The sequence below is a fragment of the Engystomops pustulosus genome, chromosome 10 (genome assembly GCF_040894005.1).
Source record: "Engystomops pustulosus chromosome 10, aEngPut4.maternal, whole genome shotgun sequence".
NCBI classification, from domain to species: domain Eukaryota; kingdom Metazoa; phylum Chordata; class Amphibia; order Anura; family Leptodactylidae; genus Engystomops; species Engystomops pustulosus.
This window is the reverse complement of record NC_092420.1, coordinates 32,777,285-32,921,463: the sequence shown is the minus strand read 5'-3', so window position 1 is coordinate 32,921,463 and position 144,179 is coordinate 32,777,285. Positions and strand designations below refer to the sequence as shown.

The following is a 144,179-nucleotide window of genomic DNA, read 5'->3' as shown; positions in this document are numbered from 1 at the left end:
AACTGAAAAATGCAGAAATTCCAAAATAAAAAAAACACATAAAAAGAAAGCTATAACAGAAAGGAGCAGAACTAGGTTTACTTTGGGCACTTGTCTGTGAATTCTTGAACTGACCACCTATGTAGATAAGGGGTGTGTTTTACGAAACAACCTATTCTTGTGGAGGTGGTCATTTACCAAACATACAACAAAATCAATGTACTTGGCTTGGCATTCCCAGGAAGTTTAGAATAGCTGTGGTACATCTGTAAATAGGGTGAGATGAGGGAGACTTTGAACCTGAATTACAGCCTACTGCTACATGCATCCCAAATGCAGCTGGGCTGGATTTTTAACTACACATATTTGGCGGTGGTGATGAAAAAAACACCAGAGTCACATCCAGGACCATGTATAGCTGACGCAGTCCCTGGCAGGAGAGTTTGTGTAATCTGCCATAATTAGCTGTAATGCTAAATGGTGCAAAAATGTACAAGTGCCGATTCAAAACACCATGTGTCTGCAGAGCAAAAGTATGGCTTGTGTACATGATGTAATCACATACTGAACCTCCACCATTGCATTTACATGACTGATAGGAGGTGCACTAGGCAGGCAACCTACAGTGTGTAGGCTAAAGAATTATGAGAAAAGGTAGAAAAAAAAATATAAAATAAATCTTCAAAACACAAAATTAGACATAATTTCGATTAACTTGTTAAAAATGAATTCTAGCTATTGACATTCTTGGTTACGTACCAAGCTGTGATAGCCGGAATATCTCATCTTCATTTTCGGTGGTGTGATCAGCATTAAGCTGAGTGACCTGCAGTCCGTCCACTGTGGATTTACATAGCAGAGCTCTGTTGGTACCTGCAACAATAAAACACACTTATTCTCTTACTTTCAATACATTTATTTAGCCTTTGACCATTTTTGAAACGTATCAATAAAGCTGGTCATGAAATACAAAACATGAAAGCACAATATATACTCAATACCAAAGAATAATACCGTACATGACAATACCTGTCCGTGTCCACAGAGAAAACATTAGTACTGGGCAGTAACAGAACAGTTAATACTAGGAAAGCTATAATTAGCATCAATGATGCCTAAACAAAACTATAATGGGGAACAGAAAGCTTCCATTGGGATGGCCATTTATCATAATTTCACAACAGATTAGGTTAAATAAAGACAAAAGTCTATAAAATCTAAACTAAAATCCTACAGTCTGAAGGAAATCAAACAAAAAATACAAGTAAAATTACCCAATGGTAAGGAAAAATTCCTCTGTGACTCCAAATATTGCAGCTAGAATAATTTGGGATCGACATCCTAAACCCAAGAACCAATTTTCCAGAACATGTGATAATTTTGCATTCAACAAGTCACTCTTAACCCCTTCCAGTTGATGCCCCTTTATGTTTACATTTTTGGCTCCTGTCATTAAAAATTCCATAACATTTTTTATATTCCTGTGTACAGATCGGTGTGAAGGCTTGTTTTCTAGCAATATTTAATATTCCGTGCCATATACTGGGAAATGACCCATATTGACTAGAAAAATGCTTTGGCCTCTACTTTTACTGTGAACTCCAAATGACACCTGTTCTTTATCCCTTGGGTCAGTGAATCACAGGGATACCAAATTTATACAGGTGTTATTATGTTTTAATAGATTTATAACATTTAAAAAAAAATTAAATTCATTTCGCCATATTCTGACGCTAATTACTTTTTCATACAAAGCTGTGTATGGTGTCATTTCTTGCCTGACAACATGACGTTTTTAATTGCTACAATTTTAAGGAATGTACAGCCTATTGATATTTGTGTTGCAAAATGGCAAAAAAGTGGCGATTTGGACATTTGGGAGCTATTTTCCATTACGGGGTTTACCGATGTGAATAATTGGTTTTAGATTTTGCTAGACTGGGGATAATAGGAACGTGGAGATTACTAACATGTTTAGTCTTTTTTTATTTTTAGGGATAGGGGATAATTTGAAGTTTTAGTTTTTTTCCCCCCCTTTTTTATACCGTTTTTCAGCCCCCTTAGGGTACTTTTACCATAGGGGGTCTGATCATTCCTACTATATACTGCAATACTATTGTAGTATTGCAGTAAATAGCAGTTTTGCTCTGCTTCTGTAAGACCGACTCTTTGATTTGCATAAAAGACAGATCCTGGTGTCTTATATAGACCAATGACCCTATAGCCGCAATAAGCAGCAAATACCCGGGCTATAAAGAGAGGGCTCAGCCCATGAGCCCTCTCCATATTCCCCTTGCCTCCTGCCGACTTACTGTTATGGCAGATAAAAGCACCAGATAGGTGAAAGGTTTAAAGGAGGCGCTGTAACTTTTTCTGGGTGAAACACGAAATATTTAATTTAACCCTTTCACACAAACTGATGGATATTAATGTCACTACTGCATGAAGTGTGCATGTAGACATCTCACAGGCTGTGGCCTCTCTGTACAGGGCAGGTGTCTGCAGTATTATATAGCTGACAACTGCCTTTAGCTGTCGTGGTACCAATCACTGCAGTTAACTGCGGCGGTGCTTCATGACATCAGTGGCGCACCGTTCAGTTACCATGACACCATGACAGCCTACCTCTTCAAGACAGGAGGTAGGCTATAATAGTGGAACAGCATGTGCGATATACTGCAATACAGTACAAAACGTATAAATTTTGTATCTCCATGAGTGTACAATATATAAAGGAGAAATGTAATTTGGACCATACAATGAAAGCCATAAAAACAAAGCCTGCTAAAATGGTGCAACTGTGATTCAATTCTATCGACTTTTTTATTTTCTTCCAGCTTCCCAGTACACTTCACAGAATATGAAAATTGTACAAAAGCTGAAATAACGAGGTCCTTAAAGGGTTAATAGAGAATTGACAATTTTTAGGATGAGTTTAAAAATGCCCTATTTCTTTTGTGTTCCAGTTAGTGCCATTAGGGTCCTCTTTCAGCCATTGGAAAAAAAATAGTTTTCCCAAAGTGTATTTTTTTTTGCTCACAATTACCCAGGTGAATCCAAAATGGTACTTGTGCCCCTCCTCATGTAGGGTCCTGGACTAGTAAATGTCTTTTATTATTACCAAAACCGATTTTATTTGTAGGTCTTCCCAGCTTATATCTATCTGGGTAGTTATAGTCCCCCAAGATTATTGCCCTGTAAAATGTTGAAGCCTAAACCATTTATTGGATGAAAGAGCCCTAATCACAATTGCTTATGATAATAGAGATCTTGCTACTGCGCACCATCTTAAAGGGGTATTTTTATTGTTCTACAAACTACTTCTGCATTTTGGCTAGTTTTCGCTAGATAAACAATGACACAGTGTATTTTGTCATCTGTTGTAAATTGTCACGTGCTGTTTGTTAACACATGACAAGCACCAGTTTTTAGACGTTCTGAAACCACATAAGGGTGTACTTCCATTTTCTGATGCCTTACAGATATATTCTTCATGCATGGATAGAAAGGGGCAGGGTAGAAGGACAAAAACTGGTTACAAAGATTTGTTCTGTAATTTTCATGTGAAATAAACATTAAAGGGAACCTACCACCACGATTCTACCTGTAAAGGTAGAACGTGTGGTAGGTGGATGTATGGGAGGTGAGGATAGCCCTTTATAGAGCTAATCCTCACGTCCCGCTATTATTTTAAAACTTTAATACCCTAATATATAAATTTGCTTAAGCGGCTACTGGGGCGTGGAGTAGCCGGACATGAGGCTACACGTCGCGGCTACTCCACACCCCAGTAGCCTATTTTCTCCTCCTACCCTGATATCTTCGGCTCCTCATAGCTGCGCGCCCTCGTCTGGGAAGCCGGCATTCTGCGCATGCACAGAACGTCCAGCCCGTGGCTGTGCGGCCACTGCTACGAAGCCGGAGCTACTGTGCATGTGCGAAGCTACTCGTAGCTGCACGCCGAAGATGTCAGGGTAGGAGGAGAAAAGAGGCTACTGGGGTGTGAAGTAGCCGCGACGTGTAGCCTCATGTCCGGCTACTCCACGCCCCAGTAGCCGCTTAAGCAAATTTACATATTAGCGTATTAAAGTTTTAAAATGATAGCGGGGACGTGAGGATTAGCTCTATAACGGGCTATCCTCACCTCCCATACATCCACCTACCACCCGTTCTACCTTTACAGGTAGAATCGTGGTGGTAGGTTCCCTTTAAAGAGTTCAGAGTGTTTGTGTTGCACTGGTTATATAATATAGGAATGTAGTGGTTGAGAGAGGCCCTAATTTTGGAAAATATACAGTATATATTATTCATTGTGTTTAATTATTTTTATTTACCGTATATACCGGCGTATAAGACGACTTTTGAAGACAGAAAAATCTTCTGTCTTCTCTGGGGTCGTCTTATACGCCGGTAATCGTCTTATACGCCGGTAATGACGGCGTATAAGACGATCGCGGTCGGATCGCGCTGCATGGAGAGGGCTCACGGGCTGAGCCCTCTCCATAGCCGGTAAGTCTTTGCTGCATATTGCAGCAAAGGCTTACCGGTAACACCCGCGATCGGTGCTAGCAAAGCTGCCGGCAGCCTCAAAAAGATGCGCATGGGACATACTCACCGCGCCGTCTTCTTTCTTCTGCTAGGCGCCGCCATGTTTTTCCCGGGTCGGCGCCTAGTATGACGTCAGCAGCGGCGCGTCATACTAGGCGCCTGCCGGGGAAGATCAATGGCGGCGCCCGGCAGAAGAAAGAAGACGGCGCGGACATCGGGGGAGCATCGGGGTGAGTATATGATTATTTTTTTTTAAATGCTGGGCTGTATACTACTGGGGGCTGTGCTGTATACTACTGGGGGCTGTGCTGTATACTACTGGGGGCAGTGCTGTATACTACTGGGGGCTGTGCTGTATACTACTGGGGGCTGTGCTGTATACTACTGGGGGCTGTGCTGTATACTACTGGGGGCTGTGCTGTATACTACTGTATGCGTTGGAAAAGGGGTAGTCTTATACGGCGAATATATCTTAAACTCTATATTTTAAACAGGAAAGTAGGGGGGTCGTCTTATACACCAGGTCGTCTTATACGCCGGCATATACGGTATTTTTTATTTGCTAACCACATATAACATTTTTTTTTTTTCCCTTTTTAAATGGTGTCTTCATTTCTAACACGGGTACTTATTGAACCGCCCTCGTATACATATAACAGTCCTGTAGACAATGTACCGTATATACTCGTGTATAAGCCAAAAAATGTGCTGAAAAACGCCCCCTCGGCTTACACACGAGTCAGTCAGTCAAAATTACTTAAAAAAAATAAACTTATATACTCACCCTCCGGTGGCCCCGATGCGCAGCGCTACTCCCCCGATGTCCGCGCGGCTCGTCTTCAGGCATCCGCGCCCGTCTTCTGCTAGGCGCCACCATTGTTTTTCCCCCGGGCGGCGCCTAGCATGACGTCAGCAGCGGCGCGTCATACTAGGTGCCGGCCCGGGAGAGAGCAATGACGGCGCCCCGCAGAAGAAGGAAGACGGGCGCAGAAGCCTGAAGACCAGCGGCGCGGACATCGGGGGAGCAGCGCTTCACATCGGGGCCACCGGAGGGTGAGTATATAAGTTTATTTATTTTTTTTATGCTGGGGCGGCTGTATACTACACGGGGCAGGCTGTATACTACTGGGGGCAGGCTGTATACTACTCGGGGGCAGGCTGTATACTACTCGGGGGCAAGCTGTATACTACTGGGGTCAGGCTGAGGTGGCTGTATACTACTGGGGGATGCTGTATACTACTGGGGGATGCTGTATACTACTGGGGGATGCTGTATACTACTGGGGGATGCTGTATACTACTGGGGGATGCTGTATACTACTGGGGGAAGCTGTATACTACATGGGGCTAGCTGTATACTACATGGGGCTAGCTGTATACTACATGGGGCTAGCTGTATACTACATGGGGCTAGCTGTATACTACATGGGGCTAGCTGTATACTACATGGGGCTAGCTGTATACTACATGGGGCTTGCTGTATACTACTGGGGGCAAGATGGGCTGGCTGTATACTACTGGGGGCAAGATGGGCTGGCTGTATACTACTGGGGGCTGGCTGTATACTACTGGGGGCAGGCTGGGGTGGCTGTATACTGGGGCAGGCTGTATACTATAGGGGGCTGGTTGGCTGTATACTGGGGGTGTCTGTGACCAATGCATTTCCCACCCTCGGCTTATACTCGAGTCAATAGGTTTTCCCAGTTTTTGGTGGTAAAATTAGGGGCCTCGGCTTATACTCGGGTCGGCTTATACTCGAGTATATACGGTAACTAATGATATGTTTACTGTGATAAATAGAGAAAAAACAAGTTATGTCCGTCTGAGGTTTTGTAAACTGGGACATTTCCACTTCGATATTCAAATCAGGTACCATGATGAAATAAAATACACTGCACTGCTATGTGGTGATTTCACCGGCACGGTTTTCTAATGTGTTAACACTGTTTTGCTTCGTAATTGGGTGATACCATAAGGTTCAAGCCCTGTCAGATTGATAGGCAGAACCAGCCAGAAAATAAGTAAAGATTACGGTATCTTGTATTTGTGAATAGACCTACAGAACCATCTTGTACGTAACCCGGGGACTGTCTGTATCAAGTTAAAGGTTAAAAATATTATCAAATCTTTGATTTCCACTTCAATATTCTGCAGTTCTCTACAGTGTGAATAATGTTACACGTTTACACATTTCAAGTGTGTTTACTGAGACTTATGAGCTAACCAAAGGCAATCCCCATAACAGTGGGAAATAGCTCACAGAAAGAAATATCACAACCACCTCAAGGTGAGGGACCAAGTCCTCAGGGGCAGCCAGGTGAAAGCCCCAGCATAGAGGCCTGAAGGGCCTTTAAAGAAGTCAGAAGTACTCAGCCATAATGCATATATTTAGAATATAGAGAAAAGGCCATAAAGGTCCAGAGCTATGGAAACCCATCAAAGCTTTAAATAAACTGAGCCTATATGCCCCCTGGTCCTCATTTCTATCAGTATCAAGAAATGTAGATTGTGTACAAAAAAACAAAACATAAGAACATAATGTGCTATCGAAACTATGTGTGTTATGATTGCTTAGAAAGACAAGATTACTGATGGTAGATCGTTCTTAAAAGCCGGCTTGTTACCACTAGGAGATGAGTTTGTAGTTCCAGGACATCAGTACTACAGGGAATAGAACTTTATAAAAAATATCTAAAGAGCCTGAGGCGCTCAGGTGACTCAGGACATGGCTCCACCGTTCCCCAATTATGCAGGGCCACTCAATATTCACCACTCTCCCATGCCTGCAGACTGCCCATGGTGCCAGCTGCCTGCAAATCTCCCGCATGCACGAGAACTCGAACCTCGCTGCCGAATTGGTAAATTTCTGGCTACACAAGGAAGGCGTTCTTGTGCATGGGGGAGATTTGCAGGCAGCTGGCTGACGTCACAGGTTGTCTGTGGGTGGGACAGAGGGGTGAATATTGAGTGTTGGGGGGGGGGGGTGTAATTAGTGAACAGTGGAGCCATGGGGCGCTCAGTAGCACGCTCATTTACATATTTTGTAAGTTCTTTTCTCCGGAGTACTGATGTCCTTGAACTAGCCAAAAACAGTGCCATCACAGTGAGCTTACAGAGCAGGCTTGTAAGGACAGTCTGCCATCATAAATCTGGTAGATGTCCTTTAACTATCACATAAATACCATCAAGTGTTCATGTCTATCTCTTTAAAATTCCAATACCTTGAAGTGAACATTCTGTGTTACATACCAACATTAGCAACGTAAAGTTTGTTATTCACAATTAACACTACGATAACCATTGCGCCGCCGTAAATCTCCTTCTCTAGGGTGTTCAGTCGCTCTACAATCTTCTGATACTGGCTGGGCAGCTGCTGAAGTACTGCACCCTGCAATGAATACAAAAGTTAGATAAGGCGTGCCTGATATTAATAAAATGTAAACAATTTCTTGTGCAATAAGGCATGTTCCTATATAGTATGTATCACTTTTAAAAATTTGTGATGTGATGACTTAAAAGTATTTAGAACAGACTTGTACGTCCGTTTTTTTTGGAGCACAAGCCCCGAAATAATCACAATTACTTGTAAACTGCCAGCAATTGCGATTTTCCCACTTTACAACCCTTCTACCCCAAATGGACATGAAGGGGTGTAAAGGGGAGGGCAGGCAGCAGAAGTCCTGCACACTTGCCATAGTGAACATTCAGGATTGAACTTTGGCAGGATAGCACAATTCTACGCCAAGGAAGGCCTTGCATGTATCCAGCACAAGGCTCCTGATGTATCCAGTGCAGTGGGGAGAGTACCCATGTATGATAAATTCCCTCCAGCAGATCATCAAAAGGGTTGCCTGAGATCTCTTATTCTTAGATAGTATCCAATTTAAGCAGTCGAAAAAAATCCATCAAGCCAGCTGAGCTACCTCTGGATTATGACATTAGTAAGCAGTTAACCCCCCTACAACTACGGTGTGTAATAATTCTCCTCTATCCATCCTCGCACTACATGCCAGGGCTGCTTATTAGAGAGAACAATGCAACGGCATTAACACTGGCATTGAATTACTCTCTGTGTTTTCTCCTTCTAAGGTGATGCTAGTGTGCCAATGCCAGTACATGGTAGCCAGTGGCTTATTAAAGGACTCCAGGTCCAGGTCAGTGTATGCCTTTGGCAAAACCCAAAAAATTGCTTGTCCATCAAGGCCCAAAACAGTCTAACTAATGGGTTATGTAACGAGAACATCTTTTTCATACTTTTGAAAGCTGTAATAAAGTACATTTTTACATTAACAGTTTATTATCCAGCAAAATCCGACATTGTTTCTAATACAGCAAAACAAAATTTATGAACAAAAAAATTCACAATGAGTTACCTCTGGTAGCTGAGACAGAAGGCTGGCTTTTTCTGCTAAAGAATCATCTATAGATTCAAGGAAACTTCTTTCCACCACATCAAATGCCTAAATGACACAAGGAGGAGGATAAAACACAAGAACGGTAAAGCAGCTGAGAAAACCCCTGCCAAGTAAGTTTTGATGGGAGCCAATTCTATACAAGAGGACAGTACTTGGGTAAGGTTTGATAACTTTAGAAAAAGTGGTATACCTCTTTACATCGGATTTAACTTTTTTTTTACATGTACTCTACAGGTTAACCATTCTAAACAAAGACACCAAAAACATGTATATATAGCAGGGTAGTTTCCATTTTTATGTTTCCTTATAGGGAAATATAAAGCGTTTTCGTATTCCCCACAATTTGCTGTTTTGACAGCTCCTCTCCAGTTTCCCACCTTCATTATCCCCTTCGTGACTAAAGGTCATTGATGCCTGAATGTCCAGGTAATTTTGCTGTTATGCACTTTTTTAAATGACGAAATCTATTGAAATCTTTACATAGCATAACAATTTTTACTTTGTTTTTTTTTTCATGACAGGATATTTCTATTAATTACGTACTTTGTTTTTCTATAAAATTTGCCAATAAATGACTATAAATATGAAAAAATATGTTTTGTCATTTTTCCAGATTAAGGTTTTTTTTTTAATAAGCAGTAGAACTGAATAAACTTTTACCAAAATATGTTACAATTATGTACAGCATTATTACATCACCCTTTCCCTAAGTTCAGCTACAAATGCAGAGGGTGCATGTATTTCTGCAAAATGTAAGCAAATGTCTTCAGCTGACAGGCTGGTGGGTACCACATTTGAAACAATTCTTCTGTCATATTAAACAGAATCTCCCCTTTAATATGGTATACGGATTGTGTGTGGATGCTTCACAGAACCAGAGATATCTACTCTTAAAGTTACAATCAGACATCTCAAAAATCCAAAGCTGAATATAAAAATCTAAAGTTTTTACTACAATTTTAAAGGAGTTGTCCGAGACTTATTAAAAAACAAAAAGGTGGCCGGGAGGAATCTACTTAAAAAAAATAAAGATCTAATTACCTCCCGGCGCCCTCCGGGTGTCCCGCACTGCTGTCGCTCTGGTCCATGCGACAAGTAAACGAACACGGCTGTGGAAGCAGTGCTGCATTCAGCTTCCGCCTGGACCCGACACCCATCCGTCTCGCATATACAATACTGTGAATAGGGACGGGTGGGCGTGGTCTGGCCATGGCCGGATGGTAGTTGAATCCAGCGCGGAAATGTTTGTTTACATGGTGCATGGACCGGAGCGAAAGCAGTGCAGGACACCCTGAGGGCGCCGGGAGGTAAGTACATCTTTATTTTTTTAAGCAGTTCCATTCCGGCCACATTTTGGTTTTTTAATAAGTCTCAGACAACCCCTTTAAGAGTGGAAGCATCTAAACACAATCCATATATCATATTCTCCCTGTTAATATGTTTGATATGACACCAGAATTTGGCATCTATGTACCAGGGTTCAGGAGATATAGCTGTATGAATCTGGCCACTGTCATGGTGTTTACAAACGTCCTTTATAACCGTTTATAACCGTATGGCAGTCGTGAATGGGGTTAAAACGGCTCTTCATAGTTATGTACCTATAAAAGACAACGCTTACATTTTCTAAAAAAATGCAGAATTTTATAGTAAACTATGTAAGATTGTTCTGAAAACCTTTTAGCGCTGACATTTAGTAGGAGATTGGTGGAGTCCTTTCATTTCCCACCACCCAAGGATGGAGCTGTCTGCTTCTGACCCCATACAGTGTGTAGCAGCGAATAAGCACAGGTGCAAATCCTATATCAATGATTAGTTGAAGGTGAAAAAATAAAAAACCTTCAAGAAAGACATTTGATCTAACACTAGTTTCATAATTATATTTCTGGTCATCATTAAGCAGCCCTTCTGATATCATACAGTTTTGGAGTCGTTTTATACTTGAAACATTTTACAATCTCTGATTACATCCTTTGCTCATTTTAATGATCGATTTGTACACATCCAGAAAACTTGATTAATGCTACAAACCTGCAACAAGACTCTCTGAACTTCCACATCTGTGACATCTGAATGCAACTGCCCCAGGAGGAGTTCGGCCGCCAACCTCTGGCCAACAAAATTTGTGGCTCTGGTGCCATCATAGCCATTGAACACTCCGTAGAGATATATATTATTATCGCCCCTGCAGAATAAGACAAAATGAATGGAATACAAGTATATTTAATACCCAATAACACAACTCACGTAGAGGCACCTGAGGAACCTCAAACCAGCTATTAAACAATTAGAGAGACATAAAAAGGAAAGTATTAGGGGGAGCAGCATTAAAGGTAAAAATCACATTATGCTATCTAAATGGTGTCTAAATAGGTGCTTATTTTAATTATATTTGTGAACAGAAAAAAAGGAACTGAAATTAATGGGAACCTGTCATGAGGATTTAGGACACAAGCCACGTTTTTTTCCATGATAGTGACAGGATCACAATGTTTCTCCATATACTATTTTTGCAGAAAACTTTGCCTTAGAGGATATCTCCCAAATTAATCAAGCATGATAAACCCACATCCTCATAGATCCGGACACTGTGAATGTAGTGGGCTTTTATTTTTTATCCATGGCCTCCTTCCTTCTAAAAAGAAACTTTAAAATTATGATAATGAATTACAGCTAGTGGGCAGAGCCCCTCCATTGTGCAGCTTCACAGGCTATTACACAGTCTCCCCTTCTCTGTAATCTCACTGCAGCAGAGAAGGTTTTTGCACATGGTGAGAGGGGAGGGGGGGGGGAAGTGCTCCTTCCACACTGTAACAGCCTGTGAATCTGCAGCACGGAGGCGCACTGGGAACTACTCAGTGTGACTACTCTGCATCCCTGTGACTCTTACAGGTGATTGAATAGAATAATAAAAAGTTCTTTTTCAGTGTAGAGCTGCATCTCCCAGCATATAGTAAGAGACTGTTGTCATCCTTTCAGCATCTTGGATGAATAACAGGTTAGTGAGTGTAAGTTACCACAACAGGTTCATTTTAATTCCAAGAAAACAAACCTAAACTTAAGCCAGTTGTCTTCACCAGGGTGTTCTTCCTTTGCAGCCCCTTCCGAGTTATAAGACCTATTTGTAGCTGATCCTACACCAGATAAATGGCAGAGGGGTAGATCATCCGTCCAGCTTAACTGCTCCTGTAAAATGCCACAACTGATGAGCTCATGCCACCAAAGAGATAACATACTGTAGCTCATTCAAAAGTAAAAATGTTTGAGATTTATACATTGTGTAACATCTAGCATTGTAGAGTGTTACCCACAGGATTGGCAAGTTAAAGAGTAACTAAACTTAACAAAATTGTAGATGGCAGGTGAGTACAGCAAATAGCCAAATCCTTGACAAAAACTTTCAATTAAAAACACATTGACATGCTTACCGGGTGCAACATCACATACCATTTGACGCAAGTTCTGGGCAGGGGAGTAACTAGAAGAGACAGGGCCCCATAGCAGACTTCTGAATGAAACCCCCCTCCCGCTTAAAAAGATTACATATTACACTCATGTATACACACACATTTATATACCTATATACACTCACCGGCCACTTTATTAGGTACACCTGTCCAACTGCTTGTTAACACTTAATTTCTAATCAGCCAATCACATGGCAGCAACTCAGTGCATTTAGGCATGTAGACATGGTCAAGACAATCTCCTGCAGTTCAAACCGAGCATCAGTATGGGGAAGAAAGGTGATTTGAGGCCTTTGAACGTGGCATGGTTGTTGGTGCCAGAAGGGCTGGTCTGAGTATTTCAGAAACTGCTGATCTACTGGGATTTTCGCGCACAACCATCTCTAGGGTTTACAGAGAATGGTCCGAAAAAGAAAAAACATCCAGTGAGAGGCAGTTCTGTGGGTGGAAATGCCTTGTTGATGCCAGAGGTTAGAGGAGAATGAGCAGACTGGTTCGAGCTGATAGAAAGGCAACAGTGACTCAAATCGCCACCCGTTACAACCAAGGTAGGCAGAAGAGCATCTCTGAACGCACAGTACGTCAAACTTTGAGGCAGATGGGCTACAGCAGCAGAAGACCAAACCAGGTGCCACTCCTTTCAGCTAATAACAGGAAACTGAGGCTACAATTTGCACAAGCTCATCGAAATTGGACAGTAGAAGATTGGAAAAACATTGCCTGGTCTGATGAGTCTTGATTTCTGCTGCGACATTCGGATGGTAGGGTCAGAATTTGGCGTCAACATGAAAGCATGGATCCATCCTGCCTTGTATCAACGGTTCAGGCTGGTGGTGGTGGTGTCATGGTGTGGGGAATATTTTCTTGGCACTTGGTACCAATTGAGCATCGTTGCAATGCCACAGCCTACCTGAGTATTGTTACTGACCATGTCCATCCCTTTATGACCACAATGTACCCAACATCTGATGGCTACTTTCAGCAGGATAATGCGCCATGTCATAAAGCTGGAATCATCTCAGACTGGTTTCTTGAACATAACAATGAGTTCACTGTACTCAAATGGCCTCCACAGTCACCAGATCTCAATCCAATAGAGCATCTTTGGGATGTGGTGGAACGGGAGATTCGCATCATGGATGTGCAGCCGACAAATCTGCGGCAACTGTGTGATGCCATCATGTCAATATGGACCAAAATCTCTAAGGAATGCTTCCAGCACCTTGTTGAATCTATGCCACGAAGAATTGAGGCAGTTCTGAAGGCAAAAGGGGGTCCAACCCGTTACTTGCATGGTGTACCTAACAAAGTGGCCGGTGAGTGTATATAAACATATACAAGGGCACATTTACTAAGGGTCTGCGCAACGCATTTTAGTCGGGTTTCCCGACTATTTCCGATTTGCGCTGCATTTAAGTGTGGTTTTTGGCACATGCGATCGGATTTTGGCGCAATCGCACCGACTTGCAGGCGACACAAATCGGGGCGCGTGGCCGACAGACAACCCGACTGATTCGGACTAAGCGTGGGATTTACAATTCAAATTGTGTCGCAAGACAATGCACTCACATGCACCGGGAAGAAGAAGGTGAACTCCGGCGGACCTCAGCGGGGAAGCGACAGATGCAGGAAAATGGACGCACAATCTTGAAGAATCGCGCCGGATTTCATCCTCGTCGGAGAACGCACCTCGGGGATCGCGACAGGACCAGCTAAGTAAATCTGCCCCACAGTTCTTCACTCATACACACATATGCACACGTAGAGCATGTACACATCAAATTATACAGTGCCATATACAGATGTACAGTTTATATACACCATATAAACATACAGCATTTATCCATCACAGATACACACTCATATACAGCATGTATACATTACATATATGTTATATACACATTATGCTGTAGAATGTGGTGCATAATACTGTATTTAATGGTGCACATCCTCCATTCTAAAGTGTTAGGTCGGATGATGGGGCCCTTCTGCAATAAGGAAAAAAAAGTGTCTCAAAGGTTTAATTATTCTTTAACAGTCCAATATCATAGCACTTGGGGACCCCATAGACAGGCTTGTGTTTGGAACACGATGTCATCTTGTAAGCAGGGGACACTACTACTGGTCTAACTGGGAAGGATTGTCACACAAGTCCTCTCTGCTCATTCATGAAAAACCTTGGTACGATCGTGTGCCATTCTCTAGCCAATGACAGCTCAGCAATGTGTACTCCGTTGCTGAGCCACATGTCCACAAAAACAGGATTATCTGGATTCAGGATATCAACTATATTGATTGTATAATGAAAAGTGACACATAAAATTGTATCAATTCTTCGTGGTTTTCTAGTTCTCCACTTGCTCTCATTCTAAAGGAAGGTTCACCGTTTACATCCAGTGGATATAAACCAGTAATACTGTATCGAGTTGTGCACCTGTGTGACTTCATATGATGCTTCCTATAGATTGACAGCAAGCAGAGATCTATAAAACAGTGAAAAATTTATACAGAAAATATTGGAAAATTGTATAACTTTTTTTTGGTACATTTATTTGCTGAAACCTTACATCCCCTTTTTAGTATGTCAATTATTTTTGTGGAACCGTAAAAAAAATGAAGGTTGGCAAAAAAATGTCACAAGCCAGGGGCGTAGCTTGAGGGGGTGCAGAGGTTGCAGTCGCACCAGGGCCCCAGAGGTTTAGGGGGCCCTTATGGGGTCACTTTCCCATATGAGAAGACTATTACTATAAACCAAATTTTTCACATTCCCATAGACTTCTCTGGGAAGCCTTGATCTACAAACATGGGCAGGAATAGGACCTCCACTGAGATTTCTACAGCCTCCATCCACATGGATCTGCAAAGAACACAGTTGCGTACAAGGGTCCATGGAAATTAATGTGTCAGTGTACCATCCACAAAAAAAAAATTATGTTGCTCTACATGAGGGTTTAAAATTAGGGATTAGGGGTTCCTTTAGAGTTGGAGTCGCTGGGACCCCACTAATCATGCAGTTATCCCCTACAGATTTATTACTAGCAGAATAGTCCTACATACTACATCTCTATTTAGGCGAAGCATTGGCCGCGTCGCTGCTCACGTCATATAAATATATGGCCCAAATACTATTAACTGGGGAAACTGTGAAAATACTATTTTCTCTAAATTGCTATTTTTTTTCTGTTAACCCTCCAAGTGTCGGCAGTGTAGCCTCTGGTACCCGGGACACAGGTCTGTTCTCACTCCTATGTTACTGAGGTAAAATCCTGAATCCAATACAAGCATCACTGTGTGCACAGCTCTCACAGGAAGCCATGTTACACATAGCAGCACATGAGCTGAGCACTGCAGCTCTCACTAATGTCCACATGACACACGCATCACTATTCCCCATTTCTCTCCTGCACGACCCCTCATAAACCCTCTTACATTCTGCATCAGGTTCCTTCTCAGCGCGGCCATCTTGGACCAGAAGTGACGAGCCAGCTGATAGCGATCACATGACCAAGGGTTTCGTACACAGGAGGAGTGCGACCTCTACAGGACGAAATGGAGAATGACGCCAAAGCTTTACACTATCCTCCAAATGCCCGAAAATCCTCTACTTCATGTTATGTGTTTTCCATCAAACCTTACAAAACTCTGAAGAAATGCCATACACTCTCAAAGTACTAGTCCTAATTAGCACATAATACTTGTTATAGCCCAAGGCATAACAATATTCACAAACATAATGCCCACATGCCACAGAACCCACAGATAACTGACTGGAACCCCCTTTAGTATCAAATTGCATAAAAGAACGTGCTAAGTCCGACAGAAAACTGGTGCAAGGTCCTTAGTAAATGTGCCCCAAAGTGTTTCACAGCACCATAACCTAGCCAGGAGAGGAGACAGGTGACAAGTGCTCACTCCCCCTCCCTTCTCCACCTTGCCCTATCATCACCCGGCATACCTCCCAACTTTTGGACAGGAGAAAGTCCCTCCACTTTTTCTCTACACCGTGCCCACTGTTCAGCCCCTTGCCCTACCCGCAAGCATACTACAATACCGATGCCTGTTGCCCCTGTCCTCCATTCCCCTCATATTGTGGCCCCTGTCTCCCATCCTACCTTATATTGTGACCCCATCTGTTCCATCCTCCCTTATATTGTGTCCCTCTCTGTTCCATCCTCCCTCATATTGTGGCCCCTGTCCTCCATACCCCTCAGATTGTGACCTCTGCCCTCCATACAGCTCAAATTGTGACCTCTGTCCTCCACCCTCCCTCAAATTGTGGCTCCCTCTGTTCCATCATTCCTGATATTGTTGTCCCAGTCCTCCATCCCCCTCATATTGTGTCCCTCTCTGTTCCATCATTCCTGATATTGTTGTCCCAGTCCTCCATCCCCCTCATATTGTGTCCCTCTCTGTTCCACCCTCCCTCAAATTCTGGCCTCCTGTCCTCCATCTTCCCTCATATTATTGCCTCCTATCCTCCCTCATATTGTGGCCCCCTCTGTTCCTGATATTGTTGTCCCCGTCCTCCATCCTCCCTCATATTGTGGCCTCCTGTCATCCATCCCCCTGATATTGTGGCCCCCTGTCCTCCCATGTTGTTGGGTATTAAACAGAAAAAACTTTACTTACCTTTCCATCGTTCCCCTGTAGCAATCCTGTGTCCTCTTCTCCTGGGGCTCTGATGTTGACATGGAGGAGGAAGGCTGGGCCCACTAGTGGAAGACCTACAGCCACACATCTCATATGGAGGCAGCAGAAGCTGATCCTACCTCATGGTACCAATGCCTCGGCTGCTCTGCAGCTCTACTGTGTTGGAGCTGGGAGGTGGGACAATGTGGGATACCACAGGACATTTTCCCTATCGCCTGGGACTGGGCCGCTAAACCGGGACATGGTTTATGTGTGTGCTATGCCTACCTACGGTCCAGGTGTAAGGGCCCTTAAGGCCTTTAGTGAATTTGTGGGGGTTATTTTCTTTCTAAGTTGAAAGTTTTTTGCTAAATTGGCTCAAATGTGCTTGGCGGGAGAGCAAGTATGGTTTTGCGCCGAAATGTGCGCCTTTTAAAAAAACAGCAAAATCAGATATTGCACATCTTTAATCAGGTGATGGCTCTTTTTGTCTTTGGTGCCAAAAAATGTGCAAATATGGACATGCGCCAAAAAAAAGGTTTAAAATTAGACAAAAAAAGGCAAATAAAATATATGTGTGCCCCTTTGTATCAGTACATAAATATAATAATTTAGATAACGCATCTGAAATATACCCGTTATGGTGCCCAATGTGCTATTCTGCCATTGTAAAAAAATGTTTTTCTGGCACAATCCATGCAGAAATAGTTTATTTTATTAAAAATATAATTAGGACAAAGAGTTATGTATTCCAAGGTGTTTATTGACCTAATCCTTCCACCCATGCAGTAAAAAGCCTTCTCATGTACATGGATACTTTGCCAGGAATGCACTGATTTTCAATCAGGAGTCTGAGATAAGCTGCTGCATGACAACTGTGGCAGTGACTTATTTTCTGGGAGAACAGGGATTCTTTTGCTTCTGGTAACCCCTTTCCTAATACACATTAACCCCTTAAGGACGCACCCATTTTGTAGCTTAAGGCTCAGCCCGATTTTTTGGATTCTGACTTGCGTTGCTTTATATGGTTATAACTTTTGAACACTGTTACCTATCTAAACGATTCTGAGACTGTTTTTCCCCACATGTTGTACTTCATTTTAGTGGTAAGTTTTGCGTTTATTTTCAAAAAAAAGAAAAAATGATTTTTTTGAAAAATTTGCCATTGTCGAAATTCTAAATCATTGCGTTTTCAGGCAGAAAGATTTATCACCTAAATAACTTGCTGAATAACATTTCCCATTTGTCTACTTTACATTTTCATCATTTTTGAAATGTCTGGATAATTTATTTTGATGTCACGCGGCTTACAAATAGATTATCGATCTTCCGTATTTTCAGAATTGACCATTTTGGGGATAAATACTGGTTTGAATGAAATTTTACATTTTTAGCATCAAAAACCCCCTATATAACCAACCCATTTTCAAATCTGCACCCCTCAAGCCATCAGAAACAGCTTTTAGGAAGATTGTTAACCCCTTGAAATCTTCATAGTAATTGAATCAAAATGGGGGTGAAATTTAGAATGGTCAAATTGTTCCCTTATACGTTCATTTAGCCCTGTGGACGTTACTTGTTTAATGGGCGCACAGCGAGGTGCAGAAGGGAAGGAGCGCCCTGCAGCTGCCAGGATTTTAGTTTCCTCATTAGCCCCTTTTGTAGACTATAAAATTTTCACTTTTTCTTTATTAGAGCCATGCGATGACATTTTTTCTGCGGGATGAGATGCTTTTTCAAGTGTTGCCATTTTGGGGTTGGTATCCCCTACTGTTGAAAATGTAGAACTTTTTTTTGAGGGCAGGAGTAAAAAATAATCAATTCTATACTGGATTTTTTCCCTTTTTTTTTTTTTTGTGTTCACCGTTTAGCTTAATAATCATGTTACCTTTATTCTATGGGTCAATATGATTACGGGGATACCAGACATGACTATTTTTTCCTACGTTTTACTACATTTGCCAAATAAAACCCTAATGTGGGAAAAATCTATCATTTTTGCATTGCCGTCTTCCAAGTGGCATAACATTTTTATTTTTTTGGCTACAGAGCTGGTTGATAGCTTGTTTTTTGCGGGACATGTTGCACTTTGCACCAGTATCATTCTGGAGTACATATGTTTTTTGAACACTTTTTATTGCATTTTTTGTGGGATTCAATAGGTAAAATCATAATTTTTGGCAGTTTTTTTAACGGCATTCATCGTAGGGGTTCAATAATTATTTAGTTTTATTCTACGGATTGTTACGGACGCAGTTATACTATATCTATGTGGGGTTTGTGTTATGATTTAGACTTTTTTTTAGCGTTATATGTCTCTTTATATGTTATGGGGCTTATGGGCATTTTTTGTGATTTATGACTTTATTTTTTTATTGAAAAACATTTTTTTTTAACTTTTTTTACTACTTCCACCATGGGACATGAACAAGCAATCATCTTATTGCTTGTTCATGATAATATCCTGCAATAATCATGTATTGCAGGGTATTAGCAGTGTCAGCCTATGCACATGCTGTCACAGACGCCATCCTTCAGGCACATCTGGGGTCCCGATCGGACCCCAGTGATGCCATAGTAACGAAAACGGTTCGGGGGGGGGGGGGCGATCTTGGGGGAAAGACCCCCGGAAGGTATGTTAGATGGGTTAAACACCCGCGATCTAAGCACACTCCGATTGCGGGTGTTACACTGGGGTGTCGGTTATTAGTCACAGTCGGCACCCCGTGTTTCCCGATGCCGGTTTGGCTCAGATCTTGAGCTGAAACGGCATCAGCTCAGCGTCCGATATATCGGACGCTGAGCGTTAAGTCACTGCGCTCAGCGTCCAATATATCGGACGCTGAGCGTTAACAGGTTAACACACAAAACCTGAAGCAAATAGTATAGAAACAATAAGTATAGAAACAATAACAAACCCCTTATCACCGACGCTAGTTTTCAGCTCAATGACCAGACTCAATTTTTCAAATGTGACGTGTCACGATAATTGGTTATAACTTCGGAGCGCTTTTACACATCCATTTTGAGAATGTTTCATCGAGGCACATTGTACTTCATGATGATTTTGCGTTTCATTCTCGAAAAAAATGCAAATTTGGCAAAATTTTGTAAAAAAAATTCATTTTCAAAGTTTGAAATGTTCTGGATTCCAGACAGGAAGTAAAACTACCCCAAAAGCTAGATAACTAACATTTCTGGAATGTCTGCTTTCTGTTAGAGTGATATTTTATTCGTCCTCTCCTTCTTCTAGGATGTTATGAGGTGCACAACTTTAGGTGCAATTTTTAAAATTTTCATGAAAAACTCACATTTTGAGGGACAACTCAGTTTTCAAGTGATTTTGAAAAGACTAAATAATAGTAAAAGCCCATAAATTACACCACTATATAAACTACACCTCTCAATGTATGTAAAACAACTTCTATTAAGTCTATTAACCCTTCAAGTTTTTCACATGGGTTAAAACATTATGGAAGTGCAATTTAGAAACGTTTGACTTTTTTTTGGAAAATACATTCATTTAGGCCAAAAATGACACTTTCATAATGACTAAAATGATGAAATGCTCTGCAAAGTTTCATTCTCTGCAATAATCAAAAATGCTCTGCAATTTCTCCCGGTTGTACCGACGCTCCATATGTGGTGGTAACTGCTGTATGGGCGCATGGCCGGGCATAGGATCAAAGCAGCGCCAGTCACAGCAGATTTGTAATGTCACATTGTACAGGCTATAAAAGTTTTTTTTTTTTTGGTAATGCGAACATATAAGGGCTTATTATTTGCGAGGTGAGATACAATGGGGCAAATTTACTAAGGGTCTGAATACCGCATTTTCGCCGGGTTCCCCGACTTTTTACTGTTTCGCCTTGTATTGCCCCAGGTTTTTGGCGCATCGGCGCCGGCTTGCATGCAACACAAATCGGAGGGCGTTGACGTCGGACAACCCGACTGATTCGGACAAACCGTGGAATTTAAAAACGAAATTGTGTCGCAAGATCAGCGCTAAAATGCACTGGGAAGAAGAAGGTGAACTCCGTCGGACCTCAGTGGGGGAAGCGACACATGCAGGATATCGGACGCACAAGCTATGTGAATCGTGGAAGGTCCGAATCCTAGTCGGACAACGCACGGCGGGGATCGCGACAAGACGGGTAAGTAAATGTGCCCCAATGTATAGATAATTCATTTTGGGGGTCTATAGCTTATTCATGAGATTTTATTAACTATTTCAAGGGGAATACAAACAAAATTATCCATTTTTATTTTGGATTTTTAGCACTTTACTCAAGTGTAACCAACTTCTTCAATATTAAAAATATATCAACAAGATATGTGTCTGGTTCTGCTCTAAAGCCAGTTTCCCATTATTCTGTGATCACAGATGTGAGAAGTGCCACGGACTGATCACTACACTGGGGACTATATTGATATATGATTTCTCAGCTTCAGTGGCTTTGCTGCATATCGGGGAAATAAGAACTAGCTGCATCATATATCAAAATTAGCAGTTTCATAGTAATCAGTCCGTGGCACGGCACTTCTCAGGTCCATGATCACGTAATGATTTAAAACGGCCTAAGACAAAGTTGATGACATTGGAAGAAAGTGGACATCTTTTTTGCAAATTTAATTGGAACACATTTTTAGTTCAGTGAGAATATGCTAATGCTTACCCCTAAGGAAGCCACACATATGGGATACATATGGGGACATCCCACTCACCTGCAGTTGTTTTATCCACCTAAGAATTTATTTGCAGAGGACCTTTCACCACCTCCATGAACCTAAACTCACTTTCCACATTCCATATAACCTGCACATTCGCCACATGGTAAACCTAGAGTGTACAACCCCCTGCGCATGAAATTGCTAAGTCCGTAGAAAAGGACCTATATGATGGACAGATCCCACGGACTGTGCACAGTGCAGTGTGGGTGTCCTTGATGTAAAGGGTACCCCCCGACAGTCACAGTTTGCTAGTGTCCACCAGCAGACAGTCTAATATAAGATTTATGACAATCCCATACACACATTATAGAGATAATCTGGAGTGTCACTTGCTGGGGATCAAGATGCGTAACCTTTGCATTGTGAAGACTTAGCTCTGCTGGTTTCTGACCCTTGCGGTATGGCTACAGGGTTACTTCTCCAATAAAATCTCCAGCCATTCTGCAACATGGAAATATAACCTTAGGGATATGTTGGAGTTTTAAGGAGTTGGTAGTGGTGGTGGCCAAAAGTCCCTTTGAATACATTATTGTTATATATATAGATAGATATAGATATATTCCATTTTTGCTGTGGATTTGTCTGGTATAACACATGATATTCAATCCTATTCAGACTCCTATTCACATTGTAAGTAAATCTTAGAACAGTGGTGGCGAACCTATGGCACGGGTGCCAGAGGTGGCACTCGGAGCCCTTTATGTGGGCACCCGGGCCATTGCCCCAGCACACAAGACAGGACTCTAAGAATCTTCCTGTAGTTCCAAGCAACTTAAAAGATGCTCCTTTCCATGATATTTTGATACTTACTTCGCTACTTGGGACTGTAGGAAGAGGGAGAATGAGTAGACAGGCCCGAATTATCTTTGGAGGACCTTCTGCTGGCCCCACGATTCTCTGTGTACAGAGGGACACTGGAAAGAAGCTAAAATGATGAAAATTTTCCATCTTTCTACTGTGTTGGTGTCCTCAGGAGGCCATTATGATTGAAAATTGTTGAACAGGGAGCAACATGTTACTGCTTTAATTTTTGGATGGCACCTCGCAATAAATAAGGGGGGTTTTGGGTTGCAGTTTGGGCACTCGCCCGCTAAAAGGTTCGCCATCACTGTCTTAGAATATTGTTGTGTTGCACTGAGCTCAATGAGATAGGTGTACTATATATGTTTTTTATTTGGTTATATTGTTTGAACTCTGTGGAGGCCAATTCCACGCAGTGTTATCTACCATACATAGGGAAGGGGGGTTAGTATGGTGATAGATTGGAGAAATGTTGTAATCTCCTTTTGAAGTGTTTTACATGTGGTTCAATATTGAGTGAGTCCCTTTGGACTTACCTTTCTATAATGTCATTCATCTTGCAATACAAGTAGATAAAATACATTATTCCTGTTCAACAATAAAGGCTTTTTTTACACTTTTCACTGGTTTTTGTAAAATGTATTATATACAAATACAAACTTTTTTTGTGAATGAGACAATATTGGATTTTGGAAAATAAATGAATACACCCTAGCTTTTTACGCGTGTCAAATCATTACCTTTATTGAGATTACACACTGTCAGAGAAACCAATCTCACATGGTACAAGTAAAAGCAGAATATAGTTATAGCTATATATACAGTATGTATACTTATGTGTACATAAATAATATCATATATTGTAGGCATTTGAAAGTGAATAGAGATTGTCGAAACCCCACACTATGTAACTGCTTTCAGGTTTCAAACTACCGTATTTTATTTTAATTTATTTTAATTTTACTTTGACATCATAACCTTGTAAAAAAAAGTACATTACAGTTCAAAAAGTAAAATGGATTTATTAAAGGGTAAATTCAAGTTTAAAGTACTTGTCAGCATAGTGTAGCCCTGGTGTTGGATATAGTAGTGTACTGTGAGCATAGCACCAACCTTTATCCTTTTTGTAACATTCTCAAAAGGTCTGATAAAAGGTCTGATAAGTAGGCCGTTAAAAAACGCATGTGTTTAAAAACGGACTACTTAAAAACGACCCAAATACGGGTTCAAAACTCCATGTGTGCCGCCGGCCTAAACCCCTACCTGACTCTGCATTTTTTCTGTTCAGAATCTACTTTTCTTAAAATATTTTATTAGATTAACCCTGCTTTCACTTCCACTCTGATCTGCCATCAATCTCATGATGCCTCAGCATAAGCGACCAGTCAGAAACTGGCAGCTAGGGATGCACTTTAATTATCCTATCCATTTTTGGTCTCCACACCATAGTATAGTTAATATAGGTGCCTATTATAGGAGTCTATGTCCCCACTGTGAAGAGTCTCTGCACAGACTTGATGTAATGATGGGCAATGCATAGATTTCCGCAGACTCAAACCAAGAAAACATGTCACACTTCTTCTTCACTGCTTTCTTTTCCACTCTGATTTGCTATCAATCACATCACACACATGACCTTAGCACACATGACCATCCAGAAACTGGCACCTGGAGATACACTTTGATTATCCGATCCATTTATATTCTCCACACTATAGTATAATTAATATAAGTAAATATTATAGGAGTCTATGACCCTACTGTGGATAGTCTGTGCACAGACTGGATGCCAATGATGGGTGATGGATAGATTTGAATAGAAAGAAAAAGAACAGTTGAAAGACATCTATGGATATGGGTGACTTTACATGTGCTGTGTCTCTTTAACATGTCAATTATAGGGGTTGCTCAACCAATTATCAGCTCACCTTATTGACTGACTGATCCTTGCTTCCCGGATATTCTTTAGGTCGGCGGCACACGTGGCGTTTTGAACCCGTTTTTGGGCTGTTTTTAAGCAGTCCAATAAAAAAACGCATGCGTTTTTGAAAAACGCATTCGTTTTTGACCGGTTTTAGCAATTATCTTAATTAAAATGGGTCAAAAACACATGCGTTTTGTAACGTACTGCTTAAAAATTACCCAAAAACGGGTTCAAAACGCCACGTGTCCCGCCGGCCTTATTCTCTGCTGATGTCTCACACAAGGTCATGTGAACACTGCAGCAAATCACAGTAGCAGCAAGTAGGGACCAACAGAGGACCTGGGAAGCATCACAACAATTGTGGTAGGAGACTGATATTACCAGTATATTATTCTTTTCTTCACTGATTGATCCATCCAATGTTTGATTGCAGTCTGTACATTATTCTTATGTACAAAGTGTAAATAAATGAAATAAACAACTTTTTCACATTTTTATTTTGCTTCAGATTTAGGTTGGGTTTTTTCCAAGTCCCCAGTTCTTATTTTCATCTTTTTGAAGGATTACATTTTTTTTTTCTTCTTTGTCTTGTAGCTTACATTTAAAGAAAATCTACCATCAAAATCAAGCATGTGAAACCTGGGACACTTGGCTCATTCAGATGAGCTGTATACTATCCATTTTTATGCAGATAGAATATGGAGATATCGATTTTTATTGGTCTGCTCATATGTTTGTTTGTTTGTTTTCACAGATTTGTAGTGAGAAAGCTGGATGCACCTTTTTTTCACATACAGACCTCCACATAAATCAATGGCTCTGTAAGAAAATAGCAACCAACTGGGCCGGACAGGAAGCAGATTAAAAACACATTGGTATTTGACTTACTAACATGGAAAAAAACAAAGAACAGATGCGGATACAATCACACGTGCAAATGTTTTGCGGACACGTCCATCTAAATGAGCCCTTATTGATAGATCCAGGCAATGTGATGAGGAAATTTTCTTATATTTGTTATCCACAGCAACTTTCTTGTTAAAACTTACTTTTACAATGATTCAAATCACACATTTTAATGAATAGGTTAAAACCAGACAGCCTAGGGAGGCGATCGAATCCAAGATGACGGCGCCCATGTGCCGCCAGAAGCTTTGCCAGAGGCATTTACAGGGTTAATACCCTGTGTTACCGTTGGGAGTTTGCAGCAATATGCAGCAAGCGCCCACCTACCTCAGCCCGTGATCCCTCTCCATACTCCCGCAGCCGGCATGTGATGTAATAATATGTCATATGTCAGTAAGGGTTAATGCAGTGTGAACCTGTTCTCAGGAATTACATTTTTAGCTGGTGACAGGCTCTCGTAGCCTATCTTATGGTGATTTTTAAAAAGCCTTTTTGTCAGCATTCTGAATCATTTCAGTACTTTATAATAGTTGTATTTACATATCCTGGCTCCCTGCCAGCAGCGTGTGATGAGTCATGGGGGGAGGGGAGTCTTAGCTGGAGCCTGTGTCAGTCTCCTCTCCTCCACACTCAGCAAACTCCCTCACCACTTCCGGTGGTGAGTGGGTAGGAGAGGGGGATAGTCTGGAGTAGAGGAAGAATGCATGAGGAGATATAGACACAGTCTGCCAAACGATGCTGGCAGGGAGTCAGGTCATGTGAAATAAACTGTTATAACCTGCTGAAAGGATTCAGAAGCTGACAAAGGCATTTTTAAAGTCAGCAAATGATAGACTATTGGAACCTTTCACCAGCAAAAGTTACATTCCTGGTGCCAGGTTCACTTTAACCTTCACTTCCCACCTGACTTAAAGAATCCAGCTGTTTTCCGTATGTTTCTGTGGCAGTTGGGATTGCTGTGCTAGAGCAGGGAACATGTAATAAGTGGTAGAAATCATAAGTAAACCAGTTACATGAAGTGTATAGACTGTGCTGTGTAAGCACTAATGGGTTAATAGCTTATCTGGACAGAGCTGATGCTGCCGATGACAAGGTGGGAAAAGGAGCAGCATAAGGAGCAAAGAGAGACAGAGAAAGTTCTGTAGAATCACAGACTGGGATGTAGGGGCTGATAGGGAACACAGATCTTTTACCTCACTATTCTGTGCAGGAGACATCTGCATTCACGGTTCTGTACACTTCAAGCTCTGCTACATTCACTGACACTTGACCTCCTTCTCAGTGAGCAGCAGCTCCTCCCCTCCCATGAAACCGTCTGAGAAACAAAGAGTAAACATACAGTCTCATAGGGCTCATGGAGAGGAAGCATCCATTGCAGCACTGAGATAATCTGAGGGGGATAGCAAAGAAACTGTTGCATATAGTTGTTTTACACCCCAAGAGCTATTGATTTGTGAAAAAAAACCCTTTACAGTTACTCTTTATCCGATGCCATAAAAATATGGATTGACATATGCAGATTTTTTTTTTCTTAAAAAACAAACAAACTGAAGTTAGGTTTAAAATAAGCCCTATAGCAAGTATGTGGCTGGCATCTCTTCCAGCATGAACATTACAGGCTGAAATACACAGAATTGTATATTTGAGATCTAAAGTTGCCCATACAAAATGTATTCTAGCAGCGGTAAACGCATGGAATTGCCAGTCTCCACCCGCTACCTTCAAGGTTTCCTTTTTAACCACCCAAACTGCTGTGTATGCTGGTTGAAGAGGACTGTGCAGTGCTGTAGCATATGCTTCACTTATCGCCAGTGCGTGTAGATTAGTCTGGCAATGGGAGTCTAGCGAAACCTTTGTGTCAACAGTATTCGCTAGGTCTGTGGTAGTTAATCCCATGTGTGGGGGTATTCCAGGATTGATCATTTGACCAGAATAAAAGGTGTCCAACATACACTCCCCCATGTATCAGCTGTTTATAAATAATCAGTCCTTGGGTGAGAACTGGTTCCTCGTCTGAAACCCATAAAGTAAAAATTTCAATTGTCATGTAGTGTTTCTGTAGCTCATCTGTTAGCCACTATTCAATGGATGCAGGGGCGGACTGGCCATTGTACCCACCGGGAATTTTCCCGGTGGGCCGGTCGGTCCTGGGCCAGTCTGGGGCCTGTCCGGAGCTGGTCCGGGGCCGGTCCGTACTCCCCCCTTTCAACTTTTGATTTGACCTATAGTACCTGCATCGTACGATCGTACGATGCAGGTACTATTAATCGCTACACAGACGCAGCGCAGCACCGCTGCTTCTGCGTCTGTGTATACCCGCAGCTACACAGGTCGCGCAATTGACGTCATTGCGCGACCTGTGTAGCCTGGAGGAGGCTGACACTCACCACATGTCAGCTGTCCGGCCCTCCCTGCAGCTCCGCGGCTTGGTGTGGAGGCGCGGAGCAGTGACGTCACTATCCCGCGCCTCTACACCAAGCTACCGGCGAAGACCGAGGGAAGACAGGATGGAGTAAAAAAGTTGATGGTCCAGCCAGCAAAGGTGATCTTTTTTAGACTTTTATTTCGTCAATCGTTCATTTGTCCATAGTGTTACTCCAAAATTCCTACGCGTTTCAAGCGAAGTGGTCGCTCTTAGTCATGGAATATCAGTTTGCATTTGTGTTAGTCCTTTTAAGCATTTCCTAAAGTGAACACCTGTAGGTGGGCGTGTACAAATCAGAGTATCACGTATTACCGTTGTAAAGGAAATGCACAAAAAGGAGTAAAACATACAAATAATAAAAAGGAACGAGAAAAACTCTTAAATAAGAAATCGTCCATGTTAAAACAGTCACTCCCTAAAAAACCTACATTAGTTGTCAGCTATAGTCCTCAATTTAAGGACATAACTAATATTATTCATAAACATCTTCCCCTTTTGAAAGCAGATCCAATATTGGAGAAAATCTTATCTCCGGGATATAGAATTGTCTCACGCAGAGGAACCACCTTAGGTAACCTCCTTTCACCTTCTTTATTTACAACCCGCACTAAATCTACCTGGTTGTCTCAAAAAGGTTTCTTTAAATGTGGCAGCAACCGTTGTGTTACATGTAGCCATGTTCAAAAAACTGGTACATTTAAATACCGGAAGATAACACCCTTATATAAATCCCCTAGAGTATTTTTGAAATAATGAGGCTCCTTCTGGCATCTCTCTAGCAAAATCTCTATCTCATAAATAGAGCAAATCTGTGTTATGCAAGTATTTGTATTATGCCTTTCATGTCCCCACGCCTGCGTGCGTGAGAAGTTATATATATGATATGTTATACTTTACACGACTGGACTTTGTAAACCTATATTATATGTTTCTCAATAAACTTGAATGATATAAAAAACTGGTACATTTAAAAATAGCACTGGGGATAAATCATTTCCAATAAAAAATTTTATCAATTGTAACACCTCAAAGGTTGTTTATGCTATCACATGTGTTGAATGCGATCTCATGTACATCGGACAAACTAAACGTAAATTTAAAACAAGGTTTTTAGAACATCTCAATGGGATAAATAAGACTGACATTAGAGGGTTATCAGGAGCATCCAGACACTTTATTGATAAACACCAGAGGAACACAGATAATTTACGTACCTTCGCGTTTGAAAAAGTTGAGACACCATTAAGAGGAGGAAATATAAGTAATAAATTACGCAGCCGAGAGGCATTTTGGATATTAAACCTGGATACACGGTATCCAAAAGGCATGAACTTCAGAAGTGACTTCTCATATCATTATTAATCTGGAAGCTTAATGCATGTTCCTGTTATTACAGTTGCCTGATATTTACCTACATAGGTTCATTAGCCTCTAAGACTCATCAGTCTATTAGTCTTATATATCGACTTATGTCTATATCAAAGTTGTCATATTTATATTGCCACTATTCATGGCTTTTGTTTTTAATCCATTATTAGTATTTTAATGTTGGTTCGAGTAAGTAATTGCTGTCTTTTTTCATCCTTCTCTCATGTAGAATATATGCAGCATCATGAAGAATCTTTCCACTGAAGTTCCGGGATGTCCACGGCAACGCTTTTACTCCGAAATAACTATATCGATACTGAATATCATTATTGAAAGGGACTTTCGTGAGCAATTTTGACGACCAAAAAGTTTTTTGTTTTAATCTTAAATCGTTACTTACCAGTGGTTGTGTTTCTTCCCTGATTCCCGACCTTTGGTTCACGTGACATGGTTCACGTGATTTGGTCCACGTGACGTAGATCACGTGACATCACATGACCCCTGCAGAGGAGTCCGCGTTGCCCTGGGAACCGGAGGCACAGAGAAAGGTTCTTTCTTTCGAATTTGCAAACAATTAAGTGTTTTAAATTGTGCTTTTGTACTAAGATATATTTGTATTTGTATTATGTACTATGTATTTGGATTATTTGTATGTTTTACTCCTTTTTGTGCATTTCCTTTACAACGGTAATACGTGATACTCTGATTTGTACACGCCCACCTACAGGTGTTCACTTTAGTAAATGCTTAAAAGGACTAACACAAATGCAAACTGATATTCCATGACTAAGAGCGACCACTTCGCTTGAAACGCGTAGGAATTTTGGAGTAACACTATGGACAAATGAACGATTGACGAAATAAAAGTCTAAAAAAGATCACCTTTGCTGGCTGGACCATCAACTTTTTTACTCGAGGTGTTTTTGCCTTTGCAAACAGGGCGGGTTCCGTGCCGACATCTATGTGATCTCGGAGGTGAGCTGGGATAAAAATTTTCTTTGTTTCTTTAAGACAGGATGGAACCTGCGCCAGAGGTGAGTATTATGTTTTTTTTGTTTTTTTTTTGAATGATAGAATGGGGGGCATTATTCTATCTATGTGGAGCTGGCAGACGGCATAAATTCTATGTATGGGTAGGGAGCATTATTGATATATTGGGCTGGCAGGGGGCATTATTGATATCTGTGGCTGGCAGGGGGCATTACTGATATCTGGGGCAGGCAGGGGGCATTACTGATATCTGGGGCTGGCAGGGGGCATTACTGATATCTGGGGCAGGCAGGGACATTAATTATATGTCTGGGGGGGGGCATTATTGATATCTGGGGCAGGCAGGGGCATTAATTATATGTCTGGGGCGGGCAGGGGGCATCAATTATATGTCTGGGGCGGGGGGAACATTATTCTATATATGGGGCTGGCAGGGGGCATCAATTATATGTCTGGGGTGGGGGGGGTGCATTATTCTATGTCTGGGGCAGGCAGGGGCATTAATTATATGTCTGGGGCAGGGGGGGACATTATTCTATATCTGGGGCTGGCAGGGGGCATTAATTACATGTCTGGGGCGGGGCATTATCCCATGTCTGGGGCTTGCAGGGGGTATTAATTATATGTCTGGGGCAGACAGGGGGCATTAATTATATTTCTGGGGCGGGCTGGGCACATTATTCTATGTCGGGCAAGCATGGGTCATTAATTATATGTCTGGGGCGGGCTGGGCACATTATTCAATGTCTGGGGTAGACTGGGGGCATAAATTCTATGTCTGGGGTAGGCTGGGGGCATAAATTCTATGTCCGGGGTAGGCTGGGGCCATTAATTCTATTTCTGGGGCGGGCTGGGCACATTATTCAATGTCTGGGGCAGGCTGGGATCATTAATTCTATGTTTGGGGTAGGCTAGGGTCATAATTCTATTTCTGGAGTAGGCTGGGGCCATTAATTCTATGTCTGGGGTAGGCTGGGGGCATAAATTCTATGTCCGGGGTAAGCTGGGGCCATGAATTCTATTTCTGGGGTAGGCTAGGGCCATTAATTCTATGTTGGTTTAGGCTGGGGGCATAAATTCTATTTCTGGGGTAGGCTGGGGCCATTAATTCTATGTCTGGGGCCATTAATTCTATGTCTGGGGTCATTAATTCTATGTCTGGGGTAGGCTGGGGCCATTAATTCTATGTCTGGGGTAGGCTGGGGCCATTAATTCTATGTCTGGGGTAGGCTGGGACCATTAATTCTATGGCTGGGGCCATTAATTCTATGTCTGGGGTAGGCTGGGGGCATTGATTCTTTTTCTGAGGCAGGCTGGGGGCATTAATTTTATGACTGGGTCATAGTAGGAGCTCTATCCATACTGGGGTGGCGTGGTGGGGCGGTTAAGGGGTTTAAAGGAGAGAAAGAAGAAATAAATTATCCTTACCATTACAGTGTGTTACATTATGGGGCACTATTTGTGTGGTACTAATATTTCAGGGGGCTCTATTACAGTATTTAGGGCACAGTATTGGTGGTAGCAGAAGAAGGGACAATGGGAAAGTGCAGAACATAAGACGTCTGTGTGGTAAACTCTGCAGGAAAGCTGTGTACCTGGAGGAAGAGACAAGGAGATGGTGGAACTAATGGAGAAGATGAGGAACGAGAACAATCCGAGGATACATCACCTGATGTCACTGGATGCAATAGGTGAGGATCTCATGTGTTTTCTGTAGCTGTATATGATAAATACTGATTTTTTCTGTGTTCGATTCTGTGTATATATGTCTTATTAAAGTAGTTATATCCCTGTAAATAGGGGGCAGTATTATAGTAGTTATAATCTTGTACATAGGGAACAGTATTATAGTAGTTATATTCTTGTACATAGGGGCAGTATTATAGTAATTATATTCCTGTACATAGGGGGCAGTATTATAGTAGTTATATTCTTGTACATAGGGGGCAGTATTATAGTAGTTATAATCTTGTACATAGGGGGCAGTATTATAGTAGTTATAATCTTGTACATAGGGGGCAGTATTATAGTAGTTATAATCTTGTACATAGGGGGCAGTATTATAGTAGTTATAATCTTGTACATAGGGGGCAGTATTATAGTAGTTATATTCTTGTACATAGGGGGCAGTATTATAGTAGTTATAATCTTGTACATAGGGGGCAGTATTATAGTAGTTATAATCTTGTACATAGGGGGCAGTATTATAGTAGTTATAATCTTGTACATAGGGGGCAGTATTATAGTAGTTATAATCTTGTACATAGGGGGCAGTATTATAGTAGTTATATTCCTGTACATAGGGAGCAGTATTGTAGTAGTTATATTCTTGTACATAGGGGGCAGTATTATAGTAGTTATATTCCTGTACATAGGTGGCTTTATTATGGCAGTTATATTCCTGTACATAGGAGGCAGTATCAATCTACTCTTTCTCCGAATTGCACATGTATGGCACAGGGGAAAGTTATATAAGGCTGATCGGGTTGTGTGTTTGCATCATTTACTGATCGACAGGTCACATTCTTTGCACATTAGATTCACTTACTAGCAAAAGATGTTCTTGTTTTGCATTAAGGCCATCTACCAACAATTTGTCTGTTATAACCCCACCCACATTATCTGACGACACCTACTTGTTTTGACTCCGCCCATAAAATGGGGCCACTTTTATAGTTTTTTCCAGGGCCATTTTAAATTCCCAGTCCGCCCCTGAATGGATGAGACTACTTAATGCCATAAGGGGGCTGCAACATTTGCTGACCACCACAGTCGCTTCAAACAGTTGCTTTATTGTAGTGCTAGAGGTAGTGAGCATGTTAGTGCAAAGAAAACTTTTTCATGCAAGTATAGTAAAGCAATTTTGACTGATGCTGCTTGCAAATTATCCATGCAATAAAAAGAAAAGAATGGGCGTTTTTCTCTTCCTTTTTCCTTTCAATTTTTGGAATACCACTGCAATTTTTGATACAAAGCAATACACAGGAAAGCACAATTGCTTATACGCCATTATAGAGAACCATAAAGAACTGATGTGTGGAGAGAATTTTCCATGAATGTAGCCATGGTGTCCCTTAGAAACAAGATTGTTGTCCTTGGATACAACCACCTCTGCCAGAGGGATTGTGCAAAGAAACAAATTGTTTATTCATGTGATATGGCTGAAAATTGCTCCAAGTCCCACATCCGTCCTGTTGTAATGAATGCAGAATTAAAGTGGTCCAGGAGAGCTCCATAGTGCATACCTGCCACCACTAGTACAGGGTGGAGGTGGTCATATCCAAGGATGACTGTTTTGTTTCAAAGAGACAACATGGCTACATTTATGGAAAATTAACCTTAAACAGTTTTTTTTTAAATAACATATAAATGGCTTGATTAAATTAAATGAGTATTCTTAGATGAAAATACCCATTTAAGCTCAAAAAGCTGCATCAAAAACTGCAGTGGCAAGACTGTATAATTGTCACAAGGATTGAACATCATTACACCATCTACAGAGGAAGTGATGGCAAAAGTCGGCAAACATTTCAATGCTGGGTATTAACATGTTAAAAGACATCTACTAGTAGATTCTAGACGATTAGCACTTACCTCCCCTCCTGTCCCCCTTTGGAGTCATCTTACTTTGGTAAATCTTGGAACAACCACAATTTGGCGAAAAATACATTACGGCTCAGCCTGTACAAGGGAGGGGAGTACTAATTCTCTAAAATCAGGCAATGTGAAGGTAGATGTCCTTTAACATAGTCACTCAATAAGAAGTAGTAGCCGTGTAGGGTCTCTGGAGCGGTTCTGTTCTTAGTACAGTAAACAATACTCTTACATCAGTCTTCTTCAGGGATAGCTGCTGTTGGTGCATACACGGAATCATATATTATAGCTCACAATAAATAGTAGAGTCACGCCATTCATGGCACTTCATGACCAGGACTTGTCAAGATCAACGGACAGCACAGTAATACATAGGTCGAAAATTAGAGGCCACTTTCACACAGTCCCATCCAGTCATAAGAACAGAGACAACAGGAACATGATAATATAGTAACTTTAATGATTTTGTCCCTTCTATTCCATTGTTCCACCCAGCCCTCCCAATAAGATGTTTTTACTAAACACTAATAAGGATGTAGAGGTCTTCTCACCACAAAAGCAACACACAGATTTGGCAATTGACAGTATCCAAGATGGCTGCAAACTTAAAAGAGTTCGTCTTCTGTGGTATCCTGTGATGGCTCTTCATTGCTTGTTTGGCTTCAGGTTCTTATTCATCTAGAGACTGGATTTTACAACATGAGACATTTTTGCCAGATGAAATCCAGGTCATCCCGAGATTCCTCTACCAGTAATGGACAGTGTTTATCAATTATAGATGAAAAAAATCTACTGGGATTGAATCAAATCTTTACACTTGCCACTACATGTACTGAGGATTAAAAATGGTTCCAGCAATTTCAGGCAGGTAGTTGGTTTATATCACTAAACATTACACAATATTTTATTCATTTTTTCTAAGTGCTAAGAATCATTACAACTCCTTGATATTGTTATTATCACTTCATAAAATAACACCTAAACTGACCCCCAACCTTACTGGTGCCCTCTGTGCTCCTATCTGGTGATTAAAGATGGCCGCAGACTTCCTCTAGACAGCTCACTGTAAGGGCTCATTTACATGGCCGTGTGGTCGCCCAGACAGGATCCCCGGTGAGCACTGAGCCGGGAGGAGGAGAGGGGCGCACTTGTCACCCCTTCGCCCTCCATAGGCATAAGAGCGGCCTATGAGGCACCGTATGCTCACCGCGCAGTGACCTGGAGCCATTAAAGTCTATGGGGGCCGTGATCTACTCACAAATCATGTGACCAGATCATGGCCCTCATTTGCATAATAGTGAATGAGGCCTTAGGCTACATGCACGTGAACGTGTACTACACCCCAGCCAGGATCCGGGCATAATACATGATCCCTGCTCACCCCTCCCCTCTCCATAGGGAAGCCTGGTGCCAAGCTGTACTTACGGGAAAAGATCATGCTCTTTCCTTATCCTGGCGATGGTGTCTCACTGCACCGCGGCCAAGTGCCATAGGCGTCTAGGCGCAAATTGTGAGGCCAGATATACAATCGCATGCAAGGGGCTAGATTTTAATCACAGAATGGACACTAGGCATGTCTAATGTGTCATCAATTTTAATTCACTGGGGTGAAGGGTCACTTTAAGAAAATAATTGTGCAGATTATAAATACGTGCGTCTATGGGCCATGTCTGGTATTGCAGCGCAGCTTCACTAGAGTGAATAGAACTGATTTACAATACCATAGCCAACCTGTGTATAAGTATTTTTAATCCTGGATAATTTATTATAATAAAATTTCCATCCACTATAAGAGATCTAGTAGGTCCAAACATTGAGAATGTAACCAATTTCCAGGATTGAAAAGTCATTCAATCCCTAACTCCTATATGACTCTTTGTACTCTGTAATGTAATATTATATTAATATATATATCTCCTATAATTTGTAAAGCGCTACGTAATTTGATGGCGCTATAGAAGGTTATTATTATTATCTACAGCAGCGCTTATCCAACCACTGTGAAAACCAAGCCATCGGCCTAATCCCTTATCTGAATCATAAGAAGTTGTTTTCGCAGCCCTTTACATTGGAATATCCCCGTAAATAAGAATGGCTCTCCTTGCCCAATCTGATATTGAACATTAGGTTTATTTTCCATACATAAATGGCAAATAAATTATGGTCGGTCAATAATACTTATTAAAACATTTCTTTAATGTATTTTCTACAGCGATTCATGTAACTTCTATTTCTTTCAGGGTGTACCGTATATTGAGTCCTATACACAGAAGGTTAATGGTAGCCTCAGCAAAGCCTAGTGGAGCCACATGATTTCATACATGAGTAAAATACTTCTGGGACCAGAATATGACTTTTCTTTCCATTACTTTCCAAACAAAAATAAATGTGTAAATTGAAAATTAAGTAAAAAAAATTTCTAAAATTGCATAAAACACTTCTTTGGGATTACAATATTATATGTAAATAGCGGTTCCAGACCAGATTAATGACACAAACTCTAACTTTATACTTACAACCAGGCATCTGTATCAGCATGTTCCTGTATAGTCTTTATCAGAACAAGACCTCTTTACTTTTTCCTTTTCTTCTATCGCAGTCCTTGTTTATCAATGGACATAGGTATACACAATGATAATGTATACAACACAGCATTATGGTATCTGAAAATACTGGGCAGTGAACTGGAAAAACATAGAAGTGTAACATTGCTCCTCCTGTAGATTTACAGTGCTTTTTCAATTAACTTTATTTAATCCTGAAAAATCCCTTCAAATATTCTCTTTCCTATCGATCTGGTAGTGTTCAGAGTTTACGACTATAGCTGATGGGCCACTGACACGCTCACTCCAGTAACTGCAGAAGATTTCTTAAAGGAATATTCTAGGAATATGAATGTCAGCTACAAAAATCCAACATGCTAAAAATAAATGAGTTGAACAAAACTCAAATGTCATTAATCACAGAATTGAGCTTAAATAGTTTGCTTTTATGATTCACAAAATTTTATGCGCTTTCTAAAGTAGGCCGAGTTGTCTCCAAGATGGCCGCCACAGGATACTACAAATCCCATGATCCTTCAGTTCTCAGTAACAGCAGGTCTTGCTCTGTTACCATAACACACAACACTGGCCATACCGGATGCTCTGCAACCAACCAACTACAGACAAACATTGTGATGACCTGCCCGGGCAGGTGCAGGACATGTGCTGTGGACATGTGACCAGCGGCCATCTTCTGTCCTGTGTGTTCTCCACAGGGACACAGTCACAGGACTGATTAAAAGGGCCAGTAGCATTTTAATTCTTCGGTATTGTGTATGTCCAAAGCATTTTTCTGCTAAGGGGAGCAAAATTTTAAACAACAACTAATTACATATTAGCTTATATTTTAATGACCCGTTTGAATATGAATAATGCTTATTCCTGGAATACCCCTTTAAGGTAGCAAGCAATACATTTTAGAAATGATTGTTCACCATTTCAGCAATACAGACTCAAAAAGAACTCAAGGAATGATATGGAGTAAACCTGCCAAAACTGCAGACAGCTAACAAAAAATGCTAAACCTGTATTTATATAAACCAACATAAAAATAAGAATAGATCCTTCTTTGGATCAGGTCATAAAAAATAAGGACATATTCTTTTACATCTTTCACTAACAGATAGGCAGCAACAAATTGCAAACTGAGGAGTTGCTAGCCTGTCGGACAATGAAAGTTCCTTGAAGGAGGTGCTTTAGTAATCCTGGGCCTGGTAGCCCTGTGTGCCCGCGTCATAGGCATCCGTGGGAGGTTGCTGGTAGCCAGCAGAAGGATCTAAGTCGTCATTACTCGCATAGGGGGGGTAAGGAGGCCCCTGATCTTGGCTTGGGTCCATGTAGTCCTGAGAGAACAATGCGGAGTCAGAGCCCAGACGATAACGTTGGAACGCCAGCACTGCTTGTCCAGCCTTGAATCAATGATGGAGGGAAAGTGATGGGTAAAGGTGTGGAGGGAAGCAGAAGGTATGTGGCCAAGAGAGTGGAGAAGATGGAAAGGACAAAGAGAAACACACACCCATCACCATAGTTAGTAATTGTTAAAGCATAACATACAGGATTCCATCCTCAATCTATAGACTTGTTTTGCTCCTATGCTTCTCATGAATTTATATTATCGTCACCATTTGATGTACATACTAAGACTTCTTTACTAGCTGTTGGATAAAAGTGCAAAGGGATGAAGGGAGTAAGTCACTGCTAGGCTACTTCAGCAGTGGCTTATCTCCCTATATAGTGGAAGGAATGGGATTGTACATCTGACCTCAAAGTTGGGAGGACCCCTATACAATCGATGATTATCCAGTTCTGCTGGAAGCAGTATGTTCAGCTGAGATGAATCTAATGTCTATGGCCACCTAGAATGGCATGGTCAAAAGTAATTTAGGAATTTTTAAAATTCCTGCACCCAAGTTCATGCCTCATAATAAGTTAGGGACATAGATCCTGGATCCATGGGACCTACTTAATGTACTCCAGCTCAAAAAACAGGCGTCCATGATGATAACTTTGGTGAAGGCCAGGGACTGCACCCCCAACACCCCTCCTTCTTAAAAAATGGCAGGGATGGCAAAACTAGTGGCCAACTTATAAAAAGAAATCTCCCCCTATGAAGTCTACCTAAAAAAAAATGCTGAAAAAAAAGCATCACAATAACATAAAAATATTAGTATTTAACAGTGACATTTTATTACGCATACCAGTGCTTGGACTGAATATATTAATCCTTAACATTACAACAAGGTAAACAATATCCAGTTTTAGTATTTAAGGAAATACTGAAGGTCCAATATAAAAGTCAAGTCATTTTTTTATAATAAAGGCAGTAAACAACGTTCTGTAAGGCATATTGGCACTTCTGAGGACTTACAAATGGCTAATACTGTGCATCTGCCGCTCCTCATATTGGCAGGTAAAATTGGCATTGAAATTGCTGACAAATTCCATCCTCCTATTTAGGTTGGCACTGTATTAGCAGTTATATTTATGTATATATATTTCTGTATTCTCATATTTATGTGCACTTGTGGTGCAGTAATTTGGACTTCTGTAGGGGTAAGGGATATGTAGTCACAGTGCAATAGAATAAGCTCAGTAGTACAGAATACAGTATATAAGAGCAAGGTGGTCAGCAGGAGTGGGGCCAAGTTGTCCCCAAAATAAATTGCTCAACCAAGCTCCCTACCTGCATCATTTCACTTCACCCCAGGAAGAGAGTTTTTGCCCAATATTTTTCCAAATTGAAAAATAAAAGGTTTCAAAAAGGGAGCAAGTCACCAGATCCCCCCCCCCCCAATTAAATTACTAATCCCCCAGGTAAGGTATGATCGTTCCTTTCTAGAATTCCTCATTTATGCAAAATCTCACCCATTTAACTATAATAATAATAATAACTCTATATTTATATAGTGCACACAGATTTCGCAGCGCTGCACAAAGCTTGTCAAATTGGTCTATGAAAAAATTAATTTCCAAAGTAATTTAAAAATAAGAATGGAAGAGTCATATCTGCCCGTGATGAGTCAAGTTTGGAGGCTGCTGCGGGAGATACAGGCAGTTAAAGACATAGTTGCAAATGCAAGCTGAAGATAAATATCCCAAACCTCTCTATATAAGAGCACATCAAATGGGATTTTTTTTAGGACCGTATTCTATCCATTTTTTTTGGCATATTGATTCTTATGGGTCTGTTCACACATCTGTTCTTTTTACGGATGTGCAGACAGTAAGAAAAAAAATTGCACATTTTTCTCACATGCAGATCACAAAACATATGGATCAATAGATCTGCAAAAAAAACCCAAAAAGGACAGCACACGGATGACATCTGTACACGGTATTTTTTTTTCTCAACTGTTGCTAGGCAACTGGGCAAGGCAAAAAGTCCATTTTAAATTCATCAATTTTTTTTTTTTTTTTTTACAGATGTGAAAAAAATGACAATGGACGTTTAGAATAATGGATGCGTATACAATACTGAGTGAACAGGGACATCTCAGTTCTGCATTTTTTGCAGATATGCCCATCTGAAAAAGCCCAAAACTGCATGCAGTTCTGTAGATCACAAAACCACAAGCCTTATGAAATCTGAAAGATGCAGTTCTTCTCTCCAATGAAACAAAATGCATGCTTCCAAGTACTATAGCACCAAAGAACTAATCCCAGGCAAAAATGACTCTTCTTAGCTCATTTGCATATTACTTTAGGTAAAAGGCAGAGATGTCACATAAAAGAGGGAATACTAGAAAGGACTACATGAGGGGGCTGATAGGACGGATTTGTCTCAGAAGCTTCCTATCATATGATGCAAAGGCTATTCTGTACTTTGTCATGTAGGAGCACATAATATTTTGCTGATAATTTAGGCCGGTAGCACAGTGCAATAAGGGTAAATGACTTGGCCTGCATCATGTGCACAGAAGACATATATAATACTAAATGTAAACAATTCTTAGAAAGAGTAGCACGTAGGATGGACTGGGTAAGGCAGTGCAGGTTGCTTATACTTGGTTAATAGGTTAAGGGAAGGGTTGAGGGTTAGGGGGGAAAAGTCTGCTGTATTCCTCTTGGAACGTAATTTCCTTCAGGAGCTGTAGCCTCAGCACCGCTAGGATGGCCTGCGGAACGGATAAAGTGACAATACAGTGAGATCCCCCGTTATCAGCGATCCAGCAGGATCCTTCCTCCCGCAGCAGCTGCAACATGAGTTGCTTCGTTATACAAAACTTGTAACAATTCTAAAACCATTGTAGAACCAGAGTAGAATTTGGCAAGCCAGAAATTAAACCTGAGGGAGCCTTCACATGCACGGACGGGGGGGGGCATACATCAGGCACGCTGGAGAGCGCTACCCACGCCTCCATTTGCCCCATAGCCACCAATAGGGCAAATTTGCCGCCGGATAGACAACCCTCAAACGGTCGTGTGAATACACCCTAGGCCAGTGGTGGCGAAACTATGGCACGGGTGCCAGAGGTGGCACTCAGAGCTCTTTCTGTGGGCACAAAGGCCTTCACGCCAATTTAGAATTTGCCAGATAGGACTCAAGGCTTTCCCCTGTGATCCAATACAGCCCAGACGTGCTAAGCTCAGCGCTATTTTAAAGCAACATCCTTGGGTGCCAGGACTACAGGAGGAGCAAGAAGGTGTGGATAGAGATGGATTATCGTTGGAGCTCCTGCTCTGGGTTACCTGAACCTTCCTCTTTAGGGGACCCTGGCGGGAAGCTACGATGCAAATTTCTCCATCTTTCAATTGTATTGGTGAACTCAGGACGCCAATTCAATTAAAACCTGTGAATGGCGTCCTAATTCAATTAAAACCTGTGATACAGCAGGTTCCAATAAGTTACTGCTTAAATTGTCATGTTGGCACTTCGAGACATATAAGTGGGTTTTGGTTGTAGCTTGGGCACTCTGTCTCCATAAGGTTCGCCATCAATGCCCTAGGCCCCATTCATGCGACCGTTTGTTGGATGTATATCTGGATATACATCCCCAATTGATGGCTATGGCACCCGGGCTCGGTACTCATTGTGCTCACCTGCCGAGCCGTGGCAGCAAACAAGATAGAGCTACGACCAAGCATGCATAGGTGTGAACGCACCCTTATTCTAAGGAATCACATCTACATAGAATGGCCGACTAAAAATTGGGGGGGAGGGATGAGTTAGCGGCACAAATTGTCCATGGTTATGGTATGGTAAGGCTGCCGTGCCTCACCGCAAGTTATAGAGCAAATACTATTCCTACCCAGATTTGTGGTGCAGCCGGGCATTTTAAATGGACACTGGGGGGATGGGTAGAGCAGAGTCGGGCCTTAACACATGGCACTCACCTTGTTGTTTGTTGTCCACTGTTCTGTACATGCAGCCAAAAGAATTGTAGCTCTACCTATTGTATGATGAAAATGCACAAGTGCAACTGTGCATTCACAAGAAAGTATGGGGACATATATAAATTCGACGTATATACATCTCCCATACATCGCAATGGCCTCACGGCGCCATACGGGGGCGGTACGATGCCACATGTGTGCGGTACTGTTCCATAGCTCGTAGAAAGATAGGACATGTCCTATCTTTCGACGGAATACAGCGCCGGGTTCTATGTTAGACTATGGAGAGGGACGGGGTTGAGCAATGCTCTACCCCACCTCCTCTCCCCGGCACCACCGTGTGCCCGCTGTACTACGGTATGGGGGCAACGGCAGTGTGAATATAGCCTAATGCAGATTTTTTTTTTTTCTTCTTAATTTAAAGGCAACAAGTATAAAAATGGAGACCCAGTCATTTTGGCAGACTAGGCTATAATTAAAATTCTTCAACAGAAAATGGAGATACTTAAAGGGGTGCTCCCATTTTGGCAAATTAATGTTATTGTTTGTTTAATGAAATTTCAATACATTTTCCATTATTCTTTCTGTATCAATTCTTCCATGTTTTCTGGATCTCTGCTTGCTGTCATTCTATAGAAAGCTTCTGTTTACTTCCAGTAGATAGAAATCTGACCATGGTCACACAGGTGCACGGCTCGTTATATCAGAGAGTAATCAGAGCTGTGTGATATAACAAGTCATGCACCTGTGTGACCATGGTCAGATTTCTGTCCACTGTAAATAAACAATGAAGCTTTCTATAGCCAGACAGCAAGCAGAGATCTAGAAGAGCGTGATAAATTGATTCACAAAGTATATTGGAAAACTGTATAACTTTTCATTATACAACCAATAACATTTGCCGAAATGGGAACGCCCCTTTAAATTAAATTTCTTTCCTGATGTGCAAACTTTAATTATACAGCTTGGTTGGAGGGTGTAAAGTCCTAGCCTACTCCAAGGTCACCACCACAGAAACCTTGCTGTTTCACTGTGGTCCTATATTATTGTTGACCAAATGCTGAGATATTTCATTGCAGAACTCACCCAAGTAAAGATGGAGAAGAAGGAGAACGCTATGGCAGCACGGGCAGCATCTGCTCCTTCATTCATCGGATTCTCCTTTGGGTCAGACACTTGCCATTGGTTGGCCAAAAAGCAGAATCCCACAAACCAAAAAAATGACCAGGCACCTAGAGCAAAGATCAGAAAGAATATGCAGCAGATGAATGTCATCGCAGCTGGTAGACATATAGCTTCAATAGCAGCAATGTATATGATATATATTTATCTGCACATAAACGTAACACACATTGTCAATTTTTACAATTTTGCAATTATTGCCTGCTATGGGCAGAGGCAGGGACCCTGCCTAATCTCTAAGAGCAAAATAGTTTGCCCTCAATGCTGATGTATATTAGTTTTGGAGATCATCAACACCAATTTCAGCAAAGGTATTAAAGGGGTATTCCCACTTTGGCAAATTAATGTTATTTTTTGTATAATACAAAATTACCGGTATACAATTTTCCAATATACTTTCTGTATCAATTCCTCACCGTTTTCTAGATCTCTGCTTGCTGTCCTGCTATAGGAATCTTCTATGTTTACTAAAAGTGAACAGAAATCTGCCCATGGTCACACAGGTGCACGGCTCGTTATATCACACAGCTCTGATTACTCTGTGATACTAACGAGCTCTGCACCTATGTGATTTCTGCCCACTGGAGGTAAACAAAGCTTTCTATAGAATGACAGCAAGCAGTGATCTAGAAAACAGTGAAGAATTGATACAGAAAGTATATTGGAAAATTGTATAATTTTTCATTATACAAACAATAACAAACACCCCTTTAACCCCTTAAGGACGCAGCCATTTTACAGCTTAAGGCTCAGTCCCATTTTTTAGATTCTGACCTGCGCCTCTTTATATGAACACTGTTACTTATCAAAGCGATTCTGAGATTGTTTTTTCCCCACATGTTGTACTTCATTTTAGTGGTAAATTTTGGCTGATAAGTTTTGCGTTTATTTACAAAAAAAAGAAAAAAATGATGAATTTTTAGAAAAATTTGCCATTTCCGAAATTCAAAAATCACAGCGTTTTCAGGCAGATCGATTTACCACCTAAATAACTTGCAGAATAACATTTCCCATTTGTCTACTTTACATTTTCATAATTTTTGAAATGTTTGGATAATTTATTTTGATGTCACGCGGCTTACCAATCGAATAGCGATTTTCCGTATTTTCAGAATTGACTATTTTGGGGATAAATACTGTTTGAAATCAAATTTTACATATTTAGCAACAAAAACCCCGTATATAACCGACCCATTTTCAAATCTGCACCCCTCAAGCCATCAGAAATAGCATTTACAAAGATTGTTAACCCCTGGAGATCTTCATAGTAATTGAATCAAAATGGCGGTGAAATTTAGAATGGTCACATTTTGTCGGTTATACGTTCATTTAGCACCAAAATTTACACATTTCCAAAAGATAAAAAGAGAAAACTCACCATTTCTACTACAATTACAATTTCTCCTGAGTGCAGAGACCCCCCACATGTGGACATTACTTGTGTTATGGGGGCACAGCGAGGCGCAGAAGGGAAGGAGGGCGCTGCAGCTGCCAGGATTTTAGTTTTCTGGTTGCCCCCTTTTGAAGGCTATAAAATTTTCGCTTTTTCGTTATTTGGGCCATGTGATGGCATTTTTTTTGCAGGACGAGATGCTTTTTCCAGTGTTACCATTTTGGGGTTGGTATCACCTATTGTTGAAAATTTAGGAACTTTTTTTGAGGTCATGAGTAGAAAAACATCAATTCTGTACTGGATTTTTTATTTTTTATTTTTTTTTTTCGTGTTGACCGTATAGCCTAATAATCATGTTATCTTTACTCTATGGGTCGATACGATTACGGGGATACCAGCCATAAATATTTTTTCTTATGTTTTACTAAATTTGCCAAATAAAACCCTAATGTGGGGAAAAATCTATCATTTTTGCATCACCGTCTTCCAAGTGGCATAACATTGTTACGTTTTTGGCTACAGAGCTGGTTGATGGCTTGTTTTTTGCGGGACATGTTGTTCTTTGCAACAGTATCATTCTGGAGTACATATGTTTTGTTGATCACTTTTTATTGCATTTTTAGTGGGATATAATAGGTAAAAATCATAATTTTTGGCGGGTTTTTAACTTTTTTTTTTACGGCGTTCATCATATGGGTTCAATAGTTATTTAGTTTTATTCTATGGATTGTTACGGACGCGGTGATACTATATATGTGGGGTTTGTGTTATGATTTAGACTTTTTTGAGCGTTATATGTCTCTTTATATGTTTTGGGGCTTATGGGCATTTTTAGTGATTTATAAAGTAATTTTTTATTGAAAAACCTTTTTTTTTTACATTTTTTTACATGATCCACCATGGGATATGAACAAGCAATCATTTGATTGCTTGTTCTTGATAATACTCTGCAATACTAATGTATTGCAGGGTATTGGCAGTGCCAGCCTATGCAGATGCATAGGCTGACACTTTGCCTTTAAGATGACGTCACAGACGCCATCTTAAAGGCAATCCCTCCACACTTCTCTGGGGTCCCGATCGGACCCCAGAGGTGCCAAAACAGCGATTCCCCCCCCCCACCCGAAAACGGTGCGGGGGGGGGGGGGCGATTGTGGGGTAAAGACCCCCAGAAGGCATGTTAAATGCCGCGGTCGCGTTGACCGCGGCATTTAACGGGTTAAACGGGTAAATTACCGCTGAAACCCCGCGGCTAACGATGCCGGTTTGGCTGCTGTGCAGCGCTGAACCGGCATAGTCTCTGCGCAGTAGCTGTACTGCGCTGAGCACTATTCGCGGGACTCAGCGCAGTACAGCTACGGCGCAGAGCGCTAAGGGGTTAAAGGACACCTGTCATCAGGTCTCTGTCACTTGTCCTGTCACCTCTACATGTTGGAGCAGCTCACAAGGAAATTTTAGTCCTAAAATTTACACATTTCCAAAAGAGAAAACCAATCTAAAAATTTGTTATGCAATTTCTTACGAGCACAGAGACCCCCTCATGTGGCCGTTACTTGTGATATGAGCGCACAGCGAGGCGCAGAAGGGAAGGATGGACCTGCAGCTGCCAAAATTTTAGTTTCCTCATTGGCCCCTTTTGTAGGCTATAAAATTTTTGCTTTTCCGTTATTGGGGCCATGTTTTTTCCAGTGTTACCATTTTGGGGTTGGTATCCCCCCAATGTTGAAAATTTAGGAACTTTTTTTTTTGAGGGCAGGAGTAGAAAAGCATCAATTCTATACTATATTTTTTACTTTTTTTTTTTTGGTGTTCACCGTATAGCATGATACAATAACGGAGATACCATTCTTGAATATTTTTTTCTTAAGTTTTACTAAATTTGCCAAATAAAACCGTAATGTGGGGGAAAAAAAAAAATCTATCATTTTTGCATGGCCGTCTTCCAAGTGGCATAACAGTTTTACCTTTTTGACTATGGAGCGGGTTTGTTTTTTTTGCGGGACATGTTGTACTTTGCAACAGTATCATTATGGAGTACATATGTTCTCTTGATCACTTTTTGGCGGGTTTTTAACAGTTTTTTTTTTACTGCGTTCATCATGCGTGTTCAATAATTATTTACTTTTATTCTAGGGGTTGTTACAGACACGGTGATACTATATATGTGGGGTTTGTGTTATGATTTAGACTTTTTGTGTTATATGTCTCTTTATATTTTATGGGGCTTATGGGCATTTTTATAAAAATTAATAAAAAATAATCATCCGATTGCTTGTTCATGATAATACTCTGCAATACTGATGTACTGCAGAGTATTAGCTGTGGTAGCCTATTCACGTGCATAGGCTGACACTGTGCCTTTAAGATGAGGTCTTAAGGGCACTGCCTGCCAGCAACCCTGGGGTCCTGATCGGAGTCCAAAGACCCCCCCAAAGTCAGTTTAAATGCTGGTCCGGCATCAGATCTGCATCTGATATATCGGATGCTGAGCGGGAAGGGGTTAACACTGGCTCTGTGTAACATATGTTTCCTTATTTTGCATCAGTATATCCATCCTTTTTTATGATCCATTTAAACAGATACACTAAAAATGTATACAGAGGGATAGGGGCAAATGGAGAATCTGTTTGTCGTCAGCAGTGGATATTTTAAAGTGAAACTGTCACCAGGAATATCATGTTTAGCTGGTGTCAGGTTCCAATAGCCTATGCTATGCCGATTTTTTTAATGCCTTTGTCAGCATTCTGAAAAATTTCAGTAGTTTATACAAGTTTAATTCACATTACCTGGCTCCCTGCCAGCAACATGTGGGGAGTCCCCAGGGGAGTGGGAAGATTGTGTGTGCCTGTGTCAGTCTCCTCTCTCCATACTCATACAGCTCCCTCCTCTTCCCCACTTCCATTCATATGCATTGAGCAGGCAGAACAAGGAATGATGTGGAGTAGAGGAAGAATGGAGGAAGAGAAGACAGGCGCACACAGACTGCAGTCGCCCCTCCCCAGGGACTCACCACATGCTGCTGGCAGGGAGCCAGGTGATGTGAGTTAAACTGTAGTATAATGGCATTTTTGCAATTAGTATAGCATAGGCTATTGGAACCTGACACCAGCTAAAAATTACATTCCTGGTGACAGCTTCTCTTTAAAACCATGTGACTTTCAAGTAATCTTGTGTCTGCAGCACATTGAAGAAAAAGTCACTGACCAGTATTAGTGGACAAAGCAAAAAATAATCATTTAGAGTGTGAGCTCTTACACACAAAGACCTTTCCTTGACTTATGAGGATTAACAAAGCTAAATGTACTTGACATTTGGTTTAGATCCCCTGCACCACTAACCGCACGTTTGTATGCAAGGGGCGTACAGGTTTAAGAAACCTTTTCACATTATCCAGCAATGGAGCGGTGTTTTAAAATATGCCTTAGAACTGCACCAAAATTAAGTGAACCCATGGGTTGATATGCTCATAAAGCACCAAGAACTTCATAGTATCAGGAAAAATGTAGTATCATTCACACCTGGCTCTTAGGTCAGAACCAACCGAGCTGGCACCAAACTAAGAATCTTTTCTGTAATTTATTCATACTTGGTGTACAGCCCAGGATCATAAAAGAGACATTTGGAAAGTTGAGCTCTACACGGCTAGATGCCACCTGCACAACTATTGCTGCCACTATTTATAGACAGATCAGAGCAGCACATGTAGTGTAATAAATTTGGTACATTTATACTAGTTTTGTCTGGCAAATTTTGCTTCAAAATACTGCGACAAAACGCAACACCCATTTTCTTTAAGTTAGGCCTCATTCACATGGCCGTGTGCTTGCCCGGGCTGGATGGAGAAGGGAGGGGGAGTTCTCATCTTTCTCCACTGAAAGCCTTGCAGCTATATTTAGCCGCCCAGCTCGGTCACAGTGTGCTCACCGCACCGTGATCAGGTGCCATAGATCTTTACTCTGGCCTGAATCTGGCTGCTGCTGCTTTACTAGTAAAGAAATGCCATATATACCCGAGTATAAGCCAAGGTACCTAATTTTACCCAAAAAACTGGGGAAACCTACTGACTCGAGTATAAGCCTAGGGTGGGAAATGCATTGGTCACAGCCTCCCAGGTATATAGCCACGCAGGCCCCCAGTAGTATATAGTCAGCCAGCCCCGTCTAGTACATAGCCAGCCATCCCCCACTATGTTCAGCACATAAAGAAAAAAACAAACAAAAAAAAAAACCGGAGCACTCACCATTCCGACGCCCCGGGCAGCTCTTCTTCATGTGCATGGGTGCTGTTTCCAGGCCCACGACAGCTTCGTGCACATGGCTCGTCCAGCGCACAATTGTTCTGAAAAACTTGGGTTACACTCGAGCATAAACGGCAAGTAGTGGGGGGATAGGGCAAATTAAAAATTGTAAAGTTGTTCTGCCAGTGGCTATAATAGGCAACAAAAGGAGTTTTATTTTTAACCCCTTCCTGCTGAGGCCCTTTTTTGTTTTGCGTTTCCATTTTCCACTTCCCACCTTCAAAAATCTAACTTTTTTTTCCACTTGGTAAAGAGCTGTATGAGAGCATGTTTTCTGTTTAGGAAATTGCACTTCGCAGTGATGGTATTTAATATTCCATGCCGTGTACAGGGAATTAGGGCAAAAATTCCAAATGCTGTCAAATTGGTAAAAAAAAAAATAAAAATATGCATTTGCACCAATGATGTCACAGGGAGCGATGATTGAAGTCAAGACGGCGGCCCAATGTTTTTATCAAATGCAATCATAGCTACTGAATACTGGTTATGTGGCATGATCAAGCACTAAGCAAACACAGCAACAACTTACCAGACACGGCAATGTCAGATACAACGGTTTTCTTGCGGTCTTTCACACTGCTAATCTGTGGAAAGTGGACATCTACTGCCAGATACAGAACACAGGTGAGGAAGGCCAGCACCCCTACTGTCACACCATAGGTGCAGGCACTTTGGTTTTGGTTGAAAATGCAGTGCTCCTCCTCCTCGCTTGCCTTATTAATATATCCCTCATTAATGATACTCCCGAAGACCACGATGGAAAACACCTACATAGATCATAAAAGAACAAGAGTTCAGAAAACAATCACATTAAATATAAAACAATCCATTTTTACTTAAAGGGGTTCTCCAGCGACATACAGGATAGGGAATAACTTGCTGATCGGTGGGAGTCTCAGTGATGGGACCCCCACCGATCACCAGACAGCCCGTAGCCCTAGATGAAGAGTCCAGCCGGTCGTTCATGCGCCTTCTGATCTATTCATCTCTATGGCACAGACAGAAATTACACAGTATGACGCTCTGCAATCTCTGTCAGCACCATAAAGATGAATGGTGCAGCATGCGCGCTCTCCATCTCTTTTTAAAGGTGTTTCTGAAGGTGGGATGCACAGTCAGCAATGACATTCTGCTTGTGGTTATAGATGAAAGTTATATTTCTACTAGATCTCGTGTTAAGAAACATGGATTCTCATGGATAATTGTTGGTGAAATCTGTTGGGCCATTGCAGGGAAGCGCCAGATTAATGATTGAATGTGTCCCATCCAGCATTATTACCAAATTGTGGATGAGTGATTGACTGGGTCCTCATCAAATTTCATAACTCACAAAAAAGGCCTGAGATGGCCTCACTAAGACCCATTGGTCATGTGCTTGGGAGCAATTTTATTTCCCATAAAACTTATAACTTTTATTTATTCTCTCTGATAATGAGCAATGACACTGTGAGGAGAAGGAAAATATAGTTAAAAATCTACAGGAACTCATATCAAACAGAATAGTTGTAAGAATAAATATTTTTGTGGCTAGGGTGTTGTGTGTTTATAAGCCTAGGACCCTGATGTTAGTGTTTAGTGAAATATGGCACAAAGTTGTGTCCCCTTAGAGTTGCGGGGGTAAATAACTTTATTTTCTGAATGGAATGTAGAGTGCATCCTATTTCCCCTTAACGGGTGCTTTCTTCCCCATTCAAAGGTGGTACACAGAGTGGCCAGTGTTTTTTTATATATGTCGTGATTAGGTAGATATAACTCTTTGTTCACACTAGATGTCACTAGCGGATGATATTTATTCTTGTACAATTTAGAGTTGTTACAATATTGCAATATTGATGATGCATCAATAATCTGTCATCCAGTATTATACACAGAAATAGCACTCTCAGCTCTGCTCCCACACCTATAACACACCCTCCTGGATTGCTGGCAGGAAGTGCCTGTGTCTGAGCTGGTCTTGTAATGCAGGGGGAGGGGCAGGAGGAAGAGAACACTGCAGTGTGCAATTAAGAGAAGCTATTCAGGCCATAGAAGATTTATGATGATATCCAGGGACAACCAAAATTCTTAACACTAGGACTGAATGAGACCGGATGGAATTCTATCTGTGCTGTATTTTTGTTAATAATACAGTGAATTAGAGAAAGTGTAATTTTATTATCCTGAGTACATTAAAGAATCTTGTATTCATGGGAACACCCATTTAATAATTTTATAAATGTGCTGAAAAAACCCAAACTTGGCCTATACAAGAGTATAAAAAAAATAAACTTACATACTATAATGCTCCCTAAAGCTCCTCTTGTCTCATAACAGAGTGGGCAAAGACGTGGCCATGAGCTCTGCCCGCGGTGAACATTATGACGTCAGCAGCGACATACTGGGGCTTATTTACTAAGGTCCCGCAGCCACATTTCCAAGGGGTTTTCCGACATTTTCGGGGATCGTGCCAGGGATTGTGTCGCAGGCGATCGTTTTGTGTCGCAATTGCACTGGCTTTCACATGACACAAATGAAAGGGGGGGGGGGGCGTCAGACAACGAATTCGGACAAAGCGCGGGATTTAACATTTAAATTTTGTTGCAATACCAAGCACTTACATGCACCGGGAAGAAGAAGGTCAACTCCGGTGGACCTGAGCGGGGAAGCGACAGATGCAGGATCTCGGGCGCATGATCTTTGTGAATCGCGGCAGCTGTGCAGGATCGTCGGACAACGCACCTCGGGGATCGCACAGGGACAGGCAAGTAAATGTGCCCCAGTGTGTGACGCAGGCAGAGCACATGGTTGCATCTCTACTTGCTCTGTTAGGAGGGAAGCAGAGCTGTACGGAGCATCGGAAGACTATTATACGAGTTTATTTGTTTAATATACCGAGGGGCTGCAGGGCATTTCATTACCGTGGGAGGCTGCGACCAATGCATTTCCCCCTATGCTTATATTTGAGTCAATAAGTTTTCCAAGTTGTGGTAAAATTAGGGGCCCTGTCTTATACTAGAGTACATACAGTAATTTATTTTTTTTTCATAATGGCCCTAAAATAATCTTTAATCTACAAACAACCTCTTTAAACATAACACTATTGGATGCTTCTACTTTGCCATACAGAAGAACAGCAGCCTGCTTGTATCAGATGTTGTCTAAAAAGTAAGCTTGGCATAGAATGTCTCTATACAAGTCTGTAAAATATTCATTCACTAGCTTCTGGCTTAAATACCCTGCAGTTACTAGACCAAGATCCTAAAATTACAGTTACCAGTAATATTCTAATATTTATTAAGAAACCAAGAAATAAGGCATCCATGAAATTATATTTTCTCCCGATCCCAATTATCATTCATGAATTAAGGGCTATTCATGTGCACATGTATGTAATACCAGCTGGAGTTACAGAACGCAGCCTGGCGAGGCTACAAACATCAAAGACATCCGCACAAGAACTCCTGAGTGTCACAAGGCATCGGTCACAATGGCCATTTTAATTGAATCAGAGAAAATTGCATTAGTTCGGCATGTGACCTGCAGGAAATGATGTTACAGCGGGCTGCATAATATGGCTCTTGTGTAAAAGTATGTAAGTACAGTGCAGACAGATCTTCATTGTTCCCCCATAAATACACTGCAATGCAAAAGGCCATGATATAGCATGTACTGGCTGGGAAAATACTACAGGAGAATATGGAATATTGCTGGAAGCACGGCTCTGGAGTCAGAATCGTGATCAAACGTAACAACATTGACATACATATACATAAATAAATTTCTTATAAAAATTATGAAATTTCCTTTAAACACCTGTTCTGTTCCTGATCGATTTAGGCCAGGGGTAAACAATTTTTATTGGTCTGAGCGTTATATTGTCATACTGCTCAACTTCAACCAGAGTATAGCAATATATAGGGGCGGCACAGTGGCTGAGTGTGCAGCACTTCTGCCTTGCAGCGCTGGGGTCCTGAGTTCCAATTCCACCCAGGTCAACATCGGCAAAGAGTTTGTATGTTCTCTACGTGTTTGCGTGGGTTCCTCCGGGTACTCCAGTTTCCTTCCACACTCCAAAAACATACTGTTAGGTTGTTTAGGTTGTGAGCTCCATGGGGACAGGGACTGATTTGCATGCTTTGTGCAGCGCTGTGTAATCGGTGTGTGCTATATAAATAAAGAATTATTATTATAATAAATACTCCCCTCCCCCAGCAACCACCTGCTCCCTGCAGCACGCTGCAGCTTCTTCTCCATGTGCCGCTCTGTGTCTTGTGCTGCTTGTATGTGCCTGCATCGAAAACCAGAGAATAGCCGTGCCAGGAAAGATGGAGGACTCGGGAGCAGCTGATAAACACCTACTTCTGCTCTCTTTGGCCGCTTTTCTCCTGGTCTTGAAACTGGCGCATACAACCAGTATTGAGTCCAGAGACAGAGAAGACCAGGGAGCAGTGTAAATTTCTCAGCTGCATTCACCTCTACCCGGCCTCCTGGACAGATTCCATTAGTTATGGGAGCACTCAATGGACTTTGAGTGTCAGCAGGGTGCAGGCCGCAACTCCAGGCTTGACAGGTTGCATTTGGCCGGATGGCTGTATGTTGTTCACTCCTGATCTAGGCATTTAAATGTTTATGGCGATTTATGTACATGCGCAGTAGTGAAGCTCCTCGACAACAGATTACAGGAAAAGGCACTGGGAGGGAATGCCTGGTACGATCTTAGAACCGCTGGAGTGATCAGGAAAACAGGGCTCACACCAAGCTGTGGAGACTACAGCCGTGTGCGAGCCCATAGAAATACATGGAGATATGTGCCAACAGCAGGGGTAGCCCAAGTATGTTAAATGAACTACCGCTTATATTCAAGTATAAGCAGATTTTTTTTAGCACAAAAAATATGCTGAAAAACCTTCCATACATTGCGGCCCCGGCATCGTGCCCTGTCGCAGGCACCATGACGCCAGCCGCTCGCTGACGTTCTACTATGTGTGCTGGCATCGGCACACACTAGAATGTCAGCGTGCGGCTGACGTCTTGGCGCATGCGATGGACTGCACAGGGACACGGAGCCGATGCCGGAGCTGCGATGTATAGAAGAGGACCTGCCAGAGGGGCGTTGGAAGGTGAGTTTCTTTTTTTTCATACAGGCATTATACCTGGGGCAGGGGCCGGCAGGCTATATACTACAGGGGGGCCGATAATATACTATGGCAATATACTGGGAAGCTGTGACCAATGCATTTCTTACCCTCAGCTTATACTCGATTTATTAGTTTTTTCAGTTTTTTTGTGTTACAGTTAGGGAAAGTCGGGTGATTTGAATTTTTAGGTTTTTTTAATTATACATTTTTTTTTAACTTTTTTTAATTTTTACTTTTACTATTTTTCAGACTCCCTAGGGTACTTTAATCCTAGGTTGTCCGATTGATCCTACCATATACTGCCATACTACAGTATGGCAGTATACGGGGATTTTCCTCCTCATTCATTACAATGTGCTGACAGCACATTGTAATGAAAGGGTAAAAACGAGACATCCTCGGGTCCTCGGAAGATCCTGGCAGGGAGCCAGATAATGTGAATTAAATTTATATAAAACTACTGAAATGATTCAGAATACTTACAAAGGCATTTTTAAAATCAGCGCAGCATAGACTATTGGAACCCGTCACCAGCTTAAAAAGGCAAGTTCCCTTTAAACTATATTGCATTAATAGTCATAAATATGGACACATTGGGGCACATTTACTTCGGTCCTGCGCGTTCCCCAATTTGGAGTTTCCGACAAGAGAATGAACTCTGACGCGATTCACTCCGATCGTGTGCCAGATATCCTGCATGTGTCGTTCCCTGCTCAGGTCCGCCGGAGTTCATCATCTTCTTCCCGATGCATGTAAGTGCATGGATTGCGACAAAAGTTAAATCCTGTCCGAATCAGTCGGTTCATCCGACCCCGCCCCCCCAAAAAAAATTTCTGTCACATGAAACCTGGTGCCAATGCGCCAAAATCAGATCCTGTGTGACACAATCCCCTTCTTAATCCCTGTCCCAGCGGCGCAATCCCCGAAAACGTTGGAAAACCCCACGGAACTGCGGAAGTGGGACCCTTAGTAAATAAGCCCCATTATGGCACTTCCTTTTTGTCACAAGTGGACTATTATTCTATTTAAAAAAAACAAACCCTCACACATTATATGGAAACATGCCGAATATTGGGTCATTGTGTCATCAGTAACTGAGAAAGACACAGAATTCACAATTTCCCACCCACTGGCGAGAGGGACAGATGGGCCCGGCTATCCTCTGCTATGCTAATCCATCCTTCTCATTACCCTTTTTTCTTAATCCTTATTCTGTTCTTCATCTGATGGCTCTTGTATTCTCGCTGCCAGCTCTGCTGATCTCTCCGTATTATAAGATCAGAAAAAAGCGCTCTTAAAGGCTGCGAGCTCACAAAGTATTTCCATCACATTTCTGCTTTATACTGATGCCTTCCATTTTCCAAGTGAGTTGTTTGAGGAAATATTCTTTCCAATCTTTAAGGCAAGAAAATGATCGACCGTCAACAATTCAAAGTCCAATGAAAAGGTAACTGGTTTCAAGGCGTTTCAGCAGTGACCGCTCCTGTGCAAGTAGCTTAGGCTTTCTGAACTCCTCTTATAGGATTCCCAATACAGTCGGTAGGTCAGTCTCCAGTACTCACATCTCCTGTAGCAGTGACCTAGGGACCCGATGAGCAGTAACCGGCCAGTACCAGCTGTGCCAAGGGCACAGTATAAGTCACCCAGGCATGAGGTTCTTGGTTCTTTATACCCAACCCATTACCAAGAAGACTCCCCCCTTAAGAAATGATTGTCAACTCACCTACAAATAAGCCGTAAAAAGCTGAAAAAGTTGCAGCAGTAGTCATGTCCTTGCCTTTAGTGACCTCCCAAGCTAATTTTCTAATAAAACTCCCTTAAAGGAAACCTACCACTGCTAATGGTAGGTATTAGCTGTAAACACCGGGCACCAGCTCAGGGTGAGCTGGTGACGGAGCTTACCTTTGCTAGTGTTTTAAACCGCTATATCGCGGTTTAAACACATTTTAAACCGGCACTTCCTATGGAGGCGCGCGCGCGCGCGCGTACGGCCGCGCACAGCGCCGAAGCTGCTTCGGGTCTGTTCATCAAAATGTGTTTAAACCGCAATATAGCGGTTTAAGACACTTGCAAAGGTAAGCTCCGGTAAGCTGGTGCCCAGTGTTTACATCTAATACCTACCATTAGCAGTGGTAGGTTTCCTTTAAGGCCTCATGTACATGACCGTTTTTGGCGGATATGAACTGGCCACATAAACTGCAGACAGCTCACGGCTGCCACTGACTATCATTATACACAGTGTGGGAAGTACAACACGTGTCACTGCACTGCTACCGAGCAGGGGGCGACCCAACTCCCTATTGAGATGGAAGTAGTAAGGAGTGTTCACCCCTCCCATCTCCACCCGGCCAGAGACTTCCCCCACTTTCATCCATTTAAATGGTCGTATTGCCAAAGGTACCACATCTTACCATGAGCGAGACAGAGCATGTCCTATTTTCCCCTGTATTTCCGTTCCGTGTGCTTACTGTTGCACTGTTTGCTTGTAGTATCTAGGGATTTGGAGGTTGAGCAACCAACCATATTTTATACAGATACAGTGACATACACAAACATATGGTTATAATACAGCATTGAAATACATGACTGAGAAAAGCATAAATTTGTATGAACGGGGCCCAGAATCACATTTGAGGGGGTTTCCAGGATTGAATATTAATATTCTCTCCTTAGGATAGGTCCGTGGACATTGGTGGCAGTTTGACCCACGCAGGTCTTTTAATAATCAGGTAAAACCGAGTGCATGCAGCGAAAATAAACCTTCACACATTTCCATATGTTTCTCCATGTTCTGTGGTATTCTTCTTCATCTGTACAGAGTAGAGAGCCATCTACTACCTGTCTGTACACTGAGCTAGGAAATTAAGGACCATTAGATATCATATTTGGTAGTCTTCCACTGTGCTGGCATGCAGTATACAAAGAAGTCGCATTTTATTGTTTCCTGTACATAAATTTATGCAGAACATTAATTATAGCAAATATATAAATATACATACACACACACGTATGAAACATCTCAGCACATAATATTGTTTTAAAGTTTCAGAATACATTTATTTAAAAAATCCCGTATGGTTGGTCGATATTTCCTAAAATAGGACACTCACCACTTAGTAGGGTCAAAAATCAAGATATTATTTTTACACAGCTTTGATGGAACAAAAAAAAGTAATAGTATAAAATCATTACCTATAGGATGGCTTAAAAGGTATTTTCTCTGCCCTGAAAACTTACCCCTGTTCAAGTCGGATCACATGGAACAAGGACAGCGCAGTGGACCAGAGTCATTGCATCATATTTCCTAATGATAGCCCACCAGACAAATTGCAGTGTAACAGTTGCTTCAGTTTGGTGCTAATGTTTGACCTGCAGACAGGGAAAGATTTCATCCCATTTCTGTATGATGCAAGGACTCGCATCTACTGCACCGTTCTTGGTCCGTCGGTCCCGTCGGATGTGTGCAGCCAGCCATAGTAAAAAGGTTCTCACATGATGACAAGTGAATACAGCCCGCACAGTGGGGGCAACATGTAAGAATACAGCCCGCGTCACGGGGTGACATGTAAGAATACAGCCCGCGTCACGGGGTGACATGTAAGAATACAGCCCGCGTCACGGGGTGACATGTAAGAATACTGTAAATACAAATCTGTTTGAATGCTTGTGAGGCCGAGCACGTCAGACGGCCAGTCATTCTAATGCCTCTCTTGTTGGAGGTGACCTTGACTGCCTACCACGCGTTATTACAATAAGGCCCTTTACTGATCTTCTCACTTAATGTATGAAACAAGCAGAGGACCTGCCCAAGTCACCTCTAAAACACATTGTATTTCCTGCCAGCAGAATCATAGTAGCATATTGCCATCAATGTGACAAGCAGCAATATGTGAGCATACGATCCGGAGACCAAAATGGCATTTTTGCATATAATCCACATAACTGCTGCTCTCTACGGTTAGGAAATTGCTTCATCAATCATATAAAAATGTATATGAATGTAAAATGTTTTTAAATTAGCATTTTAATAACAGAATAATTTGCACATCTGCAACCTCCCATCCTCACGCACACAAACCTGTGTGTAATCTGCGCCGGGACCAGGCCCTGTATTGCCCGGGGTGTATGTTCTGTGTCTCACCGTACATTTGCTGGATTTCCCCGGCCAAACCAAGAATCACTGAACTCCACATGTCCGGTCACTTACAGTTTTGGTCTGGGAAATCCTGGAGAGAGTTTCTCAGACCAAACTCGCTTGTGGGCAACAGACATTTAACGCTGCTCCTGACCCCTTCATGGTTAATATATGACACGACCCTGCATGGCACACGGACCGACAACGGCAGTGTGACGCAGCCCCAAATCTGCACATTGTACATTTGCAAAGAAAATATAAAAATCACTTTTACGATAGGAATTTTTGCCATGTCTAAGTAACGCATTAGACATTTCCTGAAAATCTTTATCACCATACTACAGCATGTAACAGGTATGTAACAGAAGTCCGTATACTTTTATGGTGCTATTAAAGGGCTGTTCCTATTAAAGTTCCTGTTGGCCCTCCCAGGGCCGGCTCCAGGTTTCAGTGGGCCCTTGGGCGACAGAGCCTCAGTGGGCCCCTTTGCAGTAAACTGGCGTAGCGGCATGGATTCATTGTATACAGCCTCCTCACCCCCATGGATTAATTATATACAGCCCAGGCCCCCCTCACCACCCATAGTTTAATTATATGCAGCCCCTCTCCCCCCATGGATTATATGCATCCCCTTCACCGCCCATTCTATACAGCCCCCTGCACGCACCCCCGATTCATTCTATACAGCCCCCTCCTCATCCCCCCCATTCATTCTATACAGCCCCCTCCTCATCCCCCCCATTCATTCTATACAGCCCCCTCCTCATCCCCCCCATTCATTCTATACAGCCCCCTCCTCATCCCCCCCATTCATTCTATACAGCCCCCTCCTCATCCCCCCCATTCATTCTATACAGCCCCCTCCTCATCCCCCCCATTCATTCTATACAGCCCCCTCCTCATCCCCCCCATTCATTCTATACAGCCCCCTCCTCATCCCCCCCATTCATTCTATACAGCCCCCTCCTCATCCCCCCCATTCATTCTATACAGCCCCCTCCTCATCCCCCCCATTCATTCTATACAGCCCCCTCCTCATCCCCCCCATTCATTCTATACAGCCCCCTCCTCATCCCCCCCATTCATTCTATACAGCCCCCTCCTCATCCCCCCCATTCATTCTATACAGCCCCCTCCTCATCCCCCCCATTCATTCTATACAGCCCCCTCCTCATCCCCCCCATTCATTCTATACAGCCCCCTCCTCATCCCCCCCATTCATTCTATACAGCCCCCTCCTCATCCCCCCCATTCATTCTATACAGCCCCCTCCTCATCCCCCCCATTCATTCTATACAGCCCCCTCCTCATCCCCCCCCATTCATTCTATACAGCCCCCTCCTCATCCCCCCCCATTCATTCTATACAGCCCCCTCCTCATCCCCCCCCATTCATTCTATACAGCCCCCTCCTCATCCCCCCCATTCATTCTATACAGCGGCCTCCTCATCCCCCCCATTCATTCTATACAGCGGCCTCCTCATCCCCCCCATTCATTCTATACAGCGGCCTCCTCATCCCCCCCATTCATTCTATACAGCGGCCTCCTCATCCCCCCCATTCATTCTATACAGCGGCCTCCTCATCCCCCCCATTCATTCTATACAGCCCCCTCCTCATCCCCCCCATTCATTCTATACAGCCCCCTCCTCATCCCCCCCATTCATTCTATACAGCCCCCTCCTCATCCCCCCCATTCATTCTATACAGCCCCCTCCTCATCCCCCCCCATTCATTCTATACAGCCCCCTCCTCATCCCCCCCCATTCATTCTATACAGCCCCCTCCTCATCCCCCCCCATTCATTCTATACAGCCCCCTCCTCATCCCCCCCCATTATTCTATACAGCCCCCTCCTCATCCCCCCCATTCATTCTATACAGCGGCCTCCTCACCCCTCATGCACTAGTAAATGTGACCGTTAAAATAAAGAGAACACTACTCACCTCAGTCTTCTGGTCAGGTCCGGAGCTTCCCCTTCGCCGTCCTCCTCCTCCTGCCGGCGGCCTCACGCGCAGCATCCTGCAGCAGACGGAGCGCCACTTTACGGCGCTAGAACCCGGCACGGCACTGCTGCTTCGGACGGGGGTTTCGCTGCACAGCAGGGTCTTGCGGTAAACGGAGCACCGCTTTACGGTGCCAGCACCTGGCACGGCCCGGCTGCTGGGGGATGAGATCTGGCCACGAGTGGGCCCTCCCAGCAGCTGTGGGCCCCGGCACTTGCCCGGGTTTGCCGGGTGCTGGCGCCGGCCCTGGGCCCTCCCCCTGTCTGCCTCTGAGCCGCCTATACAATGCCCTTGGGTAAGTGTGGCCTGTTTTTCTGACTTTGTTTCTTGACTTGGTGTGTTGGCACCGGATGGTACCTACGGCTGAACACACAGTTATTTTGACACATAGGTCCACTGCCTCTTACTATAGTCCTATTTTCGGACATTAGACATTTTCGGATATATAACAATTTTTTGGCACAACTTCTGGGGCATATACAGGGTAGGGGGGCCATAGGTTCTCTGTGTCTGTCCCACTTCCATCTGGGACACTGTTTTGTTCCCCCTATATTTCTGACTTCCAGAAATCCCTCCTGAAAGTGGTCTACTGATATTGTATGTGGTATTTTTGAATAAAGTGTATTTGTTTTCTACATTGGCAAGCTCTCTTGTTTTTTGGTTTCTGCTATTAAAGGGCACCTACCACCGCAATTCCACCTATAAAGGTAGAAGGGGTGGTAGGTGGATGAATGGGACGTGAGGATAGCCCTTTTTTGGGCTAATCCTCACGTCCCGGGTGTCTTTTACAAAACTTTATTGAAGGTATATGCAAACTTTTTTATGTGGCTACTGGGGAGTGGAGTAGCCGGACATGAGGCTACTAGTCGTGGCTACTCCACGCCCCAGTAGCCACGTTACTCCGCCTATCAGGTAATCTTCTGCGCGCAGCTCCTGGTAGCTGCGCGCCCTCGTCCCAGTCCCCCCGCTACTGCGCATGCGCAGTAGTTCCGGCCCCGGAGCCGCGGCCATGCAGCCGAAGGCCTGCGTTCTCCTGGTAGCTGCGTGCTGAAGATTACCTGGTAGGCGGAGTAACGTGGCTACTGGGGTGTGGAGTAGCCGCGACTAGTAGCCTCATGTCCGGCTACTCCACGCCCCATTAGCCGCATAAAAATTTTTACATATACCTCCAATAAAGTTTTCTAAAAGACACCCGGGACGTGAGGATTAGCCCAAAAAAAGGGCTTTCCTCACGTACCATCCATCCACCTACCACCCCTTCTACCTTTATAGGTGGAATTGGGGTGGTAGGTGCCCTTTAAACATCTGGGTCGTGGCATTAATGAATGGTCCAGTTAGGTGTATGCTAGTGATTACATCAGCTACAGTAACAGACAGAAAGTTCCCGACCCTCTCAGTTCCTGCCCAAAATGTCATAAAAGAGGACAGCTATTACTTACAGCTTAGACATATATAGCATATAAAGGCGGTCCCCTACTTAAGAACACCTGACTTACAGACGACCCCTAGTTACAAACAGACCTCTGGATGTTGGTAACTTATTGTACTGTAGCCTTAGGCTACTGTAAACAGCTATAACACTTATCAGAGGTGTCTGCAATAAAGCTCTATTATTACTCCTGGTTCTGATGACAATCCAACATTTTTAAAATCCAATTATCACAGAGACTAGAAAATATTTGTCTGGGGTTACAATCATAAAATATACAGTTCCGACTTACATACAAATCCAACTTAAGAACAAACCTAGGGAACCTATCTTGTATGTTACCCGGGGACTGCCTGTATATATTATAATATATTAGACATGGGCTTGTGTGGGGGCGTATGATAGCCCTGCCGCCCCAGCCAGATACACCAAAAGCACTAACATTTGTGATTATTTTAGGGTTAGTCCTGATAAATACCCCCAATAGTGCCTTGTTATGCAGAGTGACTGTAGCCCTAAGGCTCTTGCATCCAGGACTTATATCTATGCTCCCCATTGAGTAGATGGTGTCCTCAATCAGGCTGATTTTCATCAAGATACAGGGTTTTTTTTTCTGTAAAGGATTATTTTTTCCGCCTCAGCTGTCTGATGTACAGGTATATGTAGGAAATCCTATGACGTACTCTGAAACAACAGTGTAAATTAACCCCATGAGTGTCATTCAATGCTGGTGCTAAACACAGACTTTTGGAGCATGACGGCTCTTATTTCACTAGTCACAAGCTTCATTACAAGCCATCACGTGATGCGCTTTCAATCCATGTCTTATCTGTAAAATGGTCACGTGAAAATCTCATGTACATTCCATTGCGCATATTCTGATGGATTCTTGTTAAGAGTTTCTATTGGAATTGTCACAAAACAGAAACAGAGGAACTCTGTATTACAGCGCCATTGGATCTCAGTGTGGCCTCTACATGGTGGATTCATATGGCATCCTATGTAAGGTTTCCAGAGGAGGACACAATAATAATTTCTCTGTTGTCATGTGTAGCCCAACAGAAAATAAACCTTTATATAAACATGCTGTAGTAGCCTCATGTTTATGGTTAAAAAAAATAAAATATATATATATTTTTAAATTGAAGTGCTTAAAGCATGTATAGATTAAATAATGGATAATCCATTGCTCCAGCCTATATCTCCGGACACTTCACATTTGGTTTAGGTAGTAACCTCAGAAACGTGACAACTCTATTCACTTCTGAGATACTGTGATGTAGCACTGGAAAAGCGTAATATGGTTATATGACAAGGGGCAAAAATCACTGTGTTAGACCTAAACGCAACAACACCAAAAATTGCAAAAATATTGGTGGCCCAAGTTCACGTTGTAAATATCTTCCCACATAAAAGTAGGAGAAATGTGCATCTTTCTGTATTCCCGGGAAACATGCTTTTCAGATCATATTAAAGACAAGACTTATCTTTCAGACCAATCCATCAGGCTTATGCTGTGAGCTACAGAAATGGACCTACAAGCAGTAATAAAAAGTTGGAAACTGGATCTTTATCTGCAGCTTGCATTTCCAGCTATGTCTTTAGCCATCTGTACCTCCGGTTCTATAACTTTCAAAAGCCATAAGCCTGATGGGATCTGAAAGATGAAATCTGTATCTTTAGTATGACACAAAAAGCATATTTCTAGGTACTATAGAAGGGTCACTATCTGGCAACCACAAACTTTGACTCCTCTCATCTGAAAATGATTTGAGAAGAGTCATATTTGACAGAGAGATATATCTATTATAAAAGAGGTAATTCTACAAAGGACTTTTCATCCAGTTCCTGAGGGTGCTAGCAGTAAACCTGGCGACAGGTCCTATTTAAGGATCTCCTGAATGTTCCAACTCATATAAATGTACTTGCTATTATAATTTGGCTCTTCTTATAGACAATGTTGCTTATTATTCACAGGCCTAATCTGTAAGGTTCACCAAGAGTAAAAGTTGGAAAAAGTGATACTGTATATATGTGTGTGTGTGTGAGAAAGAGATGAAACAAGAAGAATTTTCTACTACAGCAAACTTTCATCTTTGTTTTGTTCTTGGCGTTTGGGTACCAAAACAAGCGGATTCAGATTTACTATTGGGTAATGTTGATGCCCAGGTCTTCTCACAGCTCAAAATAACATAGACACATGTATACCTTTACCAGCCCAGTCAAACATACATCCCTTGCCCACTTGTGTCACACTGTGTAACTAATGATGGATACAAAGAGAGTTTGGTGCAGGTTTCGATGGGTCGGGGTTAGTTGACCCATGTATGTGCCCATAACTGATGCTGCCATGCTCTCTGGGGGGGGGGGGGGGATCTGGGTAATGTCACCGTGACCTTCCTACATGCAGCAGATGACAGCTGATAGTGGGCAGATGATGATGACAATAGGCAGGTGAGCTCAAGGCTGCCACAAATGATGCACTAAAAATAGACAATGACATGACTTACCCAGGACACCATCCTCAGGACAGTGTGGGGCTGCCTGATGAAGGTCTGGGGGTCAAAGGCTCCTCCAGCTTTCCCGGCTCCATAAGCGCCTCCCTCCATGATGGGCACCTCCAAAATAACTGCAGACCGTCAGCCCTGTACCGTGCACACTGCTGGATGACAGGATGATCAGATAATGGCTACACCGCTCAAGGGCATGGGCAGGTGAGCGCCACCACAGCCACAAGATGCTGGCACCGAGGAGACTGATGGACGCGGCTGCCTGCACACGGGACGGGATGGAAGCAGCTGATGCGATAAGAAAACGCAGCCAAACCCTTGATCAGAGCCTGTGCGACAGCCCCGGGCTACTGCTGTGTCTGTAGCAGCGTCTCACGCCTGCGCACTCGGCTCTCCTCCCCAGCTGCCTCCTAGGACATGTGACCCCCACCAGCTGCCATCTTGGATTCTGACGGCTACTTATCTCCATGGCGACGGCAAGCAGGGGACATGGATGTCACAGGACAATGTCCTACATCTTATCACAGAGAATAGGGAAGTAATCATCAGGGAGGCATCAGGTGGAAAGCTCAAGACCTTTTTGATGAACCATACAATAAAAAGTTGGTGCATATAATACCTCCCAACTTTTGGGCTAGAGAAAAGGGACAATAGACCCTCCTTTTTTCCCAAGCCACTCTGATTATCCGACTCCCAAACACAGTATAATATAATGCCCCCTTCCTGTGCCCCCCATGACCCATATAATACTCCATATTGCAACTTAACAACATAATCTCATTTTATCCTCCACAATATATAAGTAGTCCTAGCACATGCCCCCAGTATAGAGTTAGCCTGGCACATGCCCCCAGTATATAGATAGCCTGGCACATGCCCCCAGTATATAGGTAGCCTGGCACATGCCCCCAGTATATAGGTAGCCTGGCACATGCCCCCAGTATAGAGGTAGCCTGGCACATGCCCCCAGTATATAGGTAGCCTGGCACATGCCCCCAGTGTATATGTAGCCTGACACTTGCCCCCAGTATATACAGTGGTGGCCAATAGTATTGGCACCCCTGCAATTCTGTCAAATATTCCAAAAAATTATTGCAATCAGAAATTCTTTGGTATTATTATTTTCATGTAATTTGTCGTCAATTGAAAACCACAAAAAGCCAAATTGGATATAATTCCACGCCAAACATAAAAAGTGGGTGGACAAAAATATTGCCACTGTTTGAAAAATCATGTGATGCTTCTATAATTTCTGTAATTTTTTACAGCACCTGTAGCTTACCTGTGGCACCTAACAGGTGGTGGCAATAACTGGTGCCACAATAGCTGGTGCCACACGCAGCGATTTGTCTGTGCTTGCAAACGCAGACAAAGTTGCGCCCACCGGGGCGGGCCTCGGCCCGATCACATCGGCGTTTCTATGGAAACGCCTGCGATCGGGAACGAGCCGCCGGTGTTTTGCGTTAATTTAATGCAAAACACCAGTGGCTCATTCCCGATCGCAGGCGTTTGCCACATTGAGCATGGGGAAAAGAAAGAAGACCAAAGAACTGTCTGAGGACTTGAGAATAAAAATTGTGCAGAAGCATGAGCAATCTCAAGGCTACAAGTCCATCTCCAAAGACCAGAATGTTCCTGTGTCTACCGTGTGCAGTGTCATCAAGAAGTTTAACCCCTTAAGGACGCAGGGTTTTTCAGCTCATTTCTCGCTCTCCACCTTCAAAAATCCATTTCATTTTTACGTGTACAGACATGTGTGAGGGCTTATTTTGTGCGTAACAAATTTTACTTTCCCGTAATGTTATTTATTTTAACATGCCATGTACTGCGAAGCTGAAAAAAAATTCCAAAAGTGGAAAAAATTCTTGTGGGCTCAGTTTTTACGACTTTGATTGTGCACTCAAAATAACACCTCGGCTTTATTCTTTGGTTCGGTGCGATCGCGGTGATACCAAATTTATATAGGTTTTATTGTGTTTTAATACATTTTCAAAAATTAAACGAATGTGTACAAAAAAGAAAAATTTTTTTGCCATCTTCTGAAGCTAATAACTTTTTCATACTTTGGCGCACGGAGCTGTATGAGGGGTCATTTTTTGCAAAATGAGCCAACCTTTACATTGCTACCAATTTTAGGTCTGTGCAACATTTTAATCATTTTTTATTCCATTTTTATGTGATGTAAAAAGGTGTAAAAGTCGCATTTTGGACATTTCCCGTCTCGGAGGTCACCGCCGGCCGTAACCATTTTTATATTTTGATAGAGTGGGAATTTTGGGCAATACGTAATGTGTCTGTGATTTTTACTGTTTATTATGTTTTATATCAGTTCTAGGGAAAGGGGGTGATTTGAATTTTTAATATTTTATTAATTTTTTTTATTTTTTCAACTTTTTTTTTCTTTTTTTTTTTTCCACTATTTCTTAGACCATCTAGGGTACATTAACCCTAAATGGTCAGATCGCTCCTCTCATATATACTGCAATACTTCTGTATTGCAATATATGGCATTTTTGCAGCTCATTCATTACAATGAGCCACTGGCTCATTGTAAAGAATCTGCAGATGCCAGATAACCTCGGGTCAAACGAAGACCCGAGGCTACCATGGCAACCGATCGCCGCCCCCCGATGACGTTCGGGGACGCGGCGATCGGAACAAAGATGGCGGCGCCCGCGCGCCGGCGTCTTTTAAGTGCCGCTGTCGACTTTGCCGACTAGAGCTACGGCGCAGAGCGTTAAGGGATTAAAGCCCATGGCACTGTGGCACCTCCCTAGATGAAGAAGTGTAAAGCCCATGGCACTGTGGCACCTCCCTAGATGAAGAAGTGTAAAGCCCATGTCACTGTGGCACCTCCCTAGATGAAGAAGTGTAAAGCCCCTGGCACTGTGGCACCTCCCTAGATGAAGAAGTGTAAATCCCATGGCACTGCGGCACCTCCCTAGATGAAGAAGTGTAAAGCCCCTGGCACTGTGGCACCTCCCTAGATGAAGAAGTGTAAAGCCCATGGCACTGTGGCACCTCCCTAGATGAAGAAGTGTAAAGCCCATGGCACTGTGGCACCTCCCTAAATGAAGAAGTGTAAAGCCCATGGCACTGCGGCACCTCCCTAGATGAAGAAGTGTAAAGCCCATGGCACTGTGGCACCTCCCTAGATGACGAAGTGAAAAGCCCATGGCACTGTGGCACCTCCCTAAATGAAGAAGTGTAAAGCCCATGGCACTGTGGCACCTCCCTAGATGTGGACGGAAAAGAAAAATTGACGAGAGATTTCAACGCAAGATTGTGCGGATGGTGGATAAAGAACCTGGACTAACATCCAAACAAGTTCAAGCTGCCCTGCAGTCTGATGGTACAACAGTGTTAGCCCGTACTATCCGTTGGCGTCTTAATGAAAAGGGACTGTATGGTAGGATATCCAGGAAGATCCCACTTGTTACACAGAAAAAAAAGCCAGGCTGGAGTTTGCCAAAACTTACCTTAGAAAGCCTGAGGGCGCACTCACACGATGCGTTGCGTTGTGCGTTGCGTTTTTGACGCATTCCACTGGCTTCAGCCTCGATTACATGCTGAGGTTATATTGCTTTTTAGCAGATGCAGTGGAAACGCAATATAACCTTAGCATGTAATCAAGGCTGAAGCCAGTGGAATGCGTCAAAAACGCGACACAACGCATCGTGTGAATGTGCCCTAAAACGTTGAGGGCGAATGTTCTCTGGTCAGGCTGGTGGCACACATAGCGTTTTGAACCCATTTTTGGTCCGTTGTTAAAAACGCATCCGTTTTGACCATTTTAATTAAGATAATTGGTAAAACTGGTCAAAAACGGGTGTGTTTTCAAAAAACCTATGCGTTTTTAAAAAATGCATGCATTTTTCAAAAATGCATGCATTTTTTAACACATGCAGTTTTTAACGTACTGCTTAAAAACAGCCTAAAAACGGGTTCAAAACGCCAAGTGTGCCAGCGGCCTCAGATGATCAGATTCCATGATATTTTGGGTTTGCTTTGCTTCTTCTGGCACTGGACTGCTTGACCGTGTGCATGGCATTATGAAGTCTGCAGACTACCAAAACATTTTGCAGCATAATGTAGGGCCCAGTGTGAGAAAGCTGGGTCTCCTTCAGAGGTCATGGGTCTTCCAGCAGGACAATGACCCAAAATACACTTCAAAAAGCACTGGAAAATGGTTTGAGAGAAAGCACTGGAGACTTGTAAAGTGGCCAGCAAAGAGTCCAGACCTGAATCCCATAGAACACCTGTGGAGTGATGGCACCTTCAAGTCTCCAGTTTGGAGAAGACACCTTCGAATCTCAGGGACCAATTTGCGAAAGAAGAATGGTCTAAAATTCCAGCAGAGCACTGTAAGAAACTCATTGATGGTTACTGGAAGCGGTTGTTCGCAGTTATTTTGTCTAAGGGTGATGCCACACCTGGCGTTTTGAACCCGGTTTTGGTCCGTTTTTAAGCAGTCCGTTAAAAAAAGCATCCATAAGGGACTGCTTAAAAACGGGTTCAAAACGCCATGTGTGGCATCACCCTCACGGTTCTGCTACCAAGTATTAGGCTGCGGGTGCCAATACCTTTGGAGTTTTGTGTAAAATGATCAATGATTTGACTTTTTTTTTCATTCTCTTTTGTGTTTTTCATTGCAAGCAAAATACATGAAAATATTAACACCAAAAAATTTGTGATTGCAATCATTTTCTGGAAGAAAACAAGTATTATCTGACAGAATTGCAGGGGTGCAAATAATTTTGGCCACCACTGTAGGTATCCAGCACACTGCCCCCCATTATATAAGTAGTCGCGGCACATGCCACCAATATATAGGTAGTCCTGGCACATGCCTCCAGTATATAGGTAGCCCAGCACATGCCCCAGTATATAGGTAAGCCAGCACATGCTACCAGTATATAGGTAAGCCAGCACATGCTACCAGTATATTGGTAGCCCAGCACATGCCCCCAGCATACAGGTAAGCTAGGACATGCTCCCAGTATATGGGTAGCCCAGCACATGTTGCCAGTATACAGGTAGCCCTGCCTGCATTTAGTAATCGGAGATAGGAAGGCAAACAAGGAGAGACCGAACAGCGCTCATAGAGTAGTGTTATTATTAGAACAAAGTTGGTGATATTAGAAGTAAACGATTGGAAAGAGGATCACCAGATTAGGTTGTGCTATATTAGGCACAACGCTATTTATCGCTTAGTTGTATACTGGTGAGGATGGTTGGAGGTGCTGCCTTTGGACAGTGGCCATTGAGACACGGTTGCCTGGGTGGTCAGGATCAGAGTATGGAGGAGAAGGTTAGACGCTGTATGTTAAGGCAGCAGAAGTTCGGAGTGACAAATCATGTAGGGATAAGGTTAACGTTTATTAATTATCTCGGATCACAACGCGTTTCAGAGTATCGAAGACTCCTTTCTCAGGTGGAGTGAGACTGATTATCTGTAGTCCCCACACAGTGATCCACTTTATAGCATTGTATACTGTTTGGATGTGATTTTACCCACTGGCAAGTCTTCTCAGGTGGAGTGTGGCGATGTGGAGTACACGCTAATATTCCTGTCTGTATTACTATATAATCCTCTATAAGCAGTAAGCATATCCCTGCACTATGTGATAGCACATTGTAATGATAGGGTTAACACGAGCCAGCCTCGAGTCTACGGAAGACCCAAGGCTGTCATGGCGACGGATGGTCGCCCTCCGATGACATCACGGGGAGCGACGATCCTCGGCAAGATGGCGGCGCCCAAAGCGCTTTCATCTATTTGAAGCCGCTGGCAGCATTGCCATTGCCGATTGGCGGGAAAACACCCACGATCAGTGCTAAATGTGTGCTGGGGGTCTATATTCATTTTTATTGTTTGTTGGGACTATTTTGTTATTTATTGTCTGGTCTTCAGTATTTCTGTTAATAATTATTGTCTTCTTTGATGTGCGGTTTATGGAGCGCACCGAGGAGTTACGTCTTGAGTGTCTGCAAGCCCGGGTTCGATGTCTACCTTGCGTGGCACCTGCCTTCCAAAGCCTCCGGCTTTACCATCTGCAGAGGAGCCTATGCAGGTGGACAGTGCCGACTCTCCCTCCAGGAACGTTACAGACAATGTCAGGAGAATCTTTGCCTGTATTGTGCCAGTCTAGAGCACTTCATTGGGGTTTGTCCTGTCCGTCCCCAATGTCCGGGAAACGCCAGCACCTAGAGTTTTTGGGAGAAGCATCCGTAGGCGTAAGCAAAGTTTCTTCATGCCTGACTATTCCTGTGCTCCTCAGGTTCAGCACATGCACTCAGATTCAGGTCACTGCTCTCCGGTTCTGCGGGGAACTTCATGGTTGGCGATCTGGACCCCCAGCACCACATCCCTGTGGTCCTTCTCGAGAAGCCTCTGGTCGTCTCCTCAGTCAGTGGCCAAATTCTCTCTGATCCGGTGTGGTACCACACTGAACTTATTTCCCTGCAAGTCAGAGCTCTGAATAAGGAGAGACTGTCCTTTTACATACTGCCTTGCTCCACCTCATCCCTCCTGCTGGGTCTTCCGTGGCTGCAACTCCACGCACCTATCCTTAACTGGAAGATGACGGAAATTCTTTGTTGAGGACCAGAGTGTCTGTCCCGCTGCATGGTGTCGCCTCTACCAGTACCTGTCCTAGTCTCCTCTGTAGCTCCCAAACCTCTGGAGGGACTACCTACGTGTTACCAGGCCTTTACCGATGTTTTCTCCAAAAAGCCAAGAGACTTTGCCACCCCATCGTCCCTACAATTGCCGTGTGTATCTTCTGCCGGGAATATATACAAGAGAACCTGCTGAGAGGGTTTATTCATAAGTCCTCCTCTCCTGCTGGTGCAGGTTTCTTATTCGTGACCAAGAAGGATGAGTCAATCCGTCCTTGCATTGACTATTGCGGGCTTAACAAGGTTGATCACGGAGCTCTTTGACTACCTGCACAGATCCAAGGTCTTCTCCAAGCTGGACCTTCTTGAGGCCTACAACCTCATCTGGATCCACAAGGGTGACGAATGGAAGACAGCCTTTAACACTTGTGATGGACATTTCAAGTACCTGGTGATGGTGTCTACGTGCCATATGGAGGTTCCTGAGCTTTGCCAAACTCTCACTTGTGGCTTTTTCTCTAGGACTTTTTCCTCGGCACAGAGGAATTACTCCATAGGAGATACAGAACTTCTGGCCATCAAACTTGCCCTGGAGGAATGGCGATATTTTCTGGAGGGGGCTCTTCATCCAGCCTGTGTATAAAAAGGTCATAAAAATCTCCTGCATCTCCAGACAACCCAACGTCTCAACCCTAGGCAAACCTGTTGATTGCTATTCTTCTCACATTTCAACCTTCTGTTCCACTTCCATCCTGCCAAGAAGAATGTCAAGGCTGATGCCCTTTCCCGTGCCTGATGTTATAGGCTGATGTTATAGGAGAGGAACCAGCTCCTCAGCACATTATTTCTCCTGAACAACTGGTTGTTGCTGCTCCAGTGGATCCTCGACAATTACCTCCTGGCAAGACCTCTGTTAGACCGGCTCTTCGGAGGAAAATTCTGACTTGCGGTGTTAACCAGTCCATCGCCACTGGCAAAGCTGCCGGCAGCTTCAAAAAGTTGGCAGCGCATGGGCGCCACCATCATGGTGAAGATCGTTGCTCCCCATGACGTCATTGGGGCGGCAATCAGTTGCCATGACGGGTGAGCACCGCTCCAGCTCCTACGGAGGACGCATCCACCTCCAGAAGAAAGGGTTTGTGCATATCTGGCCTAGTGAGCACGGGAGCCATGGCAAAAGCGGACTTCAACTTGGAGAAGGCCATTTCAGCAGCCGGAGACCAGGCAGGTGGATTGGCACACTTCTTGGTGAGCGCCACAATGGGAGACACCAGAGTGGAGAAATGGGGAATAAATTGATGGTAATAGTTCGCAAACCCCAGGAATCTCTGTATGGCTTGGAGGCCCTCTGGATGTGGCCACTGAAGAACTTCAGACAGTTTCGCGGGGTCCATCTGGAGGCCTCTGTCGGAAATTATGTAACTGAGGAATTGCAGGCAGTGCTGGTGAAACTGGCATTCTTCTAACTTGGCGTAGAGGCGATTGGCACGAAGTCGACCAAGTACTTGTCGTACGTGTGCCTGGTGGGAATCAAGGTCTGGAGAATACACTAAGATGTCATCTAAGTAGACCATGACACATGTATAAAGAAGGTCCCGAAAAATGTCGTTCACAAACTCCTGAAATACAGCAGGGGCATTACACTGTCCAAAAGGCATTACTAAATACTCAAAGTGCCCGTAAACGCCGTCTTCCACTCGTCACCTTTGCGGATCCGGATGAGATTGTAAGCACCACGGAGGTCCAGCTTGGAGAACACTTTAGAACAGTGGTGGAAAACCTATGGCACGGGTGCCAGAGGTGGCACTCAGAGCCCTCTCTATGGGCACCTGCGCCATCACCCCAATGCAGAGTTCGCCAGACAGGATTCAAGGCCTCTTGCAGTCCCAGGCAGCCCAGAACCCTAGAAGGAAGCTACAATGATGATCCAAACTTCTTCTCCTTCTTTTTACTGTATTGGTGTCCTCAGGTGCCTATACAATTTAAACATGTAACAGAGCAGGGAGTAATAAGTTACTGCTTAAATTGTCGAATCGGCACTTTACAAAAAATATGTGGGTTTCGGTTGTAGTTTGGGTACTCGGCATCTAAAAGGTTTGGCATCACTGCCTTAGGACCACGCAGGCGATCAAAGAGTTCTGTAATCAACGGCATATTCTCCTTGATGTAGTTAGACATGGCTACAGTCTCAGGTACAGAAAGAGGATAGACATGACCTCTGGGAGAAGTGGCGCCCGGATGAAGATCCACAGGGCAACCACGCAGGCGATCAAAGAGTTCTGTAATCAACGGCAGGGGGTAACGTTTTTTTACCGTGATCTTGTTTAGCTCACAATAGTTTATACAGGGACATAGGGAGCCGTCCTTCTTGGTAACGAAGAAGAAACCTGTGCCAGCTGGAAAGGAGGACTTGCGTATGAGACCCTTCTGCAGATTCTCCTTGATGTAGTTAGACATGGTTACAGTCTCAGGTACAGAAAGAGGATAGACACGACTTCTGGGAGAAGTGGCGCCTGGAAGAAGATCCACAGGGCAATCATAGGGACCATGTGGTGGCAGAATTTCCGCCTGTTTCTTAGAGAAAACATCCGAAATGTCCTGATAACAAGCTGGCAGACCCTTCAGAGACTTGGGAGACAGAGTCGAAGTCCTGACAGGTAGCGGACGAGGAATCTGCATACAGCGTGAAGAACAGTTCGGGCCCCAACGGAGAATCTGCCCAGAGGACCAGTCCAGTACAGGGGCATGATGCTGTAACCAAGGGAGACCTAGCAGGACAGCAGAAGTGCAATGGGGTAGCACAAACAAAGAAAGTCTCTCTTTGTGTAGAGCACCAACTTGTGTGGTGCTCTCCGTACCAGATGGGTACGGAGAGAATCTGTCCGCTAACAGAGGCAATAGACAATGGCTTTTCAAGATGAACCACCGGGAAGTGATGCTGAGAGACCAGGGCAACATCCACAAAGTCCACTGTAGAGGCTGAATCCAGGACGTAGCAGAAGGCCTAGCAACTTATCTGCAGCGAAGTCCAGATTCCTGTATAGAGGTGAAAGGGTAAATATTAGAGAGGTCCAAGAATAACGCCCTTAATGTGTGGCCTAGTAGGATAGCACAGTGGGTTTACAACCCACTGCTTGTTACACTAAGGGCACAGTACTCGAAATGTCACACCTGGTATGGCACAATATAGCAAATGCCTTGTTACTTCATGCTCAAGAACCCCCTAGCATGCCATTTTAAACATGTGCTTTGGGTTCTGAGAGAATCTGTTTAATTCATACCTATCATAGCTGGGTCCTTGGCACATGGATGTTCTTTTTATTTTTCATTGGTCATTGGTGAGAATCATAAGAAGACTATTTGCTCCATGTAATTAGAATATCTACCTGTGCTTAGGGTTATTTATATGGGTTTACTGGGATCAGAATATTTAACCAAGACCCTTATCCAATTGCTGCATCCTCAACATCATTTACATGCACTCCATCAACATTGTTGGTAAAGTGCAGAGACAGATTTGTGCATTTACTTGAATGTCACACCCCTGCCAAGCTGAAATTATGAATCTGGAATTCCTCTTTAACTGCTCAAGAAGTTACATTCTCTCTAAAAGTGAAAATTTGCCATTTTCTGAAACAGTTCCTAAAATTGTCTTGACATTTCTTTCTTTCTCCTCACCTTCACTCACTGATGTTGGCACTCCGGGCTCTGTTGCCATAGCAGCTAATCAGAACTCCATTTGTGGGTCAGTGAAACTGCGCACGCTTAAAGCCATCACTATGCAGACAGCAAGCATCAGAGCAACGAGAGATTGAGGGGATAAATCATTCTTCATTATGTCTTGTAAATTCACTAAATTCTTATGGGTCGCTGAACAGATCCACTTTCAAAGAACACAGACAATGCTTGTACTCCATTTAATTCATGGAATTATAGAAAAGCCAAACATACAGCAACTTCAGAAAAATAAAAAATCTGCACCCTCTTCCTCATATGGTTACACTATAATTATATATGGACACAGGGCAGTAATATAAATGGCACCAGCTCTTGCGGCTTTGCCCCTTGCATCTCCTCTGATTGCTGTTCCATTACATAAAGATTGTAAATGCAAGAGTTAGCTAAACTGGCTGTGTGCCCTCATAAAAGATGGTTCTCCTGTGGAATAATTGCAGTATAACTTTCATTTTCTTCACCGCAGTGGCATGAAAACTCAAGGAGCATTCTTAGACCATGGTATTCCATCAGTTTTGGGTTGCACTCAAGGTGACTTAAAGTTTTCCTTAGGGGGGACTTTGGATCACTAGGGGTTGATCTCTGGCTGTACAGTGAGCCCTGTCTAGGTGCTTCACAGGGGTTGTACCAGTCACTTCCTAGTCTACGCACTCTGAAGGATTAGCAATCTGTTTACTGGTCACTCTCCAACTCTCAGCTACGTCCTGCAGACCCCAGACATAGTTCTAAAGTGTTACCAGTCTTTTCCTACTAACTATTTTGCAATCACAACACTTAGAACCCACTCTATAATAAAGTCCCAGAACTTCATATCTCTAGGCCTACAGATTCCATGGTCACTGTCATAGGAAAGTCTACTTACCGAAACAGCTACAAATAATCTACTATGAATGGAGGGGTAAATCCCATAACAATGTTGCAAAAACAGTAAGTCTCTTCAGCTTCAAGCCAGAGTATTGTTCATGATTCTATAAAGCATTTTGCAGGAATCTATGTTCTAGGGCAGTGATGGCGAACCTTTTAGAGAACGAGTGCCCAAACTATAACCAAAATCCACTTATTTACCGCAAAGTGCCAACATTGCATTTTAAGCAGTAACTTATTGCTACCTGCTCTTCAACATCTATCAATCGTATCGGCCTCTTGAGGCCACTAATACAGTTGAAAGAAGGAGGGCACATTCAGACTATCATTGTAGCTTCTCACCAGGGTCTCTCTATACAGTAAGAATGTAGGGTCCAGTAGGATGACCTACAAAGATACTGCAGTTCTATCAACACTTTCTCACGTTTACCACAGTTCCAAACAGCCAATGAAGTGTCATTTTAAAAAAGAGCTGATTTCAGCATCTCTTAAATTGCCTGGGACTCCAGGAAGATTTGGTGACTTTGGTTCTGTTAGGTGAGCTCTGTTTTGAGGTCAATGGCCTGAGTGCCCACAGAAAGGGCTTTGAGTGCCACCTCTGGCACCCGTGCCATAGGTTCGCCACCACTGTTCTAGGGGAATACTGCCTAGTAAATGTGATCTTGGAGTGAGGCACAATAGATCAGATGACTTCAGAGAGACTTCAGTATCAAAACGTATGATTTTGGTCAGTGAAAAATGTGCAAATTTGATCTGGGTTTGGTCAGAGTTCTATCCTAGTGCAACAAGGGGTTGCTCAAAAATGTGTGACTTTTGTGTGAAAAAAGGATGCAAATTTCCAAACTAAAAATAAATGTCCACCTTTGTCCCTCAACAGGGAGGCATTGGAATGGCAGGGAATGTAGTGAGTTATCAAACCAGGTCGTGGAAATGAGGACGGGGTAGTGCATATCAGAGCACGGGTGTACCCGCCATCCATGTTGTAGACTCCCGTGACACTACTGACCTGTTTTCTATCTGTCTATGGACTCACTGGTGGCAAGGTAGGTAAGAAGTTCAAGGAGTTAGCCACTAGAGGTTAAAGGGGTTAGGCAATATATTAGGAACACCCTTCTTCGCTTTCCCTTTTTTTTTTTTTTTTAAAAACTGCATGTATTGATTTTTCAGTTTTAAGTAAACCGACCTCAACATGGGGCCACAACATGCAAAATAGGTCACAGACCTAAACAAAGCGGGAGGAAAAGGGCTGGATCGTTCATTAGAGTTTGTATGACTCTATTTGGAACATCAGTCAATTAAGCCGCCTTGTATCTAGATGTGGCATCCTGGCCTGGATTTAGTAGAGAGGGAGGAGGAGGAGGGGGGGAATATCTGGTACAACTAAAGTAGTCCACAGAAAGAAAAAAAAACGTGGAAAGAGAAAGGAAACAAAACCCAAAAATGAAACATGACACTCGCTTATCATCTCATCCCCAGAGGTCAAGCCTCCCCATTCTGGCCCAAGTTTGATATCTCCCGACAGTATCACTATGGTCAAGTGCACTAATATGTGTTTTCTTGTCTGACCCAGGTACAGTCTGGCTCTATGAGTGGGTCTCATATAAGTCGCCGCTCCTGGTACCACACTGTGGTGGCAAAGCAATTTGCTTGTTTTTTTGCGATAGTACCGTAATCAAACTTTCCCAGGCGCTAAAGAATGATTGTAGCCACTCTTTGCTCAGGGAGGCCTTTATTCAGTCCATGCGGCTTATGAAAGTGAGTTTGTCATTAAACACGTATCTATAAGGGATGAGGAAAAGGAAAATTCGCCTTCCAAAGAGGTCTTGCTGTACCTCGTAATAGAAGCGCTTCCGTTTTGTCTAAGTTTATGGAGTACCCTTATAGTTGTCCCAATCTAGCTATATCTTCCAGCAGGGATTGAGGGCATGTTTTGGGATCAGAGAATAAAAGCAATAGGTGATCCGCAAAAGCTGAGACTCTAATTTCCCTAGTCTCCACATGTAAGCCCCTAAAGCTAGAGGTGGTGTGTAGATGGTAAGGCGGAAGGTCCAGTGATAAGTTAAAAAGTAGAGGAGAGACCGGGCAACCCTATTGTGTCCCTCTGAACACGTCTATCTGTGGAGTGTTCCACCCATTGACCGTGATCACAGCGCGGGAGCCTGTGTATGAGGTCAACTAAGTTCAGGAAAGGCCAACCAAATTTCCTACAGTTCAGTGTTGTTTGCAAGAAAGGCCAGGAGACAGTGTTAGAAGCCTTTTCCATGTCTAGTCCCAGCAGCATGGAAACCTGTCCCTCACTTTCCAGACTCACGGCTTTAGGTGCAAGGACACGTCTAATATTTTTAACTGTATGGGGCCCTTATGTGAAACCAGCTTGAGTTGGGTGTAGTATGTGGTAAGATGGACTGGAGGTGGGACACTAGGATCGTCATCATTAGTTTGTAGTCATTCTTGAGTAAGGTTATGGGGCGATATCATTTAAGGGAGTCAGGATCTTTGTTGCGCTTCAATAAAAGGATAGTCCTAACGTCTGTGAATCTGTCTGCAATTATACCATCCCGGTAAGTTGCATTAAACAGTTCAGTGAGTAGCAGAATTATCTCAGGTACTAGAATTTTGTAGTATTCTGCTGACAGATTGTCTGCTCCTGGTGTCCTTTCCCGATCGTGAGGCCGACATAGCGGCCCTGACTTCCTCTTCCGTAAAGGCAGCCCCCAAGGCCTTCCTCTGGTCCTCGGTCACCCCTAGCAATGTTACTGAGTCAAGAAATGTCTTGATACTGCTAAGGTCTGTGGGCTCATTTCGGTATAAATCGTCAAAGTAAGTGTGTTTTTACAGGGGAACATTGTTCCTTATTGGACCCTCTTTTCTATGATTATATATATTGCATATAGTGTAAATGGATACAGTATACACTGACTACAGTCACTAATATTCTGTGGTGAGATGTCAGTGTGTACTGAGGCCATTTGCTCTCTTTGGGGGTCATTTACTAAGGGCCCGATTCGCGTTTTCCCGACGTGTTACCCGAATATTTCCAATTTGTGCCGATTTCCCCTGAATTGGATTGTGGCGCATCGGCGCTGGCATGCACGCGACGGAAATCGGGGGGCGTGGCCGAACGAAAACCCGACGGATTCGGAAAAAAACGCCGCATTTAAAACAAAAAATCTGTTGCGAAGCTTGCACTTACCTTCACTCAGCCCGGCTCTGCTTTTCAGCGCAGCAGCGCCACCTGGTGGACAGCGGAGGAACAACCTTAATGAATCCCGGCCGGACCCGAATCCAGCACAGAGAACGCGCCGCTGGATCGCGAATGGACCAGGTAAGTAAATCTGCCCCTTTGTTTCCTGACCCTCCTGGACGACCAGCACTTAACATAAGGAACCAGGTTATATGTTGTGTGTGCTTTCTGTGTATGTATATAACTTTATAAGAGTAATTCTCGGATAGTACTTAATATAATATAGTAGACTTTATACATGTACCTAAAGATGTTCCAGGTGTTCTGTGTTTTACCATATATACATAACTGTCTGCAGTGAGTGTGCATATGTGTATTGGAGGAGTAGATATATAGATGCTATTGTGCATGAGTCTCTATATGTACATGTATATGGTCAGGTACTGGATGTGACTCCTGCTTCAGGATATATCCAGGAGCTTCTGTAGTATTAGAATATATGGTATATACACTCACCGGCCACTTTATTAGGTACACCTGTCCAACTGCTCGTTAACACTTAATTTCTAATCAGCCAATCACATGGCGGCAACTCTGGTCTGAGTATTTCAGAACTGCTGATCTACTGGGATTTTCACGCACAACCATCTCTAGGGTTTACAGAGAATGGTCCGAAAAAGAAAAGAAAAGGAAACTGAGGCTACAATTTGCACAAGCTCATCGCAAATTGGACAGTAGAAGATTGGAAAAACGTTGCCTGGTCTGATGAGTCTCGATTTCTGCTGCGACATTCGGATGGTAGGGTCAGAATTTGGCGTCAACAACATGAAAGCATGGATCCATCCTGCCTTGTATCAACGGTTCAGGCTGGTGGTGGTGGTGCCATGGTGTGGGGAATATTTTATTGGCACTCTTTGGGCCCCTTGGTACCAATTGAGCATCGTTGCAACGCCACAGCCTACCTGAGCATTGTTGCTGACCATGTCCATCCCTTTATGACCACAATGTACCCAACATCTGATGGCTACTTTCAGCAGAATAATGCGCCATGTCATAAAGCTGGAATCATCTCAGACTGGTTTCTTGAACATGACAATGAGGTCACTGTACTCAAATGGCCTCCACAGTCACCAGATCTCAATCCAATAGAGCATCTTTGGGATGTGGTGGAGCGGGAGATTCGCATCATGGATGTGCAGCCGACAAATCTGCGGCAACTGTGTGATGCCATCATGTCAATATGGACCAAAATCTCTGAGGAATGCTTCCAGCACCTTGTTGAATCTATGCCATGAAGAATTGAGGCAGTTCTGAAGGCAAAAGGGGGTCCAACCCGTTACTAGCATGGTTTACCTAAGAAAGTGGCCGGTGCATGTACATACACATTACTGTGGTCTCCTATATCTCCTATATGTTTTTCTATTTCCTATCTATCTATCTATCTATCTAGAAGGAAAGGTCCAAGGCAGCACAACCTATTGGTCTGGGTGCAAGATCTGTATATCCGTGGCAAGGATCTGGTCATATATTCAAGGAAGGCAGCAGCACTCCAGTGGATGAATTAAGATCACCCTGATTTAATTCATCCACTGGAGTGCTGCTGCCTTCCTTGAATATCTATCTATCTATCTATCTATCTATCTATCTATCTATCTATCTATCTATCTATCTATCTATCACTTTCTATCTATTTATCTGTATATCTTCTATCTACATATCTACCTCCTATCTTTTATCTATCAATCTTCTACTGTATCTATCTCTCATATGTATCTTCTATCATCTTTCTAGTTATCTATATATAATGTACTTTATATTTATGCATCTATAAATCTCTATTGTCTTTCATATTTATATTCTGTCATTCATTTACCTATCATCTGTCTATTTCCCTTAAAATGCTCCTAAAGTCCCATATTACAGATTGTCTCACTATATTACTGGGTGCAAACTGGGTTATTATTGTGTAGGGATAAAGGAGTCGCTTACCGACTGTGACTGTTTTAGTTTTGCCCAGAGCCCTACTTTTTCTAAAACCAGCCCCTGCCCTGCAGTATAAGTTGAGCTGGCTCCAAATGCAGTGAAATTGGTGAAAAAAATAATTCACTCTATTTTCTTGTGGGCTTGGATTTTATGGCTTTCACTGTGCACCCCAAATGAAATGTCTACTTTATTCTTTGAGTCAGTGCAATCATGGGGATACCAAATTTATATAGGTTTTGTAATGGTTTTTTACATTTAAAAATATTAAAAGCTTGTGTACAAAAAAATCTTAATTTTTTTTTAAACATTTTCAATGCTACCATTTTAAGGTGTGCAGCCTTGTGATCACTTTTTATTAAATTTTTTATATTTAGCAAAATGGCATAAGTGGATGCATGGTGGGCCATATTATTCTAACGGCAAAGCTCCTTATAGCAAAGGGGTGGAAATCCTTGAGCGCTCCCACAACCACAAAGCTCTTAGACAAATTAGCAGAGCATTGAGCGTTTGAGCGTTTGGTGGCATTACGGAACCATTCTTTAACTAATTTTCAGGCAAACTGGGACGAGTGGTTAGCCCTATCCCCAACCCTTTCACCATGCAAGAAGGGCCTACCCGACTAAACTAAAAAAGGAAAATAGCTATAAAGGAACATATCAAGACAGTTCACATATAATTAATGGCCCAAGCCAAACTCTGTGTGGTGAAGATAGATTTAAAGAATTACAATGTTATTTCTATGCATAACTTGTGAAGACTGTTGTTGTCAAGGTTGCTAATATAAATAAAGCTTTAGTCAAACTTAAGTCATACGTGTATTGTAAAGCGTCTGATGGATATACTGTAACTGACTATAAGTACCAGAATAGAGCTGTGAAGCACTGTTATAATATATACTACCATATAGTGACGAATTTGCAGGGAGACTTGTGAACGTTATTTTTGGCTCATAGTGACACACATATCCATTTCAAACAGCTAAGTGTCACAATTTATTGGGGGTTTGATTGAATTAGGCACAGTCTGACGATTTTTTTTTTTTTTAAAGTGAAAGTGAAGGTCACAGCACAAAATCCTTTTGTGCGCTGTCAGTGGTGCAAATGCAATTTCATCTAGCTTAGTCTGCCTGCTACTGTTTAGCAAGCTAGTCTCCAGAAATCCCAATCCACATTCTCTCTGCCAGTGAAGCGCACTGTATGTCACGGGTGGTGTAATCTAATAAGTTTTTTTGTTCACATTAGTATCGAAACATTCAGCAATCCGCATTTCAGTTTGCTTTCTGCTTTCTTCTGCGTGTTTCATTCATAAAGACTTATCGGTCAGGCCTAAAACTCAACTTTTATTCAATTAGTAAGAATTCTGACAAATTATTTATCACACTTATTACTTAAAATTCGCAGGTTTTGGATCATTAGCCCCGATCCCCTGATGACGCTGGTTTTCCGGCGACTAGTACTGTTTGGCTTTTAAATTGACTTGTCTGAGGCTGTCTCACTAATGGGTCGCTGCAAAGACCCGCTTATGTATTTACAGGCTGAGTTTGTAAAACTGAAGTATGAAAAAGTTATTTGCGTCATTTTTTCTTTTTTGTACACATTCGTTTAATCTTTGAAAATCTATTAAAATGCAATAAAACCTGTATAAATTTGGTATCTTCGAACCAAAGAATAAAGTTGAGGTGTTATTTGGAGTGCACAGTCAAAGTCGTAAAAACTGAGCCCACAAGAACGTGACGCACTTGCGTTTTTTTTTCTATTTTTCCACATTTGGAATTTTTTTCCAGATTCGCAGTACATGGCATGTTAAAATAAATAACATTACAGGAAAGTAAAATTTGTTACGCACAAAATAAGCCCTCACACAGGTCTGTACACGTAACAATGAAAAAGTTATGGATTTTTGAAGGTGAAGAGCGAGAAATGAGCGAAAAAACCCTGCGTCCTTAAGGGGTTAAAAACGGATAAATAATGGATCTGTTTTCCCATAGATTTCAATGCACTTTCTCATTAGTATCCATTTTTACCTCTTCCATTAGACCTTCTGTTGTTTGAGCGGATAGTTAAAATAAAAAAAAAAAATGGATGGCTATGAAATAATGAAGAAGGGGAACTAACTGAAATTATTGGAAAGCAAAATTCCAATTTTTTAAAAACAGATCATTTTATGGTATCCTTTAAAATATTTTGCTCTGAATGTGTCAATCCAGACATCTGTTTAAATAGCAGTCCGTTATTACAAAAACTGAAAAAAAAAAAAAATGCAGATGAGAACTATACCTTAGGCTGCGTTAATACACACAATACAACAACTGAGAAGAGATTTGCCCAATTATATTGCCTTCAAAGGGGTTATGTGGGTGTTAAAATTACTTAGGGCCAGGCTGAGGTGGGCTATTTCAAAATAATAAACGTGTACTTACCTCGTCGGGCGCTGCTGATGTCCCGCGCCACTGTCCATTTCCTCTGTGCGCCATTGATTACAAGGGCCCACAGGGAGCTTCCGGCCAGCTTACAACGCTGAGAGATAGGGACGGGAAGTTAACAAACAGGGGCATGGATCTAACGGACCACGGGCCCGGAGGAGGTAAGTACATGTTTATTATTTTTAAATAGCCCACCCCAGCCCGGCCCTAAGTAATTTTTTATAACTGGATAACCCCTTTAACGGTTTGTAAACCAAGCATACTTAGATGCTGGTGTGTGCCCCCTGTCAGGACCTGCTCTTCTTTTAGCTTCTTATGCGCTGAAGAGCATCGGAACGCATTGGAGTTCACCAAGCCGACACTTTATTTTTTTTAAATGCGGCGGTTTTTACGAATCCGTCGAGTTTTCGTTCGGCCACGCCCCCCGATTTCCGTAGCGTGCATGCCAGCGCCGATGCGCCACAATCCGATTGCGTGTGCCAAAAACCCGGGGCAATACAGGGAAAATCGACGCAAATTGGAAATATTCGGGTAACACGTCGGGAAAACGCGAATCGGGCCCTTAGTAAATGACCCCCATTGTACTTCAAATTTGTTTAAAATTTTGGACGATATCTTTTGTGTTTAGTTATGAAAAAAACTGAAATTTGGCCAAAATTTCGAAGGATTCTCTATTTTCAAAGTTCTAAATTCTCAACTTTTGACGCAGATAGTCAAATTATATATGCCCTATAAAAAAAGAAAAAGATAGATGTGTATTTAGGACAACAAAATATTTTATTATTAAATATTATCACACTTAACCCCTTAACGCTCTGCGCCGTAGCTCTACGGCGCAGAGGTATAAGGGAAGTATGAAGAGGGCTCACGGGCTGAGTCCTCTTCATACAGAGGTGGGGGTTTTTGCATTTTGCACAAAACCCCCACCGCTAATACCCGCGGTCGGTGCTTGCACCGATCGCGGCTATTAACCCTCTAAACGCCGCCCGCAAAGTCGCGGGCGGCGTTTAAAAGACGGCAGCGCGCGGGCGCCGCCATCTTTTTTTCGATCGCCACGCCCCCGAACGTCATCGGGGGGCGGCGATCGGTTACCATGGTAGCCTCGGGTCTTCTCTTGACACGAGGCTACATGGTTTATGCAGGTTCGTTACAATGAGCCAGTGGCTCATTGTAATGTAAGACCTGCGAAAACGCCATATATTGCAATACTGTAGTATTGCAGTATATGGTAGGAGCGATCTGATCATCTAGGGTTATTGTACCCTAGATGGTCTAAAAAATAGTGAAAAAAAAAAGAAAAAAAAAAGTTTAAAAAATAAAAAAAATTAATAAAATATTAAAAGTTCAAATCACCCCCCTTTCCCTAGAACGGATATAAAACATAACAAACAGTAAAAATCACAGACATATTAGGTATCGCCGCGTCCCAAAATGCCCGATCTATCAAAATATAAAAACGGTTACGGCCGGCGGTGACCTCCGAGGCGGGAAATGGCGCCCAAATGTCCGAAATGCGACTTTTACACCTTTTTACATAACATAAAAAATGAAATAAAAAATGATCAAAATGTCGCACAGACCTCAAAATGGTAGCAATGAAAACGTCGCCTCATTTCGCAAAAAATGACCCCTCACACATTTCCGTGCGCCAAAGTATGAAAAAGTTATTAGCGTCAGAAGATGGCAAAAAATTTTTTTTCTTTTTTGTACACATTCGTTTAATTTTTGAAAATGTATTAAAACACAATAAAACCTATATAAATTTGGTATCACCGCGATCGCACCGAACCAAAGAATAAAGTAGGCGTGTTATTTGGAGCGAAGAGTGAAAGTCGTAAAAACTGAGCCCACAAGAACGTGACGCACGTGCGGTTTTTTTTCAATTTTTCCACATTTGGAATTTTTTTTCAGCTTCGCAGTACACGGCATGTTAAAATAAATAACATTACGGGAAAGTAAAATTTGTTACGCACAAAATAAGCCCTCACACAGGTCTGTACACGTAAAAATGAAAAAGTTATGGATTTTTGAAGTTGGAGAGCGAGAAATGAGCCGGAAAACCCTCCGTCCTTAAGGGTTTTTAAAGAGCCAGCGAAGCTGGACACGACAATACAAAGTCCATTCTCAGAGTGTAATAAATGTATATACACAACAGTTAATGCAACCATATAGCTCCAAAAGGTAAGTACATATAATAGTCACACCAAAAACCGAATAGTATGTTTTGGAGCAAAGGTATATCACTGTTAATTGTTTAATATATTATACAATATATGGGGTCTCTCCACTCCATCTCAGTCTGTTATTTGGATTTACATGGTAATGTAAACTAATACTAACTGATACCATATTATATTGTATATTGTATTAAACAATTAACTGTGTTATACCTTTGTTCCAAAACATACAATTCGTTTTGTAGGGGGTTGTATATAGTTTAGGGAGGCTGTATATATATATAGTTATTATAGGGGACTGTATATAGTTATAGGGAGGCTGTATGTAGTTATCACAACGTGTTGTATATAGTTATTATAGGCGGCTGTATGTAGTTAATGCTGTGGGACTGTATATAGGTAGTGTTGAGGAGGCTATATATAGTTATTGCTGGGGGAGCTGTATTTAGTGATTGCTGGGGGAGCTGTATATAGTGATTGGGGGCAGCTGTATATAGTGATTGCTGGGGGAGCAAGTATATAGTGATTGCTGGGGAGCTGTATATAGTGATTACTGGGGGGCTGTATACAGTGATGACTGGGGGCTGTATATAGTAATTGCTGGGTGAGCTGTATATAGTGATTGCTTGGGAGCTGTATATAGTAATTGCTGGGGAGCTGTACATAGTGATTGTGGGGGGAGCTGTATATAGTGATTACAGGGGGGATGCATATAGTGATTACTTGGGTCTGTATATAGTGATTGCTGGGGGGAGCTGTATATAGTGATTACTGGGGAGGCTGTGTATAGTTATTGCTGGGGAGCAGTAAATAGCGATTACTGTTCCCTGTCTGGACTAGATTCAATGAGGACCCCACCCAGGGGCACCCACCAACCTTAATCCGGCCCTGGTTGACAGCAACGTAATTAATCTCCTTTTTTCTGTTGTCATGCGTTTGAAAATGCAAGTGTTAACGCCGTGTTATGGCTTCAACTGCCCCTGTAAGAACTGACTGTCAGGAGGTCTTTTACTATATTCATCAGCACATGAGCGGAGCCCACAAGTAATGCTCATATATGGAGAGCTCAGCCCTACAGACATGTACGGTAGTACAGTGCAGCCAGCTGTACACTCACTCAGTGACAATGTCCTATTCCTTATGAATAAAGCTGAGACTAGAGGAGGAAAAAAAAAGTGTAGTGGGCGTGTCTGCTCGGTGCGTCCATATATAGTCAGAGCGCAGCCGCGTCACTCTCTCTTCTAGTCCGTTCAGGAGACAGGATGGTAAGAGAAGGCCTGAGGCCTGTTGGGAATCTGTGTTTTATAGCGTCCATCCTGTCACCAGCTCATGTCTTACACCTGCCCCAGCACAGAGGGGACTGGCGCCCGCTGCTCGCACCCTCTATGTGCCGTCATCTCGTGTCTTATCCGGTTGTGCTGGTGCTGCGGCCTGTGTTCTGTCCCGAAGCCTGAGCCGGGCCTGTTACACGTCCGGGACCTTAGCTAGGCCTGTGCCCTAAGCATTGACACGTGGCTGCTGCTACTCGTAGGCTTCTCCCCGGCATGTTGCGGCCTTGTCTCTCCGCTGCGGTGACATGCGGCCGGGGATGACGTCAGAGATGTGTACTGCCGGGTTCTGTGTTGGGAAAGACCATCCGCGTCAGTTCAGAGGGGGAGCCTTGCATTCTTCTGTACTCTGTTTATATAGGGTCTACAGCATGTCACTCATTCTGTACATTTTGTCTTCTGCTAGACAGCAGGGAAGAGAACAGATGTACCACCCCCCACACTACTGTGTGTGCAGGCCCCTCACCAGTGTCAGTCTATTGGGATAACTCTATCCCTGATCCATATTCTGATTTGTGGAATGACCGGTAAAGGGGATTTCCTGTGGAGAAAGTTAGGCCCTAACTTGCTTATTGCTGGTGAGACTACTCTCACATAATGAAAACTGAGGGGGGTGTTGGGTAAATCTGGGACAGCCTGGTCATGTCCCACCAGCTGCTCTGCTCATCCCTCCTGTTTTTGTGGTCTGTGGGGCTTTGATCACTGACACCTGCTTAACTTGTTTTGTGGGAAATCTTTTTAAACACTTAATGCTTTCATGAGGTGTACTTGCTCTGTAGGGTCTAATGATCTGTCAAAAGGCTTAATGGGGGGGTCAGGGGTGGCTTTATGGTAATGATTTTTCATCAGATGTGATGACCTAAAATTTAATTTCCAATTTTTTTTTTTCCCTTTAGTCTCACAGAAAGTTCTCTGCTCCCAGGCACGGCTCCCTGGGCTTCCTGCCACGCAAGCGCAGCAAGAGACATCGTGGCAAGGTCAAGAGCTTCCCTAAGGATGACCCAAGCAAACCAGTGCATCTGACTGCCTTCCTGGGTTACAAGGCCGGCATGACCCATATTGTTAGAGAAGTGGACAGACCTGGCTCAAGTAAGTGTGGACTGTAGATCAGGTGGTTATCCTTGAGGTGTTGACTATTAGGAGTAACGGGGCTTAGATGCCATAGCATTGTCATTCTAGATTATCAGCATCAGTATACTAATGATGGCTGAGTTTAAGGTGGAAGTCCACAGTGAAATGGCTCTAATGTCTGCCCTCTAACTTGTATTTAAGTAGAATCTGCCCTGATGTTTTTTTAGGTTTGGTACATGGTACCTTTATATGTTGGTCACTTGATAATTTGATCTACCTGTTAAAAGGGCTCAGCGTGATGAAACTCTTTCGACGGGCGGACTGATTGACATCCAATGGTTGTCTGTGCTGAATGTCGAATTCTGACTGTAGCTCTAAATGATTATTTTTTTTACGGCTTGAAAACCTAATATCGACACTGTCAGGAATTAGTAGGGTATGTCTTGTTTTTGACAGTGTCTTGTAGATATTGTCATGTTATCCCATTTTCAAGCTGCCAAACCTGATACTTCTGGTGTTGTCAATATGATACAAGCCCTTGTTTGTCAACTTGGCAAAATACAATAGGAAACATGCTTTTTTTTTTTTTCGGCAGGGGGGATTCACTCTGTAGAAAGACCTTAGTTTTTAAAGCAGGTCTTATTCCTGCCTGAGTTTAGTTCTGGCTGTTGGGCCATAGAAACATAGTGGATGTGAAGCTATATTAACAGTACAGTATGCATTGTCTAGTATACAAGGCAGTTTTCTAGTAACTACTTTTTACATTCCTTTCTCAGAGGTTAACAAAAAGGAAGTTGTGGAAGCAGTGACTGTTGTGGAGACCCCTCCTATGGTCATTGTTGGAATTGTGGGATACGTCCAGACTCCACGTGGTCTCCGCAGTTTCAGGACAATCTTTGCTGAACACATCAGTGATGAGTGCAAGAGGCGCTTCTACAAGAACTGGTAAGGGGCTGCTGCTTAGTTGGGGATGTTGTGGAAAAGGCCATCCATAAACTATGGGGAAACACTAGCGTGAATTTTCTATAATTTAATTAATGTTTGTTGGTATTAAATATGTCTGGAATGATCATGGGTAGCTCCGCTCAGCTCTGGCCTTGCTTGCCTTTGCCTGATGAGCTCCAGGCTCCGCTTGCTGGCTGAAAATCTCCTTTGAAGCCATGCAATGAGCCAAAATCTGGAAATGGTTTGGTGCTCTCCGCTCTTGTCCTCATTGGGGCATGATGAGGGTCCACTCCAACTGCATGATCTGCCATTAAAGGTACAAATCCAAGAAGAAGGCCTTCACCAAGTACTGCAAGAAGTGGCAAGATGAAGAAGGCAAGAAACAGCTGGAGAAGGATTTTGCAAGCATGAAGAAATACTGCCAAGTCATCAGAGTCATTGCCCACACTCAGGTAGGTGGTGATCATTTTATCATGAGACTTACACTAGTTATCTTCATCTGGATATACTTTATTAAAAATGAAAGTTTAAACATCTGTTTAAAGTGCATATGTGGATGGGTACTTCTTAAATGCAAATAATATCTGCTATGACTTGAGAAAATAAAGAGTTCTGGACTTGAAAATTAGTTATCCACCACATATAGATGTTTAAAAATTTGGCCAGATTATGACTGTTGATCTGTAACATGGAAGCTGGTTTTACAGCTGTAGACTAGTGTCAATGCCCCTTAAACATCTGGCTTGCATATGCTTAATGGTGGTCTGCATGTAAATGAGTATTAAACTTGTACCTACATCTAGCTTGGTAATGAAAACTACATAGAAGGAAAATGCTAGGATCACTGGCAAACTTTTGGGGCAAACTGAATGATGAGACTCTCGACGGGCGGACAGATGATTGTTCTTGCAATCTTTGTTGAATGTCGTTTTTTTTCTGACTTGTGCTCCAGTTTGTCTTGTGTTTTGATCCTTGGCGACCTTTTTTTGCGTGTCTTTTAAAATGTACTTCTGTCTTTAGATGCGTCTGCTCCCCCTGCGTCAGAAGAAATCTCATCTTATGGAGATCCAAGTGAATGGAGGGACAATTGCTGAGAAGATAGACTGGGCTCGTGAGAAGCTGGAGCAGCAGGTTGCAGTGTCTGGCATATTTGGTCAGGATGAAATGATAGATGTCATTGGAGTCACAAAGGGAAAAGGCTACAAAGGTGAGACAGATGTTCAGCTTATTAATAAGTTTTGCACAACATATGTAAAAAAATCAATTGTTCTATGATGAAGTAATGGAATAAGCACTGGGCACAGTGCCTGAGTGATGCTGAAGAATTATTCCATGCTGCCTTCCTTCTGAGAATGTACAGTATTAAGATGACTAAATATATTTGCAGTGTCTGTACTAAACTGTCTGCCCTTGCCACATAGGTGTGACTAGCCGTTGGCACACAAAGAAGCTGCCCCGCAAGACTCACAGGGGTCTGAGGAAGGTTGCTTGTATTGGTGCTTGGCATCCTGCCCGTGTGGCCTTCTCCGTGGCTCGTGCTGGTCAGAAAGGTTATCATCACCGCACAGAGATCAACAAGAAGGTATGCTAACGGACATTGGTTACATAAGGGATTTATCAAGGATTGGGGTAGCAATTCCAGTATTTTGTACCCTCAGCCAACTTTGATAACTAAGGCGCAGAAGCCTCTTGCTAGATCCCGCAGAAACAATTGGCTGCACTATTTATGCCATGCACCTCCCTGACTACATAGTGTGGATGGGGTGTAATGGTTGATCACACCTGGCCCTGTGTATTCTGCTCCAGAATATAGGTAAACCAAAGTCTTGCTTTCTTTTAGATCTACAAGATCGGACAAGGTTACCACTCAAAAGATGGAAAACTTGTGAAGAACAATGCTTCCACTGACTACGATCTGTCAGATAAAAGTATCAACCCATTGGTAAGAACTATTAAAAAGTAAATCTGCACATGACTGGTGTGAAAGCTCAATGTTGGACTAATAGTTGTATATCTTGGGCTGCACAGGGACATTGTAAGGAGTTACCTTTAAACTCCTATAAACTGGTTGGAGGTGCTGTCATGGCGGTCTAAAGTTTACTTTTGGCATTGAGTAGCCCAAGTTTTGTTTTTAAATTCTTGAGTTAAAACTAAAGTTTGCATGTTGATGGTCTCTAACTTGATCTGCCTGTCCTATGATGAAGCAATGGAAATTGCACTAGTTGGTGCCTGAAAACTGTGATTAAGACTTCCATGCTGCCTTCCTTCTGAGGACTTGTCTTTGACTGTTTCTTGTGGTGGTTCTTTCCATTAGGCTGGTCTCAATGACATGGAGTATAGTTGTAGACCTGCATAACTGTTTATAATAATCATAAATTGAGTTTCTCCTAATTTTAAATTGTTGTTCTAATTTCAGTAAATGTCTATAGAATGACAGCAAGCAGAGAAACTCTAGAAAACAGAAATTGATACTTCTAATATAATTTCTGTAACATTTTTATCATGCAAATGACATTACTTTGCAGAAATGGGAATACCTTTTAGGCACAGGTTAAAACCTAGTTTAGCTGTTAGTGTAAACCTCTATTGTGTAGTCTACAACTTTACCATGTTTGTCTTACTTTCTTAGGGTGGCTTTGTTCATTATGGAGAAGTTAAAAATGACTTCATCATGCTGAAAGGCTGTGTTGTTGGCACCAAGAAAAGGGTTCTCACCCTGCGCAAGTCCCTCCTTGTGCAGACCAACCGTCGTGCGTTGGAGAAGATCGACTTGAAGTTCATCGACACAACATCCAAGTTTGGACATGGACGTTTCCAGACTGCAGAAGAAAAGAAGGCTTTCATGGTATGTAACTGCAACTTAAATGCTCATAGCATTTATACAGTAGAAATGTTAATGCTTGGAGAAAAATTCTGCAAATGCTAATCTTGGAAATTCATCTCTGGAGTATCTTTAATCTGGAGGTTGTAATGTCCTCTTCAATGTAAAGCTCATTATATATCCACTTTGGTAACTTGCCCTTTTATATTCAATGGATTGTCCAACCATTGTTGAAATATAGGAGCGATCACCTATCCTGTCAAGACCACACTCGGATGTTGGTCTCACAAGAACTTTAGTGATCTGTGGGTTCTTGGTAGTTTGTGTATTAGTGGAGAAAATCTTGTCTGTCTTGCATTCCCTTTAGTGTAGCAATGGGGCATGAACCTATTGAGCTTCCTGGGTCAGCATATGGTGCTTGGCTTTGAGGATGAGTTCAATTCTTGCATGAACCTTCAGCAGTCATATTCTAGTGTCGTAAATTGTAGTGTCTGGTTTACTCATCACATGGTTTTTGCATTACAGGGTCCACTCAAGAAAGACCGCCTGGCAAAGGAGGAAGCATAAGTCTAAACAGATCTTGTCCCATTTACCATCGGGAAAATGTTGCAGTTTTGATGCAATTTTCAATAAATTCTATAAAAAAAAAAAATCAACCAGTGTTTGTGTCCTGCTGAAATTGCGTACGGTTCCTGTCTAAATATGCATTAAAAAGCAAACTGACCTACATTCCAATGCAAAATGAACATTATCCACCACAAAGTAACATAATGTGTAAAACCATAGCTTCAAACATCACATTGGTGCACACACACAACATACATGGGTCTCTTATATTATTGGCAACTGGACCTATCTTGTTTCAGCCTCAAAGAACACCAGTAAATGAATTGCACCTAAGCAGGTAATCTCTTCCATCACTGGACTCGGTCTTGCACAAGGCAGGCAGCTTGTGGGTCAGGAGAGCACTTCCAAGGCAGGTTGCTATTGGCTATTCCTGGTGACTTATAAATTAACTCCTGCCCTTACAAGGGCAGTACCTTGTACTGAACTAAAAAGTAACACTCCACATAACCCGGCCAATATGCATTTCCTCCTATTTACAGAATTCATCAGGGGCACATCAGGTAGATGCATATAATGAGTTCAGTCCTTGTGGTAGTTTTTCCTTGGGTAAACTTGTAATGCTCAGGTGCAAGTCGCATCCCCCTAACTAAATCCCAATCTACAGAACCCGCTGTAATTTTTTTGCTTTTGTCTTGACTTTTTTCAAATGAACCCCTTCGGGACTGCCCCACTTAAATATACAGCAGCATTTACAAGCAAGTAGCGCCGGCCTCGGAGCTACAGCCACGCACCCGTTCTGCGCAGAATGCAGAGTATTGGGACGAGGGCGCGCAGCTACAAGGAGCTGTGCGCCGAAGATTACCTTGTAGGCGGAGGACCGAGGCTGCTGAGGTGTGGAGTAGCCGCGACTTCTAGCCCCAGTAGCTGCTTAAGAAAATTAGCATATACAAGCAATAAAGTTTTCAAAAGGATAGCCGGGACGTGAGGATTAGCCCAAAAAAGGGGCTATCTTCACGTCCCATTCATCCACCTACCACCCGTTCTACCTTTTATAGGTAGAATTGTGGTGTTAGGTTTAGAGATGAGCGAACATGCTCGTCCGAGCTTGATGCTCGTTCGAGCATTAAGGTACTCGAGACGGCTCGTTGCTCGGACGAGTATTTCCCCTGCTCGAGATCGAGCATTTAATTAAAAAAACACAGTGAAGAACAATGAAGAATAGAATAAAAACAGTGAACACAGTGAACACAGGATCATTTAAGTGAAAAACACAGTGCAGAACACAGTGCAGAATAGATTACAGATGTTCTGCACATCTGCTTACTTGTCGGAAGATACGCGCGGAACGGTGCGAACAAAATAGCATGTGAAGAACAATATATATGTGTGAAGAAGACATTGCAGAACACGGTGAGCAGGACGGAGACACAAGGGAGCAGCACAGAGACACAAGGGAGCAGCACGGAGACATGGGGCAGCGGCAGCACGGAGACATGGGGCAGCGGCAGCACGGAGACATGGGGCACGGAGACATGGGCACGGAGAGCAGCGGGGCACGGAGACATGGGGCACGGAGAGCAGCGGGGCACGGAGACATGGGGCACGGAGAGCAGCGGGGCACGGAGACATGGGGCACGGAGACATGGGCACGGAGAGCAGCGGGGCACGGAGAGCAGCGGGGCACGGAGACATGGGGCAGCGGCAGCACAGAGACATCGGGCAGCGGCACGGAGACATCAGGGAGCGGCACGGAGACATCGGGGCACGGAGACATCGGGGCACGGAGACATCGAGGGGCACGGAGACTTCGGGGCACGGAGACATCGGGGCACGGAGACATCGAGGGGCACGGAGACATCGGGGGCACGGAGACATCGAGGGGCACGGAGACATCGAGGGGCACGGAGACATCGAGGGGCACGGAGACATCGAGGGGCACGGAGACATCGGGGAGACTTCAGTGGAAGAAGAGCAGCGGATCCCGGGACAGCGTATCTCCCGACAAGTAAGCAGATGTGCAGAACATCTGTAATCTATTCTTCACTGTGTTTTTCACTTAAATGATCCTGTGTTCACTGTTTTTATTCTATTCTTCACTGTTCTTCACATCTGTTAACTTGTCGGGAGATAATATACGCGCGGAACAGTGAAGAATAGATTGCAGATGTTTGCATACATCTGATAACTTATCAGAAGACATTCTTTTTCAATTAATTAACACATTTTATTCCCGAACCATGGTCCCTTTGAAAAATGCTCGAGTCTCCCATTGACTTCAATGGGGCTCGTTATTCGAGACGAGCACTCGAGCATCTGGAAAAGTTCGTCTCGAATAACGAGCACTCGAGCATTTTAGTGCTCGCTCATCTCTAGTTAGGTTCCCTTTAACCTATTCAAATCAGCATTTGAGAAGTCAACTTTTTTTTTTTTTTTTTTTTCCCTCAAAGCAAACAAATGGATTGGAATTCAATTTTTGAATATTATTCTCATTTAGCCCTAAAATGGACACATTCAGAAGGAATTTGAGGTAAATACAAGTCCCAAAATTTTTGCCCTGCTTCTTCCAAGTATGGCAATACCCGACATTTGGATGTCAACTGCTGTTTCGTTGCACAGCAATGTCCAGAATAGATTTGGTGCTATTGGGTTTTTGGCAGGCCAATTTGGCTGCAAATATTTTGTGGTGCCACAGTGTAATTAAAGAACCCCTGAAAACTAGACCCCTCAAATTTATCTGGGGTTGTGATCATTTCAACCCCCCAACATGCTGGCCAAAATCTAAAGTAAATGGTGCAGAGTAAACATTGTTTTAAACACAATGTCATTTTGGTGCCTAATATATTGTGCCCAACCCATGTTAGGTACCAGTGCAATAGAAATCCCCAAGTAGTGCCCAAATTTTGGAAAGGGCACCCCTCAAAGAATGTATGTAGGGTTGTTTGAGCTGGCTGAAATGTAATACAAAGTGAGTAGTGCAGAGTAAAAATTGTATTACAATTGATCAAATATGCCATTGTAGTGACAAGTGTTTTGCCCAACTCTGTACCACTGGGGAAAAACCTCAAAAATCATTTTGTGGGATACCCCATAGGCAGCAATCTGTAGGATGGAGACACTGCAGGGTTCAAAAGGGAATAACTGGCATTTGGAGCACAGATGTACAAATTTTTCTTTTTGGCATCATGAAGCATTTGTAGATGCCAATAGGGGCCAGTATGGTAGAAACCCCTTAACTGACCCTATTTTGGAAACTACACCCCTCCATGAATTAATCTAGGGGTATAGTTAGCATTTTAACCACACAGGTGGACCCCCGAAAAAGTGCATATTGGGTAGTGCATAGTAAAAAAATATCCATTCTGTCATGTTGTGCCCAGCTCCTGCAACGCAGATTTTTGCAAGAAAGGGTTAAACCAGGTCTGCAAACTACACGTTTCGGCATTGAGCCAATGCCTTCATCAGGTAAAACCAATGTATGAAGGCATTGGCTCAATGCTGAAACACGTAGTTTGCAGACCTGTATTATGAACAAGAATAAAAATCCTTTATACTTTTGGAAGATGCGCCTGTAGAGTGGTTTAACTCCTTCTTGCAAAAATCTCTGACCTCCAAATGGCTTAAAGCTGTGGACTACTCCTTTCCCGTAACTCCAAATCCACTGTGAGCTGCACTTCCTACCGCAAAAAAAGATACTACTTATATGCCTTTTACCTCAACTATAAAGGTGAGCATTCTACTATTCCTTTACCAAATCGTTTGTGCCTACTCCAGCTCTTGAGTCTTTCGCGCTGGTCTTATCCTCCTTATACCCTCTAGTCCAAATGCCCAGCACCTGCAACGGACAAACACCCCAAAAATCATGATGTGTGTTTTCCCGGGTACAGAAATACCCAATATGGGGCAGTAATCTACAGGCTGGGCACATGGCAGGGCTTTGAAGGGAAGGTGTGGCATGATGTATAAGCTCTGCATAGTACATCAGGATAATAACAGGGTACTCTAAAAATCTTTCATACATAACCCTAGTTTTTCTGGGCATGTCTCAAAATTGGGTTAAAAGAAGCTGTTCTTTCCATGGCGTCCCCCACGATGGCCCCAAATGGAGGATGATCCTTGACCTCTGTAGGGACAGGAAGCAGAGAGGTTAAATACCCCACCCCGGCATATGTACTCCAGTGGCTTCCTGTCCCTACATAGGGCAGGGAGTAGAGAGAAGTTCTCTCCTCATCCTCAGTAGTAGGAACGGTGAGGGGGAATCGCAGTTAGGCGCAGGGACTTGTCTCCTTACCTGAAGCAGTCTCGGCCTCGATCGGACCTCGGTCCTCCGGCTCTGCCCGCAGCTCCGTGAAGCTAAGAACACCCAGAGCGCGTCAGTCGCGGAGGTCAAGTGAGCCGGCTGTCGTCCGACTCTGGTGATGATGTTCGCCGGAAATGATGGGGCTGGATGTGACGTCACGACGGCGCGACCCGGAAGCAGGAGCGCGGAGCGGTAAGATTTTAAAAAGCGAGGTGCTCACATTGATCTGAGGTCTAATATCATATCATCAGCCCTGACCCAGGTGCTTCCGAGATCAGATTCTACTCTAGGCATCTCCAGCCTACTAAGGTCGGTCATATGCTGTATTTTTGGATCAATTGTGCCATATACGATGTACACTCACCGGCCACTTTATTAGGTACACCATGCTAGTAACGGGTTGGACTCCCTTTTGCCTTCAGAACTTCCTCAATTCTTCGTGGCATAGATTCAACAAGGTGCTGGAAGCATTCCTCAGAGATTTTGGTCCATATTGACATGATGGCATCACACAGTTGCCGCAGATTTGTCGGCTGCACATCCATGATGCGAATCTCCCGTTCCAGCACATCCCAAAGATGCTCTATTGGATTGAGATCTGGTGACTGTGGAGGCCATTTGAGTACAGTGACCTCATTGTCATGTTCAAGAAACCAGTCTGAGATGATTCCAGTTTTATGACATGGCGCATTATCCTGCTGAAAGTAGCCATCAGATGTTGGGTACATTGTGGTCATAAAGGGATGGGCATGGTCAGCAACAATACTCAGGTAGGCTGTGGCGTTGCAACGATGCTCAATTGGTACCAAGGGGCCCAAAGAGTGCCAAGAAAATATTCCCCACACCATGACACCACTACCACCAGCCTGAACCGTTGATACAAGGCAGGATGGATCCAAGCTTTCATGTTGTTGACGCCAAATTCTGACCCTACCATCCGAATGTCACAGCAGAAATCGAGACTCATCAGACCAGGCAACGTTTTTCCAATCTTCTACTGTCCAATTTCGATGAGCTTGTGCAAATTGTAGCCTCAGTTTCCTGTTCTTAGCTGAAAGGAGTGGCACCCGGTGTGGTCTTCTGCTGCTGTAGCCCATCTGCCTCAAAGTTCGACGTACTGTGCGTTCAGAGATGCTCTTCTGCCTACCTTGGTTGTAACGGATGGCGATTTGAGTAACTGTTGCCTTTCTATCAGCTCGAACTAGTCTGCCCATTCTCCTCTGACCTCTGGCATCAACAAGGCATTTCCGCAGAACTGCCGCTCACTGGATGTTTTTTCTTTTTCGGACCATTCTCTGTAAACCCTAGAGATGGTTGTGCGTGAAAATCCCAGTAGATCAGCAGTTTCTGAAATACTCAGACCAGCCCTTCTGGCACCAACAACTATGCCACGTTCAAAGGCACTCAAATCACCTTTCTTCCCCATACTGATGCTCGGTTTGAACTGCAGGAGATTGTCTTGACCATGTCTACATGCCTAAATGCACTGAGTTGCTGCCATGTGATTGGCTGATTAGAAATTAAGTGTTAACGAGCAGTTGGACAGGTGTACCTAATAAAGTGGCTGGTGAGTGTATATCTATATCTATGTGTATATGTTTCCCTTAGAATCGTGTGGAACGTGCTCATTTGCTCAAGCTACATAAGGTACTTTCCCACTTATCTACCATACTGAGTTTTTGTCAGGAGCTATCATGCATTTCTATTAATGTTAAGGCTTGCTGATACCAGTAGTTCCTCGATTAGGAACATGGAGTCATGTGGTATGGAGGCTTCGGGCCTGGACCTCATATCCTTAAACCCTGTAAGGGGGTCATCCAGGGATAGGGTGGTGGGTCACCCACATATCCCGCATATTATCACATCATATGGGTGATTAAGGATTAATTATACCTCCTTCTCCTTGGTAGGAACCCAGGGAAAAGGAGAAGGATAAAGGGAGAGCTAAAGACAAAGATCAGCCCAGTACAAAGAAAGCTACATCAAAAAAGTGCAATATGTGTCTGGAAAAACTTCCAAACGATTACAAAAAACCAGTGTGCAAGAATTGTGTAGATAACTTGCTCAAAGAGGAAAGAGCCTCATTTGTAGATGAAATGTGTAGCTTTATCAGAGACAAAGTAAAAACTTCGGTTACATCATCTATAGCGCCATTAATCCCTCAAAAACCTCCACAAAAGAGACAAAGGATAATAGAATCCATGTCGGATTCAGCATCAGATTCAGAGGGAACTGGAACTAGGGAATCTGTAGATCTGGATCCCGGTCCTTCAAGTTCAGCGAGTAAGATGGAATCTAGATATCTACTGGCAACCGAAGATCTGGAACCACTCTTGAGAGCTATGCGAGATACCCTCAAGATAGGAAATAGAAGAAACCAAGACTATTCAGGATGAGCTATTCAGACTTTATAAAGTCAAGAAGAGACATGTGTTCCCAATTAATAACACTCTCAAAGGGTTAATATTGGAAAAATGGAGGGATCTCCATATCTAAAGAATTTAAAAACGTCTTTCATTTGACGAATCTGAAGCAAAAATTTGGATTTCTACACCTAGAGTAGACATCCAGGTCACCAAAATGACCAAAAAAACGGATCTACCAATCGAAGACGTGATCCAACTAAAGGATCCCTTAGATAGAAAAGCGGACAGCATGGCTCGTACCCTCTTTCACTGGATAGCCGAACTAGAGAATCATATCAGAGATGGCACTCCTAGGGAAATGTTGTTAAGCACCTTTCCCACATGCCTCAGCAGAAGTACGTTGGAATTAGCGCAAAAGAGGGTGCATTGTCTAATTCAGTTAGGAGGTCATTTTGGCTTCGCCAATGGACTGGGGACTTCAGATCAAAGTCAAAACTATGTGGTATCCCCTTTGAAGGGGAATATTTATTCGGATACGAATTAGACATTCTTCTAGAAAAAGCAGCGGATAGAAAGAAAGGCTTTCCATAATCTAAAAGTAGTCTAAGGAAACAGCGCTTTTGGGACCCTAAGGATAAGAAGCAGTCTTACAGAGGGAAAGGCAAGCAAGGCAGGTGGAGCTACCCTAAAGGAGGGAAAGGAAGAGGTTTCCTCCTTAGCGCCAGTAACTCTGCCCCAGCATACAGGAAACAACGCCAGAGTGGGAGGAAGATTGTTAAAATTCCATCTACAGTGGGATCAAGTCACATTGAATCCCTGGATATTGAATATTCTCCAAGAAGGTTACTGAATAGAGCTAACCTCCCAAGAAAATTGTCTTGACAACACAACCCTCAGAAAGCCTCTCAGTCCTTCTATGGTCGGAGGTACAAAAATTTGCAACCTAAAAGACCTGAACAAGTATGTACGCTACAGAAAATTCAAGATGGAAACTGTAAAGTCGGCAGCTGTCCTGTTTAGATTTAAGAGATGCGTACTACCATGTGCCAATACCTCCTGCTTCACAAAAATTCCTCAGATTCGCAATATTATCACCCAGAGGAGAAGAAGTCCATTTTCAGTACAAGGCGCTGCCTTTTGGAATATCCTCGGCTCCAAGAACGTTCACAAAACTTATGGTCGAAGTGATAGCATTTCTGAGGAAAAAAGGAATAATGGTCATTCCATATCTGGACGATCTATTAGTAGTAGCCAGTTCAAGACAGGAACTAATTTATCACAGGAATATCACGATAATGACCTTGCAACCTTGCAATTAGGATGGATAGTCAATTTGGAGAAATCCAAGCTAACTCCAAGTACGAAATCTTTTTGGGAACCCTGTTGGATTCAGTTCAGCAAATGTCCTTCTTGCCACCAGAGAAGAAAACAAATCTGATACAGCAGATAATAACGTTTCAGAAGATAAGTCAGTGCTCTATAAGAGAAGCCATGAGAGTCCTTGGGATTATGACATCATGCATACAGTGTGTACAGTGGAGTCAGAGTCACACAAGAACTCTTCAAAGTTGGGTATTGGCCTCCTGGGACAAAAACCCCCGACACCTGAAACAAAAAATAGAAATACCAGAATTAGTCAAGCGATCCATGGATTGGTGGAAAAACATTTCAAACCTAGAAAGAGGAATATCATGGCATCCCTGGCCAGTAATAAATATTCAGACAGATGCGAGTCAGTCAGGCTGGGGAGCAGACGTAGCAGGTCACCCCACACAGGGACAATTGCCAAGGTCGATCAGATCCCGATCCTTAAATTACCGGGAATTGAGAGCGGTATTAGAGACTTTAAGAGCCAGCACTCTGAAGTTAAAAGGAAAACATGTCAGAATATACTCAGACAATACCACCACGGTGGCTTATCTTCGTCATCAAGGGGGAACCAGGCGCTGGACAGCCTAAAGTGGTGGAGTGTCTACACCAGCAGTAACACTCCACCACTTTAGGCCGTCCAGCGCCCATATTTGTAGCCCCCATTTTTTTACGTTTTTGAGCATATTTCACAGGTGCTGGACTTCCTGCAAGCAGGATTCGACAAGGGCCTTAAGACAAGTTCTCTCAAAGTCCAGGTTTCAGCCCTCAGCGTATTCTTTGACACTTCACTAGCAGAACACAAGTGGATTCAGAGGTTTGTCAAACTGGGATCTCTCATTAGTACTGAACCATCTTACGGGACTACCGAGAAAAGAGGCGCTTCCATTTAAGAAATATGCAGGGCAGACACGTGGTCTAATCAATTGACTTTTGCATAACATTTTAGACTGAACATTCAAAATGCCAAAGAACCAGCCTTTGGTATAAAAGTCTTACAGGTTGTAGTCCCTCCCTAAAGGAGTTAATTGGTAAATCTCCGTCATGGGGACGCTATGGAAAATGGGAATTATTCTCACCGTTAATTCAGCTTCCATTTTCACCATGACGGCCCATGTATTTTTTCCACCCTTTATAAATTTGATATGATAACTGTAGTAAAAAAATATGGTGTATGTGAAATTAATTTGGTAATTATTTGGTAGTCACTGGAGTGTGGATGCACAGGGTGGGGTATTTAACCTCTCTTCTTCCTGTGCCTACAGAGGTCAAGGAGTCATCCTCCTTCAGGTGGGGCCAACATGCTGGACTAATGGAAACCGAATTAACAATGAGATTAATTCCTATTTTTCACATTTGTAGTCAATTATTGGCAAATTTTGAAAATGTAATTATTAAAACTATGGTATCAAACTATCACATGCCTTGAAAAACAAAGTAAAATTTGTTATATGTAATGCTTTTCCAGAGATATTGTAATTTAAAGAAGCGCATAGCAGAACGGCAAAAATTGACTTGGTCTTTTTGGCACCAATGACCATCGGTACTGAAGGGTTAAGTAATGGTTTACACTTTTCGTCACATATTGCTTATGATTGCTGTATGGAAACAAAGTGTATAGCTGCAATTTAGTGGAACTTCAGTCCCTCACTAGGTGATCTTTAATGTCCCAAGGTACAGTAAATATCCCATTACAGTGGGAGCAGCAGCCCAGGAGACGATGTGGAGGGAGATGTATAAAAAAGTGTTGGTGAATAGACCAGCGCCGAGGCAGACTCCACTGTCTTTTTCTGCTCCAGATAAATCCTGTTAGGGGATGTAGTTTAGAACTTTGGATTCTTACCTTAAACCAAGTATAGTTTGACTGAATTTTCTAGTATTGACCTTATCCCTATTTCATACTATTTGGGAAACTGCAATGTGGCATACAGCATTTCGGGAAGATATTGCTCCAGAATTCTGGTGTACATGGGTTGATGAATCTTCCCCATGGTGTGCAGAAAGTGGGAGACGTTCAAATTGCTGACCTGCCAAAAGCAATTTGCAGATCTTTAATTGCCCCCTAATCACCATGGGATAGCTGGCAGGTATAGTCACTGTCCTGTCTACAACTTAATTTAATATATGAGGTTGGAAAAAGACAGCGACAGAGTCCAACCTATACAAAGCTTAGTTTGATCTAGAGCAGTGTTGCACGGACTGCATGCCGCCCACGCGCAGCTGCCATCTATGATGGAAGCCTTTATTGGTTCAGGAGGCTGGGTTGCAATGATTATGTCTGTCTCCTGTGTTGGCTTCAGGACCCAGGGCAATACAGTGACCGGCGCAGGGGGAACTCAAACAGTTAGTACATGTCAGCTCTTTTGTACTTGCTGCTCCATGTGTGGTACTAATGCTGGCACACAGAACCAGCATCAGGAACCTAAGCAGTGCAGCAAGAAGAAGAGGAGCCTGGAGAAGTGAGGATTTTTACTTATATTTTTTCCCCCTGCCCTCCACAATGGCCCTGCAGGAGGGATTCCCTGCCTCTCCAGGAGCAGCAAACATGAAGCCAATAAAATGGCTGTCCCCTCCTCCTAAAACTCAAGTTTTCTGTAGGAAAATCTACTCCTGCAGAGCTGTAGGAATAAAGCCAAAAATTACATTGGGCTACCCTCGATCCCAGCGCGTCCGTGGTGTCTGTCTGGAGGGCTGATGTAGGAAGTGGGGATCTGGGGATGTTTGTTCCTTGTCTCTTGGCGGTAAGTCCTCCTCAGGAGGCAGGTTAGGGCAGCCAGATGCCTGGGAGCCCCTCTGGAGGTTCTGCCATGCGTTTGGGGCTTACAGGAGAGATGGCGCGGGGCCACATCTTATTCCTCTCTCTACTTCTGTGTTTGAGCGCTATGGGTTATGTGTCTCTCTGCTTGGACCAATCACACAGGTATCATCAGAAGTGGGGAGGGGCTTAGGATGACAACACCGGTTTAGCATCAAATTTAGAAATGTAAGCAGGCTATAAGCTGGTATGTGTTGCTAACGCTGTCTTTTCAGGTTTAGCTATAGAGCCCCGCAACCCTGCGGAATCCAGGCTTCAGATAGACCTTTCTCAACCAGAAGAAAAATCACATTTCTCAAGCCAGGAATGAACAGTCTTAGAAGAAATTTCAGCCCTACAAAAGAAAAGCTAAAAACATTTTCTTTAAACCTTTACCGAAGTGTGATACCTTCCATAAAAGGTGGGCGTTTGCTGAATTTGCAGGTAACACCCACGATTGGTGCTAGCACCGATCGTGGGTGTTAAACCTTTGATCGTCACTGACCGAGTTTCCATCTTGGTAGAGATTGTCACTCCCTTTGACATCATCAAGGGATGACGATCTTCCGCCATGACCACCACGGGTCTTTGTAAGACCTGAGGCTGTTTTGTTTTAACAGATCTATTACAATGTGTGTTTTGCACATTGTAATAGATGATGTGGATAATTCCCATTTATGACCACCAATCAGACAACCTAGGGAACTCGAAAAACAGTAAAAAATAAATAAATTAAACCTAAAAATTCAAATCACCCATTTCCCTAGAACTGATATAAAAATACATAAACAGTAAAAATCAGAGACATGTTAGGTACTGCCACATCCCAAAATGTCTGATCTATCAAAATATCATAACAGTTATTCCCAGCGTTAAACCCCATAACGGAAAATAGCGCAATAGCAGAAAAAACTGTGAATCTCCACTGTGATCAACAGGTTGTCCTCAAAATGATGACAAAGAAAATGTCAGCTAAAAAAATTACATATCACTCAGTTCCGTACACCAAAGTATGAAAACGTTATTAGCGCGAAATGAAGAAATTTATATGAATTTTGTATCCTTGTGATCATACCGATCCAAAGAATAAAGGAGACCTGTCATTTGGGGTGCACAGTGAAAACCCACAAGAAAATGGCCCAAATGCAGTTTTTCACCAATATCACAGCGTTCTGAATTTGGTGGCAGCCACCAACGTTCACCATCCAGCCTGAGGGAACTGGAGAGGATCTGCTAGGAAGATTGGCAGAGGATCCCCAAATTCAGGTGTGAAAAACTTGTTGCTTCTTCCAAAGAAGACTCAACGCTGTACTAGCTCAAATTTGTTGATCTTACCAATTGGCTGTAATTAATCAAAGAGTGAAAAATTTAAAGGGGTTTGAATACATTTCGTACCCACTGTATCTATCATCGGAAGAAAAGTTCGCTTCTATACCTCAGATAATTTAAATCTTGAAAAGGGAAAAAACCTGTTCTATCAGGGAAATTATGAGGATCCTGGTCCAGTGGTTCAATGGTCGCAGTCTCACACGAGACCGCTAAGTTCATTCCTCCTTCAAGTCTGGGAAAAGAGGTTGTTGTACTTGGAAAAGGAGGTGATAATCCCAGTAAATGTACAGAAGAGCTTAAACTACGGTAGTTAAAAATAGGAGTACAATGGAGACCATATCCTCAATTAGTAATAAACACAGATGGCAAGGGCTATGCTGCCCATTTGGGAAGGCTCCTGGGGCAAGCAGCTGATGAAAGCTTCCTCCAATGTAAGGGAACGTTTGGTGGTCAAAGAAGTACTAACATTCCTTTCCCCTCATATCAAAAATTGCCATATAAAAATACAAACATAAAACATTAAAAAATCTGAGAAGTCCAGGCTTTTTTATGCACAGACCCCTATCTAATAATCATGGACAACAGAATTATTCTGAAACACCACTCAGATTTTCTCCCAAAAGTGGTTTCCAAATTTCATCTACAGAAGAAGTTACCCTGCCCTCATTTGTGACCATCCAACCACCAAAAAAGAAGAACAACATCACACCCTAACTGCAATCTAGCATATTTGGAGGTTACCAAAGTGCTAATCTGGAGCTCCCAGCGCACAGCGTTCTTCTGCTTCAGCCCAGGATATGCCATCTGCTAGTAGCGCTCAAAGCGCACGTCTTGGGTTGCTTTTACCAAAGGTCAATAGTGTTACTTAAGGGTCCCAGTGGTACGGAGCACCTCATTTAGAATGGGGGCCTCCCCAGCTCAGCAGCCGATGCGGGACCCCTTCCCACAACAATATATGTAAAAGATACCACATACTTATACTGTTTCAAATATCAGCTTAACCCCTAGAGTTATTACAAACAATAGTATCTTTAGTTTTACATAAATTCCTACCTTTACTAAACCAATTCCAATTTTGTTCCATGAAGAATCAAATAATGATACCACAGTACTGTTACTAAATAAAACTACCATATTCAAAATAATAACATAAAAAATACCAACATACTAATAAAGAACACAAGACTCTATACACAAACCTGCATGACCATTAATTTACCAAATATAAAATTCATTTATTGATGCTCTTTACTGTCATATTGTTATATCACTGGAAATGCTTAGGGAGGCTTTCTCTACAGTAGAATGACCCGAAGATCAGGCAGGGGATGCTGGGAGCCGCCAGGCTATATAGCAGAGCCGGGATGCCAGCACAAATAAGGAAGACGCTGGCCCTTTAAATTCCTGGAGAGTCGGGCGCGCACGCCCTAGCAGCGGAAGCGCGCGGCTTGGAAGGAAGGAGGCGCGCGGACTACATGCCGAGACCCGAGCGGAGCCTGGAGAGGTGAGTACAGGAGAGGGATGTGGGACAGCATATACCACGGAGCATGGGTGCACCCGCGATCCGCGACATGGATCGCGGGGACACCCGTGACACAGGACCAGACCAGGGGGCTGCGCAGCACAGTGGAACACAGGTGCCCCCGCGATCCATGTCTCCGTGCCAACATAAAGCTGATATTTGGTAAATGTAAGTTATGAATTTATTTGGCTGCTATGACTCTCTGCTTCAAATCTAAAGAATTTAGAACTTTGAAAATATTTTTCTAAATTTTTGGCAAATTTGTTTTTTTAAAAAAAAAACTAAACACAAAAGATATCACCCAAATATTCAAACTAATTTGAAGTAGAGTGTGTCACGAAAAAACAATCTCATAGCGTTCCAAAGCTATAACCACTCAGGGGCGGCGCTATGGGTAGGCAAAGAGTCTCTTCTTTCAAATGAATCTTGAATTTTGTTTCTAGGTGCTATGGATCCAGAGATATTCTGGTTTGAAGTGAGAATATCAGGTGCCATTTTTATATATAAAAATCACTCCAGATGGCAGTTTAACAGTTAATATCTCAGTTTTCCTGAGATTTAGAAGCACATAGATACAGCCCCCTGAAGTTTGCCCCCTCCCCCTTCCAGATTCTTAGCCGGCAGCTACAGGGAGAATTTGCTGCACACAGGAGCTGCTGCACCTCACAGATAATGGAAATACTCACTTTATATGTTACTACATTTTGAGAAGGGATAATAGCAACTAATATTCATGTTTTTAACCCTTCTCTATGCAGAACTATCTAAGAATACGCTTTCTCTCTTATTGCCTTTTATTTCGTGATTGCCAAATCATTAATTGCAAAATGCATCTCCTGGTTGTCTGCTTTCAAAATCATACAGGTTTTATGGCGCCTTTACTTTTTAATCTGTTTTATTGCCATATTTTGCAGGATGTGACGGTCTTATTTGTAGCTGAAAAGCAGATATCTAGTTATTATAGTTTTAGTGATATTATGTGGATTTATGTGAACATATCAATATGGGACATTTGTGAACTCTACACATGTCCATCTATTACATTTAGGAGATGTGAAGGTAAATATTTTCACATTTTTTGCCATCAAAGTCAAATTTTAAGTATTTTTTATAAAATGTTTCAGTTTGAATCAAAATTGCAAGAAGGCTGACTGTGACCTGTCATAAAATAGTTTTATTTTGGAGCCCCACTTATAGTTTTGCCCAGGGCCCCACTCTGTCTAGAACCGGCCCTGTAACCACTTATAGTCACACAGGGCAGATTTGAAAAATGGGGCCGCTTCCTTAAGGCCAAAATAGTCCTCAAGGGGTTAATGTGCACATTAATGTTTAAAGTGTTGTGGAAGTACAGTACAGATATCTTTCTCTTAATGTTGGCATACAACCTTCTACACCTATATACCATTTCATGATCATGATGTAATATTTTCAGCCACTAGATGGCAGTCTCTGATTAGAAAAGTTTTATGAGTGCAGCTATATATATATTACATGGGAGAAGCATAAGGGAGGGTGGCCAACACTTGAGTATGAAGGCAATGCACTGCAAACATTAAATTTGCTTCCTGTTCTCATCCTACTTACCATGCACCAGTTCAGATTACATATTTATTCATGTTATACACAATAGGATTAAATGCTTCAATACTAGTGGCACTAATGTACTTAAAGAAACCCCTGGAGCAACCGCTATTATACATATAACTGCTAGCATTACATCACAGATAAAACTTGCCTTTATGACCGGGATCTCTTTTTCATAACTTTTTTTAACCAAATATTCGCTTTCTTTGTTTGAGCATCTTAACTTTGAAGCGTTAACTCAAACAATCCTACAATAAAACAAGATGTTTCTTGTGTTTGTTACATCTTGTCATATTGCCGGCATTAAGCACATAAAACCAGGGGCGTAACTACAGCGATAGTAGCCGCTATGGGACCCACAGTGTCAGGGGGCCCCGTCATCCGACCTGACACAATAAAGAATGGAGGATGTGCACCATTATATCTATATTGTACTGCCCATGTCCAGCATAATATGTATATAACATACCGTATACTGTGTTATATATATGCAGTATTTGTGATGTGTTTATGGTGTCTGTATACACTGTATGTGAGTATGTGTATTTATATGTGATTGTAACTCGCATGTCTGAGTATACTAATATGTATATTTTTAAGTGGGAAGGGGGGGCCCATGCAGTAGCCTGTAGTTACACCACTGCATAGAACAACACTTTCTTCCGCTACCATACAAAGTTTTGTGGGATTGCACATGTGTTTTTGAATTTATATTAAATGTAATTGAATTAATTGGAGATATACTAATATATACTAAAGACCTGTGGAAAACAAAGCAGTGGAAAACAATGCTTGAGTTGTATGGTTCTATGGTTGTATAATTCCAATTCTTATTATCCATAGCAGGACTACGAGCAATAAAGAATCTACAATACAAAGAAAACAGAAACTCCACTCACATGTTGTCAATGTAATCAATTTAATTTAGAACCAAAATATATACATGATAAAGCCTCTACAAATCAAATGTACAATGGAAACTATTCAATGTAGGAAGCTGGATACTATGGGGCAGATTTATCAAGCTGTCTGAAAGTCAGAATTTTTCTAGTTGCCCATGGCAACCAATCACAGCTCCCCTTTAAAATATTCATGAGCACTGGTAAAATGAAAGCTCAGCTGTGATTGGTTGCCATGGGCAACTAGAAATATTCTGACTTTCAGACAGCTTGATAAATATGCCCCTATGACTTCTGTCTACTGTATAGCAGTTGTGTCAGGGAGTTGCAGCTGAGCTCCTATTCACTTGATGTTACCCATATCACCCACTATATATATTAAGGCCAGTCGTACACAAATGAATTTGGTTCGTAGAATCATAGTGAAATCTGATGCAAGGACTCCCTCGCCTGCCAGTTCAGGTAGGAGAGGAGTCCTTACATCGTATCTCTGTTTAATGCAAGGTCTCCAGTCCACTGCACTGTTCTTGGACTGTGGGATCTTACCAGGACTAAGCGCGGGATTTAAAATTCAAATTGTGTCACACCCACATGCACCCACATACACCGGGAAGAAGAAGGTGAACTCCGGCGGACCTGAGCAGGGAAGCGACACATGCAGGATCTCGGGCGCACGATCTTGGTGAATCGCGCCGGACTTCATCCTCAGCGGACAATCCGGATCGGGGATCGCGAGAGGACCGGGTAAGTAAATTTGCCTCATTATTGAGCAGCCAGACTAAAGACTAAAACAGACAACCATGATTGGTCCGTGAATCATGGAGTGTTCATGGCTGGATTAAACAGTCTGACCACAGTACAGAGTAGAGGACTTGCAAGAGTCTTGGCTTTCATGTGAATCCACAAATATGCATATTTTTATAGCAAAATTTCTTTCTTGCATTGCAGCTAGTTCATGTGAATATGATAGATTTAGTTGCAGTGTATAGGTAGCTAAGTTCTTAAAAAAGGGAACCTGTTGTCAGTGACCCCCCACAAACAATACACAGAGGCCAAGATTTACTAAAAACAGTGCAAACTGCATTATGTGCCAGTTCTTCATGAATCTGGTGCCCCCTGCACATTTCTTTTTTTGCTGCACCTATAACATTTGGCGTGCAACAAACTTCTGTTGGACTTTGCATAATAAATGTTGCGCACGGTCTGACTGAGCACCAGAACGCCCTTCTTAAATACATGTGCAAGCAGTTTGCACATTAAAAAACGTGCAACAGAAAACCGTCGCAGGGGCTTTAGTAAATGTAGGCCAGTAGCTTTTTGATGTCTTAATACATGTTTCACTGATGGCTCTATCTATGGGATAGGGCTACCATTTTTCTAAATAGGAATTCACCTCCAATTCGTCTGATATTACTAACCCACCCCGCCGCGTGAGTAAGTGGGTTGCTAGAGACACTGGCCGCAGGGCCGATTCTAGCCTTTTTGCTGCCTGAGGCGAAAATTCAAATAGCGCCCCCCCCCCTCCCCACGCTGTATACACAGGCCTATTTAAATGTTTATTTCCACACTCTTTGTATATAGACAATCACTCACACAAATACCCATATGTATCAATTGTTTACCTCCTGAGATCAGTATTTTAAATAACATTTTTGAACAAATAGTTATAACACAAAAATGACTTAATAAATAACATTCGCCATATGTCTGCTTTGCGTTGGCAACATTTTTAAAAATTCTTTTGTATCTTTAGGATGGTAGAAGTTTAGTAGATATTTTTTTTTTTAATTTCCAAATTCATTTTATTAAGGGCAATTTCAAGTGATTTCAATGGACCTAAACAACAGATACAAACACATAAATTACACCATTTAAGAAACTACACCTACAATTATTCAAAATGTCTTTAAGGAGCTTTATTAACCCTTTAGGTTTTCTTCAAAGTTAAATAAAAATGTAGAGGAGGGCACAGATGGGAGAGGTATGCAGCTGGGCAGTGAAGGGGTTAATTGTGTGTGGTGTGCAGGTGATTTATAGTGTGGAGGGTCTGTGAAGGAAAATGAGGAGATAGGATACTGATAAGGTGAGCTCAGCCAGGGAATGCTACTTTCTTCTGGGATTTGTCTGTCTGTACTAAATGACCAGTCACAGCAATCGCTGCATATTGTCAGAGTAACAGAAGTCATGACGTTCCACAATGTCATGGTGTCTTTATGCACTGCTGCCCATAACGTTGGGGTACGTCATGGTGGCTTGAGGGGTTAATTGTCTGCTAGCTAAAAGGATCCTAACTAAATAGTGTATGACCTGTGCAGGGGGGAGCAGAGAGCAGCCAGCAGGAACTTCTGCTGGGTGATAGATCAGGTCACGAGCTGCCCCCTAAATCATCCAGGCTCCCATTCTGCCGCCTCTGATGTCCGCCGCCTGAAACAAGATTTTCATCCTGCCTCATGGCAGATGCGGCCCTGACTGGCCGCGTCTCACACATTCACTGTCTCTTAGTCTCCTCATTCATGCCATCCTTGGGAATTCCCTTTTGAGTTTGTGTCTTTCTCTCTCAACTCCCACATCACCCCTCCATCAGGAATTCTCTACAGCTAGTTTAGCAGTGTCAGCATCTGTTAGGAGGGGGTATCTTAACTGCATACAGGAGCTCCTTTCATGACTGGATCTTTAGTATCAGAGGGCATCAATAAAAGTCTTTTTTTAGCAGAATGGTGACTGTAATCCCATGGATAGAAGCAATGATTCTGAGATGTAGTGTTATATTACCCCATATTTTAGTTGTATCTGGGACACAGAGGTGTAGATTTATAAATAGTATGTTAGCCTCTACAGATGTTCCTTTTGATTAATATTGTTTATATGCATGGTAAAAATATGTAACTATATAGAGCACAATAAGAGATTCTCAAATAATGAATGCAGAAAACTTTAAATGGGTTGACATCCCTGTAATTGTCGTCCATGCACATAAATACACAAATGCAAGTCTGATGAGGCATCTGGAATTTTTGGCAATTCTTCTTAGCACAAGCAGCTCCAGCTCGGCTTTCCTCAAGGAATCTCCTGCTTTATTCATCTTACTGTCAGAGTCGCTAGGGAGAATGCTGGGACTTCTGGTTCTTCTGCTGGTGCCAGCAGCGTTCTCCGACCCCCGGCGTGTATCCGCGCAAACTCCACCTCTCATCCCGGGCAGCGACTGCTAAGATCTTGCGCTGTCTAGGAGTTGTGTTCGGAACTGCTGGGACTTGTGGTACCTCTGCATGATGCCTGGTTGTTTTGCACCATGACGGGTTAATTCCCAGAAGCTGTCCAGCTCCTATCAGGTTCTGGAGGTGGAGTTCTGGCTGCATAAATTGCAGCTTCACTAGTCACCTGTGCCAGTGTTTGAAATCCCTTCATCACTCGCTTGCTGCATTAGGTTGTATTGCTCTGTATCTGTATCTGTATCGTGATCTCGGGTAGTTTTTGACATTGACTCTTTGCTTACTGATTTTGCTCTTGACATGCCCTCTCGTTGTTACTCCGGCTAGTTTACCATTCTTTTGTGTTTTATGTTTGTCAGTCTGTTTGTGTTTCCCTTCCCACACTTATCCAGTGTATTTCGAGTCTTCAAGTAGTCGCCCCACGGTTTAGCGTGGGGGGGCTATAGGAAGGGACAGAGCTTGGGGCAAGCTCAGGGCACACTATCCCCTGTCTTCTGTGTTACCCAACCCTAACAGAAACACTGGCCCACACATAGGTCTGCATCCTGTATATGACCTGCTACATTCACTCCTTCCATGAATCCTTTGTCAGCTGTGGTCGCTCAGGTCCAGACCTTAACTTAGCATGTTCAGAGTCTGTCTGCCCGTCTTCAAATGCAGGTTTCGGGGCAGACAACACCGCAGGCTCCACCACCACCTGCACCAGAACCTAAGGTTCCTCTCCCTGACTTGTTTTTTGGTGACCGTAAGAAATTTTTTTCATTTAGGGAGGGACGTAAACTTTATTTTTCTTTACACCCTCACTCATCGGGCACCGAGGTACAAAGGGTGGGCGTGGTCATTTCTCTTTTGCGCGGTGATCCGCAAAATTGGGCCTTTTCTCTCCCACCTGACTCTCCATCCCGCTTTTCTCTTGACGCTTTGTTTTCTGCATTAGGCCAGATTTATGACAAACCTGACTGCCGGGCACTGGCAGTTTCCCACCTTAGATCTCTGTGTCAGGGAAAATTGACGGCGGAAGATTATTGTGCCCAATTCAGAAAGTATGTGACTGACTCGCAATGGAACGACTGTGCCCTAAAAGACTAATTTATGTCCGGACTGTCAGACCGAGTACAGGACTTAGTCTTAGCTTATGCCGAACCACAGATGAAGCTATGACTCTGGTCGTCCGAGTTGATCGTCGCCTAAGATCCAAGCGATTACCTCGGGTGTCCCCTGACTGTCAGCCAGCGGCCAGTCTGTCTCCAGGCCGTCAAGAGTTGGAATCCATGGAGCTGGATAGCATCTCTCCTGCACAGCAGAAGCAACATCGAATAAGACGCCATCTTTGATTCTGCTGTGGAAGTCCTGATCATCAGATACACAGCTGTTCCAAGAGGCAGCAGCAGGAAAAACTTCCGCTCCTAAGCAGTAATCGAGGGGACTGCTTAGGAGCTCAGGTACTCCCAGTTGTGTCTAGAATGTATTTACCTTGTACAGTTAAGTTTCAATCCGTTTCCTGTACTGGTCGCGCATTCTTGGATTCAGGCGCCGCAACTAATTTAATTGATTATAATTTTGTCTCTCAGTTTTGTATGTCATTGATTCCATTGTCCACTCCTATCCAGCTGTCAGGTGCGGATTTGACCCCTCTACAGGCAGGGTTGATTAAATTCCGAACCCCGCAGATAAAGCTTATGGTAGGAGCTATGCATGAAGAATGGTGTTCTTTCCTAGTTATGGAAAATTTGTCTGAAAATTTGTCTGAAAATGTCATTCTTGGTCTACCCAGAGTTTCCCAAATAATTACCGGATTATGGATCCGGAGCGGATCCATAATCCGGTAATTAATTGGGAAACTCTGTAGCTGGTTCATTGGGGTCCTCACTGTAAGGATCACCTGACCAGAGTTTCATTATGTACAGTAGTGGCGGAAGATCAGAGTCTTCCAGGTTTTCTCTCTGATTACTCAGATGTGTTTTCAAAACCCTTGTCCCAAGTCCTTCCTCCTCACAGGGAGTTTGATTGTAAAATTGACCTTCTTCCTGATGCTAGATTGCCAAAGGGTCGTATATATAACCTGTCGGTACCAGAACGGGTGTCACTGAAGAGTTATATAGATGAGAGTTTGGCAATCGGACATATCCGTCCACTGGGGCAGCGTTCTTTTTTGTTGAGAAGAAAGATGGTGGTTTACAGCCGTGCATTGATTATCGAGAATTAAATAAGATAACGGTAAAAAACTCAGGTCCTCTCCCCTTGATCCCGGATCTCTTAAATCAGGTTTCTGGGGCCCAAGTTTTCTCTAAATTAGATTTCAGAGGGGCTTATAACCTGATTCGGATCCGAGAAGGGGATGAGTGGAAAACCGCATTTAATACACCTTTGGGACACTTTGAATACCTGGTTATGCCCTTTGGTTTGAATAATGCCCCAGCGGTGTTACAAGGGTTTATGAACTCCATCTTACATGATTACATCGGTGTGTTTATGGTGGTGTATCTAGACGATATTTTGATTTTCTCTCCTGATATGATTTCTCACCAGCAACATCTCCGCCAAGTACTTACCAGGTTGCGCAAAAGCCACCTCTTCGCTAAGCTGCCCAGTGGGTTTCCTTCTTAGGTTATGTTGTTACTCCCTCTGATGTACAGATGGATCCGAGTAAGGTTCAGGCGCTCACGGACTGGGTTCGGCCTACCAATCTTAAGGCCCTACAACGTTTTTTAGGTTTCGCTAACTAGTATCGGAACTTTATTAAGAACTTTTCCGTGATCGCCAAACCCCTCACGGATCTAACCCGTAAGGGTGCTGATCCGAACAATTGGTCCCCTGCCGCTTGCTCTGCGTTTGAAACTCTAAAAGCGGCATTCTCGTCAGCCCCAGTTTTGGTTTAACCTGACCTCTCTCTACCGTTTGTTGTGGAGGTTGATGCCTCCGAGGTTGGAGTAGGTGCAGTGTTGTCTCAGGGGTCCTCCACTCTCACCAGACTTAGGCCCTGTGCATATTTCTCTTGAAAGTTTTCTTCTTGTGAGAGGAATTATGATATTGGTAATCGAGAGCTCCTTGCCATTAAGTGGGCATTTGAAGTCTGGCGACACTTTTTGGAGGGAGCTCTTCATCCGATAACTGTGCTCACGGATCATAAGAACTTAGTATATTTGGATACTGCTAAGCGTTTGAACTCACGTCAGGCTAGGTGGGCCTTGTTTTTCTCTCGCTTTAATTTTGTGGTCACCTACCGATCTGGGTCAAAAAATGTGAAGGCTGATGCCTTGTCCCGTAGCTTCGGGACTCCTGAGCTTCCAGAGGCTACTGACAGTAATATTTTGTCTCCAGGGGTTGTGCTGGCAGCTGTCGCCTCCCACCTCTCCTCTCAAACTTTAGCAGGACAAAGATCTGCACCTAAAGATCTTCCGGAAGGCAAATTATTTGTTCCTCTTTCTTGTCGTTTGAGAGTGTTGGAGGAGACGCATTGCTTGGTATTGGCAGGTCATCCGGGAATGCGGAGTACCTTGGATCTCTTAAAAAGAAGTTACTGGTGGCCTCACATGACTAAGGATGTGCACGCATTTGTCCAAGCCTGTCAGGTCTGTGCGCGAGGAAAGATTCCCAGGAGACGTCCTGAGGGGCCTCTTCTTCCGCTTCCAGTTCCCACCAGGCCATGGTCTAAAGTGTCTATGGATTTTGTCACTGATCTGCCAGCATCTCAAGGCTATACAGTGATTTGGGTGGTAGTGGACCGTTTCTCTAAGATAGGACACTTTGTTCCATTAAAAAAGTTACCTTCAGCTGAAGAATTGGCTGAATTGTTTATACAGAATATTGTACGCCTCCATGGTATACCAGATGATATTGTGTCAGATAGGGGCGTACAATTTGTTTCCAGATTTTGGCGAGCATTTTGTTCTAGACTGGAAGTTAATTTGTCGTTCTCGACGGCGTTTCACCCTGAGTCTAATGGTCAGTCCGAGAGAATGAATCAGGAGATGATTCAATATCTGCGACTCTTTGTCTCCGACAGTCAGGACCAGTGGGTGAAATTCCTTCCGTTGGCAGAATTTGCTATTAATAACCACTGTAGTTCTTCCACTCAGGTTTCTCCGTTTTTCTGCAATTATGGTTTTCATCCTCGTTTCTCCTTTTCTTCTGTGCCTGTCTCTAATATTCCTCGGGCGGAAGCTATTACATCCAAGTTGCGCACGCTCTGGTCGCAGGTTCAGGAGAATATTCAGAGGGCACAAAATTCTATGGTCCAACAGACTGAAAGAAGGCGCACTAACTCCGATACGTTTTGAGGTGGGGGATAAAGTGTGGTTATCAACAAAAAACCTTAAATTGAAGGTCCCCTCTTTGAAGTTTGCCCCCAGGTTTGTAGGTCCATTTGTTGTTACTGAAATTGTTAACCCGGTTTCCTTCAAGATACTCTTCCAGCAGGGTGGCGGGTTCATAACACCTTCCATAAGAGTCTTCTGAAGCGCTATGTTGAGCCTGTTTTGCCTCTTCCTGACCCTCCTTCTCCATCTATTGTGGAGGGGAATCTGGAATTTGAGGTGGAAAAAGTTGTGAATTCCAGATGGGTAGGTAACTCCCTGAAGTACCTGGTCCATTGGAAAGGTTTTGGTCCTGAGGATAGGTCTTGGGTTCCGGCTAGGGATGTTCATGCTCCATGGTTACTCAGGTTGTTTCATCAGGCCTATCCTCAGAAGCCATCTTTAAGATCTAGGGGTCTGAAGGCCCCCCGTCAGGGGGGGGGGTACTGTCAGGGTCGCTAGGGAGAATGCTGGGACTTCTGGTTCTTCTGCTGGTGACAGCAGCGTTCTCCGACCCCCGGCGCATATCCGCACAAACTCCACCTCTTGTCCCGGGCAGCGACTGCTAAGATCTCGCGCTGTCTAGGAGTTGTGTTCGGAACTGCTGGGACTTGTGGTACCTCTGCACGATGCCTGGTTGTTCTGCACCATGAGGGGTTAATTCCCAGAAGCTGTCCAGCTCCTATCAGGTTCTGGAGGTGGAGTTCTGGCTGCATAAATTGCAGCTTCACTAGTCACCTGTGCCAGTGTTTGAAATCCCTTCATCACTCGCTTGCTGCATTAGGTTGTATTGCTCTGTATCTGTATCTGTATCGTTGTGACCTCGGCTAGTTTTTGACATTGACTCTTTGCTTACTGATTTTGCTCTTGACGTACCCTCTCGTTGTTACTCCGGCTAGTTTACCATTCTTTTGTGTTTTATGTTTGTCAGTCTGTTTGTGTTTCCCTTCCCACACTTATCCAGTGTATTTCGAGTCTTCAAGTAGTCGCCCCACGGTTTAGCATGGGGGGGCTATAAGAAGGGACAGAGGTTGGGACAAGCTCAGGGCACACTATCCCCTGTCTTCTGTGTTACCCAACCCTAACACTTACCATCAACTCTGACCAGCTTCCCAGTCCCTTGTGAAGTAGTGAGTACACTGTACCCCCTTACTGGTTCACCTTTGGCAAATCCTCAAGAGAGTGAGGTCAGGGCAGGTATAGTCAAAATACAAGCAGTAGATCAGGGCAGGCCAAAGGAACCAGGAAAGAGAAACAACAGGAGATCCTCTTTACAAGAACTAATAAGCTATAGTGCTGTTCACCTTTATTGGCACCCCATTTTTGTACTGAGACTGTATATTTTTCAATTAGTGGTCCAAAATAATACAACAATACAACATTGTTTTTTATCTTAAATGTTGCAGTTTCAAAGCAGATACAAAATAAACAGCATGTGCAAATAATTGGTTTCACCCCCTTTGGCATCAATAACAGCCTCCGAACTTTTCTTGTAGCCATCTATAAGCTTCTGGCACTTCTCAGCTGATATTTTGTGCTTTGGGTCAGTGTCTTGCCCTCCAGTACTAGACGCAGCAAAGTAACCCCAGAGCTTTATGAATCCTCCACTGTGCTTAACTCGGTAAGGTGTTCTTTTCCTTAAAAGCTTCATGGTGCTGTCTGTAAGCAAACAGTGGCTTTGCATTGCCAAAAAGCTCTATTTTTGTTTTCTCTGTGCACAGAATGTTTTTTCAGATGGATTGTGGTTTGTCAAGGCTCTCTTTGTCATAAATCAGTCATTCTTTTTTTTTCTTTCTTCAGCAATGGTTTCTTCCTTGGCCTTAGTCCATAAAACTCTGCTTGGTTTAGTGTGTGGCATTTGGTACTTGTTGAAACTATGACCTCAGACAGTTCAGTGTTGTCCTTCAGGTCTTTGGATGTATGATGTGATGTTTTCTTCCACCATTCACACCAACCTTCAAAAACATCTCTTGTTAATTTTCCTCTTTCCCCCACGTTCATAGAGGTTTTTTGACGGTTCTATGGCACACTTCTTAATAACTTTGCACACTGTTGAAACTGGGATACCAAGGTCTTTTGATATGGTCTTATACGCTTTGGAAGTCTTGTGTGTGTTAATAACAGCAGTTCTTGGGGCACATTTACTAAGGGTCCGTCGGATGCATTTCCATTGGGTTTTCCAAATATTTCTGATTTTCCCTGAATCGCACACGGGTTTTTGTCGCACACGAACGGATTGTGGCGAATCAGCGCCGGCTTTCATGCAACACAAATTGGGGGCATGGCCCCCGGACAACCCGACTGATTCAGACAAACCGCAGAATTTAACTTTCAAAATTGTGTCGGAAGATCAGCACTCACATGCACTAGGAAGAAGAAGGTGAACTCCAGCGGACCTCAGCGGGGAAGCGACACATGCATGAAATTGGACACACAATCTTAGTGAATTGCGGCAGCTCCAAATCCTCGTCGGACATTCTGGATTGGGGATGGGTAAGTAAATGTGCCCCCTTATGTCCTTAGACTGCTCCTTTGTCTTCATCATTGTGGCAAAGGAACCAGGCCTACAAAATGGCTTTTTTAAACTCTGACATCATCATTTATTGGCTACAATTCATTTCACATGGGCATTGACAATCAATCACTCATTTGTGGTTTGCCACAGGTGAGTCAAATTGTGTTTCCATACTAACTAAATGTAATACCACAGTGTCACAGCAAGCTTTAGGTTTTTCATACAAAGACCTGAGGCTGTCTCGTTTTAACCCATCTATTATAATGTGCACATTGTAATAGATGATACGGAGAATCCCTATATGTTGCCATACTGGTTAATAACAGTTTTTTATGGCGTTTAACCCCATAGTGGAAAAATAGTGCCTAATGTTGAAAATGCCACACGTGCCATTTTGCAAATATAAAAAAATTCACTAAAGAGTGATCAAAAGGCCATACTGTCCTCAAAACGGCAGCATTGCAAATGTCATCAAACGTCGCCAAAAATGACACCACCCACAGCTCCGTACACTGAAGTATGAGAAAGTTATTAGCTCCCAAAGATGGCAAAATTAAATTTTCTTTTTTGTACAGAAGCTTTTAATTTGTGTAAATGTATGAACACATTATAAAACCTATACAAATTTGGTATCACCGTGATTGTACTGACCCAAAGAATAAAGTAGACATGTCATTTGGAGCGCATAGTGAAAACCGTAAAATCCATGCTCACAAGGAAATGGTGCAAATGCGTTCTTTCACTAGTTTCACTGCATTTGGAATTTTTTCCCGCTTCCCCGTACAAGGCATGGGATATTAAATACCGTCACTATGAAGTGCAATTTGATGGTTGGGAGCAAAAAATTGAAACACAAAAAAACGGAAAAGAGCCAAGTCGTTAAGGGGTTAAAGAGGAGGAGGCTTTCCACACTGGGACATGTATAAAACAATAACTAGAAGGTGTTTCCCTGCTTGACAAATATTCTGGTAGTGGTTTATTAGATCAATTGCTGATGATAGGTTCCATTTAAGCAATATCTTAACTTTACGATCCTCCAGTGCCATCTTTGTTATCTTATTTCCACATTGCAACTGCTTCTTACACTCTTATTATACCCCTTTAATCACTTTTCTACTCCCTATGACCCTTGACATGGAGTTACCATCTTTGGTGACTATAAAGATAAAGGCAGATAACTCATGACCCCCCAGTGATGATTGTGGCCTACAGTCTTTCATAGTGGCTGAGTCAACTTCATTCTGCAGGTTTCTATGTCAGTATGTCTATTGTAAAGCATACTACAGAACTGTTGGTTTGTCTGCAGGCAAAATAAATCCTTTCTATCATTCTTATTAGCAGGTATTAAGGACCATGACCCCCAGAGAATAGATAAGTATTCAGCTTTTAAAAGGGTTAGTATGAAAAAGCTGATATATTTTTGGAGCGTTACACTTCCCCTTTATTGAGAAATGATCCACTAACCGCGCTGATGCAATAATAGAAGGAGCAGCATATTATACATCACATTATCACAGGAAGTGATAAATGATCAGCTTAACACTACCCACCATGTTCAGATATAGAAAGACAGAAATTTCACAGGATGTTTTCTTCCATTTGTAACTAACCACAAAACACGTATAAACCATCCAAAATATAGTTTTTAAATTTCTCTATTTTGACTGAAAACATCACCGGAATGTGACTATAGCAAAAATATTCCACTAACGCAACATATGATGTTATCACATCAACCTGTGTCAAACCACTGGACACACTAAATACGTTGAAACTTGCATGTATCTTATCATCTTAATGTACATATATGCATATACCAGCACTTGTTGAAGTGGAGCTTACAATCTAATAAGCTTACCATAGACACAGAGGGCAGAATTAATACATTTTTTTTGGGGGGGGGGGATGTGAAGATCTGCTCTATGCCATCCATTTTATGAACAGACTGGACACAATTGCACTTAATACTATACCTTTTAATGAATCAGTGCCCACTGCTCTTATTTTAACGAACTCTGCGGCTGATCAGTTTAGGAGGATCTGTGAAAAAAGATGGCAAATTGATTGTCAGGCCTACGGGATGTGGATGCACTGGACCATTGCAGACGATGACTCAAGCCACTACCTGGGACCGGAGTCTAAGTGGTACCCGGTTTTCACCAGAGCCCGCCGCAAAGCGGGTTAGACAAGCTGCGGAGTGGTACCACCAGGTCGTTCCTCAGGCGTGACTTGTCTGCAGTGGCGGCCAAAGTTGAAGTACAGAAACAGCAGTCAAACTCGAGGTCACAGTCCAGGCACAGGGTCAGGGCAGGAGGCAGCGATGCAAGTCAGAGTGCATTCCGGGGTCAGCAACAGGAGGTCCAAGCAGAAGGGTACGGGAACACAGCACACACGACAGCAGTACGGAGGAACACTGGTACACGGGAACACAGGGGAGGTCAGGTAACACAGGAACACGGAGGCAGTCAGGAACGCAGGAGACACAGGAACGCAGGAGACACAGGAACGCAGGAGACACTGGAACGCAGGCAAATCGCAACAGAGCTTTCTCTAAGGCTGTGAGGCACAAAGATCCGGCAGGGTTAGATGGGAGAGGCAGATATTAATAGCCTCCTCGGAAATGACCAGCGCCAATCAATGACGCGCTGGCCCTTTAAATTTCCTAGAAGTGGTGCGCACGTGCCCTAAGGCACGGGGCCACGCGCACACGGAGCGAGGCCGGGACTCGGGAGAGGTGAGACGCGGTGGCGCGGTGCCTGCATTGAGCGAGAGGCACGGGTGATCCACCCGCGACACCGATACAAGTTGCCCATGATTTTTTTATGACGGCTGATAATTGAAACATTCATGGCATAATATTTTAAAATAATTCTCAGATTTTGGACCACAACAGGTTTTTTATAATGTGAAACTCCACACCTATCCCATTTGTGCTCTGGATGGCACTTTTCTGAAGGGCAGTGGAGTGACCTTCAAATCTTGGGAAAATGTACTATAATTACATCAAATACATAGAATAAAATAAAGCTCAAATCAATGCCAGGCAGGAGCATTAGTGATTGTGAAAAAATGCAGGTAGGGCTAGATTCATATCTCGTATGGTGACCTCTCTTGTAAGGATACAGCAGGCAGATTCCTGATATATCCCACAGTATGCTCATAGAGTGGTATACACCCTCTAGTTTGTCTCCATACCCCTGAAAGCAGTAAGGGTGACAGCAGGTATTGATTTGCAGCAGCCAATGTTCAGTTTGTCTCCTGAATGGGAAACACCTAAATGCTGAAAGGAGGCTGGGGATGGATGCCATACAGTTGAGTCTGTTCTCCATAGGCTATTATGGCCTTCGCTAAACATATACTGCTCTCTCCAGCAGGAAGCAGAATGGAAAAATGAAGCTTGCTGTATTTTCTCATCCAGTGTTTATAGTTGGATGCAGTGTATTGGATATTCCATCTGCCAGTATAAGTATATGGTCACGCTTAACATGTACATCAACAGATTTCCTGGTGTGCATGTTAAACGTATATATGAATCAAGCCTAGGGCACCATTCACACAACTGTAATTGTGGCTGTGATCTGGCCACTCTATTTGCAGCCAGACAATTGCCCCAATAGAAGTGTATGCCAGCAGGTCATTGTGATGTAAGCACACTGGGGCACATTTACTTACCTGGTTCTGTCGCCCCGAGGTGCGTTGTCCGACGAGGATGAAGTCCGTTGCGATTCTTCAACATCGTGTGTCCATTTTCCTGCATCTCTTGCTTCCCCGCTGAGGTGCATGTGAGTGCATTGTCTTGCGACACAATTTGAATTGTAAATCCTGCGCTTAGTCCGAATCAGTCGGGTTGTCCCATGGACACGCCCCCTATTTGTGTCACATGCAGGTTGGCGTGATTGCGACAAAATCCAATCGTGTGCGCCAAAACCCCCACAATTTAATGCGGCACAAATTGGAAATAGTCGGGAAACCCGACGAAAATGCGCGGTGCGGACCCTTAGTAAATCTGCCCCATTGTGTCTCACTGAAACATGGCCAAACTGGGAGGCTGCACTGCTAAATAAAGGGAATGCCCTATATTTGGCCAGACTGACTGCTTGGCTTTCATTGGAGAGAGAAGGGGTGTGAAGCGCTCACCGGGTCTCTCTTCTCCAATCAGACAAGTGCTGTGTCCGGGTTTCGGCCCGAGTGGGCACAGAACCATGTGATTCTGAATGCAGATGTTTTCATTATACTATAAGGCAGTGATGGCGAACCTTTTGGAGATAGAGTGCCCAAAGTACAAACAAAACCCACTTATATGTCACAAAGTGACAAAATGACAATTTAAGCAGTAACTTATTGATCTCTGCTGTGTCACAGGTTTCAATCGTATTGGTGTCCTGAGTTCACCAATACAATAAAAAGATGATGGAGAACTTAGATTCAGGGTCCCAGAACAGGAGCTCCAACAATAATCTCTCTCTTTCCACACCTTCATGTTCCTCCTGTAGTCCTGGCAGCCAAGGATGTTGCTTTCAAATGGCGCTGAGCATGGCATGTCCTGGGCTGTATTTGACTTTGATGGCAAAAAATGTGATCCAAACAGAAAATATTTACCTTCACATCTCCTAAATGTAATAGATGGGCATGTGTACAGTTCACAAATGCCCCGTATTGATATGTGCGCATAAATAAATAAAGGGTATAGGACGCCGAACGTGCACCATAATCTATTTTAAGGCCTGTTTTTAATCTACTTTTGTGAGTATAATATTAAAATATTTTCTTCACGCTGACCAAGATGCCGAGCAGACGCACATAATCAGTGCTCCGTGCCTGGCCGAGCAAAATAGGGGTCAAAAGCCACTTTATATGGGGAAATTAGGCACGAGAAAGGCATCCAGCCGACTAAGAAAACGGGCACAAGAAATCCCGACCTTCAATTTCTTCGCTCCTCTCCGGGAGCACTACTCACCCTCCGACTCGGAGTCCCGCGATCCATCCACCAGCCCGCGGCCATCTTGCGCGCCGCGTGGAGCTAAGGCCAGAACGCCGGCAGCAATCCGCCACCCGAACGACCATCCGAGCGGCAAGGAGAACTACCGGGCAAGAGGTAGGGACGCATCCCGGTCCCTGCCGGAGAGCGGAGCCAACGGCATTCAGATCTCCCCCTCCGCCACGAGAGCGCGGAAGACGCGCCAGAAATCCTCACACGCGGCCAGAGTGGAGTCATCAGAGGCCCGAACTCAGAAGCCTGAAACCCCTTCACGTGTACGTAAAGCTCCAGGCCTCTCCACTGTGATAGAAGGCCCAGCTAAAGGTGAGCACATCAAAACCACTTACCCACAGCAGGGAATAACCCTCACCAGGAGCGCATCCAGCAGACAGCAGGAGAGTGGCATACAAGCCTGCAACACAATGGCACCACCATTTAAGACACCAACAGTAACTCCCTCACAACCAGCCCTAGAAACACCAAGAAAAGGGCTCAAAGGGGTTAATACCCCTTTACAAAGTCCTCCCTCCAAGCGCCCCCTACTGAATGAAAGCATAGATACACCAGGGCCATCTCTTCCCACTCCCCAGAAGGACACTGAAAGGGACACAGGAGGAATATCCCAAGCTAGCCTTCCATCCCCAGAAGCTGCTATTCTTGCATTACAGGGCCATCCTGAACTACAGGCCCTTTTGGCACTTCTTCCATCTAAGGGAGATATGGACACACTAGCAAACGATCTAAAAGGGGCCTGGCATCAGGACCTACAGAAGGTCCAAACAGAAGTTAACGCTATACAAGAAAAAGTCGGTGCACTTGAAACTTTCAGAGAAGAGGTCACTGTTGCCATCTCAGAAATACAAGAGAAAACTGCAAACCAAACTGCTCAAATGAAACAACTAGCTTCCCACTTGGATGACCTAGAGAACAGAAACCGTCGAAACAATATTAGAATCAGGGGCCTCCCTGAAGCAACACACGCCGCTGATCTCATTCCTACACTCACAGGAATATTCAACTTATTATTGGATCGCCCTGTCGATACACATATAGAAATCGACCGTGCCCATAGGGCACTCCGAGCCCGGAGCTCAGACCCTGCTAGACCACGGGATGTCATATGCAGAGTCCACTTCTTCGCTGTAAAAGACCAAATAATGCAAAAAGCAAGACAAAAAGGCGATTTGGACTTTGATGGAGCACGAATAGCATTATTCCCAGACCTCTCCAGGCGTACCCTCAGACAGAGAGCCATTCTACGCCCTCTTCTTCAGGTTCTGCAAGATAAAAATATCACTTACCGATGGGGCTTTCCCTTTGCCCTCCATGCTCGCTCCAGTAAAGGTCAAGCGTCCCTCTCACATCCGGAAGAGTTGCCATCTTTCCTAAGATCTCTAGATCTTCCTCCAATGACACTCCCTGACTGGGATGCCCCAACAGTTGACCGCCCAAACTTACACTCTGATTCCTCTACAGCCGGAACGGGATGGTCATCAAGATCTACTTCACCTCGACCACAACGCCAAAGAAACAGGGGCCGACCTGCTCTTAATTAAATCCAAGGAACTAATTTAAAGTCTATAAGCGAAACTCCAAACCTGGAGGTTTTATACCCTTTGTATTAACTTTTATGTTCCTACAGGTGTTTCACTGTCTCAACCTGGTTCCAGGAGTTATTCATCTCAACTCTTCAGGTTTGGACTAAATAGTCATTCGTTCCTCTACCCTATAGCAGTAAAGTAAAAATGACTCAGATAACCCATATTCCTTAAACGAAAATGGGATGCCACAAACTAAAGGCAACCATACTACACCCTTATTCCCCATCTGCATTTCCAACATACATATAGGAACCCCAAATGTATTTCTTATTCTTATAAAAACCAAAGGCCTAAACGGAACATTTTGACATTACCTGTTCTTTTATTAATTTACTACCTTAACTTTTGTGATCTTGTCATAACCACCTACCCCCATAGGTGTAGCTGTAGTAAGACACTACGGTTGAAATTTGTGCTTAAGCACTACTTCAAATAGCACCCTCACCGGGAAAGCTATCAACCCGGAAGTTTTCTTTCCCTCCCCCCCCCCCTCGACCCACGTCATAAGAATTTAACACCTTATCCCTCAACTCTCCCCTAAACCTTTCCTTCCCCCCTCCCTCCTCATTCCACCACTACAGTCAAAGTCAGACACTCCCAAGGGCCCTGGGACAATGAGTGCAACATCAGCTCTCCCATTCAAAATTGCCTCCTTCAATGCCAAAGGCTTAAACCTACCTGAGAAAAGGGCACGGACCTTATACTCTTTTCATAAGCAGAGGGTCCACGTATTATGTGTGCAAGAGACACATTTCAAGACAAACCACTTGCCGATAATTAACTGTAAATATTACCCCACGCAACTCCATTGTACGAATCCGGAGAGTAAGTCCAAAGGAGTTTCAATTTTTATTCACAAATCTGCAAACTGTACAGTATTAGACTCAAAATTAGACCCCGAGGCCAGATACCTCTTCATAAAATGTGACATTCAAGGTGCAGAATACACCTTGGCCAATATTTACACTCCGAACATTGACCAGACTAACTACCTACTCAAAACCCTAGAGGACTTATCTGAATTTGCAAGAGGCACCTTAATCCTCTGTGGCGATTTTAACCTCGCAATAAATCCTCTCCTGGACACGTCGGCAGGCAAATCCTCGGTGTCCTACAGTAAGCTTAATCGCTTGCGCAAATTTCTTCACTCTTTACAATTATGCGACATATGGAGGTTACACCATCCAGAGGATAGGGACTACACATTTTATTCCCAGGTCCACAATTCCTACAGTAGGATCGACTACATTTACATACAGCATCACCTCCTATCATCCGCAATGAGCTCAGAAATTGGCTCAATCATTTCATCAGATCACGCCCCAGTAACGTGCTCTTTATCCCTCCTACCAGGGAAACGTACACCTTTTAATTGCAGGTTAAACGAATCGCTACTCCAAGACCAGCTATGTCTCACAGAATTAAAAGAAGTCTCCAACAGGTTTCACTCAGACCATCAACATGACACCACTTCCCCGGCCTTTAAGTGGGAGATTTTGAAGAGAAACCTGAGGGGTATCCTTATAAAACATGGGTCACGACTAAAAAGAGCCGCGGGGATTAAACTTAAATCCCTAATGAACACTCTCCATGATCTCGAAGCTAAACATAAACAAAACCTCCTTCTGACTACCCTCAGAGAGCTGACAGCAGTAAGACACCAAATTAACACCCTAATTGAAGCCAAACAAAAACGATACAAACACCTATGTTCCCGCTCTCTTTATGAATGGGGGAATAAACCAGGCAGACTCTTAGCCAAAGCTTTGCGTGACAAAAGGGCCTCAACCTACATAGCCTCGATCAAAAACAAAGCTGGCAAAACAGTCCATACTACTGAAGAGATTGCAAAAGCCTTTTCTTCATATTACCAATCCCTTTACAATCTCCCCCCGCCATCTACAACCTTCGCACCCCCACACCCCATGCAATCATTGAACCAATTTATCCGGAACACGGCTCTCCCCACCTTGACAAAAACAGATACAGAAAAACTAGATTTGCCCTTCACACTAGAAGAGCTCCAAACTGTAGTAAACTCCCTACCGGGGGGCAAAAGCCCTGGGCCTGACGGGTATACCGCAGCCTTCTATAAAACCCTACTAAATGAGGCTTCACCAAGCTTATTAGCTAGTTTTAATGCAGTCTCTCCAACCAATCCCTTCCCACCCTCATTCCTCCACGCTCACATCACGGTAATTCCTAAAGATGGGAAAGACTCCCAATTATGCCCCAGTTACAGACCCATATCGCTCATCAACACAGACACCAAAATATATGCAAAAATGATAGCCAACAGACTTGCTAAACTGGTGGGGAACCTGGTCCACCCTGATCAAGTAGGGTTCATACCCTCTAGAGAGGCTAGGGACAACACCCTGAAATCATTCTCTCTTGTTCACCATATTACTCAGAAAAAGATCCCCACCCTCTTACTCTCTCTGGACGCTGAAAAAGCGTTTGACAGGGTGAACTGGACCTTCCTAGAAGAAACTTTACTACAAATAGGTCTGGGCCCAACAATAAGAGATAAAATCAAATCCCTATATTGCGCCCCTCAAGCGCAAATAAAAATCAATGGCTCACTCTCCTCTCCTTTTCCTATTCTTAATGGAACAAGACAGGGTTGTCCCCTATCCCCCCTGCTATATGCCCTGGTAATAGAACATCTCCTCAATGCAATCAGAACAAACCCTGAAATAACAGGAATCTCAATTGGGGGCCATGAATATAAATGTTCCGCCTTTGCGGATGATGTTCTCCTATACTTAACTAACCCAAACACCTCATTGCCGGCGCTCATGAATGTCCTTGAAACCTTTGGTTATTTCAGTAACCACAAAATCAATATAACCAAAAGCGTAGCAATGGGTATAGGCCTTTCAGAAGTAGAGAATAGAAAATTATGCTCTAGATTTCCCTTCTCGTGGCAACAAACAGCCATCACATACTTGGGAATTCAAATTCCTTCAGATCTCAAATCCATTTACACATTAAACTATGACATTTTCCTACAAAAAACAAAAAGGGAATTAATAAATTGGTCTTCCAAACAGATTTCATGGATAGGAAGAGTAAATGCAGTCAAGATGACCCTATTACCAAAACTCTTATACCTTTTCCAGACAATCCCATTAGCTCTACCTAAACTATTCTTTCGTAAATTAACGAGCCTCATTAATAAGTTTCTCTGGTCAGCCTCCCCCCCCAGAATAGCCAGAACCACATTAATTCTTAGAAAATTGCAAGGGGGTCTGGGATTACCAGACTGCAAAAGCTACTACCTCGCTACAACTTACGCAAGGATACTAGACTGGTTTCACGGTAAAAAAAACAAGTTATGGGTCCAACTTGAAGACAATCTATCTCCAGTCCCATTGACTACCTTACCCTGGTCGCAAACTTACACCTCATTTACCCACCGCCAAAACACCCTCCCCTTTGTGGCTCTTCAGGTTCTCAAAACACTTAAAAAACTGGACGCCCACTCCAGACTACTTGACCCTGACGGGCCCATGACTCCTATCACAGACAATCCTGACTTCCCCCCAGGGATACACCCAGACTTTTTAAGTACTCTCAGGCGGAACACACCGCTTAGGTTCATAGACCTTTTAGAGAACGACTCTCTCCGTCCTCTTAACAGCCTCTCCCCTCCAAATCAAGGCACCCCCTGCACATCTTGGGAATACACTCAAGTTTCCCACTTTTACAATTCGCACAAAGACCTCCTAAATCTACACAGAGAAACCAGGCCCTTTGAAAACCTGTGCACATCCTCCTCAGCAACACCCCACACAATATCAGCTCTCTATGGTTTATTCCAAGATGAATGGGCAAAAACATCTCCGCCATACGTGAAAATTTGGGAAAAGGAACTGGAAACAACTTTTACACCAGAAGAATGGCAAAAAGCATTTGAACTCTGTCATAAAATATCGATCTCCGGTAAAGCACAGGAAACTAATTTCAAAATTATGTCTAGGTGGTATTGGACCCCAGCCAAACTAAATTCAGTGTATCCGTCATGCCCAGGGGAATGCTGGAGGTGCAGACAGAGCTTGGGTAGTATGCTTCACATTTGGTGGGAATGCCCATCTTTACAACCTTTCTGGTCCCGAGTTGTCAGTATCACAAATAAAGTCACAGGACACAATTTGAGGAACGAACCAGCGCCACTACTTCTATCCATGCTTGACACACCCCCCTCCAAGGCTAGAAGGTCCCTGGTCGGCTTCCTCTTAATTGCAGCTAGATCCTTGATTCCAAGACTATGGAAATCCACTAGGGTACCCTCAGTAACAGACTGGTTTAGTGAAATACTACATCTGCAAAAAATGGAGGAGCTCTCTGCAGAGCTTTACCACTCAGGGACAGAACACACACAAACATGGAGCCCTTGGACAAAATTTGTAAACTCACCTGAATACACAACACTGACAGACTAAGATTACCCTACCCAACTTTCCCCCCCTTCTCCCCCTGCGTCTTTCCATCCCCATACTCTTGTTCAACCTTTGTTTTTGTTTTTATATCTCAACAATGTTATAAGAATTTAGACTTAGACATTGTCAATAAGCAAGAACTGCAATTCACAATGACATAGAGATACTTAAATGAATATTCTAAGTTATGCTGTAACTTACATATAGTTGATAGAATCACAAGTATGTACCTGCCAAAATGTGACTCTTTATATGTACACCTGTTATTCTTTTAATAAAGGAATTTGAAAAAAAAAAAAATATTTTCTTCACTAAATAAGAAGCTCTGCTGCACTATTTTTGTTCCGTATCCCCCTCTTTCCTATACGGACCACTACGGAGCAAAGCGGAACCAAAGGCGCTGCGATTGAGTTTCCATCTGGAGGAAATAGCAACTCACACAGCCGCCCGCTGCATATCGCAAGTGGAAGTACGGGATCTACGTGAACACCGCAGAGCCAGCGACACATGGAGAACCTGATGACCTTACTTTTTCACTGCATCGCTTACTGGATTTAAGGTACTGTTTCTCTTTGGATGTGTTATCACATCTACTTTGAATATCTGAAAGACGTTGATGCAGAGGGAAAAACTCCTTAGACAATTCGTGACTACAAGGAATACTGGACTCCTATTCCTTCCCTTCTCTCATTGCGCCGTCATTTCTAAACAACTAGTTTGATCTTCAGTTTCCAACTATTGCTTTGTTTTTAAGAGATAAAGTGTGTTCTTAGATATTTCTGCATAGAGAAGGGTTAAAAACATAAACATTGGTTCATATTATCCCTTCTCAAAATATAACATATAAAGTAACATATAAAGTGAATATTTCCATTATCTGTGAGGTGCAGCAGCTCCTGTGTGCAGCAAATTCTCCCTGTAGCCTGATGGCTAAGAATCTGGAGGGGGGGACACTTCAGAGGGCTGTATCTCTGGCTCTGTGACACATAGAACCTCACTTCTTTTTTTCCTTTGAAAGAAGAGAGTCTCCTCTTTTATATGAATCTAAATGTATTTCTAAGTATGAGGAAAATGGAGATATTAACTATTAAACTGCCGTTGGTAGTGATTTTTATATATAAAAATGGCACCTGATAGTCTCACTTTAAACCTGAATATCTCTGGATCCATGGCACCTAGAAACAAAATTCAAAATTCATTTGAAAGAATTTAACCTTTCAAGGGGCCCTGGGTAATTGCCCACTTTGCCTACCCATAGCGTCGGCCCTGTGCAGGAGGAAGCCCTTAGTCCTGTTTGGCAAACTCTGTGCTAGGGTAAAGGCCTGGGTTCCAGAAAGGGCTCTGAGTGCCACCTCTGGCACCCGTGACATAGGTTCGCCACCACTGCTTTAGGGGAATAAGGCCTCAAAGGAATACATTGTTGGCTAGGTTCACACCATTTTTGGGGTAGTCATGTGTAATTTATGGCGGTCCCGAAAGAAATTTTTATTATATGGAGACAAGACTAGTATAATATCTAGTTTATGTGGTATATTAAATTCTCTGTTCATCTCACTTTCCTGTACTATCAATAGGGTAATGTTATATCTACTTCCTTACCATAGAACAAGAAAAATAATGTTTGTTACTGTATCACCTTAATAATCTCATAGTTAAGGGTTACACTTAAACATCATAATGCATTTCCAGCTGGAGGGCTTACAATTCAAAGCAAAAGGAATCATGTTACATTCTGCAGTTTAATATGTCATCTTGATTGTTGGCTCAGTACATTATATCATTAGTTTATGGCCCTGGGATTCTTCTTTTTTGTCTTTCTTCCCTTATCTGGATATTGGGCAGAGCTCAATGAAGCCAAGGCAGAAAAAGTATGTGCAGGAAGGTTGTGTTGGTTCATGGTTTGTTTCTTAAGGGGATTTTGGCTTCATTTCAGTGAGAATGACAGGTTCCATCCCATGGATTAGCCTTTGATCAATAGGGATGATAATACACAGGTGTATTAAGTATGAAATCCTTCCTTATTTCACCTTCTTTGGTGTAAACCCAAAAGCTGTGATACTTGATTTATACTGCGGGCAGGAGCCGCACTTGAGTCTTTTTGATGATGTTGCCACCTGAATACACTTTTACAGTATCACCTAATACTCCTGGATTTAGAAGCAGCAGATGTCAGATGAACTGCCCCCATCATCTCCATGAATGTTACATTGTGAAGGTACACCTACAACACACACAATAGTGCAGTTGTCCTTCAGTGGTCCTTCAAATGACAGGTTACAATGCCAGAAGTGGCTAACAATAGCCCAAATGGCTGCCTATTAGGCCTTACAGTAGGCAGAACCTAGTAAGTTGGCTAGCGTTTTGTTGTTAAGCATAATAAATACACTGCTGTTTTTGGACATCCTGCTTAAAAACAAACAAATCAAACAAAAAAATGTTTTTTTTTCACTTAAAAAGTTTCAGTATAGCTATAACCTAATGCAAACTGTACAGCTGTACTAATAAACATGTGTCCCCAAAAACTTAGAATGTTTGCTTCATATACAAAGTTGTCCAGCTAAAATGTCGCCTGAATTTAATTAAGGGCCTAGATTTTCTATTTATTGAAACCAATTTAAAACCATATTAGTATGTTAACAAAATACTTTTTAACAGTATATGGGGGGGGGGGGGGTGCAGGGGCGTAACTACTGCTGTAGTGTAGAAGGCCTGGGTTGCACAGCCAATGCAGTAATCATCCTGTCCCACTAGGCTTCTATTATGGGGCCACCTTCAGAGCGGCTCTGCTATTCCTTTCCTTATATGCCTCTTTATAACAAAGTACTATTACTTGCTATATGGAGGCACTGCAGAGGAATGGCAATGCTCTACAGGTTCTCCAGCACACTCCGATCCCACGGCCTATCTCCTTTCCCAGCATTCTGCTCATGTTCACAAATAGTTGTATACGAGGAGCCCCATACCCCCACAGTGTGTGACCCAGGGGGCAGGATGCAGCGACACTTTAGTAGACATGTGTAGGCGAAGTGAGGGGGATGTCTGTACTATATGTGTGTGGGATCCTTTTCACTTGTTTGTTGTCAATGTGTGTGGGGGAGAGAGTTGTCACCTGTGTGTTGTCAGTGGGGGAGGGGACTTATCGCGTTTGCCTTCAGTGAGGGGGAGGGGGCTATGTAAATAATGGGAGAGGGGGACATGTATAACATGACTAAGGAGGAGGTCGGTATGGGAAGCTATGAGGCAGAAGGGGTACAATGCTCACAATTCAATGTACATTACTCTGCATGTTATTTGCTGATTGTTATCTGTTCCAAAACCCATTGCCTGCATCTAGATGCTTTTGTAGCTACCATGGAGGATCACAGTAACAATTTTGCTTTTGTCTTATAACCTTTTTTTTTTATCTGCAACTAACAAACTTAAAGCATAATTCTTTACATTGTGTGCAGGGAAATATGGGGAATATTTTTCCAATATACTTAATTACCAAATTATGCTTAGTTTGTAAAAAAAAAAATCGGCTACACCCTACCAATCAAGCTATGCCCTACCATAGAGAAGCATATTCCAGCTTGTACTATAATGCTCATTGCATACTGCAGACTGGGAGAGAGCAGAAACAGTTACCGCTCACGGCTGTGTAACAAACAGAAGAGGTGAAAGAGAGGCCCCTCTTCAATCCTGTAGACAGATTTGCCATAGCAATGTAGTTGTAACATTGTAACTAAGGGGCACACTGCAGTCTGTTTCTTTACAAACTAAGGAGAATTTCGGAATGAAGTATATTAGAACAATATAAAAAATAATCAGAAATCAGTGGTTACTCTTTCAGCTCTTTAAGCATAGGATCTCACAATTCTAGTAGCTAAGGATATGAGATCAAGATTATCATATCTCTGAAGTGATGTTCTGTAATGAAGAGGGTACTGCGGTTTCCAGTTTTTCTGCTTCTGGGGCCAAATACCTGGATAATTAAACTGACTGTAAATCAATGATACGTATTGTACCCTCTCTGCCTAAGATGTTATACTGTATCATACACTGGTAGATTGTAGCAAAGGGCTAAAATGTAATTTTTATTTAGTTCCAATTAAAAAGAAAAAAACATAACAACCACCACAAACTGTGTGTCCCACATCCTATAAAATGAAACACTCCCCATTTCATCCAATTCTCTGGTTCTCAATCCTCAGGAATTTACTAACCATCTGTTAGCATTATTGCACCTTCTATTAGAGATGGACAACTGCCCAGACAATACCAATAGCTGACTGTCTGCTGCAAAACTATTTGGTTTCCAAAATGGCTAACTCCTATATTTATATACGTACTACATAGTGCTGCACTCCCTACCAGTTCTCTCTCAAGTTGCCTCAACCTACACCTTTCTGTATAATATATTAATTGTCAGGGGTCATCATTACATACAGGGTACCTGCATTGATTCCAGCGGTGAACCCAAGTGTGGTGCATGTTCGCCTGGGGCTGTGACATCCGCCAGCTGATTGGTCAGAGCACAAGTCCGTCCCATAAGTGATGCGGCCGGAGGCTAAAAGGTGCAAGCTATGCCAGTCACACTCTCCCAAAGGGGAGGGGAGCCAGGACAACCCCAAACCAGGAGGCTCCATGCCCCATGTCAGATATCAAGGGAGGAAGAAGAAGTCCCCCAACATGCAGAAAATGTAATAGCCCCTAACATAAGGGGACACAGGGGATCACATAGTCACATATATTTCGAGAAAAGGAGGCGTGTTTAGTTGCACTAGACAAAAATGTCACTAATAATATGAGTAAAAATTCAATAAATAAAGAACACCCTCTCAGCTTAGTTCTCATTGTCAGGCACCCGGGTTAGTGGACCCACTGGACCATCGTGGGAACAAGTGTAAGTGGTACCCGGTTTTCACCTGAGTCGACCCACTGGATCATCGCGGGAACAAGTCTAAGTGGTACCCGACCACAAAGCAGGATGGACTTGCTGCGGCGTGGTACCACCAGGTCGTTCCACAGGCACAACTTTGTCTGCGGTGGCAGCCAAGGCCAAGTACAGAATCGTAAGGCAAACTCCTGGTCAGGGAAAGGCAGGAGGTCGAGACGTGCAGCACGGGATCAGAGTCGGGAATGTGGCAGAGGGTCATGACAGGCAGCACGGTGTCGAAGTCAATAACGGAACCGGGGTCACAAGAGGAAATCACAACAACAGCGCATGGCATAGGAACAAAGCTTTCTCTAGGGCACAAGGCACGAAGATCCGGCAGGGGACACAGGATGAGGCAGGCTATTTAGCAGAATTGGCAGCTGGCCAGCACCAATTAGCGACGCACTGGCCCTTTAAATTTTACGTGGTAGACGGCGCTGGGATCCGGTGAGGTAAGTGAGACAACGGGGCACACATAGGCAAACGAGATGGTCGCAGCGGCACCCGTGACACTCATGGGTACGATGAAGCATAGACCCTATTGAGAATGACTCATAAGATGAAGATCCACTAAACTATAAGCTCACAACTAACTCAGAGTGTAAGTGGTAGAGTATTGTACGTAATGTAATGCCAAAGTGGCCTGTAGAAAATAAAATGATTGCATAAAGCTGGTAAACAGAAGCTGATTATTCAGGCCTTTCCCAAGCCTGTAGATGCATTGTGCTTCTTTACGAAGAAAGCGGCTATCCCAGTCACCGCCCTATTTGGGTCCCCTCATCCATTCTATCACCTGAAAGAGCAGCAAATAAGTATTCTCCTCATGAACTCCCATCATGTGTTTAACAAGCGCTGTATCCCTATTGTTCTTAATATCATAGACATTGGGGCACATTTACTTACCCGGTCACTAGAGTTTGTCATATGGAAACATTTTCTCAAAAAAAAATGTTCCTGTGTGAAGATAATTTCTCATAAATGTAGTCATGTTGTCCCTTAGAAACGAGATAGCTTCTTCGGATACGACCACCTTTGGCATTGCTGGCCAGACATACGCTATTGAGTCCTGCCTGACTTCCTGGATTCAGCAATCATTACCACAGTGTGGCTGTGGGACATGCAGTAACTCCTAAACGTTGCATATACAGAAACTTTTTGTTTCTTTGCGCAATCCCTCCAGCAGAGGTGGCCGTATCCATCCGTTTCTAAGGGACCATATGACTACATTTATGAGAAATTATCTTCACACAGGTAAATTTTTTTTAATGACATCTAATTGAAGAAATGTTTATATATGGCAGATTATTGAATCTGGTTGTGAATGCCTAGATGAGAATACCCCTTTAACTACGACACTCAGTCTGAATCAGTCGGACCGACAGCACGCCCACTAATTTGTGTTGCTTGGAAGCTGCTGCAGCTGCGCCACAAATGGGTCGCGTGTGACACAATCCCAGCGCACACACTTCTCAATACCTGTGCAAGCCATTTTATCTATGAAGAATGTGCACCGTCTGACAAAAGTGCACAATGTGACCCTTAGTAAATGTGCCCCCCTGTCTCTGATACTTCATCTGATCTGTCTGATCGTTTTCTGGCTGTTTAATTCAGTGTGCGTGGACAAGTGATTAGATAGGTAACTCACATCATGAAGCAGAAGACCATATCCCTGATGTAATATGGCCTAATAGACTACATGAACCTCTTTTTCAATCGGTTCTCAGAAGGGCACCAGGACAAAGCAAGCACTGGAACAAGAGGCGCGGTACAAACAGTGAGCACAGGGGAGGTACTAGATGTGCTGAGGGCCCTCAAAGTTAACAAAGCTAGCGGACCAGATGAGATATGTCCACGGCTACTCAAAACTTGTGCCATGGAGCTGTGTAATGTGCTGGCGGATCTCTTCAATGTTAGCTTAAGGAAGGCTCAGATACCAGTGGCTTGGAAAACCTCAATTATCAGACCATTGAACAAAATCAAGAAACCAACTAGCCCAAACGACTACAGCCGATTGCTCTGACATCACATATAATGAAGTCATTTGAAAGAGTTCTGATTAAGCACCTAAAAGGGGAGGTCCAGGGGCATATGAACCCATTCCAGTTCGCCTACAATGACGGGATAGGCGTGGACAATGCGGTGCCGTTTCTGCTGCACAGGACTTACTGTCACCTAGAGCGCAGGGGAACCTCAGTTATGTACTTTGATTTTTCCAGTGCCTTCAATACAATACAACCTGGTGGCCTGAGAGAAAAGATGAGAGCACTGCAAATGGACACCACCCTAACCAACTGGACCTATGACTACCTGAGGAACCGACCGCAGTACGTCCAAATAGGAAACGTCCGCTCCAATACAGTCATAAGCAACAGCGGAGCACCACAAGGGACCGTACTGTCCCCCTTTCTCTTCACCCTCTACACCTCGGACTTCAGATATAACTCTATCTCCTGCCATCTACAAAAATTTTCAGACGACTCGGTTATTGTCGGTTGCATCAACGAGGGCAACCATGAGGAGTACAGAAATACCATCAGCGACTTTGTTAAGTGGAGTGAAAGCAACAATCTAGTGATCAATGTCGAAAAAACAAAGGAGATGGTCATCGACCTAAAGAGGAACAAAATGGCCAATAAATGGGCGAGAAATAGATCAAGTCAACACCTACAAGTACCTGGGGGTGCACATTCATGACAAGCTTGAATGGAGGACCAATATCGACTGGTTATGCAAAAAGGCCATGAACAGGTTGCACTGAGGTAAGGTAATTCCAAATGAGCACTATTGGGGAGACGCTGCATCCACTAGAGGAAGTCTGGCAAATCAGATGCCTTAGGAAACTTGACGCCATTGCAAAAAAACGGCAGCCACCCATTACACGAGACACTACTGCAGCAACGGAGCGACAGAAGTTATCGCTATCGCCAGGCAATAGAACTATTCAACCATACGGTGGATAAAGCAAAGGACTAATTCACACCCTCTTTCCCCCAAACCCTCTCCCCACCTCCTAAAATTAAGGTAGTAACTGTAATGTTATTTGTGTTGTTTATTATGTGAAACACTGGTCATGTCTTACCTGGAGTAATGATGCACAAAACAATTTCCCAACGGGATTAATAAAGTTTTATTCTATTCTATTCTAATCGGCCTTTCGGTATGCCCCTTTTAAATAGCAGCAGGGGCCAAGCACCAGAGACCCAAGGGAATAGACAAGACTATTGAAAATCAAACCACTTCTACAAAAAGAAACATGCAACCTACAGATTATTTACCAATAAATGTGTTCCAATTTGAACCCTTTTGATGAGTGTGATGTTTGTGTGGGAAAAAATGAATGATTTGATATATGACTGTACTATCTTCTTCCTCTCACATCACTTTCCTATTAATAGACCAGTATAAAAGAAGCATGTTCTACCATGATAGGAATAATCTTTGTAGCAAAAAATACAAGAATATAAATGTGGATATGACTAACCTTCTTGGAGTTTCTTAACAGTGCTAAAACAGATGAAGTAGGAGTGCAGGAAATGTAGGCTTTACATGTAGCTCAGGTGAAAGCAGTAAGGAAAATTTTTCAGTAAAAGCAGGATCGTCTTATATCTTAATTTCATTAACTGAAGAAATTGACAATTGAATTGAGCTAAGTTGACAATAGAAATTCTGTAGAAGAGATTAAATGATCACATCAGATATAGTATGCGCCGGTCTCCGTTTTTCAAGTCCCCAACCCACCCCTAATCCTGCACAAGGCTATCAAAAGGTTTGATGGATAATACATCTAAAAGTCAGGGGAAGACTGTAATAAAAGAGCAGAATATTCAAAATACAGGCATTCCCGGGTTATGTTCATGATGGGTTCTGTAGGTTTGAGGAATTTGTATGTAAGTTGGAACTGGTATTGTCATAAATTGTCATAAGAACAAGGATTAACACTAAAGATTCATTGCAGACACCTTTGATTACTAATTTTTATAATTGCAGCCTGGGGACAATGTTATTACCAGCATGCAGAGAGCTTCACCAGAGGTCACGGTGGCCAGAGAGGCCTGTTTATAACTAAGGGATGTCTGTAAGTTGGGCGCACTTAATTTGGGGACTACCTTTATACTGCAACACAGTAGCATTAATTGATTTCTTCTCTGAATCTGATGGACGTTATGTAGCTGAATTTCAGCTTCCCTGTGAGAGTGCTGGATATTGGGACATGCTTGTATACTGCCTTTAGCCTCAGGATTATCCACATAGCAGCGGGGAGGCGGCCGTAGGTGGAGAGCTGGGTGCCTAATCCTTTGTATTATAATATGTATAATATATAATTGTATTATATTGTTACAGTGTTCAGACCTCTTAAAGAGCCTGAAAATATAGCAAAAAATTCAAACTGCCCCCTTTCGCTAGAATGCATTTATAAAGAATTAAACGAATTAAACGAATGAACATGCTAGGTATCCCTGTATCTCAAAGAGCGACCTATCAAAAAAAAAAACTTTGTAAATGCTCAAATCAATACTTTTTTTATGTCAATTTGCTTCACATAAAATTGGTAATAATATTGTGATTGGTTGGACAGTTCTCAAAATAATACCAATGAAAGAGTCATCTTATTTAACCCCCACCCTCACAAAAAGACACCGTACAGGTTTAAATTTTTTTAAAGGTATTATGACATAACATTACAATATACATTTGGTATCTCTGTGAGCGTACTGATGTAAAGAATAAAAGGGATTTTCCCCATGGAAAAAATAAAATGTTATTTCTTTTGGAATTCTGGAAACGAAAAATAGTACTGGAAAAACTGAAAAGGTCCCGGAAGAGGTTAAACAAGGTCTCCTCATACTCTACTGATGAAACCACTGTCCTTAGCACGTTGCTATCATTTTTCTTAGGATTGCAGTATGATAAGTGAAAGGAAACCAGTTTTACGTAGTTTCTCCAGAATCCTGAACTGAAAATAAATTCTCTGAACAAAGAGATAATTTCTTTTTAGTAATGCTGGTCTCAAAAATGTTGAAGTTTAAATCTTTCTTTTATACACTGGTCAAAAAAATAAAGGGAAGACTCAAATGACAGATCTAAGGATCTAAATGAGATCTAAGGATCTAAGGATCTAAATGAGTGAAATATTCTTATTGAATACCTTGCTGAATGTGCTGACAACAAAATCACAAAAAATAGAATCAATGAAAATTACATTTATTAACCAATGGAGGCCTGGAAAAACTGAATTAACTAAAGTGGAAAAACACAGTACAGGATGATCCAACTTTGATGTAATGTCCATAAAACAAGTAAAAATGAGGCTCAGTATTGTGTGTGTGGTATCCATGTTCCTATATGACATCCCTACAAAACCTCACCATGCTCCTGATGAGGTTGTGGATGGTCTCCTGAGGGATCTCCTCCTAGACCTGGACTAAAGCATCCAACTCCTGGAAATCTGTGATCCAATATGACGTTGGTGGATGGAGCGAGATATGATGTCCCAGATGTGCTTAATCAGATTCGGGTCTGGAGTAGACCAGTCCACCGCTTCAATGCCTTCAACTTGCAGGAACTTCTGACACACTCTGGCCACATGAGGTCTAGCATTGTCCTGCATTAGGAGGAACCCTGGGCCAACGGCACCAATATATGTTGTCACAAGGGGTCTGAGAATCTCAATTCGGTACCTAATGGCAGTCAGGCTAGCAAATGGAGGGCTGTGTACAGGGGCGGACTGGCCATTAAGCCCACTAGGGGAAATCCCGGTGGGCCGACTGCTCCGGAGCTGCTGCGCGGCCGGTCTGGCGTCAGCGGGGCAGGTCTGTAATAATAAATGCTGAACTCAATTTTCCGACGTTACCCCTATCTCTGATGCATTATCTAGTCCAGCCGGCAGTGACAGCTTCGTGCGCCCGCTGCGCACAGAATATGACATGGGCAGGCGGTTGAAGTCACAGTCTGTGCGCCCGCCGCCGCAGCACACTGAACTGTCACTGCCGGCCTGACTAGATAAAGCTTTGGAGCTTCGGGGGAGCGCCGGAAAGGTTAGTTCAGCGTTTATTATTTTTATGTGCTGGGCAGGGGACTGGCTGTATATGGAGGGGGGAGCTGCCTGGCTGTATACGGAAGGGGGAGCTGGCTGGCTGTAAACACAGGGGGGCTGGCTGGCTGTATATGGAGGGGGGGGCAAGATGTATACTGAAGCAGGGCTGGCTGTATACTGAAGTGAGGCTGGCTGTATACTGAGGGGGGGTGGCTGGCTGTATACTACTGGGGGCTGTCTGTATACTACTAGGGAGAGCCTGGCAGTATACTACTGGGGGATGGCTGGCTGTATACTGAGGGGGGGGGGGGGGAACTGGCTGGCTGTATACTGAGCGGGAGCTGGCTGTATACAGGGGGTGGCTGGTTAGCTGTATACAGGGAGGGGGGCTAGCTGACCTTATACTGAGGGGGGGCTGGCTGTATACAGGGGGGCTGGCTGTATACTGAGAGGGGATGGCTGTATACTGATGGGGCTGGCTGTATATTGATGGGGGGCTAGCAGGCTGTATACTGATGGGGGGCAGGTGGGCTGTATACTGAGGGGGGGCTGGCTGTATACTGAGGGGGGGGCAGGTTGGCTGTATACTGAGGTGGGGTGCCGGCTGGCTGTATACTGAGGGGGGCAGGCTGGCTGTATACTCGGGGGGCAGGCTGGCTGCATACTGAGAGGGGGGGGGCAGGATGGCTGTATACTGGGGTGGGCAGGCTGGCTGTATACTGAGTGGGGGCAGGCTGGCTGTATACTGAGGTGGGCAGGCTGGCTGTATACTGATGGCGGGCAGGCGGGCTGTGTACTAGGGGGACTGGCTGGCTGTATACTGGGGGGGGGTTGGCTGTACACTTGGGGGGGTTGGCTGTACACTTGGGGGGAGCTGGCTATATACTGGGGGACTGATTAGCTATATACAGGGGGCTGACTATATAGCATAGTAGTAGTAGTGGTAATGGTAATTATATTCCTGTACATAGGGGACAGTATTATAGTAATTATATTCTTGTACATAGGGGCAGTATTATAGTAATTATATTCTTGCACATAGGGGCAGTATTAAAGTAGTTATATTTTTGTACACAGGTGGTAGTATTATAGTAGTTATATATTGTACATCGGATGCAGTATTATAGTAGTTATATTCTTGTACATAGGTGGCAGTATTATAGTAGTTATATATTGTACATCGGATGCAGTATTATAGTAGTTATATTCTTGTACATAGGGGGCAGTATTATAGTAGTTTTATTCTTGTACATAGGAGGCAGTATTATAGTAGTTATATTCTTGTACATAGGGGGCAGTATTATAGTAATTATATTCTTATACATAGGGGGCAGTATTATAGTAGTTATATTCCTGTACATAGGGGGCAATTTTTATTAGTAAAAACAAACAAAAATATACAATACATTCTTGTCATGATGAAAAAAAAACAAAACAATTATTTAACAGAGATCAAACACATCAGCAAATAATGAATTTAGAGTAACTTCAAATAAAAAAGCCCATCACTGGTAATAAGGGGAAAAGAAATAAACAGAATTCCATGACATATAATCCATCACTGTAGATTTATGTTCCTCCATAACTGAACTGAACATTTACTCTTTTTCCTTAACTCTAATGATTGGATCCACCTCAGCTCTGGCAATATCTGTGTGACTGCGGTCATGGGCTGGAAGAACTCGCTATGTACGGACACTCTGGTCCTGGTGTGCCAGTGGTAGTACTTAGTTATTGTGATGATCAGGTACATGGTCCCCCTGTCTATGCCGGCTACCTGTGGTGTCACCCCATAGATTATGTCTGGGTAGGTCAGAGACTGCAGTCCTGGTATCCTAAGCCTGCGGGACACCTCCTGCCATATCTGCCTCCCTCCCTGGCACTCAGTAATGAAGTGCTGCATTGTCTCCTCCTGCTGACAACCCAAGGGGCACATACGATCCGAGACACTCAAAAACTTTAAATTGCCCCTAACAAAAAGCTTCCCGTGCAGTGATAACCACGCGATGTCAATTAGCTTTGCTGGGAGTCTTGAACTATTGAGGAGCTTCAGACTCTCCTGCAGGGTGGCCGTCGTGCAGTCCCTCAGAGCTGGCTGTAAAGTATAAAAGGTCCTACAGACAATGGTATAAAGGTCCTTCCTGGTCCCACTCTCCAGATATGTCTTATCTGGAGACTTACCACTTTTTCATGCACCTTAGACCATACTCCAGATACTGGGGGAGGAAGCCAGGAGTCCACCGTCCTCTCTTGAGACTGCCGGCTCACACCCAAGACTCTGCAAAAGGCAATATCCAGTCCCTGACACTACTTACCCACAGGAGACCATTGTTTGAGTCCAGGCTACCGAAATTAACTTTCAGAAACATGGAGTCAAAGAAAACCCTTGTATTTAACATATCCAGCCCACCCTCTCTCCTCCGTAGGTAGGTTATCCCTCTTTTTACTGGGTTCAACCTGTTCCCCCATAAAAGCTGGAAGAACAGAACATTTCCGGTTTCCAACTTCTCTTCCCAATTTAGCTTGGCATTATCTTCCCTCCCAAATTTAACCCCAAGGATCTTAATATGGGTGGAGGCCTTGGCGAACTGTGGCAGATCAAAGCCAGGAGCAGCATCCAATGTCCAGAAAGCTTGACTCTTCTCCAAGTTGACCAGAGACCCGGAGGCCTCTGAGTAACTTCTGATGGCTGCAGATAACATCTCCACCTCACGAGGTTCAGATATCACCACAGTCACATCATCCGCGTAGGCGACTACCTTCAAAGGCAAGCAATGGGGGACCGGCACCCCCTGAAAATCACACCGCTGCAGTGATCGCAGAAACAAGTCTATGGCAAACACATACAGCAGTGGACTCAGGGGGCAGCCCTGTCGCACCCCGGCCTCTACTTCAAAAGTGTCCCCCTGCCAACCATTGATCAGAGGAAAGCTCTTCGCCTCTCTATACAAAGTTCTCAGCCAATCTATAAATTCTCCCGGAATACCGTACTTTGACAAAGTGGCCCATAGATAATCATGATCAACCCTGTCAAAGGCTTTAGCCTGATCCAGACCTACAACATATCTCCCACACCTCAGAGCTTTACATCTCTCAAACATCTCTCTAATCGAGATGACTGCTCCAGAGATGTTCCGCCCTTTTACTGTGCCGTACTGAGAGCCTGCCAACAGTGAATTTTTGCCAGTATTTTTCTGTCGACATTCAAGAGGGCGATCGGCCTCCAGTTCTTGATGTCACTAGGCTCTTTTCCTTTAGACAGCAGAATAAGGGAGGACAATCTCATGGATGGAGGCATCAGGTGATTCTCTAGACAGTTAGTAAACACATCCACAAGGATCGGGGCTAAGAGGTCTCTAAATTTCTTATAAAATTCTGCTTTTATCCCATCTGGTCCTGGTGCCTTCTTCAGGTGTAACTTATCAATAGCCTCTTTAACCTCCTCCTCTGTTATTCCTGCTGTCAACGGAGAAAAGTCCGAATTCCTAGTGTCAGGGCCTGAAGTTGCCTCCAAGAATGGAGTCATTTTCTCTTTATCCAAAACCTTCTTCTGAAATAACTCAGCATAGTACGATCTCACCACCCCCAGGATACCCTCCCGAGATTCCTGCAAAACTCCCTGGGAGTCAGCGAGACCTGTGATTGATTTCTTGGCCACACGTTCTACCACGAGAGACGTGTAGCGGCTGTACTGATACTGCTTGATCTCAGATTTCAGTCTTTCAATCTTTTGTTTGTCATCCCCACCCGCCGAATACAGTGACTCCAATTCTTTCCGCAGCTTGAGATACTGGCTGTACTTACTCTTACCCTTCTTCACTGACAGTCTCTTTAAGAGGGACCTGATCTCCTCCTTGACGTTCTCCCACCAGTCACATATGTTGTCATAGAAGTCTTGTCTCTGGAGCTGGTCCTGAAAAAGGGAGTGGACACAATTCTGGACACAGACATCATCCAGGATGCTGGAATTAAGCCTCCATAGCCCCCGCCCGATATCAGAGCGGTTAGAGGCTCCCATGCTAAACAATAAGGCCAGATGGTCAGAATATGGGACGACTCTCTCGCTCATCCCACTAACAGTCTCCGAGGGACTCACAAATGCCATGTCAATCCTACTGTTCCTGTCAGCACATGTGTAGGTGTACTTGGGTTTCCTGCCACCCAGGGTAAATACATCACATAGATCAGCCTGCGATATAATGTTACATAGGACTTTTGAGTCTCTCACCACTGCTCTGCCCGAGGACCTGTCACCTGATGTCAAAGTAACATTAAAGTCGCCCGCCATTACTACAGGGACTGAGGTAAAAAGATATTGCTTCACCTCATGGAACAGCTGGATTCTCTCTGTCACTGTCTGTGGGCCGTAGATGTTGATCAGCCGGAGCCGCCTACCATGGATGGTCACTTCTAGCACCAGGCACCTCCCCATAGCGACCTACGTCAGCCTGTGCACCATCACGTCTGTGGTGTTAAACAGTATAGCGACGGCTCCACAGCCAGTGACCAGTAAGAAGGACCAGACCGCCACTCACGCTCAGCCTCACGGAGATGCCCAAAGGTGGTCAGATGGGTCTCCTGCAG

The 144,179-nt window shown here is 43.2% G+C and overlaps 3 protein-coding genes and 2 non-coding genes across 9 annotated transcripts; 3 read left to right on the top strand and 2 right to left on the bottom strand.

Annotated features, from left to right (window-relative positions):
• Positions 1-715: 715 nt before the first annotated feature.
• Positions 716-15,965, bottom strand: TAB1 (TGF-beta activated kinase 1 (MAP3K7) binding protein 1). 3 transcript variants are annotated; one of them, XM_072127650.1, is made up of 6 exons: positions 15,839-15,965; positions 11,995-12,128; positions 10,974-11,127; positions 8,901-8,987; positions 7,777-7,915; positions 716-852 (listed from the first exon to the last, which is right to left on the bottom strand). In XM_072127650.1, exons 1-6 carry the CDS (start codon positions 15,869-15,871, stop codon positions 731-733), a joined length of 669 nt encoding a protein of 222 aa, XP_071983751.1. In that variant the 5' UTR covers positions 15,872-15,965; the 3' UTR covers positions 716-730. The 3 variants fall into 3 exon arrangements, with proteins under 3 accessions (XP_071983751.1, XP_071983753.1, XP_071983752.1); XM_072127652.1 differs by lacking the exon at positions 15,839-15,965 and adding an exon at positions 12,390-12,501; XM_072127651.1 differs by lacking the exon at positions 15,839-15,965 and adding an exon at positions 12,371-12,496.
• A 14,242-nt stretch (positions 15,966-30,207) lies between these two features.
• RPL3 (ribosomal protein L3) lies at positions 30,208-91,544 on the top strand. Of its 2 annotated transcripts, none has more exons than XM_072128899.1 (9): positions 30,208-30,212; positions 86,934-87,126; positions 87,885-88,053; positions 88,370-88,505; positions 89,074-89,260; positions 89,475-89,635; positions 89,894-89,995; positions 90,683-90,898; positions 91,400-91,544. In XM_072128899.1, the coding sequence occupies exons 1-9, from the start codon at positions 30,210-30,212 to the stop codon at positions 91,439-91,441; spliced, it is 1,209 nt and encodes a 402-aa protein (XP_071985000.1). In that variant the 5' UTR covers positions 30,208-30,209; the 3' UTR covers positions 91,442-91,544. The 2 variants fall into 2 exon arrangements, with proteins under 2 accessions (XP_071985000.1, XP_071984999.1); XM_072128898.1 differs by lacking the exon at positions 30,208-30,212 and adding an exon at positions 85,878-85,974.
• Positions 34,216-64,157, bottom strand: SYNGR1 (synaptogyrin 1). Of its 2 annotated transcripts, none has more exons than XM_072128610.1 (4): positions 63,724-64,153; positions 49,056-49,293; positions 42,741-42,886; positions 34,216-37,729 (listed from the first exon to the last, which is right to left on the bottom strand). In XM_072128610.1, the coding sequence occupies exons 1-4, from the start codon at positions 63,820-63,822 to the stop codon at positions 37,517-37,519; spliced, it is 696 nt and encodes a 231-aa protein (XP_071984711.1). In that variant the 5' UTR covers positions 63,823-64,153; the 3' UTR covers positions 34,216-37,516. The 2 variants fall into 2 exon arrangements, with proteins under 2 accessions (XP_071984711.1, XP_071984712.1); XM_072128611.1 differs by lacking the exon at positions 34,216-37,729 and adding an exon at positions 37,736-40,435 and having other exon boundaries at positions 63,724-64,157.
• Positions 89,317-89,414, top strand: LOC140105326 (small nucleolar RNA U83B). Its single transcript, XR_011850562.1, has one exon. It is a non-coding gene; the product is annotated as a small nucleolar RNA U83B (small nucleolar RNA).
• LOC140105327 (small nucleolar RNA U83B) lies at positions 90,241-90,331 on the top strand. The gene has a single exon (XR_011850563.1). It is a non-coding gene; the product is annotated as a small nucleolar RNA U83B (small nucleolar RNA).
• Positions 91,545-144,179: the final 52,635 nt, after the last annotated feature.

Coding starts and splice junctions, on each gene's coding strand:
- TAB1 (XM_072127650.1), bottom strand. CDS start 15,871: ATGGCCGCGCTGAGAAGGAACCTGATGCAGAAT. Junction 8,988..10,973: donor TTCAGAGAGTCTTGTTGCAG/GTTTGTAGCATT, acceptor TGTGTCATTTAG/GCATTTGATGTGGTGGAAAG. Junction 853..7,776: donor ACTTTACGTTGCTAATGTTG/GTATGTAACACA, acceptor TTATTGTTGCAG/GTACCAACAGAGCTCTGCTA.
- SYNGR1 (XM_072128610.1), bottom strand. CDS start 63,822: ATGGAGGGAGGCGCTTATGGAGCCGGGAAAGCTGGAGGAGCCTTTGAC. Junction 42,887..49,055: donor ATCTGACATTGCCGTGTCTG/GTAAGTTGTTGC, acceptor TCTTTGCTCTAG/GTGCCTGGTCATTTTTTTGG. Junction 37,730..42,740: donor TCTTCTCCATCTTTACTTGG/GTGAGTTCTGCA, acceptor CATTGATTCAAG/GCTGGACAAGCAGTGCTGGC.
- RPL3 (XM_072128899.1), top strand. Junction 87,127..87,884: donor AGTGGACAGACCTGGCTCAA/GTAAGTGTGGAC, acceptor TTCCTTTCTCAG/AGGTTAACAAAAAGGAAGTT. Junction 88,054..88,369: donor AGGCGCTTCTACAAGAACTG/GTAAGGGGCTGC, acceptor CTGCCATTAAAG/GTACAAATCCAAGAAGAAGG.